We start from the raw sequence: 138,721 nt of genomic DNA, 5'->3' as shown, positions 1-138,721 counted from the left end.
TTGAGCCTCTCTCCTCAGCCTCTTCACTTCTCGTCTCTCTCTGCGCCTCTCTGGCCATGTCTTCCTCTTGCCAGCCCGGCTACATGTCTCCTGCTTTGTCCTGCCCCTCCCCTGGAACGGCTGATTCTCCTCACCGCTCTCCCCTGTCTGTTCAGAATGCTGCTGGTCTGAAACAGGCAGGGATCCAACACTCACAAGCTCTGAAAACAGCATTGAAAGAGAAAATTCCCTTCATCACTGTGAGTCTGTATGGCTGAACAACAAGTTAAAGGACGCTATTGAGCATTTTAGCATCGTTCAGTTTACTGTGTTGCTTGTAAGGCACACAATTTTGCTGTTTTGATTCACTCTCACTGCTCTCATCAACCCCGTTTCCAATCTACCATTCACCTGAAGAAACAGATAAAGCAGAGCTGAAAACTGGACTTACATGAAGTTGCCAGTTTTATTAGGTATTCCTTGTATAGCGTAGCTACTGAAATTATTGCACACTGTTCACTGAGTGTACATTAAGTGTGTTAAGTAGCCAAACACATGACTTCAAAATGAACTATAATGCTGCTCTGTGTCAGCTGGATGTAAAGAGGTAACTATTTGCTGACACCTTCACCATAACAGCCTGTTAAGGTAATAATAGGTCAATGTATACAACTAGTTTTGTTGACTCCAAACAAAAACATCTGTAAAATGTAGCTTAAGTTACTCTGAAAACATTGTTTTTGCTGACCTCTAGGGTTTTCACCTTGCTGCAGTGATCTACATGTGTACTGCAGGACCCTGTGACATCACCATTGGGAGTGGTTACACACAATTCTCCAAGACCGCCCTCCATCAACACAAATCAGGCAACCTGAACACATAGCGACCCTTGCAGGAAGCGCGGACTGAGAAATAATGCAGTAATTCGAAGACCACAAAAAATGTCTTGTAAACTCGCTGCAGATGAGCCAACATCACAGGAGATAAACGACATTATCTGGAGATCAAGATCATCTGCCGGTTCAGGCCCCAGCAGTATACCTTATCAAGTACACAAGAAGTGCCCAAAGCTCCTTCAGCAACTGTGGAAACTTAACAGCTTTCCAGGTTTTTCAGCATGTCTAAACACATTTTGATCATCAGCCAGCTGATGCACAGGGCCTAAAACATGAAACAGAACCTAACTGGTTAGACTTGAAAAATGCCTGTCGGTGAACTTATTCAAGCAAGTCAAGACAACTATTATGTGTGGAGCTCTTTCAAGATATGGTTTCCGGCTACAGAGGAGCTCTCAAGCAGCACTTCTCAACTGAACAGCTTATTATGCATTGGCAAGATCTTCTTCAAGTTCCATGGGAGGGTCATCAAGGGGTACAGGAAAGGAAAGCTTCAAAATAACCTCTAGTGCAAGACTGCACAGAGAAAGGGTGGTAAGCATGGCTGCTCCCAGTCGAGGTTGGTTGCACAGGATTCTCTGCAACTTCAGTGTGCCGATTCCCGACTCCTCTGGGTGTCAATGCAAAGGGGAAGAGGGATGTAATTCAGACAATGGGGCAGGAAGCAGGGGGAGCTTCTTGCTTGCTACGATTTGGCCGCCACTGTCGACCCATCAACTCGAGGGTTTCACAGTTGAGCGTTAAACCACCCTATGAAAGTTGTGTACCATCTGAAGACATCTGCTCCTGACTAAAGGATACACTTACCTCATTAATAAGTAACTAGAGATGTGTAGCACCAACTGGTAAATGCTACAATCCAAAAAATGTGAAAGGGGACCCTTGGAATGCTAGATGTGTTTTGCAATCAGCTCAGATTAAATCCCAAAACCCTCCTTAAAAAAAAATCAACATGGTGAAATAAGCAGTGATAAAACCCACTATTTTCTGCAAATGTTCACATCACCGTATGTACAATAACACTGCATATACTATAGGTTTGTCACCTTTCACTCTTTTCTGCATCCTGGTACGACACTGGAGGATGTCCTCCATGGTGTCATAGTGGCAGACATAGGGTAATGCTGGCGAAGTCCCACTGATCATCCTCCTCTTAGTGCACTCCTGATACCGACAGAGAGACAGAGACACAGATGTAGGATGGCAGGCTGAGAATAATAGAAAAGGTGATGGGTGGAGAACGGCGCTGATACAAAAACTATAGTGATTGAGGGAGAGAGGAAAGAGAGAGGAGAGGAAGAGTACGTATGTTCTGCAGAGGTATACGGAGGGGAAGAGAAATGCAGAGAGACACATGAGACAGCATAAAGACAAAGACAGACAAAGAAGGACAACAGATGAAGACATGCAAAGATCAAGCCAAGAAGGAAAGGATAGATTGTAAAAGAAGGAGAATGATCCCCCCCATTAGCCACTTACATAGCCATAATGTCCCCTCTCAGAGCAGTTGTAACAATGACCAGGGCATTTCCTAATTTTTAGGGCGTGGACTGTCCGTGGTCTGACTGGAACCTCAAACCGGACCTGGAAAAAACATTTTTAAATGTGGAAAACAGACATAAGTTGATTTCAAACTATAAACCCTCTGCATTCAAACTTTTCCTGTCACCAGCGATCAAAAGACATGATTAAGACGGTCCTCTGTCTCCACCTCGTTGTTTGGATCATTCCTATACTCCAATTTTGAGCAAAATCATTAAAATCTCAAATCTGTGGTGTTAACATAGTCAGCCAGAAAGACCTCTTTATCTTTAGAAGCATTACAGATCTTGCTGATTAAAGCAGAAGAGATAAGAGAAGTGCAGTAAAGTCAAAACCTCAACTCACCGTCAAGTGGTATTGTCTCCACGTATCAGGGCAGGCCTGAGGAAAACCCAGGAAGCAAAGGAGAAAATTACTCTTCTGAGCAACACAGAAAAAAAGCATTGTGTAATTGCACTGAAGATGAGGAACTGGTTGGCAAGATCAAACAACACTTCATAAAAGGGACCCACACACGCCTGAGGCTACAGAATATGTCAACACTCAACTGGCAAATGCTTTTAAAGTTTCCTTCAACGTGGCAAAACATACTCCAACACAAACACTCACAGGGGCCACACCTGGGGGCTAACAAACAAACTCACATCAGAGAGATGCCCTGCCATACCACAGCGCTGGCAGTGTTGGTTCCACAGCGGGGGTCTTTCACAGGGCCTGAGGCCATGTGAAGGCAGGCCACAGTTGGTGCAGGGGCGGCTCGGACAGTCCCTGTGGATGTGGCCCTGGATCCCACAGAAGACACAGGTGGGGCGTTTCTGCAGACACGGAGACAATTTCTTTTATTTTTTTTTCAAGGGGGGTTGCAGTGGGTGTTATGATCTCTTCAGTCAACCTGGAACTAGAGACAGAAATCTGCAAGAATATTATGTGTAAAAGAAAAAAGGGTGGAGGAGAGAGTTTCTTTACCTTGTGGTAGTAGCAGCTTTTGCCAAGGTGTCCCGTCCTGTTGCAGATGTTACAGATCAGAGAGCGACCAGGCACAAAATAGCGGAGAGGGAGAGACTGATCAGCACCGCACTAGATAATATGGGAGGCCAAAGACATGAAAGACATTATTTAAAAAGGCAGTCTTGTCAGTTTATAACGCGGAGAACATGCTGGTATATTAAATTTCAATTTTCTTTCCTTCTTTTGCCAGTTGTCTAAATCCAAACTCGGAGCTTATCTTTAATTAGTCTTTACAATAAATTTCTTCAGCACAGTAAAATTGCCTTCATTTCAATTTTGTCTTAAAAGTCACCTGCATATATTCTTCCAATGGTTTTTTTATGCATGCATATTTATTTGAACACATTTCCATTTGAATTTGACAATGTAACAACTCAACACATATTTAAGTCATCTCTGGTGTCGTATCCTGAAATTAAAAGTTACCTTGTCTTTCTCTGATACAGCCCAGCTGTCCTCAACTGATTTCACATTCTGATCTACAATAGAGAGAGCGACCAAGGAGAATATTAAGCTTTGTAGACATAAATGTATTCCACAATTCAAGTTAAAATCGTGTGGTTCTCGAGCACAATACCTCTTGAAATGCAACACAGTTAAAAAATGGATGAGGAGTTTTTCCCAAGCCGAACAAATTTAGCTCTTCCCAGGTATTCTGTTTCATAAAAGCTGTAGCTCTCTCAGGGCTTAGAGAACTGATGAAAAACATTTGACCTTCCCACAATAACTTTCACTGAGGTGAGAAAAACATAAAACCTCTCTGCTCCAGTGGAGTTGCTGCCTGGCAAGATAAGATGGAGCGGTTTGCAGGGCAGCTCCCCGGTGTGAATATGAGTATCGTCATTAATGTGAAGCAGAGCATTTCTGAAAAATGGAGGGCATGCTGAGCAAACTGTCTCTGTTTGAGTTTAACAATAAATTACGCTTCCATGGATTTACAGACATCTCTGTGTCTGTGTAGTGTTTTTGCATGAAAATACCTGTACAGAACTCTGTGAACACATCTTTATTTTTCTGTATTTTTCTGTTCATACCTCATGTTGCAACACTGATACAAAATAGTTGGTAGCTCCGCTGTGCCATGAAATATCACTGCTCACTGATTGTGCTCAGAAGGGCTTTTTGTTTTCTAAAGGGAAAAAAGATACAGCTGTCCAATGAATTAAACAAAAAATTTCAACAGAAAGTCCCGAAGGAGCAACATCAGCGTAGTCTGTTTCATTTGCAAGTATGTTTAACGTTACCTTTTATCTCTGAGATTAACTGGAAAAACTGTGTAGTCATTGTTTTACAGCAGCAACCTCAGAAAACTGGGGCCCAGTTCAAAGCTGTGCTCTGGCCATTTCAACTAAAATCCCAATTATTAAAATCCTTCCTTTAATCATTACTACCTGATTTTAAATGAAAACATCCATCTTTAACTCTCCCATTGTTCTATACTGTATTTAAACAGAAGCAGGTGGTGATATGCCTTGAACTTCTGGGCCCTGTTGTTTACTGCATTCCTCTTTGTATTGTCTAGCTATCGGCTGTATATCACGGTCAGTCACTTACTTGAGTGCACAATAGAGTGCGTGCTTGCCTAATCGCATACTAGCATGCAAATAAGTTTGCAAAGTGTCTCATTTAATCACATTTACACGGAAATCATATTCAAATAGAGCTCAAACTATAGCCATGGGTCAGACACACATACCCATCGAATTCAGAAGTGAAGCTGCGCAGTTGTAGCCTTGATACTGTAACCGGCTGAGCCCAGATACAGATTTCAGACATGCTGTGGAATTTGATTGTTCATGTTTGATTCTCTCTTATTCTTCAGCACATGCAGCTGGACACTCCTGGACGTATCCCTCACATTTCTGAATCCCATAAAGCAAATTAAACTACGATAAAAAAAAACAATTTCTTTGCACCAGTAGTAGGACTGTTGAGACAGGATTACAGTCAGCAGCACAGTGTTATCCCACAGTGAGATCAAGAATAGTCTAACCTTCATCTCCAGAGTCATCCTCAGAGCTGTTCCTGTAGCTCAGGTTGAGCTGGATGCTTGAATCTCCCACCTGCTCCTCTCTTCCCAGGATCATCCACTCCTCGATGGGCTGGACACTGTCCTCCTCCTCCTCCTCCTCCTCCTGCGCCTCCTGTATATCCAAACTGGAAGTCGGACTCTGGCTTCTGTCCCGCAGCAGACGTCTGGAGGTGTTGTTGAATGCCAGGAGGAGTGGGGGAGAGCTTTCCCCGCTGAGCCGTGAAGCTTGTTCATTACAGCTGCTGTGGCTTTTCTGCTGTTTGAACTTGATCTCGCCTTCACCTTCTGAACTACTCACGTCTTCAATAAAGAAGAGGTCGTCTTTGCCGCCTTCCTTATCATCAGCATCTTCATTTTCCTTAGTATAGTCCATAATACAACAGCTGAACAGCACCACCCAATGACGGCTCACCGAACTGCCAAGCAGTGGTAGCTAATGGCTTTTTACTTCTCCAACTGTTTATGAGTTAATCAATGGCACTGAGCAGAGAGTAAACCGCCTGGTTTCTATATTTATTTCTAACACGCGTAACTATGAGGTTTGTATGTAAACATTCACAACATGCTAACACGTGGGTTAACATCAGGCTAACAGCGGTATGCTAACACTAAGTAACATTAGCTCTGAAGTAGCTGAGACCGTTAGTATAGCAAAATTACTGAACACAAGTAAGAGAAAGAAAGTCTATAGAGGCACTTTCCGGGCGCTTAGCGGTTTTAGTTCACTTTACGTCTGTTGTGACCTCAAGTAATACTTAATACTAATTCTTCCCTCCACACAAATGAAAGGCTTGTTAATTCCGTTCTTGTTTACATGGTCGAAGCGCTTCAGCAGCGTTTCCGGGAGTTTAAATGTTGGACAACCAAAACTGATTCCAGCGTTTAATAACACAGTTTGGCTACGAGTTTAATTGGAAAGCGCTGGAGTGGACCTGGTAATGAACAGTTTTGAATCATCATCAGTTGTAACGTGGTAGTTATATAGTAAAGTAAAATGATTCTTCTACAACAGAAACCTCTAAATGGCTGTAAGTTTAGTTGTTTCTGTTCAGTTTGCTGTCAACAGCTGGCAGCAATACATGGGGCTGTTTCAAGAGCAACGACTTCCAGTCAGTCTGCGAAGGAAATGGTAACTTCAGATGAAACATAAACGCATAAACGCTTTTTACTTCATTTTATTTTGCTTGTTTTTATTGTTTTATCACACATGTTGTCATTATTTGTTTTTATGTCAAGCACTTGTGATATTCCAAAACTGGCCGAAATGCTACGGTCATAATGCCAAAGTACGCACAATTGTGTATAATTGAACAGTTAACTGAATGAAAAGTATAATCAATATATCATTTTTGTGACTTGTGGGTTTGTTTGTTTGTGTGTTTGTTTTTTGTGGTTTTTACTGATTTTTTTTTTTTTTTTACATTTATCCCCTTTGCTGCTGTTACACAGTTATAGTTATACAATTTTACCGCGGTGGGATGAATAGATTATCATCAGATCCTATCCTATTTTATCTTGTCTTATCTTATCTTTACTTTAAAGCAGAGATAATGGAGCGCGTGCACCTGTGCGTGTGCGTCCAATCAAAGGCTCGTGCCGCTGTCCACCGCTCCAGCGCTGAAAGCAGACTGCTGTCACTCCGCGCCGCAAACAAAAACATACAGAAGAAAACAGAGCAGTGCTTATTTTTTTCAGTTTTCCCTTTGATTGAGTTGGAAATGTCTTTGGTCCTCCAAAGACGCCACTCTTTGTGCCAAGCGACGTCTAGAAGTTAAGCAGGACTACAGACTGGTTTTAGAGTCAGACAATAGTTTGTGATGGACGTGCGCTTTGGACAGGTGCCGCTCACCGTTACGCACAGTAAGTAACGATGTTTCTTATTGTTTTGAGGTGCCAGCTGTACCCACAGTGAGTGCCCGTGCATTAAATTACGCCTGCATACAGCCAAGCCTCTTGATCGGTGTGTCTTTGATCCGCTCCGCTCCGGCGCTCAGGGCACGGCGGGGTGAACCAGCTCGGCGGTGTCTTCATTAACGGGCGCCCGTTACCGCACGTGGTGAGACAGCGCATCGTGGAGCTCGCTCACCGGGGCGTGCGTCCCTGCGAGATCTCCCGCCGGCTGCGCGTGAGTCACGGCTGTGTCAGCAAAATATTGGCCAGGTAAAGGGATTGCTTGGTCATTTATTTAGACCACTTAATAATCCCTAATGAATTCGTAGATAGTGTTGTCTGCAATGACACAGATTTTGGATAAGTATATAATAACTCCTATCTGTATTGAACTTTTCAAAACAAAGTTTGAAGTATTAACAGTGTTCACACCTGAAACCCAAAGAACATGTTAAAATGTTCATAGGTCATTTGGAAATGCATATAGACTTTCATGTGAGTGCCTAAATGCATTAGGCCTATGTTTAATTTCATGTAGCCTAATAGTTGACTATCCATGTGTAAATCATCTCCAATTGTATTGAATATATGCAATATGTGTGTGGTCATCTAGGGATGTATTATTCAACAATTAACATCTTACTTCCTCATATAAAGTAATATGAAGATCATGCCATCTTCTATAGTGCTGCTGTGCTTTCTCCCAACTTATATGTGAATCAGGTAAATTTGGGTAAAATGTTAACCCTCCTGACGGATATCAGTGTTGTGATTTCAGATACAATGAGACAGGAAGCATCAAGCCAGGAGTGATTGGAGGCTCTAAGCCCAAAGTGGCCACTCCCAGAGTTGTGCAAACGATCCTGAATCTGAAACACACCAACCCCACCATGTTCGCCTGGGAGATCCGAGACAGGCTGCTGCTGGAGCGTGTGTGTGACCACGACAGCGTGCCCAGCATCAGCTCCATCAACAGGTACAGACAACCTCATGTATGTGTGTGTTTGACAGTGCAGATCATGACAGTGAGCGTTGAGTGACTCCCCTCTGTCTTTACAGGATCATCAGAAACAAAGTACAGTCTGAGTCTTGTGAAGTTGGTGAGTCCCTTCTACTCTCTCTTGATCCGTCTATCTCTAATGTTTCCTGACACTGACCTATGACCTCCGGCAGTGTCATCAGCATCGTCTGTTGCCACAGGGACAGCCTATTCCTCTGAGTCCACCTATTCCATCAGTGGAATTCTGGGAATCAGGAAATGCAGCGGCAAACATAAGGAAGGTAATACAGTCTGTGTGTGTGATACGTGTGTGTGAGCACATATGTTTAAATAATAAGGATTAATTCATTTATCTAATTCAATTTTTCTTTTTTTGCATTAATTTAAATAATCACAATTTCTGTCTCAGTTGCAAACTATCAATACTTATTGTTTTGGCAGTTGGGATACAGGAAATCATGTATCAAGGGAATGACACAAGATCTTACTTTTTGACATTACTGCTACTGTCTCTGAAATTTGGACAAAGTCTTGGAGGAATAAAAATGTTTAGCAGTTTATTTTATTTTATTTTCCATGCTGCTTTTATATTCATACATTTTACATTGAGGAGCAAGAGTGTCATCACATTCAAAAACCGAGCAAATCTGACCTACGCACAGATATCTTTGACTATAATATAATTTATTCTGTCACTTTTCTTGTGTGGACGCACTGGTAATGTAAATTAGCAAATTAAACTAGTATGCTGTGCAGTTTTCCTGGAGCAGGCATCTAGAAGCCACTGGAAATACTGTAGGTGTGATGTTTGTCCCTTCATTTAAAAATTTATTTTTTAGTCAATCAATACAATCTTCATATTCGATTTCCTATACTTCAGAAAGGGTGAAGTGATTCTACATCCGCCTTTTTCTGTTCTATTCTTTCAGGGAATTCCTAAAGCATTTTCTCACATCAAGAAAGTTCAAATTGCACAAAAAAAAAATGGCCAACTGGCAACTTCTATCCCTGTGTTTTAAAAACAAAATGTGAGCCTCCACTCCAGATTAAACATGTTGTGTGGACGGATGCATTTGCAGAGCAGACGCACAGATTAGAGTGGATTCTCTGTGGTGCCTGATCACACAGCAGACTGATGGGTAAAGCCGGTGGTCTTGTGTTAATATTATTCTGACTGCAACAACCTCCGCAGCAGGAGATCCACCTCACCGCCCCAGGCTTCTGTCCTCTCAGTCAGCAGGCTCTCTGCTCCTTCCTGCCTCCCCCTCACCTCAGCCTCTCATTACAGGCCCGCTTACACCTCCACTCCTCCATCACTGCAACCATTAGAAAAAAGAGATAAATTTGCACACTTGAAGCCGGGAACACAAACATGCATGTACTTTTTCATTCTACTAATTAGAGCAAGTGACAGCTTCAGTAGAGGGATGGCGGTAAGAAGAGAAATAAAAGTGAACCTGCAGCAGGAGATGTTTTGTTTTCCAGGAGGAGGCGTCTCCTGCTGCCATGACCAGCCATGTTCCTGTAATGACACCTGGGGATGGTCTGATCCCTGCCTGACCTCTTTCTCCAGCCTCACCTTTTACCCCGGCCTGCCAGCTAATAATCATAATCCAGACCTTTTAGGTCAGTTGGCATCAAAATATGATTATGTCTAATATGAGTTCAGCTTTAATGTCTTCCTCAAAGGGTTTTCTCTCATCTGTCTTCTTGTTTAGGGCCTCTGTGTCATTACAGCTGAGCAGGGCCGCAAAAGACGTCATAAGAACGAACATCCACCCCTAAGCGCCAAAAAGAAGATGACTTCAAAACTGGAATGACTGAAATGTTGAAATAAAACTGAAACAATATATCACCTCTTGTTTTTTATTTACATAATTTGGAGTCAGATGTACATGCTGTTGTTTCAGAGGCTTAACAGAGCTTCATCAGTCCATATTATCCCCCATCCCTGTCACCCCTGTGGCCATTTTCCCCTCAGTCAGTGGCTGAGGGAGAGCATCATTAGGGGCCTTGTGATGGAGAACAGTGACTGTTTTCTCTGCTTAGTGTGCGTCTCCCTGGCCTCTCCTCCAGCATGAGGGATTAAAGGAGGAGATGGGAGATGCTAGAGGGACCAGCAGGGTTAAAGAACACTGCTGAGAAAGAAATCTGTGGCCAGCAGTGTGGCATCAGTCTATAGGAGGCATGTAGAGACAGGCACAGGCACACAGTGGCAAATGCTTTTACAGCGTACATCTGCATACAAGCACATGCGTAAGCACACATATTGTACATTTACAACAAATCAATTTGACCTCTGAAGCCCAAAATCACAATTTTTTCTCACAGCTTTACAGTCAAACTTCAAACTTTATTTATTTTATTTATTTATTTTCAACATACAACATCCTTCATCTTCAGATTCTCCATTTGAATAAGAAAAAACTTTGTCAGAAAAAACAACTTTGTACCCAACTGTGCAGCTGCCATCGCTCAGATCCCTCCCACCCCTCCTGTATGGAGGATTTGCCAGCCTGCCGTCCTGCAGAAAGCACTGGAGCATCCGGCCACGACTACAGACTCCGCAACAGCTTCTTCCCTCAGGCAGTCAGGCTCCTCACCACCCTGCTGCCTCCTCTCCGCCCCTGGTGCTGACCCGCCACTCACCCACCCACCCCCAGGACAAAGTACACACTTTTAAATCCATTGCTATGATTAGAAAAACTACCTGTGGTTAATAGTTTACATACTTTTCCTGCACTACTTTACACTTTACACTCTGTCTTAGTCTGTATTGCTTTTGCACCACATTCTACATCTCTTGCCTTATTATCTTATGCACAGATTTGTTCGGTTTATGTCTTTACATTTGTTTTATGTTGCATATTTATGTCTTGCAGTCTAATATCCCTGTTCACTACTGCACCATAGGCTCCTCAGAGGCGGCATTTCATCTCAAATATACACTTGTACATGCATGGGTTGACAATAAAGGCAAAAGGCAGAGTGTAAAAGGCTTTATGTTATGGTCAAAAACAAGTTTTTACTGTTTACTGACACACCCTAAAGAGCAATTGTTAATATCAGTTTCTCCTGCTGAACATTATCAAATCCAACAGAGACTTGCATCAACAGGGGGCAGTAGTTGCCAATACTTTGGTTACAGGCAACAGGAGCTGCAAGTCAGCACAGAGCCTTGAGTTTCAAGCTGCAACTCGTTAAGACAACCAATAAAGACAAGATATTAGACTTAGACTACAACAACAAAGCTGAAGTGGCTGCTCACCCTCCAGCAAACTCCCTGCACTGAGCTGCTCATAGTTTTGTGCAGTTAGTTCTCCAGTGGACATCACGGGACAAGCTGTTACCAGGGGAGCCCTTATTTTTGGTGTAGACAACAAATCCAACAGGGACCTGACCTGACCGAAGACATCAGGCTGCATTCTGTGACATAACACGAGCCAGTCCTATAGATGCCTTAAAGAGTGCATAAATCTGAGAATAACATAATGAAAATATGGCTGAATCCTCACTTGTGTTGGTTAAGTCAGTCATTTTCTCCTGCTCTCTCTCTTATCCAAAACCAAGTTTCATGCATGCAGTGCAGCCTCCTGACATAATAATGAAGATATTGTTAAATTTAAATGACTCTGTACAGTGAAAAACACTTAATGTTTTTAAATTAGCCAGTGTATCTTTCATTTTACGTGGCTACATAGGATATGTATTGTGAAACCAGATTAAGTATACCTTTGAGGTTGAGAATGAAAGGAATTAAAGGAAACAATGCACAGGGTGTGGACTGCAAGCCGTCACCATTACTGAGCAAATACTTCTGAGTCATTCCTCCACATGGGTATTTGCAGAACACTTTTGCAAATGAGGACACTTTAAAATCTAGAAGTTGCATGTAAAAACTTGCTGTCAGCTGTTTTGGAAAGTACTTAAAAGTGGCAGGTTAACAGGCTGATATGTTGGCTAAGAAATTTATTCCATGTTCTTTTATTGGTGTCCTATTTTCCCCCCTTGAAACGATATACATTTTTCAACAAACATCACAGGAGAAAGAAGACGGAGGCCTGCTGTGAATCCAGTACTGTATGTGCTTATGTTTAATACTTATTTGAAGATTTTATGTTTTACTCCTGTTTGAAGGTGAATAAATGTACATTGCACATTGGCTAATTTCACTCAAAACAAAAAAGGAATTAAGGAATAATAAATGATGTGAAGGTCTGAGATGGAACAGAAGCACCGGCTGGGAGGGACAGCTCTGCCTCTGCCAGCAGCCTGCTGTTAGTTTCACTTTGCTGTTGGCACACAGTGAATAAACTTGCTCACTCACTCAGTCACTGCTGGACGATCCACAGCAATATCAATGTGCAGCCGCTGTCCAGCCTCCTCTCTCAGCCACCCGAGGGGCTCGGGTGATGCTGATGATGATGATCTTTGTCTACATGATGAGCTCAAGGACTACTGGCGATTGGCTCACATCATTAGCATCTGCAGGGAGTATGAACAGGCAGCAGAGGGCAATTTCTTCTCACATGTTTCACAGGTAAGATGATATAAAAGGTTTCTGCTGCTGTTGTTCTGTTGGCAGCTGTACTTTGGTGGCCCTGTGCAGCTGTTTGGAGATCAAATAAAGCATGATGGCTTACAGTGTGCTGGTGGTGTTGCAACTAATAGACTACACTCCAGTGCTGATGTTAGTATCAGAACAGGCTTCTTGGTGTCACCAGAAGGTTATGAACACTAAGAACAACAGCTACTATCAATACATTATACTCCAATTTCACAAGGCTTTAATCATAATTGTTAAGAATTCTTCAAGTTCCCAACAAGCCAGGCTACAGCTCCACACAACTCAGTCTGCAACCATGCTCCATATATGGTGTGCCCAAACCCAAAATCCCAGATTTCACTACAGATAGTGAACAGGCGTTTGCTAACCTCAAGTTAGCCTTGAATAACCTGCTCGAGCCCCATTCTGAATTGACTGAAAAATACAAATACCATGTGCTACTCGAACACCTTAAGCTCCCAGAAGCACAGATGATCGCCAGTCCTGCAGACATGATCCGTTCCCGTACACAACAGCCATGCATGCGCTACAGCTTCAGTATGGTCAGCCACATCAGCTAGCACAGAGTGAAATAGCAGCTATCCTAACTACACCTGATGTGAAGTCTGGGGACGCACGCACCTTACAAAGCTTCGCCCTCAGAGTCCACCTCTTAGTGAGTATGTTGCTGTCCTTGGAAGGACCTCAGGGGATGGAACTCAACTGCTGCTCCCATGTCGACCGCCTAATCAGTAAACTGCCTAAATATCATAGGGATGGGTTCATCGAATATCTCCAGCTGCAGGGAAAGCTCAACACCAAAAGCCTCAACCCCAACAACCTACAAGACTTGAATGGTTGGCTTCAAGGTAAAGCTCAACAACAACGCCTGTCAAACAGGCTAGCTCAGCGCTATCAACTTGAGAAACCTGCCAGTAATGGGAGAGAGAAAATCCCATTCAAAGGGAAAGGTCAGAGCATAGCACTGTACCATGGTGCAGAGCCTATCCAACCGAGCACTACACGCAAGCTCACATCAGGAAGTGGCAAGAAGCCATTTAAAGTGCACTGCCTCTTCTGTGACAGCAATGAACATTTCATCAGCCGCTGCCCTAGCATTAAACTGCAATCAACAACAGAGTTGGACAGGTGGATAACAGATGGAAAACGCTGCTGGAAGTGTGCACGTGCTCACGCACCTGAGTCTTGCAACCTCAAGAAACCTTGCAGTGACTGTGGCGACATCCATCTCCAAGTGCTCCACAGCGTTGCTGACCTACTGACCTACAGTCAAGAACATCAGAGAGCCGAGTATACTTGACACCCAGCATAACCTCCAGCAAAGTGCTCCTCAAGGTGGTCCCCGTCCTGCTGCACAATGATTCTAATTCAGTAGAGACCTTCGCTGTGTTAGATGATGGAGCACAACGGACTATGATCTTACCAAACGCTGTCCAGCAGCTCCAGTTGAATGGTGAATCGGAGACCCTCGCCCTGCGCACTGTAAGGACAGATGTCACACACCTCCAAGGGTTAAAGGTTAACTTCAAGATCTCCCCCAGAGGCAACCCACAGAAACGGTTTGAAGTGCAGGGAGCATTTACAGCAGCAGGTTTAGATCTAGTGGAGCAAACCTACCCTGTACAGATGCTTCAAAAACGACATTCCCACTTGCGCGGAATACCACTGAAGTCATTCAACAAAGTATGGCCACTAGTGTTGCTTGGCTCCGATCATGTGCATCTCATTACAGCCACAGAGCCAACCCGCAGAGGATCCAACGGTGGCCCCATAGCTATCCACACTGCCCTAGGATGGGCCCTGCAAGGAGCAGTGAAGTGTGTGCCAGAGCAAACATCAATGACCCAGTGTCTTTTCACCTCATTCGCCAGCCCAGATGATCTTCTCTACTGGAATGTCGAGAGGTTATGGCAACTTGATGTCTTACCTTTCCGAAATGAGAAAATGGTCGTCCGCTCTCGTGAGGACCAGGATGCCATGAACCTTTTGGAAACAAAGACACGGCGAATAGAAGTTGAAGAAGTCCACCATTATGCAACCCCCCTCCTGAGGAAACAAGGTGCACCCAAGCCCAACAGTTCTACTCATTCAGTCATGGCTTATCTGAGAGCCACAGAGAAGCGACTCAAGAGAGAGCCAGCGAGAGCGGCAATCTACTCAGCTGAGATCACCAAACTCATCAACGCTGGGTACGTCAGGAAGCTTCAACCTAAGGAGGTGGAACAGTCTGCTGAAGCATGGTATCTTTCCCATCATCTTGTCAGTCACAACAACAAGCCACGCCTGGTCTTCAATTGTTCATTCCTGCACCAAAATGTCTCCCTGAACGAGCAACTCTTACCTGGGCCTACGCTTGGTCCATCGCTGGTAGGTGTTCTCATCCGGTTCAGGCAACACCAGATTGCAGTGAGCGGTGACATCCGTGCTATGTTTCACCAAATCCGCCTGCTACCTGAAGACAGATCACTCCTTCGGTTCATCTGGAGGGACCTACACTGTGAAAATCCACCAGATGTGTACGAATGGCAGGTACTACCATTCGGCACAACCAGCAGCCCGTGCTGTGCTATCTTCGCCTTACAGCAACATGCTCGTGACCACCAAGCCAGCCATCCTGAAGTACTACAGTCGGTGCAGCAGAGCTTCTATGTCGACAACTGCCTCGAAAGCTTTCCCACCATACCTGCAGCCAAGCAAAGAGTCGACCAGCTCCACACCTTATTGGCAGAAGGAGGATTCGACCTCAGACAGTTGGCCAGTAATCAACCAACAGTGGCAGCCCATCTTCCCACCGATGCTAGGTCTTCAGCTACAGAGCAGTGGCTGAGCCAGAGCCGTACAGACCCACTAGAACCCACTTTAGGACTAAGATGGAACTGTGCTGCTGACACCCTCAGTTACCAGTATCGGATTATTGAGCACTCTACGCTGACGATGAGGACGGCCTATCAGGTGCTAGCCAGTCAGTATGACCCTCTAGGGTTCATGGTGCCATTCACGACGCGCGCCAAAGTGTTGATCCAGCAGCTTTGGTCCAAACAAAGGGGCTGGGATGATCCTGACTTACCTCCTGCCCTCCAAGAAGCCTGGGAAACCTGGGAGAGCGAGCTGAAACATCTTAACAGTGTATCCATTCCCCGCTGTTATTCGCCACTCCCTGCCAAAGGTGCAGATGCAAAGTATGATCTCCATATCTTTTGTGACGCTTCGGAGCATGCATACAGAGCAGTAGCTTACCTTACAATTGATGCAGGCGACACCATCCACACCTCCTTCGTTATGGCTAGGTCCAGGGTTGCTCCCAAACGGCACCAGTCCATACCCCGCCTAGAACTCTGTGCAGCACTAGCCGGAGCTCAACTGTTCAAACTCATAGAGAATGAGATGACGCTTCCCATTCGACAAACTGTGCTGTGGTCTGACTCCACCACAGTATTGGAGTGGCTTCAGTCAGACTCTTGTCGATATAAGGCGTTCGTCGGAACCCGTGTGTCAGAGATCCAAGAACTCACTGACCGACGGGCTTGGCGATACATTGACAGTCCAAACAATCCAGCAGACAATATAACCAGGGGAAAATCATTGCTGGAGCTAGCAGGACCTGGTCGCTGGAGACAAGGACCCCCCCCCTCCTTAAACAGAGTGCAGAATACTGGCCGAGGAAACCAGAGCAAACTTCAACAGTGGGCTCATCCGAATTGAAAGCTATCACCTTCTGCTGCCTCACAACCGTGGAGCCCAACGATAATATCCCTGATGCTACTCAGTACAGCTCATGGAAAGAACTGGTGGAAGCAACGCGACAGGTTCATGGGGCGGCAGCAACAGATCTGGCACAGAACCAGCTCATTAGTCACCGAGATGCAGAGGTCTTGCTGTTGTGAGGATGTCAAACACATAGCTTCCCAGGAGAAGTCACCACCCTTAAAGCACAGAAACCTGTGTCAAGTCACAGTCATCTGCTCAGCCTTGCTCCAGAGTGGGACGCTGCAACAGGCCTCATCCGTGTGGGAGGGAGGCTGCGCAGATTGTGGAACCCATGCATTGGAGAGATCCACCCAATTGTGCTTGACCCAAGACACCCAGCAGTAAAAATTCTCATCAAAGATATGGATGAATGTCTTTTGCACCCAGGCACAGAAGGGGTCTGTGCTGAATTGCGGAGACAGTATTGGATCTTGCGGGGACGACAGGCCATCCGACACCACCAACTCAACTGCTCCACCTGTCAGCGCTGGAGAGCTCAGCCAAAGGTGCCACAGATGGCAGATCTGCCCCCACAACGCCTCAGACTTCTCTGTCCACCCTTCTACTCAACTGGCGTTGACTGTTTCGGGCCTTACCTGGTGAGGATAGGTAGGAGGACGGAGAAGCGCTGGGTTGCTGAGTTGAACTGTCAGCAGCGCCGCCTGCTGACAGTTCAACTGAACTGAGAAACGAACGAATCACTTGACAGTTCAACTGAACTGAGAAACGAACGAATCACTTGACAGTTCAACTGAACTGAGAAAGTGAACTGAGAAAGTGAACTGGCAGCAGGCGGCGCTGAGGAAGTGATTCGGTTCAGTACGTTCACTTAAAAGATTCGTTCTTTTGAACGAATCGTTCGCGAACGAGACAACACTAACTAGAAGGTAGTTTATGTAGTTCCTCTTCCTGCTGCAAGTTCAGCGTTTTGGAATGTTTATGGTGTTATGGCAGTCACTGACGATGTGAGTGAGTCCGTAGTGATGTAAAATGAATGTGTACATGTGACTTACCTTTATGATAACGTTGTGTTGCTCCTGTTACGCCGTTGTGTGTATTTGTACTTTTTAAAATGTCCGTTTTCACTCGTTAGCGTGATCGCGAGTTTATGACTGTTAGCTTTCATACTACTTTCAGTTTGCATGTGTATGCCACATGGTTAAAGTCTACACTAGCATTCATCAATATTAAGCGATTGATAGTGAGATGAATGTGTTCGTTTGTTGTGAAGTAATTGTTTAGACTAATGTATTTAATTTAACGCAGTACAGAGTGGTAATTCAGTCCTTTATTTTGTGATGTATTTCAGAAACTGCATTATACCAGCATGCATCTCTGTACAGTTGTACAGTAAACAGTGTAAACTCCACTGATGACTCGTGTGCTTTCTGACCGAAGCCCTGCAGTGGTCAATTAAGCTAAAACCAGAAATCAGAGGTCATAATCCTCAACAATAATAATAGTAGTAATAATGATATAATGAGACTTGTCGAAGTTCAAGTTTTGAATCAGTGGTGGTTCATGTATGTGTCAGACATTTCAAAACAAGCTCAAATCAACGGCTCATGATCTATTAGGCTACATCCCTGCAAACATATGCTCTAGATATATATTTCTATTAATAATCTTAATATTTATCTATTCACTTATTGTAAAGATCTTGTACACAAGCTATCTGCTAGTATTGTTTTCTTATTCACTTTATTACACCTGTCATTATTGATGTATAAGAAATATGCATAAGAGCAATCTAAATTAAAATGTTCTACATGTCTCTTGGTATAAATACACTGCAGGCTGAACAACAGAGAAGGTACAGGCATGGTGAGAAATGGCTGCTGATGACCTGTGTGCTATTATTCCTCCTGGCATTCACTTTCTTCAGTAAGTGACAAGACTGGATGTTTATCATGAATGTGTGCTGAATGAAAGAAGTTCACAGCCGAATTTTCTCAATGTGCAACAAGTTAAAGCTCCTGAATATCCTTAGACGTGCTTGTAGTGATTTTAACAAGACCATCAACACGGGAGATCGTAGAGTCAACCAAAATCTGCATGCATGTTTTAAATGTTGGAAAAAGACTTCTGCTGTCCCAGAAGCTCATGAACCACAAGCAGAGTGACTCTTCTTCTGGACATTTTGATTATTTGAATTATAAATGAGGAGCTTACTCAGAGGAGGTAGGATGAAGGTGATTCCGGTAGGCCCGGGCTGTTAATCCTTAAAATATCTCTTAGTGCGTCGACCATCCACTCATCACCATATATTATTTAGATATTTAAGTAAAAGTTATTTATATGATTTTAAAATAGATTTAAATAGTGCAGAAAAAACAAATATGATAAGAATGGCCTGTGGTCAAGGACCATGTGTTCAGCTTTCACTTTGAAAATTTGTCTAGACTCAAAAATGCAGACCAGCAGACAAAGTGAGGAAAAAGAAAACAACTTCAGGCGAACTCCTGGTGAGCCATTTGGAGAAAACTGGGAGTAGAAGCACAGCAGGATAACTTACATGGACGTGGCTGGCAGGCACTGGCAAGAGAAAGGCCAAAATCGAATGAGGCAAACAAAATCCAAACCAAGGGAGCAGATATTCAACACAAGCACAGTCCAGAGAAACAAAGCAAAGTCCCACCATCACAGATTACCAGAAAAACACTCACTGGATACAGGGGGAATCAGGACAAACTGGCCAGCGGTGAAAGAAAGCCAGGCTTACATACTGCTGGTCTGATGAGCCTGATGTGCAGCAGGTGCACAGGTGATTAGGCAGGAGACAGCAGAGGGACAGACAACCTGTGGGTGAGACCCCCCTCCAGAGAGACACAAGATAAGATTATCATATGTGTTTTCATGTAAAATTTTAATCTGTAAAGTAACCACTAACCTAGACTGTCAAATAAATGTAGTGGAGTAAAAGTATGAAGCAGCATAAAATTTAAAACATAAAGCACCAACACCTCAAAGTTGTACTTAATTAGGACTTGTTAACATCCCACTGATGTTCTCTCTCTATCACAGAGTTTTGTATTTGTGGCTCATAACATGGATTACAGTATAAATTTGTCTTACAGTGTATGGTAAGTAGCTGCCTCACAAAATCCTGATGAATGTTTCTTTTTGATTTTTATGTATTTATTTATTGTCTTTTTCTTGCTAAAGTGGGATCAGTTGGAAAGGAAGGCACCAATGTTCAAGACTATGTAAGTCCACATTAACACAAACTCTCTGTAAAGCAGTCACAGCTTCCTGATATCAGACCAAAAAGACTCTCTCTCCATGTCTTTGTATCTTAGCATGCTGGCGTCTTTACTCCATCCGGGGCTTTGTGGTTGTTGGGATGTCTGCTGTCCTGGGCTGTTTGGTTGTTCCTGCGCCTCCTCCAGATGTTCCTCTGGCTGATCAAATGCATGCTGTGGTTCATCTCTATTTCTTTGTCCCCGCTGTGTCACAGTTTGTCAGTCCTTCTGTCCTGGCTTCTTCTGCTGCTGCATTACACGTGTGATGCTGTGTGTTTTGCAACCACCAGTTCTGTGTATGTTTACGGCATGCTTCTCATTATTTTCACTTCAGTGCTCTTCTTCACCAGGTGACAGCAAAACATGCCAAGATTTCACATGTGAAATAGATCATTCATATAGATAAATATCTAGTAAACTATATTATGTACACAGTAAATGGCTGAGTAATATTGCATGTAAAATCTTGGGCACCATCGACAGGCTTTAAAGCAGACACACCCTCGCTCAGTTCAAGAAACTCAGGGGTTTTGCAGCTACACAGGTTTATATCTACAAATGTAGTAATTCATTGTGGTGATACATTTATTCATGATGGATGATGTGTGAATAAATGATATCATATATAAGAAAAACAACATTTCTTTGATATTATTATGAATTTCATCCACATTTTTGTAGCTACTGAACTCACAACCCCTAACAGGACCAGAGTGGGTTAAATTCATGTGTCTTTGTACTGGATGTGTCTTTATATATACACTGTCGCCCATAAAGTTGGAATAAAATGTTTTTTTATTTTTTGATTGTTCATTCATTCATTCATCTTCTATACCCGCGCATCCCATTTCGGGGTTGTGGGGGGGGGGCTGGAGCCTATCCCAGCTATCAATGGGCGAGAGGCGGGGTACACCCTGAACCGGTTGCCAGCCGGTCGCAGGGCAACATACACAGACATACAACTCACACACTCACACTCACACCTACGGACAATTTAGAGTCACCAATTAACCTAATGAGCATGTTTTTGGTCTGTGGGAGGAAGCCGGAGTGCCCGGAGAGAACCCACACATGCACATGCAAACTTCACACAGAAAGGCCCTGCCCGACCCAGGGTTCGAACCAGCGACTCATCAGGTGTGCATGCATGGTTAGAAACATGTTTGTAGGAACAACCTTTTCTTTCCCATGCTGTGAGGCACGCGCACCACCTGCTGCGCCACCGTGCCGCCCTTTTTTGATTGTGACTGTGAATTATTCTTGACAGATAAAGTGTATATCTTCATAACGTACATAATGATTACATTACATAATGTAATCGTTGCACCCGGTCAAAAGTGATGAGTGATGCATTTAAATAGGAATAAACAGGGGATTGTGTCTGAAAACATATTTATTTAACTTAAAATTTAACTTTATGGACAACAGTGTATATATAACTGAAGGCACTAAAAAGTTGAAACTGTGATCTAATTGATTGATGTAATTCTCTCACATGAGCTCTTTAAATGTATCGTCACCATGTTGATATTGAGCTCTGTATCAACACACGCCACGTGCTAGTGGAAATAGTTTATCTCACCTGCTCATCAAGTGTGTGTGTGTGTACACGTGTTTGTGTGGGTATGACGTACTCTCTGGGACACATTTGGGACTCAAAACCAGTTAAATAGGGAAAAAAAACCACGGAAAACATTCTTGGGTCAGACTGTCAGGTTAGGGTTAGGATTCGTCTATGTAATTTCCCCAAAATAAATCAATTAGGGGACTTACTCTGTGTGTGTGTGTGTGTGTGTGTGTGTGTGCGCAGACACATGCTGCATGCTTCATTGCCTCTGAGTGTGTGTTGTAAAGCCCAGGTTCAAAGAACAAAAGAGGACTTTTATTTGGGATATTTTATACTAACTACTTCCTTCTTTATAAATCACCATGGTGTTTCCTTGTTCTCACAGTCAACGCAGCACTACCACAGGAGGAAAAGGGGGGAGAAAGGCTTATCAGTGCAGGTTTATAGGCCAATAACCATATCAGATACACTTAAAAACACAACGAGAATTTCTCACTGCTTTGAGAAGAACGAACCTTCATCAGGACCCAGTCGAACTATTTATTCTGCATTAATGACTTCACTGCTGGACAAGCAGCAGTGAACTGAGCAGGAGCTGAACCTAACCGGACCACAGGACGCGCACAGATTTGACCTGAGTGCTGGACGATGTCCGTGCACCCCAGAGTCATCCACAAGAGGAGGGAGACCATCACAGCTCTGCCTCTCTACTACTCCGGACACCTGCTGAAGAAACACAGAAAAGAGAAGGTGAGGACAAAGATGGAACAGACACAGACTGTGACTGTGTATGGAAGATAAACAAAGAGGACTAAATGGGCCATAAATAGTGATGTTTGACATTTGAGGTTTTATGACTGCTTTAAATTCCCTTAAATTAGAAAATGTGAAAGCTGTGTCAGGAGCAGACGTTCAAAAGGACAATTGTGATTTTCAGGATTTTAAGAAGTACTACGCAGAGCTCCGGGGAGCCACGCTCTTTCTGTACGAGGATGACACACAGGACACGGTGAGCAAGCAGCTTCATTCGCTCTTCTGTCTTTACTGACAGCAGTTCAACAGTGAGATTAATGACAGTGATTTTAATTCTTATTTCACCGAGAATAGACGTACAGTTTTAAGCCTTACAAACAAAGGCAACTCTGTGGAATCACAATATAACTGACTCCTATTTTAGATCAATTCATACATGGTGCACTGAACAAGAATGTCTGATGATATGTGATCGTTGTCCTATTTTGGTTTGTTTACTTCATCAGTACACAGAGAAGCTGAACCTGGAGGAGCTGACGTCCATGGAGTTAGATTCTCCATATCAGAGGAAAACGCCAACGATCTTCACTCTCAGGCTGTCCACAGAGGTGGTGCAGCTGAAGGTCTGCTGCAGTGAAACCTGACAGATTTTTATTTTCCCTGTTTTTTTTTTCTTTGTTAGCATCACCAAAATGTTTGCTTGTTTGTGTGTGCCTCTGTACAGATGGACAATCCTGACACAGGGGAGGAGTGGAGGGGTTACATCCTGACTGTGATCAAAGTAAGCAAACACACACACACAGTGTATATGTAAGCTTAAAGACACACTCTGATGCGCTGATGTGGGAGTCTGTCTAATAGACTCTCAGTACAGTTCCTGCTAATGGGACTGAACATTGCTGAGTGCTTATAAAAAAGCAACAACAAACCCTGAATGTCTGAGTTCAAACCTGCTCCGATAACAGGTACTTAACTATACAAGAAATGCACCAAACAATAGGAAGTAAAGAATTTCCTGGTGAATAATCAGGCAATAATCTGGCAACGAGAGTAAGGTTACAAACAACAAAGCAGAGATATCTGCAAACTGAAAATAAAGATTCAGATCATCTGTAACGTGAGTTTCTGGAAGTGATGATAAATGTGATAATTCTGCAGAGGAAGACAAAGAAGAATCTACAGAATGTACCAGGATGTATTTCCCAACCTGCTCCACGGTCTGTAAAATCACTGGTTTTAGTAACAACAATGACGTCGGGCTCTGCTTCCCTGTAGAAAGAGATTCCCAGTAAGCTGCAGCTGCTGCCGGGCCAGATGATGCAGCTGCAGGAGGTTCGGGATCAGGAGAGGAGAAGAAGAAACCTCCTCACGCTGCGCCCACCCCTCCCACCCCGACCATCCGTCCTGTTAGCCTCCCCCCCCCCTCCACCGCCCAAAGACAAGCCTGATGGTGCCCCTGAGGTTCCTGAGTAAGTTGGACAGTTTGTCTCCAGAAACTTTGATTTTCAGGTTGTTCCTCCTCTCTCCAAACTGAAGCACTTCCTGCTATTTCTGTCTTTCTAACAACAAATACACTGATATTAAGTGGTGTGTGTGAGCGTGCGTGCGTGTGTGTGTGTGTGTGTGTGTGTGTGTGCGTGCCTCATTCCTTGCCCTCTGAAACAACTTATTTCCACCTTGATTACATTCACAGGCAATGAGGAAGTGTTTATTTTTCTCATTGGTTCCTGCAGGTGTTTCTTCAGTGTGACTCGGCAGGAGGCTGAGCGGATGCTGGAGGCAAATCCCGAGTATGGAGGCATGATCCTTCGCCCGTCCACCCTGGAGAACAACTACGCCCTGACAATCCGACAAATGATGCCCAGGTCTGAGCATCCAGCTCCGCCTCTTTTATAGATTTTCTTCCATCTTAGCGCTGTGTCATGTTTATTATGAGCTTGTGAGTCATCTGCCAGTTGCATGTGCAGGAGAAGATGTGTCCTCCAGGAAATGATAATGTAATTATCATGACAATCAGTAACCATGATAAAGCATCGATAGAGGGATGAACATTGTTTTTTGCTCATTCCCATTTGTTTACATTTCATATGTGCTGCTGTTCATCAAAGGTCTACTCAGCAGTGAGTAAATAATCCTCCTCTTCCTTCTGTTTAAGTGGACCTCTCACGAGGAACTACAGAGTGACCACCACAAACTCAGGGTTTGTCATTGAGCTGGAGACACCAGTAAGTCCCGCTGAAAGAAAGTTTAAATGTTTGTTTAATTGTAAGAATTAAGATCCTTCCAAGACTGAAATGGTGCTGCATTCATGTACTCACAAAATATCTACATGAGATCCAAATATATAGGTAGGACATCTAAACACATGCAATTAGAAATCATCTAAATTATCATGAAACATAGTCGTCCTCTGCTTTTCTTCCTGTGTCTTCTCCTCTGTAGGTGACGGTCTCCTCCTTGAAGGGTGTAGTTAAATACTTCCTTGAAAAGACAGAGTACCGTCTTCGTCCCTACATGTTGTCTCAGCCCTACGACACTCACATTGGTAAGAGCGACGCTGCTGTCACAAATACTCTCAGGCTCAGCGACGAGTGCACATCTCCTAACAGTGTTTATGTGTGCGTTCACAGAGCTGTCATTTGCTCCGAGCATCACCTTGCCTACACCTAAAACAATACCCAAGGCACAAGTGGCACCGATGCTGCAGTCAAAGACCAAAGAAGCACCTGCGCTCCCTCCAAAGGAGCCAGTAGGCGGTGAATACGTGGTTCCTTGCGATGGCAGTTCTGATGATCTAAATGAACTAAAGCTGGGTGAGAATGAGTGGGATGTTATTAGAGCTGCTTTAGGTTTGTATATCAAGGTGTCCATATAAAAGAGTTAAGTCTAAATTTGTATGTTTTTGTCCAAAGTAGCTCAGTTGGATGGAGAGCTGCAGGAAGTTTTAAAATTCCGGAGGGATGGCATCTGCGCTGCAACTACCAGGGAAGAGGAAGTCACCACCTATGAGAATCAAACCAGTGAAAAATGCCATTTTAACACAGTACTGTGGGCCATCGAGAGTGCAGTGGTGTGACACCTGGGCTGTTGTTGACTCAAAAAAACCTCACTGGTCCGCTAATGTTTAACTTTTTAACCTCGGCTGAAAGATTACACGCTCCCCCGCAAGCATTCTTGAAAAATATTTCCAAAATGCACTCGACAGAGTTAAACATGTCCGTCGGATGGTTAAATTAAAACGGAGAGGTTCTCAGTTTCTTAAAGGAAAGGTCTCAAGTTCAAATTACCTGGGGGCCGATGGTCAGGCTGTTGTCTCCTCAGTGGACCCTTTAATAAACAAGACACACACAAAAAAACAAATATCAACATCTGCAGCCATGCTAATGGAAGTACAGTGCTTTGAGCTAAATGCTAACACCAGCGTGCTAACATGCTAATGATAACATACTACTGTTTTACCATGTTCACCATCTTAGTTTAGCATGTTAGCATGCTAATATTCACTAAACACAAAGTTAAAACTACAGTTAACTGCAGTTAAACTGCGTCGTCATAAACCAAAGGATTGAACAACATAAAAATTTGACCTGAGGGTTGCACTAGATAAATAAAAATGGTTACAATTCATCCTCTGGGGAGCATGAATCAGCACACTCGATATCTTTGGCAGTCCATCCAAGAGTTACTGAAATACAATAGAAAACAGAAAATTCAACCTCATGATATCACTAAAGGAAAAGTCATGAAGATTTTATCTTCAGGAGACCTTGAATTACATTTCATCACGACTGAATCTGGCCCTCCAGCTGTTGGTTTGGCAACAACATTGTAACGGCAGAACATTAAAACAGAATATTATTTAGCTTTCTGATTTACAAATCTCTGCATTTAAGCTCAAGTTTAATCATTGACAAAGATGAGAGAGAAATGTTTCAAAGCTCTTTGATAGAGACAACTTCATGACCCACATCTGAGTCACATAATCAAGGTATGCATATTCACATTCAGTAGTTTAGCATGTATATTAGAGGCATATTGGTTCTTTATTGGTCATTATAAAGCATTTATTAATGCTTTATTCTGGGGGTTACATTAGTTTCTGATTCATTTTCTTTAAAAGCTCTAATCACTGCAGCTCCATTTTCAACTACGTGTGATATAGATGTTTTTTGTCACAGATGGGAAGGTTACGATTTCTGTTTTTACTTAGCGATTGTGGTTTGAACAAAAATGAACATTACGATAAAACTGCATGAGCCACTAACTATACAGATGAGATCACTGATAAATAATAATAACTTTAAAAACATTTAATAAAAACCATAACCACAGCCCAGGATGATCATTATTCTTTATTTTTTCACACATAGGAGTAAGCCAACATAAACGCCTCAAATGTTATAATCATATTTTTATAAGTTATTCCATTAAGATTGTATTTTCATATTTTTCATCATTATCATGGATCATGTTATAGGTTGAAAGTTTAAGGATCATTCATCACTCAATAAAAGACAGCAAGACTGTGAAAAATATTCAATAAAAAAAGAAAAACAAAGACTCTCTCCCTTTGTCTCCTTCACTGTAGTGTGTTTCATAGTACCTGTTCCCACCTCTTCTTATTCACCCCCCTCTCACCTGTTTCACCTCTCATGCTCTGCTCCTTCACACTCTGTTGTAGCAGCCTTCGTGTGAGAAAGACAAATAAAACATCTGTAATAACTTAATATCTCAAGATTTAAAAAAATAAAAGTAAAACAGAATAAATTAAGATGATTGTTCCCCAATGAAGACCACGGCTCCATTGCTGTTGTGACATTACTTCTCGGTGAGTGACAGCTGCAGGATCCTCTCCAGCTCCTCCTCTTCCTCCTTCTGCTGCCTACGACACACATAAGAAACAGAGCAGTCAGCAGAGTGACAGCTGTTTCATTTTAAAGAAACAACCACAGATAATGTTTAGTTTAAAATATTTTTAGTAGAAAAATCCCCTCAAAGTACACAACATTTAAAAAAACACTTTCTCACAAAAAAATGTCCTCTTTGCTTTCCTCCCGCCTCACCTGTCCATCTCCTCCTGCTCCCGGCACGACAGCTCCATGGCGATACGCAGCTGCTCATCGAAACTCGACGCCACACCGAAGTGTCCCGACAACCGCGGGTCTGTGACTGTGCTGTAGGAGAGCGGGGAGTTGGCGGTGGGGTCCAACGGAGAGACGGAGGAGGGCTGGCTGGGGTCGGCCGTGTCCTCTCCCTCTCTGCTGGCCAATGAGATGGACAGAGACTCCTGAATCGCCCTGAGGACAGAAGACATAAACTGAGCGGCATCTTTACGGCAAGGTTTCTCTGCTGGGCTTCATTACAGGATGTCTGGGAGTCGCTGCTCCCATGAGAAGGTAGAGAGAAAAAGCTAATCACTGAACTCTATTTGGAGATGTTTAATTAAATTACTTGACAAGCCACAGGTTTCTCTGAGTAAGAACGAATTCTTTTTCTCCTCAAAGCCACGCAAAGATAAACTAAGCTGCCTTGATGACAGCTTGAGGCTCTGCTCATCATTCTTCACCCTTGTCTTGTTTTCAGCTCACCTCTCCAGCTGAGAGTCTTCCTCATACAGCGGACTCTGGGGCACTGGGCGGCTGTTGGTCAGGGCCTCCCAGATGGTTACCTAAAAACCACACACAAGTGTTTCAACTGGCTTTAAATGAAAAAAAGTCTTTAAAAAAAAAAAGAAAAAGGACCAAAAATAGCATCTTCCATCAGTGATCAGCGCAGGTCGCACCTGGGTCACTGCAATGTCTCAATAATAGTAATAATAATAACAAACTTTATTTGTAGAGCACCTTTCACACAAGAAATGCAGCTCACAGACATGACATGCACCAACTGCTTCACATAAAGAAAGACAGAGAATGGACATAAAAACAGGGACAGAAGATGAATGTAAAATAAGACAGAGAATAAAACACACCTGGTGATGATAGTAAAAATAAAATAGAATAAGGATGCAAATAAAGTTAATGCATAAAATAAGATGGAAAATAAAACCACTGAATGATAGTGATAAAATAAAGTTAAAAATGGAGTAGATAAAATGCATAAAATCAGGTCAAATCTAATATTTTACAAGAAGTGCAGCAGTGCATAACTGTGAGGGAAAGTGCAAAAGTTTCAGGCCTGTATCAGGAAAGTCATCGCTTACAGGATGAATCGAAAAGTCACGTTTTTAGCTTTCTTTTAAACACATTTAGTGAACTAGCTTCCTTCATATCTGTTTCAGAGCTTTGGGGCGTAATGAACAAAGGCTGCATCTCAGATTTTCTTTCGTCTGTTGCTGGAAACCTTCAATAAACCAGCAGCAGATGATCGCAGTGTTCTCGAAGGCAAATAATAAATGAGGAAGTTAGCCATGTAGCTTGGTCCTAGCCCATTAAGGGCTTTGTATACGAGGAGGAGGACCTTAAAATCAATCCTGAATGTTACAGGAAGCCGGTGCAGAGCAGCTAAAACTGGACTAATGTGCTCTCTGCTCTCGGTTCTGGTTCATAGTGGAGCTGCAGAGTTTTAAATGAGCTGAAGTCTCTCAGTGGTTTTGTTTGGGAGGCCGGTGAATAGAGCGTTAAAGTAATCAAGTTGGCTTGAAATAACAGCATGAATCAGTTTTTCAGCATTTGAAAAAGAAAAAAAAAACCATTTAGAAATGGTTGTATTTTAGCTGTTTCTAAGGCGGAAAAATGAAGTTTTCATCACCTTGTTGATGTCAGACTTGAAGCCTAGATCTGACTGAAATTCCTCAGTTCTCCGAGTTTAGTAACTTAAGGGGTGTTACAGTGAAATAAAGGGAAGAATCTGACCTGGTCGCTCTCTGTGCCGGCGTCCAGCAGGCTCTGCTGGATGGCGAACTGCAGCAGGTTGTCATCCTCGTCCCTCATTGGCTCGCTGCGTCCTGGACCGAGGGTGGTGTAGTCTGCCGGGGGCTCGAACACCGAGGGGTCCACCTCGCAGTGGAAGGGAGGGACAGACTGACCTGGGAGAAGATGGGTTACATCATTACTGCACCTGCGAGTAAAAGGTAAAAGATCAAGCCTGTGTTCTGTTTTGGAAACAACTTCACCTGCATTTATTCTCTAACCAAAAACATATTAGAATTACAATACTTATCACACATATTATGACATATATATTACAACAGTCACCAGCTTCCTCGGAGCTCTCTGGTTTGTGAACCGTCACAGAGCTGACCGGCTCGTCGCAGCCACACAGGTTACTGAACGTCACTCTGGCGTTCAACACATGAAACAGGGGAATCTCTGGAAGAAAGACCGAGAGAGTTTTTGTAAGCTTTAAAGCTCCTTCCAATGACGAGTTTTTAACCTTATTAACATGTTCCATATGGCCTTTTTTCATATGCTACAGGACGAATCATGAGAGAAATAAGCAGTCAGTGCCATGGCTAAGCATTTTCCGTTGACTGTATCTGAGTAAATCTGCAGTGTGCTTGATAATGTTAGCCAACGTTAGCCTGCAAGGTCACATGATGATTCACGTCAAATGCTTAAAGGACATGTTATTTGGCTTGGGGATGTTGATGAAGACTTAAGGCAAACGTTACTTAAAACAGTTTGTCAGATAACTAAGGTGCTGAATTACATGATGGTGACATTGATGACTTCCAACTGTGTACCGCAGCAAGCAAAACAGGAAACAAGGAGAGGTCTGTTTATTTTATCTGTGCATACTAAATGAAGGCAAAGGCGCAGAGTTAAATCTGAACTATTTTAAAGCATGAAGGGATTTTTTTTTAATTCAAAATGTGTCATTTTAATGATGATTTTTAGGGGTTTAATTAATGTCAGGAGAGGAACTTCAAATGACTGATTATTCCTGTCGCACAGTGGGCAGTGGGAATGAAAACACGCTGTAAGACTCATGATACATGAACCACGCACATGAAGTACCCCAGAATAAAGCTTTTACTTCTCATAATTTCACTTCAAACGTGTCAGTATAACAAGCTGCAGACCAACAGGCCTGGAGCCGGTACAGAATCAACGTGTGGGTTTGGATTCAGGCTTAATAAGCTCAAGACATCCACCCAGCTGCTCACAGGAAATGACCCCCACTGTGTGACCTCTCATACACACCTATCTTGACAGGGAAGCCTGGCGGCAGGCGCAGGGTGATGAAGTCACGCAGCTTGGCAAAGTGGGCATTGGAGATGGCCATGAGGTCGATGATGGGTGTCACCTGCTCGGCCAGGGACAGAGGGTGACTCTCGCTCAACCACAGTGTCGCTTTAAACCTGGAGAGGAGCCAGAGAGACAGACAGAGAGGTGGAAACCCTCGTTTTGAGTGAACCAGTCTATAAAGAGAGCTGAATGTTAATGCCGTGTGATTCCACGGCGGCATCATACTTCTGGACTTTGCTGGTGAGCTCGACGGGACGTCCGATGTCGCGGCCGTTCAGGTTGAACTCTGGGTTGAAGTACTCCTCGGCTGTGATGGCTGTGGGGTTGTGAGGGCTGGCACACTGGGACACGTTACTCTGACGGAAATACAGAGAGAGAGCCATCAGCGGCGACGTTCATCAAAGAAAGGCTGCAGGTGGCGTGGGTGGATGTGACGCCGTGGAGACGCTTACCCCATTGTGAGCTGTGTGTTGTTCAGCGATCCCCAGGAAGGACTGCAGAGGAGTCTTTGAGCCTGAGCGGGAATAACACAGAGAGATCATCATTATCATCAATCTGCTCTGCAAATGTATTCTGTTTTTTGCTCTATTAGGGAGGCAAGAGATCCATCTGGAGCAAAAATAATATTATACTTTGAGGAGGACGTACCTTTGTCATGATGGACTGCATAGTGATCGATTTTGCTTCCTTTATATCTCACAAGTTAAATTTAAGGAGGCTCAGTCTGATTTCTCTGCAGTTGTTTTCTGGCTCAATAATGCTGTTTTTCGCCATGATATTGTTTCCCCATCACGATAAAGGCACAACAGGGACTTACTCTGTGTGTGTGTGTGTGTGTGTGTGTGTGTGTGTGTGTGTGTGTGTGTATTCACCTCTGCTCCTCGACTTATCCTGGTCTGATAGATGCTCTGTCCTTGACCGAGTCACTAGCTCCACATTGGTGGCACTGTAAACCTGAACACGATGACACACAAAGAAAAAAAACCACACTCTTCTTCTTCACATTTTGTTTAAGTAAAGCTGCTTTCAACCATGTATTTGGGTCACAAAAGCATTTCTTTGGTGTAGACAGTAGGTCACACTGTGCTGCAGTCTCCCCTGGCTTATCTCTGACAGAGCAAACAGCATACCGTGACTGTGTTTGGTCTGTCATTTCTCACACTATCTTCTCGTCCGCATCTCTCTTGAAAAAAGAATTTCCCATCTCAAAAGGAGATTCCTGGTTAAAGTAAATATCTGCGTTCAAAAACACCATAAAATTCTTTATGCTCTCTGCATTCAGACACTTCCTTCCCTGTGTAAATCAAACCTCTTATTAAAAGTTATTTAAAACTCAGGAGTAGATAATTAGTTCAAACTGGATCACGTGGTCTGAACCGTGTGTTTGAGCCAGCTTTGCTCAGAGGTCACTTACCTTGGCTTCGTACCCGCTGACCACCTCGCTCTTCTCGGAACGCCAGCCCCAGATTCCCGACTTGTTCCTAAACATAACAGAGATTAAGTAAGGCAGCTCCATAGAGAGAGATGAGGCAGATGTCTGCAGACGGTTCATCAAATGCAACCTCGATGATTTTGCTTGTTACCGTTCAAAGGCAATGTTGCGTGTGTTGAGGTGCGTGGAGACGATGGGTGACGTGAGTCTCTGGGCTGTGTTCTCCTGTGATGGCTGCATGGCCGCCAGGAGGGAGGGCGCGTCACGAGGAGACAAGACAAGTGGCTCTGTGTACACCACCTGCTTCTCGTGGTCCACCTCCATCACCACGGCCCCATCATCTAAGAAGAAGAGCACACAGGTGATAAAGAGGGGCAGACCTGAACCAAGGCCCAGCCATAAGAGGCACAGACTGTTGGCATCAGAGAATGACTCAAAGGATGGCATTTCTGGCTTTCGCAGTGTTTTCAGGAGGGGTTCAAGTTGTTGCTCCGTGATGCTGCTCTAGGAGCATACACACCTCCACCCTTGAAGATATAGCTGCGACGGCCTTTTAGCCAGGTCATGTGTTCAAAGCCCAGGAGGGTGGTGTCCACACGGAGGCACGAGCCGCTCTTCCACACTCGGTAGACGTCACTGGGACACACCTTCGACACCAAGGGCACTGAGAGGAGGATTGAGGGAGCATTTTAGATGCGAGACACAAACAGGCAAAGAGAACGAGGCAACCAAACAGGAAATGAGGGAAGAAGAGGGGAAAGATTATAGTGGCAGATGAAATGTTTCTCTGGAAAATTTCAAAATATAGATCGCTACAGAGTGCAGCAGCTAATGATTATTGTCATTAGAGGTCAATTCACTGATCATAAACTTTATAAAACATGGCAGATAATCACAAATTAGAAAATGATGCCATAAAATTGCTAAGACATCAAAAGTGATGAGTGCAAGAAAACAGCGACCAAACTGTACGTCTAATGATGCAATGTACGACTGAAATTATGTGTAACTTAATTGATTTATAAGTGGCACTTGAAGCAATTCAGCATATTTGATGAAGTCTGATGTACTGTGATTCTTGCACTTGTTCGGTTGTATCCGCATGGTTGAACGCCTTTATTGTAAGTCGCTTTGGATAAAAGCCTCTGCTAAATGAATGTAATGTAATGTCAACAGGAAATTATCAAAATCCAGCCGTACAATTCCCGTACCACTGAGGACTTGTATAAAGTGAAACTGTAGACCATTAAAAATCTCTTGTTCCAATTCAGTCGTTATTGTAAAGAATGCGTAATAAAAGGCATTAAGAATTGAGATTACATGTTCGGAGCTGTATTGCACATTGTGGTTGATGACGACACAAATATTCTATGCTGTAAAATGGAATTAACTGTTAACATGAGCATCTTCTGCAGTTTAGAGAAGGCAAACACAAGAAACCAAACACACTGCAGAGGGCATTTCATGCAGGCTACTGGTAATCTGTAGTGGGCTGCCTCTTGAAATGCACTGTTTCAATCTGAGCTGAGTGACAGCTGCTCCCGGGGGAGCTGTCCAACCAGCGTGGTGCTGAAACTGACCTCCGTGAAAACACACTCACCCCAACTGGTGAACTCCCACTTCATCTCCACATAGAAGTCCCGTGCCTGGAAGACCCCAAGGAAAGTCTTTGAGTACTCAGACTAAAGCAAAGAGCCAATTCCAGTGAGACGGCTGCGTGTTGTCTGACATTTGTGCATCCTCAAGCTTGAGACTTGTGAATATTCTGGGACCACAATGAAAAAAGATGCATTGACCAAGCAGCTGAAAACTTTGTCCTGCACTCAAAAAACTTTTAACACATATTCACCAAAGTTTTGAGGCGTGGCTGAGGATCGGGGGTGCTGTTAGCAGAGTTTAAAACCTCCTTGAAGTTTTTTAATCAAACGCCAGGCTGTGAAGCTGTTTTACCTGTCTTAGTTTGCTGAGCAGCTCCGGGATGCCCGCCAGCCTCTCTGTGGCACGCTTGAAGTCTCTGTACTGGAGCACCAGCTGCACCAGCTCTGGGTCCCCGGTGCTCACCGCCTCCTGCAAGACTGAAACACGCATCCACATTTAATGACAGCGGATGCTTCTTATTCCCGTGTGAAGCTGGGATGCACGGCAGAGCACTCACTGGTCCAGCCCTGTGTGTTGCAGTGTGTGGGGTCTGAGGAGTGCCTGAGCAGGACCCGGGTGGACTCCAGGTGGCCCAGACACACAGCCAGCTCCAGCGGGGTGCGCCCCCTCGGATCGAGGCGCTCCACATCCTGCTGCAGAACCAAACACACCAGCAGCATCAGCGCAATGCAGCGCGACCCAACAAACGCGTCTGTTTAAAAATATATAGATATATCACCCGCCAGCTGCAAAATAAACCTCCTGACTCACCTCTTTCTTCTGCAGCTCTCGATCGAGCTCCAGATACTGATTGTTCCAGACCAGAAAATGCAGAGGAAACGCTTCTTGAGCCATGGTTGTCGTCCGCTTGACAGTGAAATAGTAGTAAAGCTATGTTTGCTGTATGATTTCTGCAGCCAGCAGATTGCAGTGACACCACAGCAGACTCGACACAGCTGGCTAGCTAGCTAGCTCAGTTAACAGCAGAAAATGGGTAAACGCCGAAAGACAGAAGTGCTTCACTGGAAAAACCTGTCACTAAGCAAATCTATCCAAGTGGCTAATGTTAGGCGGCAGACACACTAGAATACCGTGCGTGTCTATTGAAATTAGTGGGCTGAGTTAGCCGCGCTAACTCAGCCCACTAATTTGATGTAGTTAACGTTAACTAACAGCTAGCTGAGCTAACGTTAGCTAACTGGCTAATAACAACATTGTTTCCTGCTCCTCTAGGCACCTGTTTTCCATCATTCACGATGCAAGACAACTAATTCAGCCGGCCAAAAATGCACCCCCCAAGTCCGTTCATTTTTTCATGATGGATATGTTCTTGAGAAAAAAAAAAGAAAAAGGAAATATGGGTGAAATCGCCGGCTGATAAAGTTGGCTAGCTACCCCGCTGCTGCTGCGAGCATCCCCTGTTTATATCGCAGGGTTGTCACGGTCCGTCAAAATAAAGCGAGACACGGCCTTTACTCCAGTTTCACATCCAGGTCAGTCAAGTCGGGGGCGATCCGATGACAGCTGCTGCCGATAGCGCTCAGTTGAGCCTTGCTGATGATCGGGAAACCAGACCACGTCTGACAAAGTCTTATCCGCTCCTGTGCGAGTACGCAGCTTTGGTACAATGAAGTCTATTAACAGCTGCAGCAGCGCTGCTTATTTATATATTTATTTGTGCGTCGCTGTATTTCCAGGTTATGGAGAGGAGCAGGGTGGAGCCGCGGAGGCGCTGATGTTTGATCTGATCTTAATAAACTATAGTATTAACAGGAAAATGGAGCAACACCGCTCGCGCACCTGCGTGAGCTGCGCGGTCAGTAAGAATAGGACAGCTACCCATTGTTTATCGTTTTTTTTATTTTTCTTGAAAAATAACACAAATAACATAAAGTGAAAAAGGCTTCTGAAAATAATTACAATGCTACAGGATTCCCGTTTTGATACTCGAAAAAAAAAAAGGAGAACACATTTACACAAAAGTATATATTTATATACTTATATTCATTTGAAGGGATATGGACAGGAGAGGTCTGGGAGGAGACCTTTGATACTGAAACACTACACTTGAAGGGAACAAAGAATTTGCAACACCCCACCCAAACGAAATCATACATCTCTACATTGAATTGGACAAGGTCGTGAAATTTGGTGAGAAGTGGATACTCACGTTTTTCATCCATGAAAAGAAAAAGGTGTATCAAAGAGAGGTGGGGGGGCAGTTTCATCTAGAATATTAACACTTTTGCTCTAAATGTTGTCTCTGTACAAAAACAAAAGCAAGAGGAGTTTGGAAATAATAGCACCTGAAGTCTAACGGTTGTTTGAAGATGCACCATTGAATGACACCCAATCCTTGGCTTATCTGTCACACCTAATGCAACCCACCCTCTGACGGGGTGAGGTCTTGTTGCCATGTCGATTGCCGTCTCACACTGTCTTTTTACCCTTATATACCAACCACTCGATGTCCAAGTAAGCTTATCAAGTATGCCACAGGACTACTGTTGCACCCAAGTGCCTTAATAAGCAGAACACACGACCATACGGTAAACACAGGCCCTTCCTGTCACCCACTTTCTAAGTCATGAAGTGAAAGACCCGTCACCTTAAGTTGTCTTAAAGAAAAATAAAAAAAAGCATAGATGTTGTGCATAAAGCATAAGTCATCAAACAACTTCACTTCTGCTGTCTTAGACCTGACAAAAAATACCTATTTGGAGCACCCAAAGGTAGCTGAAATCAAAGGAGTTCAAATTAGTCAGATGATAAATAAGACTTGATCAGCCAAGCAGAACAATGCAGTTCTACCCCGAGGATGAGGATGGGAGTCAAGACTGGAGTCTGTCCAAAGAAGAGCGCAGCACCTGGTTATCCACAGGCTGTGTAGGATACAGCTAATTACTTTGCCTTGCTCTCCCACTCCTGGCAATAAAAAATAAAGATTTTTTGCTGTTTCCATGCAAGATTATACCCTAAAAGAACAACAGAAAAAAAAGCTCCTGAGTCTCTTTTTAGGTACACTGGAAAAACAATTTGTATAATGCTGCAAAAAAACATTGCTCCAGCTGAGACAACCCCTTTCACCAAGACCAGTTAAGTGAGTAAGCACTCCCAGTTTAGACCCCACCCCTCCTTTTACGTGCTGCAGGTGCATGTGAACTTTCCTGCCTGCCTGTGTCCTTTGTGTCACACAGATTCACATCAGGATCAGCTCTCTTGCCTTTGGACCTCAAATCACCTCTGCAGTCAGAGGAGGAGGGGGTTTAGGATATCCTCTGGATCAGTTTTTCATCTGATAGGCAGTAGAGCGTGTTGACTGACAGCTCGGAGATGAAGGCTTCACACGCCTTGCGGGAAACGCCTTTACAGCCTCGCAAGTCGAGCAGTGAGATGCAAGAGAGGCGGCGGAGATACTTCAGACACGTGTCTGTCAGTTTACTGCAGCCTGGAAAAGAAGCAGGCACACAGACACATCAGTACTAGTGAAATAAAACTAATGTCATGTAATGGGTGCGTGTCTATGCTTCTAAAAATCTTGTTCTGTGTCTCCCATATTAGCCATTCCCATCAATCTCTCACCTCCGAGGTTGAGTTCCGTGAGTGTGTTTCGGGTGGACGAGCCCACTGCAGTCAGCAGGTTGATGGAGTTGTCGGTGAGGCTGTTGCAGTGGGAGAGGTCCAGTTTTGTTAAATGGGGCATGTGGCGGATCACGAGGCGCAGAGTGGAGTCGCTGATGTCCAGGCCTGCCAGTCGCAAACACTGCATGGTCCGCAACTGACTGCGATTGTCACAGCCTGGAATAGAGGGAAGAAAAGGAGAAAATACATTGATCATTTCTCTTTTTTTTAGTTCTTGCAAAAGCTGTTATTGAGGAAAAATGCAAAATGGAAGTAAAACGCAAAGAATATAAAGCAGGAAAAATAACAAGGCATTCATCTAGCAATGAATCTGTAGCCTCTGAGGCGACTCGTTCCTCACCTGGAGGAGTGACGAGATCCCTGATCTGAGGGTCTTTGACCCCGTCTGCATACCGCAGGTCCAGAGAACGGAGGAGAGGGCAGCCAGAGGAGCACAGTGCTGAAATAGATGACCAGGAACAACCTGCCACCATCAGATCCTTCAGGCCTGCAAAATCAACAGAAGGTTTGGTTGTTGAGTGTCAACGGACAGGTTCAAAATCAGGACACAAACAAGCACGATCTCTGTTCAGGATGATGAACCTCACATTCTTTTTAATTCTAGGAAGAGCAGCAACAGGAAAACCTTCAAAACTAAAATGTCTTTTTTAGAGCACATAGCTCATTTGGTGCAAATCCTGGGATTTATACAGTTCTGAAATATCCAATTAAGTAAAGGTTTTCTTCTCATTTTTATTTTGTAGATTCAGTTTGTAACATTGTTAAGAAACATTTGATATAATGTTTGTGTACCATAAAATAAGGTGAAAACAGAATGAAAAGAATGGATAACCTTTATATTTACATGATTATTTTGGTTCATAGTATCACATTTATTGACCATATTGGAAGTCAATAAAAACTGGATTAAACAAAGAGAGTGTGTGTTTGTATGTGCGTGTGGTTCCATACCAGGCAGGCGGCCAACCAGCCAGTTCAGCTGCTTTTTAGAGATGTTGGTCCAAGAGAGATCGAGCGTGACCGGCTGTCTCTTTATGATGCCTGTCAGGGCCTGAGGAGTAACGGTGCGTTTGATGCTCAGGTCAATCCGTGCCCAAAGCCGCTTGTCTAAGCACCTGCACATAAGCACACACTCATAAATTACCCCCTGTACATGAACAAGTCATTTTTTGTACCAAGCTGTAAACGTGTTTATTTCTGCTGTACAGTTGGGCATTTTAATACGGGGTTCTATGGACATTGACTCGCTTTTGAAGGCAGCTTCAAGGGAAGATCAGCTACAGCCAGTGATGTTTGCCATTTTAACATGTGAAAGTGAAAGACATGTCAAACTGAGAAGCCTACAACCATTATGTTCTCCATTATTCTTTGCTAAGAAAAACAAGGTACGGAGAGACTAAAGGTATGATAAGAAATCTGAACCCTCTCAAAATATATACATCAACTGAAAGGTCTTGTCTTACCATTTGTACCAGTTCTTGCAAACAGCCATGCAGACGCAGAGATCTGCTCGACTTAAGTAGCGGAAGACAGACACCCACACCTCCCTCTCACAGCCCGGTCCGCTCCCACCGTTCTCCCTGTCTGCCTCGCTCCCTCCCTCCTGCAGGGCGGACAGAGGGATGCGGAGATGAGGAAGCTCAGTCGATGAAGAACAGGAGGCACCATTGCTCAGTTTAGCCGGCCTGCTTGGCTTCGTTCTTTTAGAGGCCTCCGCCCTCTCTGGGTGGGAGGTACGAGTGTCTGTGTGTCCACTGCGAGTGTGTGGTGCTGTGTGCCTATTGGGGTGTTGATCAGGACAGGGGCCACGATTTCTAATGGGGGGTCTGACGAGGGCTCTGGTCTGGTTGTGTATCGTGGAAGTGGCAGTTTGAGGGGCAACTGCCTCCAGTTTAGGGACAATTGCTGATGGGTCCTGCTTGGCCCTGGTTGGCTTTTGGAGTGTCACTTTAAGATATGAGGCGTCTTTGCCCCCCGTTTGACTGTCCTGCTCCATGACCTCCTCGTCATCCTCCTCCGCACCATTTTGGTTGACCACCTCACTCCCTTCCTCTTCTCTTTCTTTGGCTGCTCGTCCTCCTCGCCTTGACTGTGGCTGGTTCTCTTTATCCAGTCCCCTCCCACTGATCTGCCCCCTCTCTTCTTCCTCGTCGCTGCTGCTGCTGTTGGTGCTGCTGCTGCTGCTGTCCTCGCTCTCCTCCTCCAACTCTTCATGGCTTCTTCCACTTCTGATTCCTCTTCCTGCTCCTCCACCCCGCAACCTCACCCCTCTTCCCCTTCCTCTGCGGGGCTCTCCCTTGGGCTCAAGTTCCAAACCAAAAGACTGCTGCTGCTGGAAGGACCCTGTCCCACCTGGAGAGCTGTGGTAAGGGGAGCCACTTGCCCAGGTGGAGCCCCGGCCTCTGCCCTGAGATAGTCTGCTGGTTGGAGAGCGCAGCCGGGACAGCAACCTGGAGCCCAGCAGCCTTGGAGAACGATCAAGAGACGACTGTTTCTGTTGAGAGGAAAGAGGACAAAAAGGGTTTGAATGAAACTACCTCCTGGAAGAAGACCACATATACACTATAGTATTATTCAAATACAATACAGAATCAGTGCAGAAATAAGAGAATTTCTTACTGTTAAGAGTTTGCTGCGCTCCAGTTTTATCTGCAATAAATAGAAAAGACGTTGGGACATGAGATAAATGTCAAATAGAGAGAAAATACACACAGTTTTTATCTACTATTTTAAGTCTGAGGAAGATCATATCTGAGGTATCTATCAAATCAGTTTCAGGGTGCAAGTTTCATCAAGGTAACACTTTTCAATCTTCAATGTCAAAAGAGAAAAAAGTAGGGCTCTGTTTAGATTTCTTACTCGAAGGCCAGCTGAAATTTCAGTGTATTGAAATCTTGTTGCTTTTTAAGGCTTCTAAAACTGAAACTTAAGAACTGGAGTATCACTAATGAAAACACCATGTTCATTTAATTACTTGTTAGGACATGCGTACATGCTGAATTGTTCAAATGCTTTAAATCAATGCATTTTCCCCATGGTGCAGAAAAAAGAACTGCTCCTACTTGCTTTTGATCATTAAAGCAACGGAAAATTCAAAGCACACATGTAAATCTGGTTAAGCTCTCCATCTCACCCTCTTCTTAAGTCTGAGTTCCAGTGCACTTGCTCGTTTGCGGTTTTGTTGATGCTGCAGTAGCAGTTTCTGAGAAGGTGGCGGTGCTGTGGGATGGGATGGGGGTCTGCTACGTCTGCCTCGTTTCACCCCGTCACCTACACCAATGCCTTCCCGGTACGCAAGTTTGGACGGCGGCAAGGAGGTCGAGCCCTCTGACTCCTCACTGTCCTCATCGCTGGAAGACTGGGGTGAGAGAGACAGGAATGGATGGCAGGTGGAGTTGAAGGAGAAAGGGTGTCATTACGAATTTGAGTATCAGCATCAACCATATCGTGATTGGTGGAAGTTAATGAGAAAGGAAACTTGGCTGGAAAAGGAAAAAGTGTTCAAGAATTTAATTAACAGAGAACACAGAGAGAGAAACAGAGAGCAAATGAAAGTGAGACGTGTGTGTTTGGTACCTCGGATGCTGAGTCTCTGCCTTGGTAGCATTTGGGACATTCCCAGCAGCTGGGCAAGTCCTTATTGATCTTCCCCTCACCAGGTTCCTGGAACACAGTTAGAGATTTGAAATAGTAACTACCATGTCTGACCACAGCTTTGTAGGCAGCAACACAAACCATGCAATCACTGGGTAATGTTTGCAGTTTATAGCCTTCACTATGTCTAAAACAGATTACCTTAATGCATTGACGATGGGCAATCTGCGAGCAGACGGAGCACTCCATAAGAGAGTAAGTGCTCGGATTTGATTCATCTGATTCCCCTTCTCCACATATGGCACATCGCGCTGTGTTTGGCAGGGCAGGCTGGAGGAACCAATTAATGTTAAAGAGTTCTTGAGTTGTAAAAGAATAGAAAACAACATTGCATTTGACGTGAGCAATTCGATTCAATTTGAGTTGCCGTCCACACGTTCTCTTAGAGTACAGCATGCACAGATGTATAGATGTATAGCATTATTTGCTTCCACACACACAAAGACGATGAGGAGCATTCCCACTTACCGCTAGACACTGTCTCATGATACAGCTCTTCTTCATGCGTCCAGGTCCTCCAAACTTCCTCATGTCCTGGCAGTAGTGGCAGGTGCCGCACTCCTTCCTGCAGCAAGCTGCACAGCGCTTACATCTCACCCTTCTGCGCCTCAGAGCAGAGATGGAGGAGCGTTTGGTGGACCTCTGACCGAGAGGCTTGTGGAGGGTGGGGCCCAAGCGAGGACGGTAAAGGACAGGGGGAGGAGGAGTCGGGGGCTGGTACCATGTTGGCTGGTATAAGAACATCGACAGGAAAGGGAAAGAAAAAGTAGGTTAGAACTGTGTCCTGCAAATACATAACAGCCAGGAGCCTTGTTTGATGAGCCAGACTGAATATGTATTTTATCTTACTTATCTTACTTACTTGTATTTCAACATCAATTACACAGTAAGAGAAGAAGGTTAAAAACAACTGAAGCACCAAATCTAAATATCTCTCCAACAGATAGCAGTCAGTCAATCATCACTACGCAGAAGTGTGTTGTTATGTACTCCGAGCTAGCTGGAAGTGAGTCAACATTTGTTCTCTTCTCACCCTTTCAGGCCACCTGACAATGGGCTTTCCAGTGTAGGACAGCTTGGGGTTGTCATTGGCATGCTCCTTCAGAATAGCCTGGACACGTGCAGAAGAGAAAATAGTAAATATATCTGGATCTGGATCGATCATGGCATAGCACCACGCAAGCTGTAGACGGATGCAAACAGTGTAATATGTGTTTGAATCCAGTGTAGCCAGAGTGAGTTCACTGTCAGACTAAGTGCACAAGGCGACACCCACCCTCATGTCGTTGAGCAGGGCTGTGGCGTCCCTGATGCCTGCAGGGACACACTTTTTGTGAGGTGGCAGCTCCTCCAGCTTCCCTAAGAGGTTACACAATCCCTCCAACTCAAAGGTAGTCAGCACGTGCTGAGGGGTGGTAACTTGAGCCACCTCTCCTTCTTTGACTTCTTCCTTGAACTTGATCGTCTCATTTTCGTTGTCACTGTCAACTCCATTGGAGGTGCCATTCCCGCTGTGATCGTTCATTTCAAGGTCAGCCTGGGTCAGTCCTGAAGAGAGAGAGAGGACACAATAGTTGAAGTTCAGGTCAGTAATGGATTCATTTAAAACCAAGAAAATTAGTACAGCCATGTTTTCTTGTGTTTATCCGTCCTCACCTATGCCTAGGGAGTATTTTTGGAACTCAGGAGTGAGGTGGGAGATGTTGGTCAGACAGTAGAGGTATCTCTCCAGGACATACCAGCACATCTCATAGTAGAACGGGTAGCGGAACTTTGGTGGCACCTAGAGGAAGAGGACAGAAACAGATTAGGAAAAATATTGTTGGATCATTTTTGCATCTTCGAGACCCTGTTCAGTCAAATACCACCATGAGACAATATAAAATACACTCTACTGCTTTAAGGTAAGTTTTTTTATACATAAACGCATTCTTGGACTCAGGTGTCCACCTGCTACATCAAAGAAGTGGGAGGCATGCATGGCAGTACGATTACTTAAACTTCATTATATGACTGCTCATGTTTAGTTGTACAGTCTTATGTATGGTTGCACCAATCCAATGCTCCAGATCAGTATCAACAATGATATGGACCTTATGTGGTGGACCAGCTATCAACCAAGACTCAACCAATCCACATTAAATATAGTTTCTTGTGAGTATCGTTCCAAAATTCAGTGTTTTCTCTATCAGATAATTAATTTATTCCGAGTAAATTGCAGCTGAATTTTCAGTGCTGTAGCAAAGTCCTGGACTCAAGTTACTCTTCATAAAAATGACTCTACTGAGTTCTACTCTGTGAGGTACACAGATTTGAAACTTAAGATAAATTCAGCACAGGTATTTGTTGCTCAGTTACCAAGAGTTTAGATATTGGAATTGGTAATGGGAGCGAAAAAAATATATATAAATAAATAAATAAATACAGTGCATCCCTTCTTTAATTCTTCAAATCAAAGTGACATTGTTGAGAAAGGATTCTCTCAGCACAGTTTTTCTTAGGTGAGTAATTCCACAGAATAAGACTCTGAATCATGCCTTGCATAATCACAAAATATGAAGCCATCATCAACATGTGTCAAGAGGACAGTTATATATAAACAGCAGTAATAACAGTGAATGTGAGGTGCTTCTTACCCGTGTGCGATCCTCAATGCTGTAGATGTTGAGCTGCATGGGGATGTTAAAGCTGTGGAGGAAATTCCCCCCAAACACCAGCGTGTCCTCTGGCGTGTACACGGCATGGATCCACCCTGCAACATACAAGACCAGGATGCTGGAGGCATGTTGTGGTAGAGACAGTGCATGCAACTGTGTCTGTCTGTATGTGTCACTGCCCGGTTCCAGTAACAAACCTGATGGGATTATGAAGGTGTTGCCTTGCTTGAGCTCTATCCTCTGGCAGTCATGACACTTGTCCCCCAAGAAGATGTCTCCCTGTTTTCCTGATAAAACCCAGTTCTCATACATCTCCAGGTTCTGTGGTGTGGGTGGAATCAACCAGAACACCTGCAGGGGTGATGGGTAAAAGACTGTGTATGTAGTCTGAGGTCAACAAATACAGAAAGAAATGTCCATAGCACTAATGTGCATTTACAAGTTGTTAACAGAGAGTTGAAAAGGATGATGGAGCGTTAGCCCTCAATTACATTTATTTTTATTCTGACTGCCTCTAATTGCAACTAACAAGTTTAAACTGGGTCACCACAGGCAGCCAAATCTTAAAATCTACGAGTCTTGTGTGGCAGGACATCCAAACTGACCTTTCCTCCCCGCAGGATGTGGTACCAGACTGAAGTGCCTCCAAAGTCAATGTGGAAATCTGTGAAGCAGCCCTGTACACTCATGAGACAGTACCTGAGAGAAGTGGAGCAAGGACAGAAAAGACAATGTGGATTTTAGATTGAACAGTGAGACTGTGAATGAAATTGAACTAATTGATTCCCACTGATGTATGAGATGTGATCAGATTGGTATCATAATGATGGCAGAGTGAAATTCATACATTTCTGATTTACTCACTTCTGTACTTTGGGATAATGCATATCTATGATAGCATTAGTGGAGTCTCTCTGCCTCTCTTTGAGATGTCGGGGCCACATGTTGTCCACCCAGTCAATAAGGTCCACCTGGATAATCAGAGGAAAAGTATATAAAACAGACAATCAAATGGTCTGCACTAACCCCAAGACTGTTAATGATAACTGACACCACTTTCTGTATGCAGGCAAATGTCATTACTGTGATCAAGCTCTATAACTCTATAAGCTCTATAGCCTCTGAAGCAGCAGTTGTTGTCAAACTGAGGTGTGAAATTGTGTAAATTCTCACCGAAGCCGGTCGTTTGACCAGGTTCTCCAGCCTGGTGTGGCTGAACTCAAGGCTGATGACATTGTAGAGTTTTTCTCTTTCTGATGGCGGCGTCTCATAGTAACGTCGCCACTGAGCCATTGACATCTCAATTCCCTTCTGGGTGTTCACATCCATCACGTCCACAATGCGTCGACTCCCTGTGAGCGTATTAGAAGGGGTTCAACAAGTGAGACCACTGTAATTACATCTAAATTCATTGTCCTTAAAAGTATCAAATACTCATGTGTCATACCCATTATTTTTGTTAAAATGCCAAGCAACCAAGGCCCAACCAATACTGAATTTCTGAGGCAGGTACTTGAGATTTGTTTTGTATTGCTATTGGAGTTTAATAAATCCAATAACAATACATTGGCTGATAGAAATTTTTCACCACTTAACATAAATGATACGGATCCTTCAGATGTCTTTTTGTTTTGTTTTTTAAACTTGTCAATGCTCTCTGGTGACACTTTTTCTAAATGATCTCAGACTTAGTTTAGGATGTCCCCCTGCTATTTCTTGTCACTTATTTGGCGGCATATTAACCAATACGATAAGTCGTCTGATTTATCGTCAAGCTCCACCAGCCGAAGCCATTTGGTGAGTTACATTTTGTGTAAAAATGGATAAAACGGTAACTTACCAACAAACAACTTGACATCACTAACACTGAAATCGGGGTCTGGCATCCTGTTAGAGAGAGGCAAAGCCTTGTAATTTATTTGTACTTTTTTTTCTAGACACACAGTCAAACATGTTTATTGGCACTTTCAATTAACTCATTTAAAACTAAGATAGAATATTATTATATATCATCATAATTTATAAGATAGTATGTGTTTAGAAAAGAGTAATCTGTGATTAAAACAATAAGAAAATGTTACTTACTGTATGCCAAGGCCATCCCCTGTCTCAAAGACAATGGGGTCCCTGAGCCCTTCTCTCTGGATGTATTCAAATGTGAAATCTAGAAAGGAGACACACAGACACAGTTTGTCCAATCAACACAATGCTGAATTTTGCAGCATTAAGCAAGACAGCACGTAGAACAAACAGCTGGAATTAATTTCCTTTACATGGCAGTAGTTATGTCCAGGTATGGTTTTATTGAAATTTTATTCCAAAACTTTCTTTCAATTACTCGTTGAAACCTCTCACCTTTACCCTCCATGTGTTTGATCAAATCAGAGTTAAACCTGACACATTGCAACTTTTCATCCAGATCGAACGTTCGTTTCCCTTCGATTTCATCATCTGAGATTCCATCGTCCTGGTAGCGGCGCCGTGTACCTGTGCGCTGGGGACAAAAGAAGGTTTCTGTTAACCTCTACATCAGACATGTACAATGTGATTTGTAGCAAGCAAGAGAAAGAAGGCAGGAGGAGAGGAACTGGAATAACTGGCAGCAAGAGATATGGGATGTCTTACTGCATGACATGACAGCCATGACAAAGCTGAGTTAAAGCAGCCTATCAGAGAGACAGCAATGCTGAAATCAACGTCTCACGTATCTGAACAGTTACATAATAAAAGGGAATTTAGGGATATGGTTGGTAAGAAAAACATGAAAGCCGTAAATATGCTCTAACCCACAACCTGGAAGACAACTAGCATCACATCAATATATTTTCACCAAACTCCTCATACTATGAAAACTCAGTGACTGAGTGACTGGTCCTGAGATGCAACCAAAAGAAAGCTCATTTGAATCTAACATAGATGAAAAAAAAAATGCAACCTTGCTTAAAGTATTTTTAAAATGTTCTTACTGGAGTCTAATTGCTAAGACACAAGGTGACACCCATGGGAGCTGTCCCTTAAATCTCAGTGATAAAAACGAACGAAAGCTGCCATTTGTGACAAAGCTAATGCTTTCACCCAAGACCAGGATAAAATCACAATAAATCAATCCTCGCTGATCAGTCAGCCAGCTACCAAATAAGTTCATGTGGGAACCAAACAATACAGGATTACAATAGCAGGGGTTAATCTTCCACACACTGCCCCCCTCCTTTTCTCCCCTCCTGCCATTCATCCTATGCAGAACTGCCTGGCTAGACAGATGGATCAAGCACAACACCCCCGCTCTCAGATCTCCCCACCCCCATCCATTTACCACAAATGTGGTATTATCTAAACTCTGATGCTCCTCACTTTCATAACCAAGGGCTGCACAGTTCATATTTACTTGCAACTTAAAACACTTCAATATTATGAGTGCAGCCCACACTGATGTTTTTACATAACGTAATAAAAATGATTATGGGAATAAATTAATTACAACTAAGCAACAATTTACTGCTCTTATTAAGTTTTGATGTGTTCAACAAACAGGCCTAGACGTGCTTTCCAAAGCCTATCAAGACTGGTAAGAAAATAAGGCCGAATAACATATACATTTAGATATCAATATTAATGATACCACTAGCATCAGTATTTATCTGCCAGAGTACACACTAGGAAGTATGAAAGCACTGGATTAATTACTTTACAGCTGGGAGATAAAATCGCAAGGAGGTGAAACAAGGTCACAAAGCACAAATGCTGACAGGTTAGACAGTGAACTTGACTCTTTCTTGAACCTAGACAAGTTCATTACCCTTATTATGGTGGTACACACAACACAGAGGACCACTGCCATCATATAATGTGCTAAAAGAAAGTGGGCCATTACAGTCAAGCACAATAATTCTAACACACATTGGTTGGTATGTATTAAAAGGGCTAACGTCACACATAACTTACGATAAAAACGCTTATCTGCTGCATTGTAAACATAAAACAAGTGTTCCGGGGAGCTAAGTTAACAGTTTGGCTAAGTTACTCACCAGGCGTTTGCTGTACCGTGTATTAGGATCCTCCATCATGTCTAGAAAAAAAGCAAAGTTTCGAGAGTTACACTGGTTAAACAGCGAATCGCTGTTAAGATGTTTCTGTGTTTTTACATTTTGCCGGACAGAAACACACACCTCTCTGAGCCTAGCTAGATAGCCCTGCTAACGTTAGCCAACAGTGTTGCTTTAGCCAGCAAGCTAAGGTTGGCAACACAAAACATTTACGTTGAACTTCCGTCACTGTGTGAAGACAAGTGCCGACTAGAGTAACTACCTTTTAACAGTAACATTCCGAAGCGATGTGTCCATTTACTGGCGTTATTTAGCTTGCGTTATCGGCTAACGTCCACTAGCTCAGTTGACAATCCCTTTCATAAGTCCTCGGCTAACACTGACGCTAGCTAGCTAGCTGACATTAGCTTCTATACGGCAGTTGTAAGCTTCTTTATCATTCCGTTACCTCTGCGATTTAACTCCTTTTAGCCGTAACGTTAGTGGTCAAAGTAATGTTTCCCAATTAGAGCGTCTCAGGCCTCTCAGTAAAGTTTCTCCCCATGTTATGTGATAACAGCTGTGTATATTGTTATGTTTATTATTGTGCGATAAAGTTAGGACGATTCGACGCTTCGAGCCGCCATTTTCAGCTGGTCAAAAAACACACACATACACGCAACCCCCCCCAAAAAAAGCTCATGACCCAACCCCCTATTTAATCCACTGCTCCGATAAATTAGCATAGAACTACTCTGATTGGACGCAGCATGTGCTATTTAAACAAGATTACAATATGTTAATTCACAAGTGTGCTTGGTTTGTTTTCCCCGGTTTGACGGTGGGAGGGTGGGATCTTTTTTTGCATTAATTCTAATTCTCAAAAAGAAGTATTCAGATCATTTAGGCGGTGTAAGTAGAAATCCACCCACAATATAACATACTACACTACAAAGTCCTGCACAATTTTACTGAAGTACAGATTATTAGCAAGAACATGTAAACCCAGCTCATAGTTGTTAATGAAACATTGCCATGGAAGCTGCATTTTAATACGGTAGCATAAAGTGGAAACACTTAAGTACATACAAATTGTGCTTAAATACAGTACTTGAGTGAATGTTCACTATATTGCATAGTATAGTACAGTACCATACTGTTTCTATTTTTAGAATTCCTATATTGTTATACCTATATTGCTACTGTAACTGCTGTTTTATCGACACATAGGTGATACATTAAAATTCACCACTGCTCAAATCATTAATTTTCACATTACGCTTGCTTAATTTCTTCTCCCAAAACTGCATAATAAAAATAAAATAAATAGAAACTGCACACTGATCTCTATTGATGAATTGGATCTATCTTTTTTCTTTTTTTTTTTTTTTTGTTTACTCGATATATGTATTTAGAAATACTTATATTTTCTAATAACCTGCATCCTACCATTCTGGTCTATTCTAGTGCTTTTGCTGTGAAACTACATTTCCCTCCTGCGGAGTAATTATCTTGTCACTGCGCCCCTATCCAGATTATCCTCCAAGCACGAAGAAGAAAAGCGAACGCATCCTTACGTAGACTCCGCCCACGTGGTGTCGATGGGCCGGGCTTGCGTTTTGTTCGGCAGAAACAGGGAGATGGGGGATGAAATGAGGTCACGGAAGCCTTTCATACACGGATGTTATGTCGTGCATCGCCATACATTTGCTGGAGCCTTTGCACATATAAAACAGGGACAAATAACACGGACGAAGTTGAACATGTCGGGCCGCAGAAAGCCAGTCAGGATGAGTCCCTCCGTGCAAACAGGCGATCAGCTGATCCATGTAATAAACCCCCCACACAAGAAGCCAAGCATACACCAACACTTGGTACAACGCACAGAAATCTTTTATTACATAACAGGCTTTACTGGGTTGACACACAGCCAGTGTGAGTGACAGGCGCTCTTACAGCAAAAAAACAAAACAAAAAAAAAAAAACATCAGTACAGGCATTTCAGCAGCACAGACATACAGACAGATCACACACATCAAAGTCACACACAGTTTATTCAAATTATGACCACAAACAAGTAAGAAAATACTACTTAATTGGACTTTTTTTTCTTTTTTTTACCAGAGAGCATAATAATGTGAATCTGCATAAAGGGACTTTTGGATCACAGACAACACAAAAATCACCTTCATGCATTTTTACCTTAAGCTGAAATGAATTCTTCGAAATCGATTCCTGATAATGAGAGTTCCTCTAAATATGATTGTCCCCTCTTTCAACCACCAGGAGGCGACAGACTTCGGTCGACCAGAGAGGGTCAAAATCATTCAAAGTCTCATGTCGAGTCATCTGGTTGTGAACAGGCAGACTGAGAAAAATCTACACATTTCTAACACGTTTCCAAACACTTCATACAGCAAGAAAATAATTAAAATTCTACTGATTAATAGAAGGGTAAGTGTACAGGATAGATACGGTTCAATTATGTATTTTTTTTTAAATACTTTCTTAGATTTTCAAAGAGATTCAAATAATGGTGAGGGTGAGAGGGGGGGAGCAGCTCAGGAAACTTTCTTTTCTTGAAACCATGTTTCCTAGAAACACTACACAAAGACAAAAAAAACCAACACATTCATTCAGTTTGTAGTTTGACCAAAGAGCATTCAGTGTCAAGGCTGATGCAGGTGTTTTACCTGTGTAAAACCTTTTATGAGAAGAAGCTGTAGAGATAGGAGAACCCAACGATTCCAATGATGGCACAGCACAATGTAATCATCATCTTTTTCTGTGGATTGAATCAAAAATAGACAGTAATCAGACAACAGCGCTCAATGGAATCCGGCTTTAATTCACCAGTCACAGCCGAACACGATGCAATTATTCACATTTATGAACACACTGGTTTGAGGAAATGACTGAGCAAAAGGAGAACAAAGGGTCTCAGAGGTTAGGGTGTGTGTATTTGTGTGTAAAGAGACAGGAAAGGTGAAAAATAAACACTCTTACCTCCTCTTTGGCACCAATCTTTAAAAGGCACACTTTGCAACACTGAGGTTAACATTCTGCATCAACAATCTGCTGACAACAGCTACTACATCCCATAAAAAAACATGCACACAGCTCTTACATAACATGCAGTCATTAAAAAAAAAAAAGTCAAAATTCTGTCACATATTTACAAAGCGCAGCAGACAGTCACGAGACCGCAAAGGAAACACGAGTCAACCAGCCTTTAAAAAACATAAAATCTTTAATTTTCCATTCGAATCATTGGCACCTTCATTTAAAACCGTGTACAGAGTTTTCTCCTCCTCCTGTTACTGCAGCCCGTGCTGATAGCTGAAGTGGTGTGAAGAAAAAGGCTTAAATAGAAACATTAGGACCGAACCTTTGAGGACAGAGCAGCCTGGCTGGCTGGGGGGACCCCCAGTGCTCAACCAGAATTAAAGGCACCATTCAGGCCTTCATAATGCTTCAGACATCTTCATAAATGATGTCTGCGCTGCAACACCCCTACACATGGTCAATGCTTGTTGGACCACCTTGGCTCTTCTCTTTAATGACTGGACACAGTGTCTCTGATACAGTCCTTGTCGGCACAGCTGGAATCACCTGCTTTAACTGACTTATTAAAGCCTATGGGTGACACCTGCACGCCTTCTAGCAAGAAGAAAACGCCTCATGAAATGATGACGACCAACCAGAACTAAACTCAGCTGCTGGTTTATCAGGCACATGTAGCTAAAACCTTTATCTGGATGGTTCACTGACATATACTTATATAAAACAACATCTCAGACTTCGTCAGGGATAAAGTTGAAGCTTATGCACAAAATTTCATCAGTGTTGTCTGAACTCGTGATTCAACTTTATGATCTTTTTGGACGTTGTACTCAGTGTTGCTGTTGAACTGTAAACTGTGACACTGGGTGTAATTTGTTTCTATTTATGAGGGCAGAATAAATATTAGGCTCACCTTTTAAGTGTAATGTAATGCAACTAAAAAGCACCCAAAACTGCAGCCTCCAAAATGTTCAGAGTTTAACCAACATGCTGTTTCTTTGATGAAAGCTGATCACTATGACCTTCATGAACGTAGGATTTACTGCAGGGCTGCTGTATCAGAGCACATTCGTTTCAGCTGTACCTAATAAACCAGCGACCGAGTTGTCCAGTTTATCTTAAGTAGAAATATTTTGAGACCTGAAATGTCCCGGGAAAGGCATCTTACGCCAGTAAGGAGCTGCCAATCAGGCAAGCTTTACTGTATGTCACAGTGTCCACTTACACCTTGTCTTGTGTGTGCAGCTTAATCAGCAACATGTCATTAAAAAGTAGAATAAATACAAAAACTGTTCTTTTGGGGGGCTAGTGTTACTACCAATCTCTTTGGCATCGAAACATTATGTTTTACAGCATTTTAACAAGGGAGACAATCATGTTTGTGGATGCAAAAAGGTCAAGAGTGCTAACATTGCAATAGATTAGCAAAGATATAAAAGCAAAGATCCCAGATGTTGCAGTGTTTGGCTAAATCTTCAAGCAAGGAATGCATGTTTATCCCCTATCCTGTATCACTGTCTTCTTCTTTTTTTTTGTTGCTTGTTTGCTTATCTTAGCTCCACCTGTCCATGAGACGTGTTTCCATAAGCACCATCCTTCACATTTAATCATCAGAACCACTGGGCTCCTTGTTTTGAAGAATCATAAGTGAGCACACCGATCCTCTTCAAGTTCAAGAACTGCGCCATATTCAGGGCAAGATACCAACAACACACATAATAATAATTTCTGTTCAATTACAGACATAAGACATTTTGAAATGTGAAAGTGCTAGAACCCCCTCAAAAACCAACATGATCCCAATACAGTGAACATACAGCAGCTAGCATGTCGATCATAAAATGTGTCAAGGCTCATAAAGAAAGAAATAATGAGGTGGGGGGAGGTAATGTGCGTCTGTGGGGCTTCAGACTCACTGGACATCAAATACATTTTAGATGACAAACACTTCCAAGCTCATTCTTTGGCACAGAGTGTTGAACAATGGGGTGATGTCACGGTTTTTCAATTCCCCTTTCCCTTCCGCAGAGATACGACAGGTACTGTACCTCATGTCAGCTTCAGTCTCGTTTCCTCATTTGCAGCAGAGCGTCCCTAAACTGTCCAAACCACCTGAGAGAGTCAAACAGACTCTCACAGACCAGGAGGGACGGTTCTGATTGGACAAAAAGTTCTTAGAATTATCAAAAGTCTCTTAGGTCTTCTTCTTCCCAGAAATGAAACGTTACATTCGACCTTAAGGTGTTTTTTTTGTTGTTGTTTTTAAATCGATGAGCTGTACATCTGCGGGTTAAACATTATTATATCCATATGGAGCAATGATCAGTTTTTCTTTGGTGGCCGGCTGACGGGTGATGATGATGAATAAACTGATGATGGCAAGAAGACAGCGGTCCTGCTATAGTGTCTGGGTGAGGATGATGATGAGGACGATGACAACAATCACAGCACAGACCACACCGATAATGATCATCTTCTACAGAGAGGGAGATACAGAGAGAACAGTGTTAATGTTTGGGAACGTGAGCGCTGAAATGAGCCCACAGACCAAACACCGGCTGAAACATGCATGCGACTCACTCACTACTCACACTGCTTTGGTGGTAACCAGAGGCAAGTGCTGCAGAATAGGAAGGAAAAAACCACACACCCATGAACGCCAAATACACACAAACACACCTCAAGTAAGGCCTCCAGGTAGAAAGAAACCACGCACATACACACAGAGCATGAGCAAAAAAAAGTGTGCAAATCCTCTTCCAAAGCAGGCTTCATACCCACACCCACTGCAGCATGACAAAGGCTGTTTGCCCCAGAGTTACTCACCATAAGCTCTTCTCTTATTCAAATAGCTCATCAGCTTTGCTTCAATCCCACTGACAACCCGATTATGAGAGCTAGTAAGGCCAGCAAGACCAGCACAACCACCACTATTATCACCATTTTCTGTTGGGAACAACCAAGTACATACAGCGCCGTCAGGACCATTCTCAGTGGGAAACAACATGAAGTTCATCCTTAATCTATGCACATGTAATGCAACGATTGCAGAATCTACTACTGCAGTTACACAGCATTTGTACTAGTTTTGTATTCAGGAATATGCACAGTATATGGCAACAATGGCCGGATCATATAGCATGAATCCTCTTAGCAGCTAGGTAACCACACAAACTCAGTGCATCAATCTTGCGAAAGTCTGATAGACCAGTTTTGTCGTGGCACAGCAGTGTTGACTTTATGTCAACTTGTGAAAACAAACGTTAATTTCACGCACATGTTGAACCAGCCTGAAGCCAACGAGCAACATCTTCAAACACAGACAAAACCAAAGGATAACACAGCAGTCATGAGCCGACTGTAAACAAAGTCAAAGTTCAGGTTAAAGCTGAAGAGAAGAGAGAGAAGAGGGAGAGGAAGCTGGAAGTGTGTGTGTGTGTGTGTGTGTGTGTGTGTGTGTGTGTACGTAGGGAGGGCGAGGTCTTGGTTCTGGGTCTTGGTGGTTTTGAAAGCACAGGGGTCCACAGGCCACAGGGTGGTGGAGGCTCAGGGGCACAGCAGGTAGGAGGACTGGGGGTCATCACAGGTCAGGATCAAGGTAAAGATCAGGGTCTTGATTGGTGGGGATGGACTTCATGTTGTCAGGCAGGTTTCCCAAAAGTATCTTTGTGTAAAAGAGGAATTCTTTCCTTTACAACTCCTTCATTTATCATAACAGTAACCATTTTGTCCTTCCTTGCGATGGTAAACAGTGGAAACACAGCCTTTATGTTACAAAGTAATCTACCAGGAATGTGTGATTGCATGTATTTGATTGGCCAACACGGCGTCTTACTGATTTAAGTTACATTGTGTTGCTGCAAAACTTAACCCACATGGATTGTATCCTAGTAAAAGGCCAGACAATGATCCAGACACTCGATCATTGTCCTGTGGCATCCAATTTAGTCCTCTGTGCTGCCTGTTAAGGCAAACACAAAAATCCACTGATCTCAGACTCATCGCTGTTGTTTTGTTAAATACTTTTTCCGTTGCTTTTGGGAAACCAGGCCGTTCTTCCTGACTGTCGTCACTCACGCGTCGAGCCTCTTGCTGAAACTTTGCCGCTTTCTTAGTGTCTGCTACGGCTCGCTCCACAAAGCCCACTGATTGGTCCATGTTGCTCTCAATCCTGTCAATCATTCCGCCCTAACATGGGGCACGGTGTCAGAGGTGACGAAAAGCAACAAAAGAAAGCGAATAAAAACAGAGAGACAAACAAAAAGTGAAGCACACAGACTACAACGGTTGTGTGTGTGTGTGTGAAGGGCGACAGAGTGTGATCCGTAGGCACACTGTGTGGTTTAAATGTGTCTAACAGTGACAATAATGTGTCGAGAAAATGAGCAGAAAAAAGAACAGGAGGAGGTCACGAGCGGACTGGTGCAGCAGCTGGCTAAATAACATTACCTTGCGTGCTTTGGTCTGGTACCTTACAGCTTTTTTGGTCTGTTCCTTGGCCACTGTCACGTGGTCCACTGACTTGGACACATTCTGCTCTATGTTGTCTACAATGTCACCCTGAAAAACAACACAACAATCAATGAGACGCAGAGCAACACTTGAAACGCAGAAGAAAATTATAATACATTTGTGCTGTTTATATCGTCAATTCCTTCACTGCTACTCATTCGGCACTTTTCAAATTAAAAGCTGCAAATATAAATGGTTGACAAAACACACGTCTCCTGGGAAAACACAAAGAGCAGGAGTGTGGCCCTTACCTCAAACAAGACTTTCCCTCAGAAAGCATGGCGCAAGCAGCAAGAAATATGTGGTTAGACTTATGTATGCATATGCAAAAATATGTGTTCGTGTTCATTCTAGTGTGAAGTCCGCTTCAATTCTACAATTAGGCTATATTTGAACATCTTACTAAATGCATTCATGCTGGTTCCATCAATGTTGGGTGATGAGATGGAGGTGGAGGTGGCGGGGGAGAGTAAAGAGAGGTGTAAGAAAGGCAACGAGCTGGAAAAAAGGAAACATAGACATACAACAGACTCAGATCACAGCAGAGACAGGAAGAGAAATAAACAGGAGAAAATGAGTTGAATACAGTCAGGAGTGAACACAACGCCATGGAGAAAAGTTAAGAATGAATGCAAAGAGTGAATAAAAGGATGAAATAGATGACCGGTGGATGAAATGATGTGCAGGTGGATGCACTGTACCTGGCTCTCCACCAGCATGGCGATGTCTACAAACATATCATGCAGCTCCTTGATGCTACTTTCCAGACGGACAATGTCTTTGTGTCTAGCTTCGATCTCACTCAGGGCTTGTTTGGAGATCCCAGAGTCCACAATCTGTGCAGAGGAAAGGTTTCTTGTTACCACTCAGGGTCAGTGCACATGCACAAATGTACATGAGCCAAATGTCTGTTGTCTTTATTTCCTCTGATCAGTGCAGCTGAGGCGGCCATGATCACGAGCTAAACTGTGAAGAACTGACAATGAGTTCATGTCACAGTGATGCTGAGAAATACATCAAATCCTCCCAGAAATGCATCCCTGCTGCTTGAAAAGGAAATTAGAGTTCATTGTACAAAACCTGGCAGCCAGCGTTAGCTCACTGAGCAAGAAACATTTTAGATGTAAATGTGCCGGCTGTGGCTCAGTAGCTGAAATACACTGCACACATGTGGTTATATGATCAGTCGAGACGCACTGGTGGTCTCTGTCATGATGCCTCATCCTGGTCTTTGATGTTACTGTGTTCTCATTGGCTAGTTCACAATGCAACAAGCAGATCTTCATCTGTCCTGTTCTGCATTTATGTCTTTTAAGAATTGCTCACTTGCTGTTAGACAGTATGTCCAGTGTGGTGTGAGGCACAACACAGCACACTGACCATGAGGCCAAATCACAAGCACAGCTAATCTTTCATCAGTTGCTATGAGGCATTTTTAGTTTTGCTGACAACTGACAACTTATCTTTGTCTCAGTTCAAGCACATGATGATCAGTGTTAAGGTTAGCGCTGCACCAAATGTTCTTTTCTTTACATTCAAAGCTTCTCTTGAGGATTTTAAAACTTTGTTGTCATATTTTTTGAGGTGCTGTCAGATTGCTGCTCAGCCGCCCTGTTAATACAGCTGTGTGCCTCCCTTTCTGTGTGGCAAGTGGGAGAGCAAGCTGTTATTTGGTCGCAGTGAAACTGTTGTTTTTGAAAGTCTAAACGGCGACAAATAAGGAATGAAGCAGAACATTTTGTTGGATAAAAACATATTGTGAGTTTTGGAACTTCTCTCTTCAATCCTACGCAGCCACCACTGAAATCTACTTCTACAAACGGCACATACTAATAATATTAGTGGAGCCGCAATTGTGCAGAAATCCTGGGTTTCAACAGATTGAACAGACATGCAGCGACAAGAGCATAAAAAAAGGTGTGCAGCATTCCAATACTGATTCAGAATTTGAATGTCAACATTTATCAATGAAGCTTCAAAGCTTCAAACTATTCGGTGCAGCTCTTGTCAAGCCAAACCAAATGCATGCAAACACACACACACACACACACAGACACTTACCCCTGCAGTGAAAACAGCAGCATTGCCACTCTCCAACATCTCTTCCAGTTCTTCATCTGTTGTTGCTTTTCCAGCTAGAAGAGAAAGGAAAGGAAAGGAAAGGAAAGGAAAGGAAAGGAAAAAGTCAATGACAAAGAAGTCCGTGGGACCATCTCATGACTTTGTGGCCGTGTATGTGGGTGTCACTCACTGATCTCTAGCTGTCTCTGAATACGTCCTTTACTCCTCTCCCGGAAGTCCACTTGGGCTTCATTATACTTTGTCATTACCTCCACAAATTTCCTGGAGAGCACTGCATGCTGGGAGACAACAGGTGAAAAATTAATGTAACCACATATGTTATTTTAGAGGATGTACTACAGTTTGACTCAAGTGAGGCATAAATAAACATCAGGTCTGAAATTTAATTTCATGTATGTGACACATACTGTACATGTTTACACCAAAGAAGAAGAAGATGAAGAAGAAGAGAGGAACACTAAAACAATAATATGGTAAGAACAAAGGAAGACAAAGACAAGAAGAATATATCAGAATATAAGAAGAAGAAGGAGAAGAAGAAGACTGGAGGTCACCTGATACTTCAGATGTACATCATTTACCTGTGATTTACGTATCCGCATGTCAGCCGACACCCTCTCCTGCTCTTCTGACTCCAGGTTCCTCTCAATGGCTGGGAAGCAATCCAAATGACAGATTTAAGACTGAGCAAAAATCTGCTTCACATCACCTCAAATCTTCAGTCACCTTCCACATTAAATCCATGAAACATCGCCATTATTCTCACTGACAAACTGTGCGTGTGCGTGTGTGTGTGTGCGCGGTAGTGGTCAGCAGACTCACTCTTGAGTTTGTTTCTTGCATTGTTGGCCATCTTTTTGATGTCATTGGTGATTGCCTCCAAGTCATCCTGTGTTTCTGGAAGAAGGAAGAGACACGTGGTAATGAACAGCGACCACACTTATTACAAGTACAAATAAACTGCGAGCTCATATCAAATCTAATGATGCTTCGAAACGACTTTCACTCGATTCTCTGATGGTTTCAAACCAGTGAAACTGCATTATGACTGGATACGACAACATGCAGAATACTGATTCACTTGTATGTGTTTTTTTGAACTCCTCTTCTCCCCTTGTAGAGGAGAAACATTAGTAAGGGGTAGGATTATGTAAGAAAAAAATCCTTCATGTGATGCTGAGTGAGTAGGTTGAGGTGAATACATGTGCAGAGGAGAGAAAAAAGAGCAGGTAGAGGAGGAAAAGCTGGTGGTGGTCAGGCGTCTTACTCTGATCTGATGTGGGAGCGGACAGGATGACCGAGTAAAGCTTTTTGACTTCAGCCACATTCTCATCAATCTTATCAATGCTGTTCCTGATGTCCTCGATCTGAAACAAACACACACCGTGAATCTCAAATGTATGAACACAAACACTCAACCATGTACGGCCTCGTGAATACAAGTGAAGAAGTAAAAGCAATGCGGTGCCCAGACAGTCACACCGACCTGACAGAAGAACTCGTCCATGAAGGCTGCGTTGTCCACTGCGATCTCCACCTCGTCGTCATCTTGGTCGCATGTCTAACGAGAGAAAAGTAAAGGCTGTATCAGGGCAGGACGAGTCGTTCCAGATGGCCAGAGGGAACGTGTGAAGGGTATTACATGTTTTTTCTACAGCGAGCATCAACACCTTGGGATTAGAGGTACATTCAGATGTTCATTGTGTTAACCAGGACAAAAACATCTCTCAGTGTCTGTGTGGCAATTTATGTCCACTATTTAGTATTCAGCTTGTATTTTATGTAACTCTTCTTTATGTCTTTTTTTATATCACCTTGTGTTCTTATATCTTGTCTTAATGTAAGTGCTCTACAAAATAACTTGCTAACAATCCAACATCTCTGACATATGCATCCGCATAAATATGCTGAATAAATACATCATATGCTGTTAACGACTGCACAGACATCCTGTTAAACAAACTAACCTGAGGCCAAAACACGGTTCCCAACCATGGCTGTGTAAAACTCATTCACAGCCCTGCCTGAGTACAGACAGCATGTGTGCCTGATGGTTTCAATGTCTTTTCATGCTCAGTGTTCAATCAAAGACAAAACTAAATAATATTCTTCTCAATACATTACTTTGAGGGTTAAAAACATGTTTCTCAACAACAACTCTTCGATCAGGACTTTTTACTGAAGTTTTGTTGTCACAGCAGGGTTGACTGGCAGAGCAGAGACTCCAGGAAGTTACTGGTCCCAGCTGAGAAATAATGCCGCACTTCACCACCCGTAAAACCACAGACTGTCTTTGGCTTTTGTATGTATCACACAAACAAGATCTAACATGTTAATTATTGAGGTTTAGAGGTGCTGGAGATTTTTTTTTACCTGTGGACAAACCCAGCTGTTTACCCCTGCTTCCACTCTATATGCTAAGCTGAGCTAAGCAGCTCCTGGCCATTGCTTCATATGTAGCGTACAGACATGAGAGTGGCAGCAATCTTTAGACACACTTAAATGAAGGTACACATATTCACCATTAAATAGCTTAAATGGCTTATTAGCATGCATTCTACTAGCATTTTTGCTCTTTGCTGGTTATTATAAAGCACTTATTAATGCTTTATTGTGGGGGTTAAGGTTATTAAGATCAGAACTTACTATCAATAAGCAATAATTGGAGGTTACTGAGGGAAAACTCTTGGCCCAGCAGCTGTATATGGTCATGCAGAATAAGAAATTAATAAGTGCTTTATGATAAATAATACAGGGCCAATATGCTATATGGTTCTTTTAAATCTGCAGCAACACTAAGCAGCTGTACCAGAACTTTGCCCTTATAAAGTACAGTCAAATTAGCAAATTATGATGCATTCAATGCCAACTAATAATTGGCCATTTTTGATACTCTATACAAAATGCATACACTTTGGTCAGCGCTCACATAAAGTACTGAAATCTGATACCTAATCCAAGTCTTAATACAGGCTAACACCAACGTTTCTGACTGATTTCTGAAGACTGTGTTCTAATTGCATGTCCAATAACAATGAGTGGTACTCTTGAAATGTACTTTTCCTTACGGTAATCCACTGAACAGCATTGACGACATGAACAACTGCTTACTAATGGAATTGCTTCCTGGTTAGCAGCTCAGCATGACGCATGATGTCAGAAACATTGGTCTGCCCCCTAATCAGCCGACACCCAATAAATTCACTCTGCTCACGTCATAAATGTGGCACAAGGGACAGTCAGTAAACACATAAAGACCTCAGCGCTGCTGCTGAATATTTACACGGTGAGGGACGAGGGCCGGGCTCCAGGAACTCAACCTGTTTTCAACTGACTGCACGAAACCACAGCTAAGGCACAGTGTAAACAGACATCATAGTGACACAATGCATTAAAAGGGGAATGCTCACTTTGTTCCCTCCCTTTTAATTACTTCTGCTTTTTACTGATAAATGTGTTTTCACGAAGCACCTGAAGTTTTCTGGCCGACGGAACTCTTAACACGTAGCAGTGTGCGTTTCTGCTTTGGATCAGGTGACTGAGAGTCTGACGTCTGGACACTTGACTTTTCTGGAGACAGCCGGCCTGGATCAAAGTCAGGCCAACGCGCCTGTCGGCTTCCCTGCTCTCGCATATCAGACGAATATGTAAACTACTAATCTCAATCAATATCACTATTCCATTTCATTTATGCTGCACTAGAAAAACAATAATTATCCTTTAACTTCTGAATGAAATTACACTGTTACTTTGGTTCTCATTGGGTTACATAATGTACAATAAACAATCCAAAAAAGTTGTGATGCTGTTTTAAACATAAATGAAACAGAATGTGATCATTAGCTCATCCTTTTTGATACTACACTCAAATGAAAACAGTACAAAGTCAATATATTTAATGTTGTGCCTCATCAACTTCATAAATATGTGTTTGTTCTGAATGTGATGCAGCGACACTGCACGGGCTTCGTAAAACCATTTGTTTGCAAATGACTGAATTCTGTTTATATTTACGGTTTAGACAGCATCCCAACTTTTTGGGAATTGGGTTGCACATTGCAAAATGATCTTTTGTATAACTTCATGTTTTCAGCCATCTGCTGTACATCGAACTCATTCTTGGAGCTAAAACAGACAGAGGAGTTGTAAAATTCATGGAGAACCAAACAGTAAAATATATAAACACGTAATAAATATTAAGTAAATTAATCTAGTAGTCATTTGAGAGATAATTCATCACTGTCCATCCAGATAATTGATTATTTGTTTAATAATCTTAACTTCATTTTGTATCTTTTATTGACTTCTATGTTTTCCAGGTTATTTTATGTTGCTGCTACTGTTGCTGCTGCCTGTAAACACCCTAACTTCCCCTACGGGGGATTAATAAAGTCTTATCTTATCTTATTGGTGTTGGGTCATTTTTCGAGCGAACATTTAATGTCTCAAACGTGGGCATTTTCTGGTTTCCTTTGCCATCTTTGACCGTAAACTGATTTTGTTTGGGGCTCTTGTTCTTGAGTTTTGGACAGTGGGACAAACAAAACAAGCCACATTACCTTCTGCTGTGGAAACCATAATTTCTTACTATTACCAGCAGATTGATCAGTAGTGAAGATAATCTGCAGGTGCAGCCCTACTGGGAGCGTTCACAGCACCAGCTCGTCACTCTTTGTGTTCAAATGCTGAGTTTTCGGCAGCCTTTAACCTGCTACCCCCTCATCTGAAATTTGAATTGCAAATGCAGCCTTGACGATTTGGTTCAGGCTGCTGTAACTAACAACAGTTGTGAACACAGAGTTCTCTGGACACACACACACACACACACTCACACACTCACACTCACACACACACGCTGACACACGGCTTGTTTTTAGATCTCTCAGCGAGTTACTCATTGAATACACAGCTGTAGCACTCTGGCCCACGCATTATGCTGCCTCACACAGCATTTCTGCACTGGTGAGATAAGAACAAGCGCTCACTTCCTTCCAGTGTCTCTCATTCAGCAAAAGAAGAGGGAAGGTACTGACATGCTTAATATTAACAAGCCAAACGGACAAAGGCCGCACACACATTCACTTCTATGTGTCAACAGTTTGATGCTGACAGGAAGAGTCAGAGGGAGTGACTTCATGAAAGGCATGAAAGAAACTTCCACAATATTCCTCATTAAACTCACTTGCTCATCTCATGAGTCACACAGAAACACCTATGACTGGAAGACGTGAGGACAGACTTGAGCTGAACGCACATCCACTTACTTTATCATTTTGGATCAACATGTTATTCATACATTCACAACCTTTTCTTGTGTCTGACCTCTACGAGGAGACTGAAAGTGTTTAATGCACAGTTCAACTCTTCAGGATTACAGTGTGACTTTACAGTGTCTACTGTAAAACAGATTCATGCTGACCAGTGTTTTAAAGCATTTTCTGCTTGTCTCATGCTAAGGGGAACAAATATGCATCCTTTCATTGTTTTGTTTTTTAAAATAAATAAATTGAGAACTTGATAAAAGGCGAAGCGGCAAATTTGATTTTCTCTTCTTTTGACCAAAATCTACAAAAATGCTGTTATCTCATGAAGACCGTATAATCATCAAAACCTTAAGAACACACTGGACATCAATATTATACAAATACAACATACACTGTGCATCTGTGCATTGATATGTTAGCTTGTCCCTTTTTATTCAAATCACTTAATTACACTTGTTTTGCATTAAAAGCACCATATGTCATGTTGCATAATTCCCCTCAATAAAGCAATGACTAGACAGAGGTTTTACGCTGCAGCAGACATCCTGACCCTCTGCCTCTCCAATGCAACAAACAGACCGGCTCTCTGAACACACAGTGTCATTGGAGACTGAATGATAAGACTGTGTCGTACTGGTGCTTCTGGAAAGTCACAGTAAAACAGTAAAACGCACGATGTGCATGACTCATTATCACATTCAAAATTAAGTAAACACACTCCAACAAGTTTGACTCCGATCATGGCCAAGTTCAATGTCCAACCTTCTCCCTCAATATCTTCCCTGTGACTCCGCCATCTTTAAGAGACAGGCAGCTGATTAACTGTTAGACTTTGTCTCTGACGATAATAAATGATGAAACAGTATTTTACTTGGAAGTTGAGAGAGAAGACAGTTGAGAAAGAGGTGAACGAAGGTGGAACTGAGGTGAAAAAGCAGTCATATAGAGTAAAAATGATGTGTTGTAACACTTGTAGAGCTGCGACAATAAGTTAATTTATCAATTGTAAGAGTTTCAGCCAACAAACACTTGTGGGATGTTGTTGCTTTTCTTATTCATCCGTCATGATAATAATAAATGTAATCTCTTTGGAGGGTTGGGCAGACAAAAGAGGCAATTTGACAACATCACCTTGAATTTTACTCTCTTTTTTTCAGCAAAATCATCAATTAACAAAAATCATCCTGAGTTGCAGACCTATGCACTTCCCACCAGATCATTTAGAAAATGAGCAAGTCGCGATCACAGCAGCAGGACAGGGACCTGGGATCAGATTTACAGCAGCATGGCGACGGAAGCCAAAATACTCCCATCAGGACTCGTGTTAATGCAACGCTGAAATCTGACAAGGGATTTAAAAACTCCACGTGCCACAGAAGAAGCCATGTTGGTCCTGCTACAATTCTCCCCATTCATCGTGCTGACATCCGAGCGAGGTGAAGAAGCAAAGTTAGAACAGGAGCCCACCAGGCCTGGTTTACAGGGTGGGGAACCACCATGCACACAGAGCTGAAGAGGATATGGCTTTGACTGAAAGCACATCTGAAAATACCACGAGGGGAAATGGAAGAGAATTACGGAAATCTGCTGTCAAGTTAACGTCACCCTCACTCTGGGTCATGGTAATGAAATATGGCAAACATGACTCCAATATCAACTTATGTTCTTGGTATTTTTAAACTCATCTGAGCATTTTTAAGCCTACTAAGCAGCATGCAGTATAAGCCATCACATGTGACCATGCATCAGGTTAAGATAAAAGTCAGCGTTTCTCATCGCTCCTCTTTCCCAGAGTCCACAGAGTATCATGTGATCACGCTGGTGTTGGCATGCGGCCACATTCAACACCCCTGCCCCCGACACACACACGAACCAATATACAGCTTAGATTACTGCCACCAAGTAAACATTAGAGAGGAAACTCAATGAGGGAAACAAAGGTGATGGACGAGCGTGGATACAGAAGAAAGATAAGGGGTGAAAAAGAGTAAAGATTAGGGCTGCAACTAATGATTATTGTCATTGTTGATTAAGCTGTTGATTTTTTCGATTAGTTGTTTGGTCTATAAAATGTCAAATGAAAAATGAAAATGGTGAAAAGCATTGATCGGTGTTTCCCAGAGCCCAAGATGACATCCTCATTGTCATTAATTGTGTTTAATGCCATAGAGGAATAAAGAAATTAGAAAATATTCACATTTAAGAAGCTGGAATCAGAGAATTTGGACTATTTTGTCTTTAAAAACCCTTTAATCGATGATCACAATAGTTGTTGATTCATCTAATGGCTGACAACTTATTGATAAATTGTTGCAGAAGACTGGAAAAAAAGTCGTGGGATGGTGGCAAACAGGACAGGACAGAACATTTCCCAGGTCTTAACATATATATACTGTCAACTTCCCAACATATGACTGACCCACTTCACTGGCTATCTGTACTTCCTCAGCCTGAAAAGAAGCCAGCTGTGCGAGATAAGACGCCTGGGGGGGGGGGGGGGGGGGGAGACACAGCAGCTCAACAACTTTAAACACAGCAAATATTTGGCCAGCAGTTTCAAGCAGCTATGGCAACACATCCAGACTTGGGTTACAACTGGATTAAGGCCTCACCCTCTATGGCAGCTCGTGTTTTCGCTGTCGTTAGTGCAATTTTGAGTAAGGAAAGGATTCATACAATGGATGTTTCTGTTGCTAATGATTGCTGTTGTGTAAGATTTGTAATCTGCAGATAAATACAGATTTACAGGGTTTTGGTTTAATCAATTTCAACTGTGGATACTATATCCATTTAACAACTCTACTTTGATCATAATTAACATAGTCTAAGTAACTTCACATGTTTCAGGCAATAATTGCAACTATAATCACTAAAATGTCTAGCAAACAGGCCAAAACCCTAAAAATCTCTAATAAACACAAACATAAGGCAGAGAAACATGGCAAATCCTTGGATTTGAGATGTTGAGACCAGAGATTTTGATATTTTTGCTTGAAAAATGAAGTAATTAGTCAATCAAAATCGCTAATGAATTTCCCGCTGATGAAATAATGGACTAATCTTTTCATCTGTAATGCCAAATGTTAATCAGTGAAATTGAAAGCAGAATAGTTCCACTTGACACTGCCTCATGCTCAGGAAATTGATCAATATTTGATCATAAACAAGGCTACAACATATTACAGGAATCAAGGACACCAACTTAAATCCACAACTTTTAAAATGGCATCTGGTAATATGGTTCAACTAGTACCAATTCCAGTGTGAACTGCACTGTATCACAGTCCATCTGTCACTTTACTGTAACACAAAACAACAGTAAAGCAAAGGAAACTGATGTGAATGACTGGATCACTTTTATCAATCATCCCAGGGTCAAATCACTTTCCAGCCACCATATGAGTTATATCATCACATGGTTCAACACTGCATGGTTCACACACACACACACACACACACACACACACACACACACTGTGTTTGTGTCAAGTTTTTCAGTTAAACGCTTCAGTGGAAATAGCTGAATTGTTGTTAATTTATCTTAACCTCCCCTTTCCTCCCATAAGAAACGTTTCTCAGAGAGCCATTAAAGGGTAACGTTACAGACAACACAGGAGAAAAAAAAAAAAAGACAATTGACGTTTCCTGAACACTACTTACCGCTTTAAGTTGCTCCAATCGGTCCTTCATCTTTTAAACGGTTAATTTCACACCTTCAAACCAAAGAGGTAAACACAATATTGCGTAAAATTGCTCAAAAACTAGTCCCAATCTCTGAATTCCTCAGCCAGCTGGCAAGCTAGCTGTCCGACAGAAACCCACCGCCAGTGAGAAGGAGAATTAAACTCCCCCAGAAGTCTTGACAGAGGTGTCTGACAAAACGACTTTTTTCTGAAAAGAGAAGTCTTTCCGTCGTTTTTCCATACAATATGGCTGCTGGGTTTAAAACCAGTGTTTTTTCTTTGCTAAATCTCCCCGCTCAGAGGATTAAAACAACAGTTGTGTAGAGCCGTATAATCTGTCTCTCCGCTGTCCACCAGTAATCATTCTAAAACGCACTTTTCTAGCTCACGCATGCGCAGCCCGCCCCGTGGCCGGGGAGATGAAGCCACGCCCTGAGCCACCTGCAGCAATGATGCATTCAGGTGTTTTAGAAATAAGAACTTCTTTTCTTTAACATCGACCTGCCCACGGAAAGGCCACGAGGCTTAATCTGGCACATTCACATGCTGCCAATGTACATGCAATGTACACGGTCCCTGACTTGAAAACGGGATCTAAAGGCAGTGCATTTGTTGAAGTTAAAATTAAACCAAATTAATTTAAAATATTGACAAGAATTTCAGTCAGAAGATCAATATGATAATAAAAGCAGGGTTTGTAGTCCATTTAGATTTGTGGATGTGAAATTTATAAGGATGATCAGCAACTGAATTATGAAGGAAATATTTACTTCCCTCTGGCATTTTACAAGGTGGCAAAATAAGAGCAAAAGATTACTTTAAGTAGAAATCTGACCACTCCATCGTAAGCCATAACAAGATGTGCTGCCTTGACAAACTCAGTGCATTAGGAGAAAAGCATGGACCCTGAGAAGAGTATACAAATTAGATGCTCTGACAGGACTATCAGTAAAGAGCCAATGATGTCAACAAAACATTCAAAATTCCAAATAAATCTGCCCAGAGCTGGTTGGTGTTTTAAAAGTGGGCCTCACACATTTTGTCAGTTCTGTTTACATTTGCTGATTTATCGTGTCTGTAGGCTAATAAATATAGGAACTATACTTTACTGCTTTGTTTCAGATTCCACCCCAATGCGTATTTATTGTCCAAAAGCTATGTATGCATTATGGTCATGTAGGAATCCCATATTTCCGCTTTTGTAATTTAACATGAATGTAGCACCATAGGGTTATCATGTTATCAGTGATGTTGTGACAGGCAATACGCCAGCATAAGCCTTCTTCTCCACTCTTTAACGCAGTGGAGTAACAGCAAAAGCGAGAAAACTACATTTTAATCCGTGATTTAAATAAACATTAAGCAGTCCATGGTGTTATCGCTTCAAACTCAGCCAATCAGAGGAAAGCAACTACTAGTTTTCATAAAGTTAAGCAAACTGGTTAATTCAAATAAGAGAAGTATTTAGTCATTTTTAACGTATGTTTAAACAACCTGAAGGTAAAGTACTCTCTGTACATCGTATATTTATTTGAGCCAGGTGTCCTGTTAAATTCCTGAATTACATTTAATGGCCCTGTAAGATTATTCGATTTTACACACTTCCAAAGTTGACACCACATCTACGTTAAAAACGATGTAAAGCAGAATTTGTGAAATATCAAGTATGGATGATGTCGTTGGATTAGGGATCCGTGCAGCCGCCGCCGGGGGAGAGCACACGTCACAAAGAACGTGTGGAGTGAAACTGTTACGTAATCCTGTTACGAACGTTGACCGTGCTCTGAATAAAAGAACATGACTGACACCTGCTGGCCATCAGTGTGTTTGACAGGTTGCAGAAATGGTCCCTTCCATGACTGCAAACAGCCGTATGAATCCTTTCCTGGTGACTTAAGGCTCCATCATTGAGCTCTATTACATGGCCGCAGTAACTGGTTAGGGGCCTCCAATGACACCCCCGCTGCCCGTCTGTTTGTATACTCTTCTCTGATCTCCATCCAAGTACAGTAGCACAGTTTATATCATACATATGGCAGCTTCACTGCATGTGCTTCACCGGTTCTCCTATACTGTGCTGATCGGTCCCAAAGGTTTTAGTATGTTACTATGTGGTAATGCAAAGATTGGTAACAATACTATTTAGAAATAAAACAGCTCTTAAAACTACATTTTAGCACACATTTCCCATCTAGAATACACTGCCACACCACCAGCCATTAATGAAGGACTTTCCTTTGACACTAAAAAATTTACCAAAACCAACTGACTCATGCTAAACATGGAACATTTGCAGCTCCATAACAGTAGCACACCTTTCCAAATTGTAAGTTCAGACTTACATTTGCATTTATTTCATCTGAATACAAGTGGGCCACAACACAACCAACTTCTGTAGATATTTTAAAAATGGGTCCTCCAAATTACAGAATCACATTGACCATGCAGGTAGATTATTGTAAAAAGACTTGACCCCTATACAGTGGAGATGGTTAGAGTGTAGCAGTATTAGGGTTGGACAGCAAGTTACATCCATGTCTACCAGACAAATCCCATCACTTTAATATCCAACTGTATTGGGCAAGTTGTAGGCAATTCTGCAATGAGTTCTGAAGGGCAACAAGCATTTTTCACAGAAACATTTTGACATGCCACAGTAGGAAAAGCACCACTGTAAACATTAGTCATGACAAAATCTATTTAGCAGTCTCACCCATGTTTCTTCCTACTATGAAAAGTCAAGGGTCTTCCATGAAAAAGGCATATTACCTACACTTTCAACTAGAAGTGTTCCTCTGACTTTGGGGACTCTGCTGTGCACAGAAATAAAAAAAACAAACATATTATATTGAGAATGTTTTTATTCAAAGTTTACTCCCCTTAGTGCTTCCAGTACACCGTACAACAGCATTATGTGAGCTGGGTAAGTGCAGTGGAGGGTGCTCAACGATGAAGAGTAGCATGTTGCCATGCCAACAACAACACTAGGGTGGGTGTGTCTTAAACAGTGAAATTAGAACCACAACTTTTCCACCAGTTTTTTTTAGTTTTAAAACAACAAAAAAATTCAAAAATAAAAAATCTGAAAAGGGATTTTACAGTAAGGGGGCAAAACTCCAACTTCCTGTCCACGGTTGAGGGTTGGTGGGGTAGGGTGGGGTGGGGGCTTCAGGGAACAAACAGGTTAGAGATCATCTTCTTCATCTGGGAGTGCCGTTTGTGATGCAACCTGTGGGAGTGGGAGTGTAGGTAAGTTTTATTTTTTCATACTAGGCTCAGGTAAAGCAGCTGCTGGGTTGGACAGCACTGCATATAGTCAACTATACAGACATTGCACCAGTGTGGTCATACTCACATGAAGCTCTTCCTCGTACTTTGCCGCAAGGGACGGGTCCATTTGGACCTCTGGGGGAGCGAGGGCAGGCATTGCCACAAACTCCAGGTTGGGATCGCCAATCAACTTCCTTGCTAACCACAGGAAAGGCTTCTCGAAGTTGTAGTTACTCTTGGCAGAAATGTCATAGTACTGGAGACAGAGCAGTACACAGCATTTAGAAATGACTAAGACAAAAAACATGCCTTCTATAATTCACAAAATAGACTGATGTGCGCACAAGGATGAAAACAGGGATTATTTTGTGAACAGTTGTTACCTGCAGGTTCTTCTTGCGGTGAAACACAATGCTCTTGGCTTTGACTTTTCGATCTTTGATGTCAACCTTGTTGCCGCAAAGGACGATGGGAATGTTCTCACAGACACGGACCAGATCACGATGCCAGTTGGGTACGTTCTTATAGGTGACTCGAGAGGTGACGTCAAACATGATGATAGCACACTGAGCTGTGGAGGTAGCATGTAAGTTTTATCACACTGCTCAATCCAGGAGGGTTTAAATTTAAAATAATTGTGATTGGACAGACTGTGTAAGGTTTAATAATCAAAACAGCACATTAAGGATTATGAAGAGCACCTTGAATGTAGTAGCCATCTCTCAGGCCTCCAAACTTCTCCTGACCAGCTGTGTCCCACACATTGTACCTGATGGCTCCTCTGTTGGTGTGGAACACCAGCGGGTGCACCTCTACTCCCAGGGTGGCTAGAATTACAAAGTACAGAATGCATGAGAGCATGGTGGGAAATATGATTAAAATTATTCTTTTAGAAGGAAACGGTGAAGGTAGGCGGGAGATAAATGGAGAGGACTCATACTAAAATAAATCAGTCAGGACAGAAGCAATGACAGGAGGCTTAATTACTTTATAAACACATATATAATCAAATCACAATGTGCAAAAATGTCACATTGTCATGTTGATAGTTGTTTAACAGACAACTTGACATGGGGCCCTAAGATGTTTTATCTTTTGTATTGTGACCAATATACATTCTTAGCAGTAAATCATTACCATTGAAATATCAGCTTGTCAGTGCTCTCTGGTAGACAAGATAATTGTAACACTGCCCGAATTACCCCAAAAGTTGTTTTTGAATTACTGTATTACAATTTCTTGTTGCTCATAGGCTGACATGAGTACCACTACTGATGTATAAGAACACAGGGGGTTTAATAGAGGCCCACAGCTCACGGGACAGCCCAGCTAGCAGTTTAACCTGGTTCTGCTAATTGATGCATAATAACTTAATGCAAAAGACATCAGATCAGCATCCTAGTTCATATTTGAAGTCCATGTGACGTTTTAACTCATTATCTGTACTATACTGGTGTGTAATTCACTTCATGACTCACCAACATATTTCTTCTCGAACTCTCCTGTAATGTGCCTCTTGACAAAAGTCGTTTTTCCGGTGCCTCCATCTCCTACCAAGACAAGCTGTAAGACAGAGAGCCGTTAGTTCATACTGGCTGGGACTGGTTCATCAAACTGGACGTGAGCACAGCTAACGTTAGCCTAACTACCGCCAGTACCATTCTCTTAAGTTACACATACAAGACAGATAAATGGTACATAAGTGACATATAGAAAACACTAACCTTGAACACCGCCACCGGTACACACTGTGCCATTGAGTCCGCCGTGGTTGCGAGTTATCTAAGTTGAACAAAACAAGACGTGTGGTTAGCACGTTCTCCGTCATCCCCCTGTCTGCTAAGTTGGGAAGTCATCAGAAACGTTAAGCTAGCGCTCTTAGCAATTGCCTGATTTGTAACGGTTTGTTACGCACAAATCAAAGAAGATTGAATGAGGATGTTAGAATCAGTTATTCTGACCCGTTTTATTGCTGATATGTGAACGTCTGAATAAGCTCGAATCACATATTACAACGAAATACGTGTATGGTTGCAGACTGAATTTGAACGAAAACACGACGAGCTCGCCCATGAACCCATATTTCAACGTAAGGGGTTGCTAGCTAGCTCGCTAGCTAGCTAAAAAGCTACCAGCGTTGGAGTGCGCCATACGCCGCGCGACCGCACTTTTTCTTGTTCGACTGGAACAATCGGTCTGCGAGACCATCTAACGTGTTCCATGTTACAGCTGATGGTCAACTTCAACAAACACGAAACTTAACACATTAAGCTGACTTTACGCATTCGCGATTGGTTTTGTACACAGAACACTTGAAGAGAATTTAAACCCGGTCTCCAGAACAAAGCAGTAAAATGAGGTAGCGCTGTGCTTGCTAACCTGTTAGCCAGCACGGCATGGAAGCCATTCTTTTCACCGAGCTAACGGCTAAGTTAGCTTAGAGTTAGCGCAAGAAAATCAATGGCCTAATCTAGTTGCTCAACCCTCACATGGTTAGACCTGGACCACTACATGAACCCAGTGTATACCTTCAAGTTTCCTGTTGTTTTAACTGACTTTCGAGGTAAACACAAACTTGAAATACATGATGGACCATGATGCGAGAAGAATATAGACTTACCGGTGTCACCACTAAGAGAGAAAAGAGGTAAATGGCTGCGTTCGCGGGAGATTCAGTGCGGACTATGAGTCAGTTTCCGCCCTTATCACGTGACCACCACAGCGGTAAAAACGAGGGGCCACTCACCGCAGTGTGTAATTCTGGGCGGTACTCAGTGTCAACGCATTTGGATTTTCATGCAAGCACCCATGAATCAGCATCTCTGTTGATCAGACGACACTTCTATCTAGAAAATGCACATACATCATCATTTAAACTAATGACGCATTGTTTTGTACCATACGGTTTTATACACATCTCGTGTGATACACTAAAAGCAAATGCAATGCTAATTCTTGTCATGTTAAAAAAAGTTGACTTAGTGAGAGGGCCGCATCTGATGTTTATTGTTGATTAATCTGCACATTATTTTCTTGATAAATCAATTAATTGTTTGGTTTAGATATCAGAAAATAGGCCCAGAGCACAGTATCCAAAACTTTGCTTTATCTGACTAACAGACCATAGATATTTGATTTATTATAAGACAGAGAAAAACATTAAAGTTGATAAAATTGCTGTTTTTGCTGGACCAACAGTAAAACAGAAAAAAGCAAATCCTCACATTTTTACAATTAGATCCAGAGATTGGCATTTTTACTTGGTAAATGACCAAAACAATTAATTGAACAGCAAAATTATTGTCAGTTACTATTCTGGACTAATCCATTAATTGGCCATAGTTTCAGAACCTGCTTTAATGCACCGGGCGAACGAACTGGCGTAGTTTTAGAACGTGATTTATTTTAGTATCTGAAATAGCTTCAGCAACATTACATAAATATACTCTTTCAGACTGTGACATCAGATAAAACATGTTTTTAAAGTGCAATAGAATATAGTCTCTTACAGATTGTGCATAGGATACATGGGCTACAGATTATACAGTCAACGTCCTACAAGTGCAACATCATCCATCAACACAAGACATGTGATTTGTGCGTTTTTATATCTTTTCTCAGTTCTGAAAACAAAATCTGAGGCTACAAGGCTTCAAAGCACATATGTAACTCACTGGACTATCTGTAAAACTACAAATACTTTCTTTACATAGGAGGATATATCATGTTCAAAGGTCACATCTTTGAGGGCAGCGTGCAGGTACAACAGTGAGTCTATCTGTACAGATAGTCTGCCTGTATGTTGGCTGCTATCTCAGCCTCCCATCGGTCTCCATTGTTGAGCAGCTTCTCTTTGTTGTACAGCAGCTCCTCATGGGTCTCCGTGGAGAACTCAAAGTTTGGTCCCTGAGGGAGAGATTGAAGAAGAAATAGACATTAAACGTCTGTGGGTCTAAACCCACATAGAAGATATAAAGTTTCATGTTTGACATTTAGGTTTTCATGACAGGTTGAGTGCATAATGCCCCATTTGAAAACATTAAAGAAATAATATTCCCCTTTGTGGAAGGTAGGAATTGTACTGGTAAGCAATCTGCATGATCAAACCATTGTATTTTGACCTTTTTTTTTTTTTTAATCTGCACACATGCCATGCCTTTTGTTCTTCTGCCAAACTTTACTTGAAGAAATAATCCAAAATAAAGGTACAACAATTTAACATTGCATCTTATCATCACAAGGTCTTCTCCAAGTTAAGGCTTCAATATGCTTCAAACAAACTAGTTTGTGTTGTATGACTACATCTGATGGTCTGTTTGCAAGTTTCTGCTGTTGGAAAGGAGGTTTCTGACGCTGTTGAAGGATCCTACAAGCAGTGGTGAAGAGCAGGGTTTACACAAGCAAAAGACATGTGCCTACCTTATAGTTGGCATTGTGTATACCAACTTCTAAATCCCCTCTGATGCACTCCATGCAGCACTGTGCTGCAAGTCAATTTTTCCTAGAATGGTATGACCCACCCTACTTTGCTTCTGGTTGGTTGGGCTTAGGCATGAGGAAGTAAGGTTTAGGCATGAGTGATGATTGGTTAGGGTTAGGGTGAACGTATCAGGGTAAGCCAGTCAGATGCACAGCAGGGCGGGTCATGCTTTCCCCATCGTATGAAAAAAGAATTGCCTGTGGCGCCTGTACATGCACAGTGCCATTATTCAATATGTTATTTCTTGCTTTGGCACAGCTGTAATGAGATGGCTCCATAATAGCTTGAGAAAGGTTGGCTATAACTCACCCTGTTTGCAGCTCCTACAAGCTTAAATTGACTGTGAGGTAATAACTTGTTGAACAGAGTACGACTGAATTTTCATTCTGGGGGCAACAATTTCCTGAAATGCTCTGAGCTTAAAAGTACACTCAGTGATCTTCACCTCCTTGAAGTTGGTTTATTAACATGATTTGAGAATTGGCAAATTCAATTCGTCATGCATAAGGCCTTTTAGGACCAGTAAAATCTGCAAACTTCCCCTTGACAAATAATGGTAATTTGATAATGGTGGCACACTCTGGTTTGCAAATCAGCTGTTCCAAGAGACAGTTTGCAAAAGAAACTACTGGCCTGTAGACCACTTGCAAGGCGAGAGAATAACTGTCTGATTTTCATGTGTGGATGGACAAGGGAATAAGGTCATAGTTCACTCCAAATCCATAGTTATGTATTTGTCTCACCCTTTAGTCTGAGGGCCATAATGATTCTTACTCCCTGAGGTCAAGCAGCAGACGTTAAGTGACAATGCACAAATACGAGTGGCTCATTTTTAGATGAACTAAATATGCAAGAGTGGTCTTAGATGTCTGTTCATAATACAATGCAGTTATCATTTGCTGGACGGATTTACTCTGTCAGCAGCCACCTTGGTACAGCTATACTGAATCTCCTGTTGAGTGTGCAGGATAAGCTTATTCTTACCTCAACAATGGCGTCCACGGGACAGGCTTCCTGGCAGAAGCCGCAGTAGATACACTTGGTCATATCAATGTCATAGCGTGTCGTTCTCCTGCTGCCATCAGCGCGAGTCTCGGCTTCAATGGTAATTGCCTGGGTCCAACAAAGGGACAAGAAGGAAGAAGACAAAACTTGAGTCAGACAGACAGGAAACTTCATGGTAAGCAAGGTCGCTGTACAACATACATACACTTCACAGCAAGATTGCTTCATCTTTATAGCAGGAACCTAGTGTGTGTTTGTGTTCACCTGAGCAGGGCAGATGGCCTCACACAGCTTACAGGCAATGCAGCGCTCCTCTCCATTAGGGTAGCGGCGGAGGGCGTGCTCTCCACGGAAGCGGGGTGACAGAGGGCCCTTCTCGAATGGGTAGTTGATGGTGGCAGGTTCACGGAACAGGTAACTCATGGTCATCGCCAGACCTGAAGGAAGGAAGAAAGAATCAAATAAAGTTCTGAGTCACTTAAAGGACAGTAATGGAGTTTTCCTATACTTTTCATATTGTCAGGAGAGGATTCATATAATACGTTCTGACTTCTCGACCCAGTCTGTGACAGACTCAAGCTCATTCATCAGAAGTGAAAACAGGTCATAAATATATAGTTTAATGTTTCCTCAAAGAGAATGATTTCCTAAAACAGCTGAGCATTGGAGCTATTGGATATCACTCAAATTCAAGCAAATTGTGAATTTTATTCAAAACAGAAAACAGAACTATCAGAGTATCACAAGGCCTTTTTTTAATCCAATGAATGTCTGTCTGTATAGAAATCGTAGTATGTGTGACCTCTGAAGAGCTCGGTCCAAAGAAGGGTTGTGGCAGCCCGGTCAGTGATGGACCTCATGTCCGTCGGCAGCTCCTGAGCATTCACATACTCTGCAAGGAGAATAGGAGGAGAAAGGTCATTTCAAATGCGTGGCCCCTCCACTGGCAATGCCATATAAGAACAGGTCTTGGGTTGTAGCAGCACTTACTATAGCCCTCTCTCTGCACACTGAGACTGAATGGGCGCATAACACCAGGACCGTATCCGAATGTGCCTGGAGATGTACATATAAATTTAATGTGAGAATTCCTCATTGTGTGTATAGATGCTATTTTAATGACATCTGCTTTAGTGGTACCTGACTTGGAGTAGCAGTGGAGAAGACGCAGACTCAGTGCAGCAGACATCTGTGCAAAGAGAGTGGAAAGCACACTAAAATCATTGATAATCATTAGAGGAACCAAAATGTACACAGTAACTTAGACGGAGGAAGCGTCATATGTTGCAACGGAGGAAAAAGGCTCCTCAATGACGACAAAAGAGGACTGATTGAGGGACGGAGGATGCCAACTGGTCACAAGCGTCTTTCCTGTATTAATCTCGCGCCCCAAATCCCTGCTATTACGTCAGCTGTCCGCCGCATTCACTGCATGCCGGCAGAATGGGAAGAACGGAAATGTATTTGCTTATTATGATTAAACGAGCATACAAAACTCATATTCAGTTGCTGACGAGAAGGTAACAATATATGTATATTAACTACATACTATACGATAGCGTAAATCGAAAATATAACCTTGCTTTGCCAAACTCGCTGTCTGTATGATGTAACGTGAACGCCTCATTACAAATTAAATAAGCGTTACGATAGCAAAATTTGGCTACGGTTACATGACCATAGTTTCTTTAAAAACGTCTGTTTGCTTCAGTGTATTCGGACGACTACATGCTCGTAATGCCAAATTGTCCTGACTTGATAAATGGCTACGTCGTTTACTAATTCTACTGTCACAACACCGATCGTTACAGGCTAATTTATCAGAATACGAGCAACAGCTCATGAACTCAACATGGTCCCTATTCCGGAAACCTAAAATAATTGTGCACAATAATTTACCCGGCTATATAATAACCGTCTAATAGACTTACCTCTGTCACAAGTTTTGGATCAGCAACAACACGCTGTCTGTCCCTGAACTACGCAAATGTATTTACGTTGCATTCAGGTACTCCTCGTTAATTGCCCTTTTCCGTCTATATTGCCTTCAGGCAAGTACAAAATTAGTATTTCCTACAGCAAGCAAAAGCAGCATACGCGTTGTCTGGATAAGAGGAAGCAATTTTCGTCAGACAAGCACACTATACATTTCTCACTCACTCTGATGTCATGTTTGTTGAATCATATTTGAGCAAATGAGTATCACTTCCATAACAGCTAAAAAAGAATAGATTCCATAAATAATCAATATCACTGCTACAGATATAGCCGAAGGGAAGTTGATTAGCGGTACATGGTGCATTTGCAATACTGAGGGGGAGAGAGCGTGCGCGAAAATGAGCGAGAGAGGAAGTTTGTCTTCCTCTATCATCACTGAGGGATCTCACACTTCACCCATTCAACAGCCAAGTGATCAAACATGACGGAAATGTACCAGGTAATTGCCTTTAAAAGCTTATTTAAGGAGATTTAATAACTGTCCTGTTATTGTGGAAATGTTTATGGTTTGAGGGAGGAAGAAAGTTGATTTAAACTGCTTCAACTCATGCAAAAAAAGAAAGTCAGTAGATGTCATAACCTTGGCTTGAATTGAATATGGCTTGTAAAGCATGTACTTGTAAAATCTTATGAAGTGTGGCACGACATTCTTATTAAGGCATGCACTTTGCATATTAGTACCAACTATAAAAATGTGAAGATATTCCAGTCAGAGCAGTGTTTTCGAATGGGGTTAAAGTGCTGAACATAGATATATCTAAATGTAGGAGGCATTGTAAAGTCACAAGTCTCTGATGCATCGGCTTTACATAATCACAAAGACAGAGGACACAGTCACATGCTGAATATTGAGGAGCCTCGTCTTCTCAGTCAGGAAGATGTTGAGTCCATCGAGTCCAACCCAGAAGAACCTCGGCGAAGAGGACAGCTCTGCATCTGATGACGGGTCAGAGGTTGGTCTGGAACCGGAGACAGACCGGTTTGGCTTCATTGTGACTAATGGATCCACAGCTGGGTGAGCTGTTCCACATTTATACTCGTACTGTTACTGTAGTGTCATTTCAAAGACATTTTTATTCACATGGGTCAAATGGTAGAAAGACAAATGAAGTCTGAGATGGTCATTGAGATTATTAAGCTGAGTGTCAAGGTAGATAAGAAAGCCCAATGTTTCTATGTGTCTTATCCAGACAAATACCTAAAAAGTAAAAATCAAATAGGGTACAAGAAACACACCTCGAAGTCTTGACATCTCAGTCCATTACACAGATTTATTTTCATTATCAAAAACAAAGTATTTTTTATTTGTTAATGATTGTGATTAAAATGAAATATCGCTGATCTGTAAGGTTTTCATACACTGTTATCAAATATCATACTTGTTTTTCAGTCGATGATAAACCTATACATGCATGTACCGACTGTTTCATTTGAGGTGAAAATATTTTAAAGGGCAAAAGGCTGAAAAAATATACAATATTCCGTGTAACCACAGGCCTCAAATTTCCCCAATCTCTAAGTTGGGTAACCTCTGCTCTGTGTCGTCTTGTCACTTCTGCATGTGTTTAAGACACTTAACGCTGAAGATTGAAATATTTTCCAGTCCTTTCTGTCAGTATCAGGAGAGATGATTGAAAGCAAATTGTTCCCCTGAATGCTGAGTTTGTTTGTGAGGGGCAGTGTAAAGGTTCTTGAAGTCATTTCCTTGCAAAGCAACTCCATGTATTTCTAAAGAGAACATGAATCTGATGACCAGTATTTTAATTCATGCTTTTATGAGACAGAACGGCATCTGCATCCAAGATGCAGAGCCAACTGGACAAATAACACAGTACTGCATTTAACAATGTGCAGTCAAAAGACAATTAGTCATCAGGTCTTGATGGGAAAGCTGCAGCTTCCAAACAACTTATTGGATAATAAAAATGCACAGTCTAAATGTAAAGCACGGGCCAAACAAGAGCAAAAGAGTGAAAGAAAGCCTTGTTTACACAGAAAGTAAAGTTTGAACTTCACAGTTGCAATGGGAGAGCTTAGACGAGGAGGCAGCCACATGAAAGGTCCATAAACGAGTGCATAAATCCTACAGTTAACAATGCTGGCAGAAATATTTCGAAGTGGTCACGGTGAGTTCAAGTCATGTGGAAAAGAATTCATTTTGAAGCAGGACAGGGACGCCGTGTTCATGTGGATTTTCTAGTTCTATAGAAATGTGTAAAATCCATGCCAGAACGAGTGCACACAGGAATTGAGACAGTGCACATGAAAAATATGGAGCATGTCGACTTTCAGATACCAGCTAACTTCTCTGCAACCAACTCACCGCTTCTTTACATTATATCTAATCAACGGTGAAACAATAAAACAGGACCTGATGAACCTGCAAATTCACGATAAGACAAAGTGAACAAACTGCTACCTGTCGTCTTCACACTTTCCCCATTGATAACATCCTGACCTGTCACCATGGAGACTTAAAACTGCGACCGTGTGGTTTTCCTGTTTCCTGTCTTGATTTTCAGAGTGCTGTCTTTCTAGAATGGCAACGCACAAAAGTGCATGCAGAGACTCTGCACACTGACTTAAAGGGCCTCCAGTTTATCATTCTGGCCTTGCGTTCGGTTGTTTCAGAAGACTTACCTGCTGCTTTGTGTGCTGTTTAGTGTCAGCAGTGTGGGCCCGCCCCCTGAGCTGGTCAGGCAAAGGGAGGCCAAATGGATAAACATCATTGTCCAATGGGATCGCATCCTGTTGAAGAAGACCAGTAAGGTGCGTCCCATCTTATAAATATGGCGTAAACACATTCCCAAACTGAATGACAGGCCTTTTCCATGAAAGACTTTCTGACATGTCTGAGTAGCAAAGGCGCAGTAAATAAAACCAATGATGACTTCATTCAATTTAGGCACCTCAGCTCAGGGCCCTGGTGTTGATGCTTGGATAGAACAGTCATAATAGTATCACATGTGCTTATCTCACCATGACAAGTCAAAATGGCTGTTAGCGTCCACACTGACTCTTCATCGTCTGAGCTGATCCTGTGTCTCTGTGACCAACGTCCCTGCAGGTCAAAGTGCAATGTCAGAAAGGCATCCCGGCCTCCCTCAGAGCGAAGTGCTGGCCTCTGCTGTGCGGAGCTGCTGACAGGATGAAACAGAACTTAAATCTCTACCAGGCAAGAAAACGAAACGCTCCGAGTGTCGTCGATGCTTTCAATTTAGCAACAACCACAGATAGCAGGGGTCAACGGTATATTGTCTCCATTTCCTGAATCACACTGTGAAACTGTGCAATGCAGTGTGATCAGCGCTGCAACAATTAGTCCGTTCATTGATTAGAAAATGTATTGATGAAAGTAAATCAATTAAAATAGTTTGTTGCAGCAATAACTGCAGGAAATATATGAACTATTTTACCGCTCGATACAGGAGATAATGGAATCCATTTGACTCTATAATGACTGACTAATTGACTAATGTTAAAGACAAATAGTGAGTGAAACTTTCTCTTGTCTCTGTGTTAGTCTCTGGACTCGCAGCCTGCTCTGCAGAGCTGGGTGGACGTGATCGAGAGAGACCTGGACCGACAGTTTCCCTTCCATGAAATGTTCCTCTCCAAGGATGGACATGGGTAGGAAACATTTCGACTTCTGTTTGTTTCTGATGACAAGCTGATGGCTCCCAAGCAAATCTAGTTTATTTAGTATTTAGTGTGTGTCAGCTCTGCTAATACTGCATCTTTTCATTGCTGCCTTCTTTGTTTTTCTGTTGCAAATGTGACTTCTATCTAACCATAACGAGGAGGTTTAAACTTGTGGTTTGTGTAACTGATTATTGTAGGGCATGTCGTGTGTGTGTGTGTGTGTGTGTGTGTGTGTGTGAGTAGGCAGCGTGGTTTATTCCGGGTGTTGAAAGCCTACACTCAGTACCAACCAAAAGAGGGTTACTGCCAGGCGCAGGGGCCTGTGGCTGCAGTGCTGCTGATGAACATGCCAGCTGAGGTAGAGATCAATAGCACAGTTCACCCTGCTGTCCAATAAACAAGCTGCAAACGCATCTCAAAAAGATTTCATTCATAACGCTGCTTCAGAGACAAAGTTCTGTATACTTCTAATAGTCCAAAATCTGATGTTGACTTGTCCCATCTAAACTGATGTGACCTTGGCAGGAGGCCTTCTGGTGTCTGGTGCAGATCAGTGAGCAGTACCTGCCTGGATACTACAGCCCCCTGCTGGTGAGGACATGCATAATGCACCTGACGCTGGGCTTATTTTCTGCTATAAATTATCTCCAATGCAGGAAAACAACAGAAACTTTGTGGATCTCAGTAATCCTTTATTTTACAGTATATATTTTTTACTCATTATAAGGAAAATTGAGACAATATATTATTTGCAACACAACCTAACAATCTTGTCAGGTCAGCAGAACATTCAAAAATGCCAAATCTTCTTTCAGGAGCAGCGGATTTTCTGGAAAACTTCCCATTATTAGGAATTTACAGGCCCATAAAACACATTATTACTTGGATCTGTGATTTCCTGAACAGTCTAAGCACGTGTACTCCTGCAGGAGGGAGTCCTGTTTGATGCAGCCATGCTGACCTGGGTCTTGAAGAGGACGTGTCCAGCTATACACAAACACCTGCAGCACCACGGGGTGGAGCCCCTCATGTTCGCCACTGACTGGCTGATGTGTCTGTTCACACGTCACCTGCCCTTCAACACACTGCTGCGAGTGTGGGACCTCTTTTTCTGCTATGGTACGTCCTCTATGTGGACAGCTGTGGGTTGGACACATTATTTCCCAAAAGGGAGGCGACAGAATCGCTAATTTCTCTGCTTTATTTGTTATGTATGATCCACTCTTACCTCTCCTCTCTTCTGTGCAGGGGTGAGGGTGCTGCTCCAGGTGGCGGTGGTGCTGGTGCGGCGGGTGCTGGGCCGGGCTGAGCAGAGGAAGCAGTGTCAGGGACAGATGGAGACTCTGGAGAAGCTGAGGGGCGTCAGGGAGCAGGTCCAACATGAAGACGACGCCTTCATCGCCGAGGTGAGAATGAAACAGATGGCAGATGTTGTTGAGAGCAGCCACTGTGAAAGTCTGGCTTCCTTGCTATGAGTTACTTCAAGACAGATTTCTTTACTAGTGTGGATGAGGTCAAACATTAAATATACAACGATAAGCAAATTATCACAGTCTGTTTTATTTATGTTTTACAGTGTCCCAACTTTTTTGTTAATCAGGGTTGTAATGAATTCTGTTAATGATCCAAAGATGACTGTAAAACAAGCATGAGCAGTATTTTCCCTTCTTTTTCAGGTGTGCTCTGTGCCTCTGTCAGCCAGAGATCTGGAGAAGAAGACGGAGAAGGAGTTAGAAAAGTGGAGGAAAGACAGACCCTCATCCACCTTTGACCCCAGAGGTCGCTGTCAGGGATACCAGATGGCGTGGGCGAGGGCTCGGCAGAGGGAGGAAGAACAGGACAGGAAGGAGAGAGAGAAAGGGAACCTGTCCGTCCCTCTTGCTCGCTCGGCCTCCACTCTCTCGCTGTCTCCCTCCATCCTTCACAAGAGGTGGGGGAAAGGGGGAAAGGGTAACACAGGTGAATGGGCAGGTGGTGGCAGAGTTGTAAGGCATCTCTCGATGGGAACAAAGGACGACTGGACGAGCTGGACGGAGTTAAATTTTAAGACGGTGCAGGGCGTTCAGGAGGAGGACTTCGTTTCAGAGGAACATAAAAAACAGAGTGAGCCGAAACAAACAGGACAAACTGAACAGAAGGAACCTGAAAAGATGGACAACATCCAAAACATACTGACAGAGCAGGAAGATGAAGCAGTTAGAGTAAAAGAAGAGACTAAACAAGTGGAAACAAGAATCACTGAAAAGAAGGAAAGACAACTCGAAGAGCCAAACAGCAAAATGCTCATGGGACAGACAGAAGAAACAAATGTGGAGACAGAACCAACCACAGGCTCCACCGAAGATCAGCCTGTAGAGAATCCTCTTCAACAGAGAGAGGAGCAGGACTCTTCCAGCCAATCACAAGACCTGGAACAGCAGAGTCACAAAAGCAACGACCAGGACACTGAGGTCCAAGACACAAAGAAAGAGACAGAGAGTGGAGACACAGATGCTGTGGAGGAAAATCAGACTGAGACTCTGGAAGATACTGATGCAGACACAAACACTGAGGCGGAGACAGAGGTCAACGTAGACCCAAGCGAGGAACATGTGATTCAGCCTGATGTGAAACCAGAGGAGTGCACGGAAATTGAAAATGTGCAACAGACGCAGGTGGGCACCGTCACAGACGTTTCAGAAACAGGAACTGAGACAAGTCCAGGCTCAGAGACTGACAGCGAGGGCGAAGCCCCAACTGTCAACGATCCTACAGTGGAGACTGAGACGCAACAACAGGAAGTGATCGCAGACGACAGCTCAAAGAGGGATGCATTTGAAGGAAAATATCACAGCACTGAGTCATTAGCAGAAACAGACTTTAAAGAAAAGTCCCAAACAGAGACACAAACTGACGAACAGGCAGAGACTCAGGAAAAGGTGGAGGAGAACGCAGCCACAGGGGAAGAACTGGAGGCTGACATAGTCCAAAAAGACGCAGAGCAACACGAGACAGAAGCAGAGACATTAATACTGTGTTCACCTGAATGCATACAATCAAAAGAAGACGCTGACTTAGTAGCTGGAGCAGAAGCTGAAGCAGAAATACCAGTTTCCAATGACACTGAGTCAAGTGTAGCATTCTGTCAGTGTTCAGAGGAAGAGTGTGACACAGTCGCAACTGAACCCACACAGGAAAGAGAAGAAAGATCTCTGACTGATGACAAACAAACACAAGCAGAGGAAACACCAGCAGAAACTCAGAAGAACGAGGAGACTACTGACTCCACAGCACCTCCACAGAAGGAGGTGACTCCAGAGGGGGGAGAAGAGAATCCCACCACCGAGCCTGATGGGAAGACGAGCTCAGCGGACACGAGCACCACTGAGGAACCTGCTCCTGAACAACCGAAGAGCCAGGCCACTATGAGTGCTGAGGAGGAGGCAGGAAGCACAGAAAATGTTGAAGAAAACACAGCAGGGGAGGATGACGTCTTCATTTCTGCTGAACCAGCACACTCAAATACTGACAGCAACCTGCAAGTCCAAGACGAAGAGCCCCACCCAGTAAAAGACCAGACTGAGATGAATAACAGCAGCCTAACACAAGCCTCCGCCCATCGCAGCAGCCGGTCTTCTGGGGATTTCCGCATCCGCAAGTCATCCAGCTCCCATGGGTCCAGGTTAGGGCGCAGGCTCTCTGAAGATCTCTTCACCATGCCACAGAAAATTAGCCAATCACAGTCTGTCTCTAATCAGCCAGAAGTTAAACACACTGAATCCCAGTCCAATCCAGGAGCTGGAAACCCAAGCCTAAGTCCTCCTGATGTGACTTCTGGAGGCACCTCATCACCGTCTGCAGAAGCAGCTGAGGGGACAGGGGTACAGAAGGAGCCGCCCGGCCCCCCGAAACGTTTTGGTCTCTTCCGCAGACTGAGAGGAGAGCAGCCCAAAAAGGCCAAAGCAAAGGGAAAGCCCAAAATGCAAGTCCCCAAAATCCTGATTCAGGACTTCAGTGAAGGAACAGAGAAACCGGCCGAGGAAGAGATGGAGGAGAAACTGAGCTCCAAGGAAAGGAGGAGGAGGCGGCGGGAGCGAGAGAGACAGGAGAAAGAGGAGGAGAGGTTGAGAAAGAAGAGGGAGAAGGAGCTGGAGAAGGAGAAGGAGAAGGAGAAGGAGAGGGAGCGAGAGAGGAGGAAACCGCAGACGAGGGGGAAAAGTTTCCAGGTCCAAAGAGAGAAAGGGAGCAGTTATGAGCCTGCGGAAAGTGGATCACAGACTCTTAGACATTCTACTTCTTATGCTGAATCTTACTTTTGACAAAACAAATGCTCTCCGATCTGGAAGGATGAGGAGGCGTTTTACTGAGTGCTTCAGACTGAATGCAGATCCCTCATTGTCCTGCTGAGGAACGAGTTTGAGCTCCAAACTGGTTGATGTGCGGAGATCCTAAATCTTTGTCATACTTGAACCTTTTGACATGTAAATAAATATTAAAATAGAGTTAACATACTTTCGAAAAATACGTCTCTTTTATTTAGAGGAGCTTTTTCTGTTGCACCTTGATCACAAACCCAAACAGACTCAAAATGAACAGGAAGTGCTTCATGTCCACTTTCACATAATGCCATATTTTCTAGACAAAATTCACATTATACTCCAATAAAACGCTGGAATACACTAGCGGTGACCATCCTGTGCTGTACTTTACAGTCTTTGCATAGTTTTGACCATGGAGGTGGCACGTGTGTGAAAGTAATACTGCACACATTTTCAGGACAGTCCATATCTCTCCTCTCCACCCGTCAGTCCACTGTCACTCTCCTTCACTGTTCGTCATCCTCGCTGTCACTGGCCAGAACTTCCTGAGTTGTCACTGGTTGAGTGGACATCTGAGACGATGGAGGAAGCACTGATCCAAAGAACAGGGAACAGAACTGTGGGAGGAAAACACAGGAGATAATATGATTTATTTTAAATGTAAAACATAAGTAATTTCTCCACGTGAAATCCAGCTGTTACCTAAAGTCCACTCCTGATGTGATTTGCCAAAACAAGGCAAAACTTTGAGATCTGACACAAAAACCCTCGACTTGCAAAGAATCTAAACTCATGTCTGTCACAGGGTTTTGTCTAATTAGAGCAGTGAGGAGGCACGTCATTCGCTCCAGTCAAAAATCTCTCATATCCAAACACACAGCTTCTTCTCCTGCTATATTTATCTCCCGCTGTACAAAGCCATACCTTTTTATTAGGAGGTCCAGCTGAATCATCCCTTTCATCTTCCTCCTCCTCACTGCATGGCCTTGACCTGTGTTTGGCTGAAGCCGGCTGTTTTGAACATGTGGCATTAGCTGTTGGGGGTGTGGGTGGACCTGTAGCTGAGGGACCTGGTGTAATACTGGTATCCATGGTGATGAGGTAGGAGTCTATGTCGTCATTCATGAAGTCATCAGGAGGGGGCGGGGGTGAGTGTGCTCTGGGGAGAGAGATGGAAGGGAAAAATAACATGAATGACAAAGAGAACGCTGGCTGACAAGAAACCTTCCAGCCCCACATCATTCAGTTTGTTTGAATGTTACCGTCTTTTGTTGTTTTTACGTTGGTGGAGGTCATCAGACAGAGTGGCCAGCACAAAGTCCCCCTCCAGGACACTGTCTGTGACTGAAAGCACTATAGGGCTGACACACACATGTGCAATGTAAATGTCAGTACGTTGTGGTAACACAAGCGATGAACTGTCATCTGTATGACGATGCTTACCTGCCTGGTTCGTCAAAAAAAATAGAAATAGGGAGACCAGTAGCCTCTGCAAACGCTAGCAAACCCTGGAGGAGAGATGACAGACACTTACTTAGCAAACCTCCATCATGAGCAACTCAATGCAAGACATCTTTATTTAAAAAAAGAAGCATGTTTTCAACTGTCTGTAAATTGACATCAGTGTCTTTTCCCTCAAAACACATCTCTCCCCCACTCTCTCTCAATTTCTCCCTCACTAATCCTCCTATTGTTTTGCTCTGTCAACCCTCCCTTTGTCCTCTGTCTCACCCGTAACTCCTTCAGACAAAAGGTGACGCTGTTCTGAGTTCGGACGGCAAAATGCTCGAACTCGTCTGAGGCTAGATAGAGCTCTGTCAGCATGGCCTTGGACTGGTCTGAGGGGGAAACAGACAGCGAGAGAAACAGTAAGAAAAGTAAGATTCATTACTTTATATTCTATTGATGTTTATTCAAAAAAACAAAAAACAAAAAAACAAAACTACATCTATTGGCTCAAGAGACCTGAGACTACACAATGCAGCTCTGCCTTTCTGCCACACGAGGGCACCACTGGGATCATGTCTGTCCTCTTTCCCTTTCCTGCCTGTCAATAACAGTGACAAAGATCCTAATATCATTAAATACACTGAGCTATGATTATTTTTTTCTATTTGTTTTTTCTTTTGTTATTGAAAGTTACTGCCGAGCCATTTGAAACGTCTGTATATTTGTCAAAAAAGTGACTCAGATTCTAAATACTGTCTCACCGAAATATTCATATCATTGATTCTAAATTACTTTGATAGGCAACGTAACACAAGTAAGATGAAGCAGTGAGTTACGACTTTGTAAAAACACAGTTCACAAGTGTTCCAAATGTTTGTAGCTGCTGAGTGAAAAAAGAAATAAAATAGACGTCACCTTCTTCCTCCACATGGTTCTTGACCCACATCCGCTCATCACTCACTGACACAGTCACTTCTTCCAGAGAAGGAGGGAAGTGAGCAACTGTGTCCACCAGCACCCTGAGAGCAAGCGAGAACGAAAAGTGAGCTGTGAGTGAGGAAGGACTAAAAAATAAATAAATAAATAAAATACTACTACTGCTACTTGAGGGGTTGGACTAGTTTTACAGTTCGTGAATGCGGCGAGTCGACATCAGCCTTGATGCAGGTTCCTCTATGACAACAGCTACTTAGTTTCCCTTTATTTGCAAATTGCATTTATTCATTTAATCAGCGAACTGCAGTCTAAAAACACCTGCATCAGTCTTAAAAAGCACCAATTAAAGGGCAATATGAAAACCAGATACAAACATAGAAAGATTAGATTTACTCTATTATATTTATAACAAAGAATGTTTAAACATTTTACAGACCTGGGCTGGCATCTGAATATATTGCCATAGCTGTCTTTATCAAACACTGCCTGTAAGCTTTCACTGTTCTGAAACGATAGGTTATGTGTCTTCAGGAGGCCTGCAGAGAAAATACCAAACACTTTGAGTACACAACCACAGAGACTATAACGCAATGAGTGCATCATGTGCAACATGAATGATGAACAAAGCATGTGTGGTGTAAATGAGACGTAATCCTTTTGAAATCATGCATGTAAAGCATTGTGAACCGAGAAGGAAGTGAAGCACTGATACCGTGTTTGCAGTGCAGGGTGAAAGTGAGGCGGCTCTTCTGCTCTTCCAGCTTGATGTGACACTTTTCCACTGTTTTCTCCAGAGACGCTAGAGACCGAAATACGGCCTGCACACTCTGACTCATACACAGAGGAACACAAGATGGATTACAAATAAATTTACACAAAGAGACAAGGCCGACTATGTGAACTACACTGAAGCAGCCATGAAAACAACATCTTAGTCACATTTAAGGACATATTAAACATGAGTGCACCTTACTTTAATCTCTACAACTATCAGTTTCCACTTGCTCAATATTTTTTACGTGTGACAATTCAACTACTTGGTGACACATAATCTACCCCTTGAAATTACTGTCATGCACAACAGCTAAAACGAGGAAGCGCATGGGTTTTGCAAAATTTGCACAAAGATAGCATCAAAGCTATACCACGGTAGCAACATGACCGGAAAGACAGCGTTTGAAGTTGAGGTCAGAGAAGAAACTCTGACGTTCATTCATTAGTCAGACTCTGCTCTGTGTCATGTAAATATCCACACGTCTCGTATGAAAGAATGATTGCAGTGATATCAAACAACAGGTGGTGACGATGATGGAGTATTTGAGCTCATCTGATAAGGCTTTGGAGATGTCCGCCATGCAAAAGAGGTTCAGGACCTCTGACAGAAGATTAAAATCTATGTAAATGTATGAATATGACACCTAAACTGTGCACAGCATCAGAAGAACCATAGCTCATCTTTTTCTCTCAGCACACCTTTATTGCCATCTTGCAGCGGAAGGCGTACCCACTGGGGAGAGTGTACCTGCACAAGAAATGGGAGAGGAAGTTGTGTTGAGTCTCCCGTAAAATGACACACAAAATGTGATGTTCAGTGACTCACTCTCTCTCCTACACACACACAAACACACACACACACACACGCACACACGCACACAGTCTGCACCTGCTGAAGAAGAGTGGTGCGAACAGGAAGCAAGCATATGCCGACCGAGAGGAGTTAACAGACCGCAGGGCAAGCTACAAGAGAGAAAAAAACCAAATCAATATTATTCATTGACGGAAAGTGTGCACCAACAGGAAACAAGACTATATGCATTGCAGGAGGAAGTGTTGGTGTATCTGACAGTATCAGAGAAAACTACCCCATCGTCCTGCGGCTCAACGTACAGCTCATCACCGATCCTGGACAGAGAATGGATGGCTTTGGCCAGCACTGGACGGTACATACACACACACATACACACAACAGAATTACGATACCGCTGTTATCATATGCTGATGTTCTAGTTAAAGACAGGGCTGACAAAAGCAGGAAGTGTTTGCTACCTTTCACGTTTCCTCCCGTAACGACGCAGTCCATTTCTTTAAATTAAGATAACTACAATTAGATACCACTTTTCCGTTAAGTTAGCCCACTTGGCTAAACGTTAGCCGAAACTAGCGGCTAAAAACCACCAAGCGAACCAATGGGTTTTAATAGTTTGCACATTCAACCGAAATACTTTGAGTGCTGAAAACATATTCCATTTAGTTATAACTTAATTTTTAGGGTTTATTTCCTAGAGCAGTTCGACTTCGCAGTGTCTCGTACTAGTCTTTGCGTTGTTTACGCCGCCATAACCCGCTTCCGCAGAATTGACCAATCAGCGGGGCAAGAAGTCAAAGGGGCGTGGGACTAAACAAGACAAAACGCATGCGCACACACGCGGCTTCTAAATTGACAGTTTAACGGCAGCGTGTTTTTCAGTAAAATGCTGTTCGGTATTTACAATAGGCTTCGTTATAAATACATGAAGGAGGAATATTTGAAAAATGTTTGACGAGATGATCATGGAGGATAAGGAAATTGAGTCATTGTAAACGATAATATGAGATTACTACTACGTGAATTAATGTTTTGTTTATGTTTATTAGGCCAGTGTAATGGTTATATTGCAAAATAATTATAATTGCAGAAAGAGACAACATCAGTAATTCATGTCAACGTTGCAAAGCAACTAAGTGCTCAAGTACTGTCGTGTAATTCTGAGATAATTGTACTTGATTTGTGTATATGTACTGTATATACTGATATATATTTCCATTTTATGCCACTTTACAGGCACATATTGTACTCTACTCTCTAACATTGATCTGACAGCTGTAAATACAAGTTACTTTGCAGATTAAGATTTGAAACACTAAAAATATGACCATAATAATGTGAACATAATAACATAATAATGAATATAAGCAGCTTTGAATGCATATTATTATTGTTGTTGTTGTTGTTGTTGTTGTTAGTAGTAGTGGTAGTAGTAGTAGTAGTAGTAGTTCTGTCATCACTTAACTAAAAATAAAGATTTTTGTCAAAAAGCTTGTGGGAAATAAAAAAGGTGGGAGGGCAATATAATATATATCTGGTTTAGATATTTTTAGTTCACAAAAAAGACAAAAGAGTTCACAGAGTTCCTATAAAATGGGTTATTCCAAAGGCCATTGCTGACATTTTCATATTTCTTTCATTCTGAAGGCATATAAATAGCAGCTGCACACTAAAAATGCCCTGTAATTACCATTCAAGGGTCACGGTGGTGAGAAAGAGGGTGTGTGTGCACATGTGTGAGCGAGGGAGCCTGGGAGAGAAATAGGAAGGAAGGGAGGGCAACCAGAAAGATGGGCAGAGAGAGTGAGGGAGAGTCACAATTATCTCACCTCACTGGTCTTTCTCGCTGGTCTGCTTCAGTGTGTCAGATCTGAGGAACGCTGCCGTGCACCGTCTCTCCTCCCTTCACCGGTGACTGTTTCTAAAGAGGTGTGACTAAAACAACCTTTGTTTCCTGAAACCATGGACATTTGGTGAAAGAACTAGACCTTGAAAAGACACGAGGAGACAAGAGTCAGAGTGCTGGTGAAACTTGTGAGGATTATGGAGGAGTGGAGGCAGTATGACGAGCAGAGAAAAAGAAGATTTTGTATCCTATCTGAGGATGTAAAAACCTTAAGAGATTGTCCTGTCTTCAGACTTGTCACGAGAAACTATTAAGAAGATAACAGAAAAAGATTGGAATGCAAAAAAAGAGGAACAGCACATGCTAACAGCAAACAACGGACAAAGGGGTGATGTGAATCACACACAGTGAATATCTTCTGTCTTGGTCTCCAGTTTCTTTTTAAAGCCACTCATTACGCAAGCCTGTGCGGTATCCATCCTGGTTTAATGGACTACATCAGAGTGTTTACACGCACTCATTGTTGTCAAGCTTTTCTGTGTCTTCTGGATTTGATCCACAGCAGTTCTGCTCCTAGATGTCTCAGTCAGGGAATCCAACAGACACTCAGGCCTTGCTGCAGTCCATGCTGCAGAAACTGAAGCTCCAGCCAGGAAGAGAGGGCCAGGCATCTCTGCACGCACCTGTACCTGCCACAGCTGCTTCCACATGGGGGCAAGGTGGACAGAGAGGAGCCCCCAACCTCCAGAAAGTGAACAACAGTCCTGTAAATGGCTTTGAGGTTTATACTAATGGTATACCCTTGAAAGAGTTTGGGATCTCTGCAGCGGACAGTAACCGTGGCCTCAAAGGTGGGGTAATAAAACAACCAGGTTTCGGCTCTGACGTGGACAGGGGTCTCATTTCCTTCCCCAACCACAGAGACAATACTGATGGTGGCACGGGTGAGAAGAGGGTGCTGGGACAGGCCACAAAGCCTGGGATCACCCCAACAGGAACAGGGCAGCTGTTTCCTGCTCAATCACTTACGGATGCTGATATCACTTCCTTTGAGAGGACTGATAGGGAGAGCGTGGGTTTTCACAGTTCTGCAGCGACAAGGCACACCCTTAATGATAAAAATGCTGCAACAAGCATGGGACAGAATCAGGACTATGACCGGGGTTTTACACCCAAAGTCTATATGTGGTCCTCGAAGCCCTCAGATGCAAATCTTAACACGGGAAGTCAAGAGGATAAAGCCGTCCATGTGGGAAATGGAGGATTTGGAGCTTTGGCACAAAGCAAAGACATGCAGATTGCCCTGACTGACCAAAAGTCAACAAACAGCAGCTCGAGAAGAAAACAGCGATCGTCTGAGAATAAAACAAGAAGATGGACTCAGAAGATCAAGGAGAGATGGAGGGACAGGCCGGGGAGTTTTGGCAAAAAGGGAAAAGAAGAAGAACAGAAGAGTGAGCAAGGGATTGAAGTAAGTAGTTCAATGTGACAAGACTTATTTTCTGTTGTCAACATTAAAAAACAAACATCTTCAGATGAAACTGCAACTTGTTTTCTTCACAGATTTCACCTCAAAACCAGCTTTTTACAGCAGAAACTCTCATCAACACATCGGATAAGGAGGAAAGAAGGAGCATCTATTCACTGGACAGCACTGATCCCAGTCAAACCCCTCTGAAAGGCACAGAAGACGGCACTAATGAAGGATATATGAGGTATTAAACCAAGAAATTATCCTAAAAATACAAAAATACACTCACACCAGCACTGAAGTGAGCATGACACAGGCTAGAAGCTCTCAGTCATTTTCTGTTTTTTTTATTCGTCGCTCAGCCCTGAAGCAACACGGGTACATTATGTGAGGTATTTCTGAGACATTTCCAACTGCAGTTGTGGAATTAGTTTGCATGGATATTTGTTCTCTCCGATGTGCCTGTCTGGTCTGATGTGCCAAACACACCCCTGTCACTGACAGCATCTGTCATCAGCCATCATTCAGTCACTTTCACATTGCAAAATGAACATCGTCAACAAGACCACTGGTGGCAGAAGTATTCAGTTGTTTAGATAATGGGGAGCTCGATGGTGCAGAGGAGTAAGATCAGGGTTTGGTGACACAGACAGTACTTGTTAATGGGATAAATGAATAGTTTGTTTTGTTGTTTCAGTTGTGTACAGTAAGAAAAATATAGACAATCACCAGATTTATCCTCATTTGAATGAGGGTGCCGGGTGTTGCACAGACTGTGAAGACCTCTGAGACAGCTCTCTGCTTAGCTGATGGCATGCCGGTACTGCTTTGAACTGACAGAATCTCTTCTCTTGTGCCAGGTCTACTGGTGACTTTGACTTTAGCCTGGGCTCATTTAGCTTACTGGAGGAGATCGTCACGGGTCAAGAGTGGGCCATGTTCCTAAACCCCAACCAATCAGCCACCTCAGCCAATCAGAGGCCATCAGAAGAACTCAAAATCCCACCGAAGCCTCACGATAGCAGTCAGTCACCTGTGATTTCGAACCACCAAGGTGGTGTGAACAACCAGTGGAGCTTCAGAGGCACGGAGGCGTCACCAGTTTCAGATTTAAGCATGGCACAAATATCACCTGATGCTTTCCGACCTGTCAGCATGGACGTTTCAGAAGGAGAACAACAGCAGCATGTTCACAGAGAGGCTGACCGGTCGGAACCAATGGAGCATGGACACATCCAATCAGATGGACCAGGACAGCAGCAACTGAGACCTCTGTCCTCTGCAAAGGTTACACACTCACTCCTCTGGATTTTAAGTTATCTGATGTTCATCCTCTCCACATTGACATCAATGAATGACTTTTCTAAACCATCAACACAAACATGAAAACACGTGTAGGCACTTCACCCTGTTTGTATTTGCAGCCTGCAGATATTCTGAACAACTCACTGCTGAAGAGTAGAGCCCACCTGAACCGAAAGAGACAGCATCAGCCCGCTGAGAGGAGAGACAAGAGGCTTCCAACAGAGACAATGAGTGACGCAAAAGAGGCAGACAGAGGTCAGAGCAACTTAATACACTGCATAATCCCATATTTTGGGTATTTGAGTTGATGGCAGTCAGATGTTTGTTGCAGCTGACAAACAGGGCTGACTTTACGGCCTTTAAAAAAACTCAATTCTCGTGTGTTGTCTTACAGAGGGGTCCATACCTTCACTGAGTCCAACAAGCAGCCATGTGATGGAGGAGACAGGAGAATCACACGATAGCGTCATACCTTTATACACCCTGAAGTCTCCTCCTCCACCTCTCAGTCCGTCTTCCTTTATTCCTTTTGCACATGCACCCAAGAGTGTCCTCAAACACTCCATATCCCAGGATTCAGAGTCCTCAGTAGAAATAATGACAAAAAGGGTAAGTTTAAATTTTTTTTTATAACACTGCCTCCTTGTGGTATAAAATGTAAAAAATCCATCTACATAGTATGAATGTGTCCTTTCTGCATACTAATTGGAAGCAGGACTGAGAAATTGGGGATGTTCTCTAAAGAAATGCTTAATTTAATCCTGTGTTAATATTAATTCATTATTCTTTCTTCTTATATGTCGAATTTACTGTTGTGATGTGATGAATGTTCAATAGAACACTTCAGAATGCTGAAAGTAAATCTGACATTTTCCTTCTTTGCTCTTTTCGGTTCATCTATCCTTCTTTATTCCTTTCATCGTACTCCGGATCAGAGGCGAGTCGAGGACAACCGGCGGGTTCACTTCTCAGAGGAGGTGGTCACCATAGTGCCTCCAGAGCTGGATCTGGATGCTACAGACTCAGAGGAGGATACAGGAGCAGAGGAGGACTCTGTGGTAGAGCAGGAGGGTGAGGTGGAGCAGGCAGTGATGGAGGAGGTAGCACCAGCACGCCGGCCTGCTCTCCCTGCCTGGATACTGGCTCTGAAGAGGAGGAACACGGGGAGGAAGCACAGATAGTGAAACTGCAAGAAACGCTTTGCTTCTCAGCACTTCAGCAGCAGTTGCTGAAGGGAAAACAGATCAAACTGCCACATCAGACTTCTCCAGCTGCACCAGATGTTCAGTGGCAACAAGTCTGATTTCTGTACCTCACAAGGACGATGACTTTTATGACTGCCAGTTTTAATTCATCCGTTTTTGTCCATGCTCTCTGTCTGTCTATTGAGACTGGACTACATACTGCCAGTGTGGCATCAGCTGCTTTTAAGCCGATTGGAGTAAATATTCTTCCACCAGCTTTTATCAGACAGATTGTGTTGATGTCCTCCTCCTCCTCCTGTCTCACACTGTACAGCAGCAAACTACTCTCTGGTCTCTTGTGAGTGTCACTCCGTCTCTTGGTAATGGCTCAATGTCCGGCCATCCTGGAAATTAAACCCCAGAGGAGGAAAAGAGATAGTTAGAGCTGAAGCAGCGGCGGCTGCAGACCAGCAGTGGTTTCTGAGAGTCCGCAGCTGTCTGTTCAACTCTTGAAACCATATTTTGAATCCATTCTCGGTGGCCTCCAAATGCTGTTCTAGTAGTCAAAAAACTTCGAGAAACTATGAGTTCTTTCTGTCCACAGACAAGCTACAGAGTGACTCGAGGCATCCTTGGGAGAGACAGAGTACCTCATGGCACTGTGTATCATATTCTGTCATTTCCTTTCCATGCATTATATCGATTTGTGTAATTAAATTAGTACATCAAACTTGGTGGCTAACTGCTGTCAGTTCCTCTGTGGCCTCCCTTCACAGCTATCTTCTCTCATAAATCACTGTCAGAGCCATTAAGAGGCTCTTTAGCTCATCTATTACATCTATTAGTACCTTAGTCAGTTTTTCACGAAACGGGGGGGGGCAGAGAGAGTAAGGGTTAGGAGGCACTAAAATGCACAGTATGTGGGTGAGAAAGAGAGCAAAAGAGAGAGAGAATTAGCTAAACGCCTGAGATGAAAGTGTGGGAGTGGACCGGAGAAATACAGATAATTTTAGACTCGTTTTGGATTGTCCAGACCAAAAAAAAAAAGACTTGCATTAGTCCATTAGTCTGTCCAGTAACATTGCCTACTGTGCGTCATCGCCCAGAAGGAGTCTAATAATGGTCCATTTGTAAACCTCAAACCACACACACATTTACCTCACTGCTGTCCCCTCCCACAACACACACACACCATTATCAACCATGTCACCATTAAGGGACTCTTCAGGGCTTTTATTTGTGCAGGACAAAGACAAAGGGCAGTTGGCAAGTGCATGAACACAGGAAGAAAGAGAAAGACTCCAAAATGTTACGCAAATAAGTTTATTCTCAGCACTGTTTTTTTTTGTTTTTTTTGTGGGGGGTGGGGGGGGTGGGGGGGTGTTGAACATTCCAAATTCTGGCTCGTTTGAGCGAAGCTAAGTGAAAACGAGAGGGGGATTTATTCAGCTTTAATATTTTGGCTGACAAACAGGAGGTTGCAGTTTATTGGAGTTAAGACGCCGTAAAATGTCTTGTAAAATGAAACTGCTTACAATAAAATAACATTTTTACTACAGGATGCTTCCCTCTGAGTTTAATGACTGTAGTTTGAACTTAACTGTATGTAAATGGTGAAGAGTTGAACCTTTTTTAGGGGAACTAACCAGGAGGCTCCAGTCTGCCAGTAATTGTTCGGAGCTACAAGGCCTCAGTTCTTTTCCTCTGGCAGCAACGTTGTCCTCCTTTACACAGTTTCATAGACCTGGAAAACTAAAACTGACTGCAGGACCCTGACAACCAGAAAAGACATAATTAATCTCTTGCGAGGCAATAAGGGAGAGAGAGAGGGAGAGAAAGAGGAATGCCCAGTTCTTCAGATTGTCAGATCAGTCAGATTGGTTGGTCACACGTATCGAGGGAAATGGATCCAGAGTCGTACGAGCTCTTGATACCTGGTTTGAGTGACAGCTGGCTGTCTGGGCTCTGAGCAAGGGATGCTGCGATCTGAGCCTCTGACACCTGGATGAACAAAAAAAAAAAAAAAATGGGATGAAGGTCTTACAGAAACGCTCACAGCTCTGCTCAAAGCCACATGCACGCATACAGGTGTATTTAAAAAGCAAGAAACAAACAGAAAAAACCCACTTTACCTCTTCAAACTTCTTGGCTTTGTACTGATCTGCCCCTTTCAAGAAATTCAGTAAGATAACATCACAGAGAACCGTACCCTGAAGAAACAGATGAAAAAAAAAGGTGTTATGAAAGCTGACAGGAAGAAGACAAATACACTTTCTATCTTAAGCCGGATCAGAAACTCCTACCAGTCCAACGGAGGTAAAGGCAGCGACCAAGTTGATCAGTGTTGGGATTGTGTCAAACTTTCCTGCCTGGAAGAAACAGGCAGAAAGAGACGGAGTCAGCTGAGGTAACAGCTCCAGACAGAAGTGCTCTCTCTACAATATTAAATAATACTTATATTTCACTTTTTAAAAGAGTGTTCTGCAGAGCTTGTTTGTTGAAAAATGTACAAACGGCTAGCAAACGGTTAGCTTAGCTCAGCCTGAAGACTGGAAGGGGAGAAACAGCTAGCCTGTCTTCTAAATTAACAAAATCCATCAGCACCCCCTAAAGCTCAATATTTAACGTTACATTTAAAATAAATAAATAAATAAAATAAAATACATGAATTAATTACAAGATGGTTTTACCAGGGGTTACATGTAGGCCAGGCTCGCTGTTTCAACCTGTTTCAGTGCTTGTGCTAAGCTAAGCTAACTGGCTACTGGCTCAAGTTACATATTACGGATCTGAGAATCGAATCGATGTTCTCATCTAAATCTCTGCAAGAAACCAAAAAGGCGGATTTGCCAAAATATCAAACTATTCCTTTAAAGTGATTAATTCTTTCAGCAAACGACAGTAACACTGTCCACACCATCCAGTGTGAAACAATTCATGGCACTACATAACCTTAAAGGACATATTTAAACATGTTTTCAGTGTTGCAATCTCCAAAAAATGAAGTTTAAAAATGCACACAAATGGTCACATGCACACATCAATTCTCAGTTCGCTACAATTTCACTCAACTCACGTTGCCAGTGACCATAACATCAAAGCGGATTGCATACGCTTTGTGAAGTGTCCGGAAATCAGTTCCATTCTCTGTCTTGTAATATTTTGCAAACCTGGATCCAAAGATAAGAAAAAGAGTGACCAATGTTTGAGAAGGCACGAAAAGACTGAGTCGACATCGAGGGGAAAAATCAGCCTCACTACCTGAAGTTGTATCCTTTGGAGACGGCGTTCTTGGCAAATGGGGCATCAAGTCGAGTGAAAGAGTACTTGGGTACGCAATTCTCAATGTTCATGTCCAGGTTACACTTCCACTGAATGTTTATTCCTATTTCTCCACCCTGAAAAAAAAGGACACCTGTGACTATGTGGTTAGCATATAAGAGGTAAATTTAGCCTGCTTTTTGTGTGCTCAGCTTTTGGCTTGTAATAACCAGAACTAGCTCAAGTCAGAAAGTGGCACAGGGAAAATAAGAAGAAGCAGATCGAGGCTCAGTGATGCACCAGCTAGTCAGTCACAATCTATTTTCTCTCGACTGTTCTGTTTACTCATCTTTTTGTGGACCAGCGTAAACCATTTTGTTCGATAAAGTTATTGAAGAGGGAAAACAAAGCTCCCTTCAAGCTAACAGGCTAGCTAAAGGTCAGTTACCTTACCTCTGAAAAGCATTCACCTTTTGTGGAACATCTTATACTGAAACGTGGATGTGTAATAAATAAATGGTGCAAACCAGCTAATAAGCTACAATAGTTTCCCGTGTTTGGCCCTCCGGCTTGTCGGTCAGAGTTCCGAACCTTATTCAACTTATTCAAATTGGGTTTATCCCTCATGACAGTACAGCCCCTCCTCCTCTTCCCATGCAAGTCAACAAAACGGCCACTTTGTGCGTAGCTTCCTGTGCAGCTACGGCATTTTAGCCTTGAGGATGAAGGAAAGTTTGAGGAGAAGCAGGAAGAAGGAGGAGACAGAGGACAGACCTTGTCTGCCAGGCCAGCCACGTTCTGCCCAGTGTAGTTCAGAACGTCCCCCACACGAAAGATGGGGCAGAAGGGGCTCTTCTCCGGATGGTAGGTACATCTCTTGATGTCGTCAGATGTCATTGTGGAGGGAAAGTTCCCTCTGAGAGAGAGCAATTTCATGTTGGAAAAAAAAGGTTAGCTAACTTGCCATGAATGAAATTAGAAAATGTGTGTGTGTGTGTGTGTATGTCTGTGTGTGACCTACCTGGTGACATTGAAGAGTGGAAAACGAATGCTGTTTTTGATGAAGATGGTGAAGTTGTTCACATCCAGCATTGGTGAGCTGAGGAGGATGTTGACAGAGGAGGAGGAGTGAGGACGACAACTGAGGCTTCAAATAAGGGAAATGTCATCTGGTGCACATGCGTATCTGTGTGTGTGTGTGTGTGTGTGTGTGTGTGTGTGTGTGTGTGTGTGTGTGTTAATCTTACATCTTGACACTGTCATTCTCAGCTGGACACCATCCTTCAATCTCACACTGACCCTTGGAGTCATTCGAGGGTTTAAGACAGGTGCCTGTTATTACTCCTGGTGTAGAAGACAGTAAATAGTGAATAACTGCAAGAAGAATTTATCTAAAAATTTTCTGCATTTTCTAACTACCCTGCAGTGGAAAAATCTGACTTCAATGAGATAAAAGATCGAAAAGATAAATTGACACAACTAATGCAAACATAAGTGAATGTGGTCACTGCGCTGGACAGCGGATAGTGCCGGCTGTCAACCGCTCCACTGAAGGATTGTAGTAATGTCAAAGTTGGAGATGTTGGAGGGAGGCGGCCGAACTTTCCAGTTTGCTGATCTTATTGTGTGTTAAACTGATTGAGCGTTCGGCCTCTGCAGTCTTTTTGTGTTTGGAGGAGAAGGATAATGAGCTCCATGTTCAGGTGAGACTGTGACAACATCTACAGTCATGATGTGACAAGAAGAAGTCAGACTCACCGTTTGAAAGGATGGCACCAAAATGCTTGTGGCATTCTTTATCTGTGGTACAGCTGAACATCTTAACAGACTGAAACACACACACACACACACACACACACACACACACACACACATATCATATAAACGTGTGTAACAGATAAGACATTAACCGCAAAAGTAGAAATGAGGGCAAAGATTAGTAAAAAGCTTTAAAAAAGGTTTTGATTTAAAAGATGTTCCTCAACTCCCCAACTGATGACATCTTATTCATTCATCCATTTCTATCATTTTTGTATTGTGAATAACATACAACACAGGCTACAATTAGCATTTCAGTATCTCACCCTTTGTTGTAAAACGATAGATAAATTAACCTTGTCCATTTTATGAAGTGCTGAAAATCCACTTAAACCGATCGGTAACCAGATACTTCAATGTGTCCTCACCTCTGGGCATTTTCCTTGGAACTGATTTTCGGTGATGATGACTTTAGTCATGATGCAGAACACACCTGCACCCTGAAACACAGCAGAACAGTGTGTTTATGTGATGCTATACAGAGGCCAACATGTGCCTCATGTAGGGCATCATATCATAAAAATGCTAAATGCTAATGCTGGATTAACACTGACATTATCGACTCACACTGACTCTCCGACGCTTCACATACACCACAAACCACCAAAGCTTGAATTCCACCTTAAGGAGGTTATGTGTGTAGTCTGTTTACTTCAGATAAAGCATTTCACGATGCAAAAAGACAGATATTTGAAAGCAGCGGTCGCAGAGGTCAGAGGTCATGCTTATATCTGAGTTAATCAGGTGTTATCAGGGCCACTCACCTGTTGGGGGAAGACGTAGTCGGCCACATCCATCACGTGGCCGTTATGGTAGCCAAAGCCTTTTACTTTGGTCATCACAGAGGACTCGATGCCGGTGTCGGTCACCTGATAAGCTTTCTCGTGGATGAAGACCCAGCTGCAGGACAAAGGACACAACGCGAAAGACTGAACAGCAGGTCAAGAGTTCAGGAGCAAATGAGGAGTCTCGTTTCTGCATATAATGAACTGTGAGGCTGAAACTGCTCACTCATTTCAACTCTTTTTTTTTTTTTTATATCAAATTCAGCCTTAAAGTTAGTTTTCATGAAAAAGAAGAAAAATTATGTCAGCTCCAATTTCTAAAATTGGACCCAACACCTGGAATTTTGCTCAGCAGCACTTGATGACAAAGACATTTTTAATCATCTGGATGATACCATAACAACAAAATTTCATTTTTCGCTTTTCCTGGCAGATCACTCCCAGTGTTTCTTGCCTAAATTTGCTACTTTTATTGAAGTAAAGGATGTGCTATTTTAAAATTCGGTAAAGGGGATGTTGAGCATGTCAGGAGCAGATTCATATTCGAAATAAACAACAAACATGAAAGTCAAACATAAATCACTGACCCGACAAAGTACGCGATGATGAGCAGCTGTACGACCCGGTTGATGATACCCACAGACCAGCTCTTCACCACCACAGACTTGGTGGTCTCATAGGTGAAGAAGTCAGTGACGCAGCCCCACACCAAGGAGCCCATGGCTGCTCGTCAGTGCCAGTCAGAGAGCGCGGCGGGTCGGGTCCTCCTGAGTCTGAGAGGAAAAGTGCCGTCTCAACAGGTGCCTTCAGAGAAGCGGGGCGGTAAACCGGGTCAAGAAGCTCAGTCCTGATGGCGAGGAGAGAAATGCGGTCGTGATTTTCACCCCAGTTTGTCACTCCTCAGCGTGGCTTGTGTTCATCTGCTTCATTAGATACTTGACGGTCAGACCTCACTGTCTCTCTCCTCTGCCTCACTGTCTTTGTTTCATTGGTTTATAACACAGACTGGACCTCCCCTTCCTTTCCTCAAACGAGGGAGAGGAAAATGCGAAAGTATCCCTCCCTCTTTCTATTGCCTTCTTCACCACAAATCCCAATCTCCCACGCCTCTTCTCTCTCCATCTCTGGCTGATTCCAGCTGTGTACCTCTGAAAACAGACACAATTATTCAGGGACTCTAATCGATATGCCATATATCCAGTTCCATTTCGGTCCAGACACATTTCTGACATCCTCTCAGTGGGTTTTTGACACTTCATAGATGCTTAGTTTAGGCTATGGTTATTTACTGGTTTGTTTCACAGTGAGGCTCTTTAATAGGCCTTGCTATGAGTTGGTCACAAGGTTAGTTTTCATCAGCTCCTTCTTAAACACTTAAACAAGACACAAGTGCATTAGTTTACTGCTACACCAGCTTTGTATCAATGGATGCTCCCACTGAGTACAAATCTGTCACGATTCAAGGGATCCTTATCAAAAATGTTTGTACATGTTAAATTGATTATATATAATAATTGTTCATCTTATCGGCCTTGTTCAGATCAATTTTCTCTGACCGGAAATGAGTTGGGTTGCTACTCAGTCACTGCATATCAATTTAGTCAAGATCCAGGATGAGAAAATGTGTCCGTCCACTGTCGACTGATCGTGTTTTCACATTTATTCTGGCTCATGAAAAAGCGCCACATTTTATAAATACATGTAAATAAATAAATGTTTAGTCAAAAGAGTACTTAATAAATGTATCTGAGGATTATTGGCCATTTTTAACACAACAGAGGACGATCAGGACAAAGGTCATCTGAGATCCATTCACAGCTTCTTGAGAGAAGCTGTTCAAACTTTGTTATAACTTAAGACGTAACGACAAATCCAAACCCTCAATACGTCTTAATTGAACGCCATTTTGTCCATTTCTGTGCATCATCGGTTTTGAAAGAAAGAAATCTGATTCCATACTTACAGGCGCCTATAAGAGGCTTGAGTTTAAATGCACTGTGATAAATTACAAACAGTGGCATTATTGACAACTGTGCAATAATTGCGACATTTGATACGACCACTTCTCAATACACTCACGAGCACCGACAACATCAGCCCCTCGCATCAGGGAGATAATGTAATAAAGCAATGACAGTGTGTGTGTATGTGTGTGTAGATGTATGTGCCTGGAGACCATGTCATTTCTTAAGTGGGTCCATTATGTTTGTGGTCAATTAATGGTAACCTAACACAAGACACGCATGAACACACATGCATGCTTCAGACGTACGAAGACGCACACAAGCTTTCAGGCTGCATGTGACTCTAACGTTTATCACGAAGACATACGCAAGCATTCCTGTAATGGCCAACGATACCGTGAAACGTATACATCTACAAACCAATATGAGAAACAGTTTGTCAGATCGGAGATGCAGACGGACGCGCGCAGGGAGCGGAGGACTGCCTGATGGACTTTCTTTGTGAAAGGGGAAACCATCATGAAAGTGATCTTCATTTAGCAGGAAAGGCTCCATGTAAACACGGTGATGCTCAATCCATCTTTGACCGCTGCATTTAGGACATGCCAACACACACACATCACAACACAACACCAAGATCACATGAACACAGCCTCACGCATAAACACACAACATGAAGAAGAGCCTATGCAGTCTCCCTCAGTCAGCTCTGGTGCAGTTACACTCGTATTTGCCAAACATATATAAAGTTTTGGCTTCAAGAAAGGCAGTGACAGTCGGTACAAACAGAAATACTGCCATGCGACTCCATACCGACATTCATGCTTCCCACTAGATGAATCTGACTTTGGGGATTTTTCCTGTAGGGCCACCATCAGGTCAGAGGTTTCACCCATCCTATGACATGTCTAAACATTTACTGGAGGAACTGGCCCAGATGATTGTACATTCAGATAATTTTGCTTTATTAAAGTAACATTTGCCCCATATTATTGCTTTTTTTCTTGTTTTTCAGAGCTGAGTTTTTGCAGTGCAGACCTCTTATTGGATATGATTGTCATTTGTTTTTCAGGGTAATCATTTTGATGATCCCCGACTTCTCATCAAGCATTGTAGTCAGGGTACATCTGAATTTGTCAAATACTTAGTTTTTTCAACCAAACACCTGCAAAACTATCAGCCTCAGCTGTACTTTGTGCTTAGTCTTACTTAGCAAATGTTAGCATGCTAACACGCTAAACTATGACGCGAACATGGGAGAATGCTATATCAGCATATTAGCATTGTCATTGTGAGCATATTAGCATGCTGACTAGGATTTAGCTCAAAGCAAAATAAGACTTAGAAAAGAAAGTGCAGCAAAACTAGGGAAAGTGAGGACACAAGGAGATCTTCAAGCAAAAATCAATTCAAATGTAGTAACATGTAACGGACTATAAAGAGGATCAATCACTCTCAGGACATCTGGTCAGTCTTACTGCAGCAGCAGGAGTACCTTATCATCAAAACCAACACTGCCCAACTGGAAGTGAACCACACATCCGGTAGTGTTTGGCTCTTAAAAACCACACTGTTCAACCCTAATATAGCAGCCCTTTTACAAACCGCTGTGTACTTAGGCCTCGGCCTCCCGTTTGAAACCACTGTCTCTCAAACATTCACCAGTGTCGCCATCTGACTCCCCCCGATAACACACACTCCCAAACCACCTTGGCTGGTTAAATGGGTTCGATGTGGAACAGCAGTGTGGACAGGAATCCTATGGGAATTCCTACAGTAAGACTACAGTAAGAGCTTTTGGTCTTCTTCTGCGAAGGTGGAATCTCCCTGAGCCGCAGCATCATTCCTACAGTGGAGAGTATGATTTCATGCCGTGGAAATAACAGTGGAAACGTACAGATGAGCCCTTATATAGAGAAAGTTTGGAAGAATTTGGAGAATGGTCACTCTGCCACTGACACAGAGGTTCAATTCAACTCACTCTTTGGGCGTGAGCTCACTGTTGGATCATTAAAAGATTGGCTGAAATCAGATTCTCTATTCAAATGTATCTGAAACGCAAATGCATGGAATTGGTGAAAACAGGGCTTTTAGCAGACCATGACGAAAAAGAGGGGATGTTTTAGAGTATTAAATGTAAATTCCATTGTTTTGATCAGAAATCATATTCAACCACACGTTATAAATAAAAAACATGGCCACCTTAAGCCAAAAACACCACAGGATCCAATGTCCCGCAGGTTTAAATGTCAAAATATGCTACAAGTTGCTGTAGACTCTAATATTGCACAGAGTTTGAAGAAGAGTTTACATTACCCCACAGATACCAATTCAATGTAAAACTCTACATTCTGCTGTAACAGGCCTTTTCACAGCCGACACGTGGACTCCTCGTAGTAGGAAAAGCACAGGTGTTTCTACAAACCCTGACACTGGCCAACACAGTGCTGAGAAAAGGTCAAATCAGGCAAAATTAGTGAAAACACCTGCAGTGTTCAGGGTGTACCCTGATGTTTGCAGTGCCTTAAAGTGAAACTCCATTAGTAGCTACCTGAAAACTAATTTAAAGCTGCTTCTTTCAACATGATACAAGAGGTTAAATAAAAAAAACACTGTAAACAAAAGATTTATTAAAAATGATTCATTTATTTATTTAAGCCTGAAAACATGAAATGTCCAAAAAAAAAAAAAAAAAGAAAAATCACTGAACTGTGGTTTTCAAATGCTTTACACAGGAGGAATAACATCTGTTCACATCACCTAATAACTCCTACAACCCTCATTGCTATAAAACTACAACAACCATCCCTGGATGAGATGGAAAAAAAACCCAAAAACAGCGTGTCAGTGAGCTGTCAGTAGGAAAACCTGCTCAAATATCAAATATTACAGGAGCTTTCAGAGATGGTCACAAGATGCATTTGTACTCCTCAAACAAAACATATAGAAGAAAAATGCGCCTCAAGTCTTTTGTCTTTGTCTGTCCATCTGTGTGATCTCAGCAGACAGAGTACCAATGCTTGGTCCTGTGTGTACGATGGGTGAAAGTGTGTGCGTTCAGTCAGACTCTTCCTCTGAGCTGGCAGGTGTGGACACAGCCTCTTCCTCCTCTTCTTCTGATTCCTGCTACAAAAATATGAAGAAAGGGGGTAAGTACAGTGTCTGAGAGTAATACAGTATGAAAGAAAAACCTGGCTTATATTCCCTCTTTCCCGCTCTCTCCCATATGTTACCTCTCCCTCCCTCTCACACTCTTACCTGTGACATCTCTGTACTTTGAGTGCAGCTTTGTCTCCTCCCTGCAGCTGTCCCTCCATCAGCTTCACCCTAACTTAGTCATTTCAAAAGTCCTCTCTTGCCTCCTACCATTAAGTCAATTTGTTCCAGGTTCACTCAAACATAAAACACTTGGAAAATAAAAATGCCAGGTTCTCACTGAGCAGCCGTTTGGCTAGCTATCTTTGAAAGCTAACTTTTACTTTTTAGCTAGAGTAAATCTTACTGCTGCTGTCCCTAACTAGAGCTTAATACTGCCACATTTATTTACAACTGTAAACAAACACCTGCATCATACTGTCAGTGTTTGCGGTTTACTGTGTTAGTTATTCTGTCTGGGAACTACAATCTTAAAAGCTACCTGCTAGCAGGGGTTGGCCATATACCAGAGTCATGCTGTGCCACAATACGGATTTGCAGTCATCGTGACAAAAGTCTTAAAATAATGTACTTCAGTGTAGCAGCAACAGCATGTAGGTAGAGGGCTACGCGTGTACTCATAGAACAGGAGTTACAACCAGTAAGTATTTCTGTCACTCTAGCGTCAACTCTGGTAACACAAAGATGAGGAACGCAACGTTATGAGCAACGCATGCCAATTCAGTGGTTGCAAGAACCATCACAAAAGTCTTCATCTACTCCCACTATCCGAGGGAGAGGAGAGGCACTGGATTAACTTAATGGAAATGTCTCCACAACAACAACAACAATGACAACAGGGAAAGTAAGGATGGATCGATACTGCCTTCAAACTTAGAACCTGTAGGTTCTGCCATTTTAATGCTGCTTCACAGTTTATTTTGCTGGTTAGCCCGTTGAATGTGGTGTTAACGTGTTCCACCGCTATGGAGCAATGTAGGTGTATTTAATCATGATGGACAGTAGAGAGAAACTGTGAACATTAAGCCTCATTTGAAGCCAATTAAATAACCAGAGTAGCAGATTGGCCGTGGATGTCTCACATAGCCAGACCTAACGTCATCTCCACACTTCATACTGCAACACGCTCAGCTGGTTTTGCTGTTCCAGGAGAGTCTCTTATGTAATGGTATGTGTGTCTGTTGCTGCCGTATATACATGTGCTTGATAGATATGCCCTGTGGGGTCAGTCTCAGAATGAATCACATGACAGTCACAAATTAACCCACATTATGGGGCATTTCATTCCCATTTGGAGCCAATACACACTTCCTTTCGTTAAAATCAGGTCTTCTTTCTTAAGATATGCTCCTTTAGATTTGTTAATACGGTCCATTTTATTTCTGCAATAGAGTGATATAATGCTGTCACTGTAAAAAAAAAAAAAAAATCACTCTAAACAATCTCTACATCGACCTGTAATGTAAACTGAGAAGTGATGAATAACATTGCTGCACTTAATGTGTGGATCGTCACAAAATGTATATAGATATCTGGAAAACAGATTCATTGCAGCGAGTAATGTCGCACAGATGAACGCATGAGGATGAACGTGTTAACTGCTGCAGTCTGTACTGGCTTTACCTTCTTCCTCTTGGACTTGCTCTTGTGGTCAGAGTCTGACGAACTCTCCTCGCTGGTCTCGATGAACTCTCTACTCTTGAAGCTGTCGTTGCCTCCTCCCCGCTCTTTGTCCTTATCTCCCCCAGCAGACTTCCTCTTCTTCTCTTCCTTCTTACCTCCAGACTTTTTACTCTCTCTAATGGGTCAAAGGTGGGAAGAAAAAAGTCATACGTTCATATCTAAGCACATATTTAAGACCAGTTGTATCAAAAAATAGAAAAGACTGAACCTTACTTCTTGGAAACGGAGGCTGATCCCCCTCCGCTCTCTTTGTACTCCTTCTTTGCTTTATCATACTGCCTCTTGGCCTCTCCTGCCTTTGTTTCCCACTCCTGAAGGAAACAAGAATCAACAGGACATCATGCACACATCATTACTTTGTTCATTGTAAAATGCAACCTGACACACAAATATTCACAAAACTACTCTTTTAAGAACAGATGAGTGAAACTAAAGCAAACTTTCTCTCCTGCTCCTCCTTCTCCTTCCTCACCTCCTTCTCTTCTTTGCCCAGCTGTCTCCACATCTCTCCGGCCTTCTTGGATATCTCTGTGATGGAGATGCCCGGGTTCTCCGACTTGATTCGCTCACGGCTGGAGTTGAGCCACAACATGTAGGCGCTCATTGGCCTCTTGGGGCCGCCGGTATCTTTCTGCTTCTTCTACTCCGATTGAAGAAAAAGAAAGAAACTGACAGGTAAATGTGTGAAATTACACAGGTTTATATTCTGCAAGCCGATATGTCTCTCACGTTTTCCTACTGTCCCGAATGCTCTCTCACCTCTTTGCGTGGTTTCCTTTCTTTTTTCTCCTTCACCACTTTGGCTTTCTTCGCCTTCTTCTTCTTTGCGCCCTCATCATCGCTATCATCCCCGTCGTCACTGCTGTCGCTCGCAGAGGCATTGCTGTCGTACCTGATTGACGGAGGTGCAGAAACAGAAATGGGTAAAGTTACGTCAGCTGGGTGAAAGAAGCCACTGGTCTTCAAGCAAGTCTCCACGTCTCCAACAAACAGAGATCTTAAGGAAAGGTCACTCACTCTTCTGCAATGTCATCGTCTTCTTCCCCAGGGTTAAATGACTCATCTAAAACGGTTAAACAGGACAGAAATGCTCCCAGTCAGACGTGCTGGTCTTCTGAACATGTATCGCCTACTTCTACCACACAGAGACTCACCGCTTTCGGCATCTGATTCATCGCTGTCGTTGCCCTCCTCTCTGATCTTGCCTTCAGCCTTCATCCTCTCCAGGTAGGCATCGTGCTGGTCCTCGTCTGAGTCACTGTACTCGTCAATATTACCCTTCATGCCCTGAAAGTACACTGCACAGTCAAAAAAAAAAGCCCCCCAAAAAAACCAACACTACCCACAACACAGCACAGCCAAAGGAGAGTCTTCCTTGACCTACTGACAGTGAGGCAGAGAGCATCTAAATTTCAGGCTGCAGTTAAGAATTACTTTCAGAACTGATTAATCATTTCGCCAATAAAATGTAAGTAAACACTGAAAATAGAGCCCAAGCTGTTTCACCTCCATCTTTGTCCAGTTCAGTGCACCATTATACAAAGAAAGTGTATACAGTTAAATACTACAGATCTTGTCGAGGCTGGCTGTATAAAATCAATCATTTCATGTCCTCCCACGTGGTCCTTCCCATCTCAACGCTAACTGCGTCTGCCAGGGGACGGACAGACAAGTCAGGGAAGAGCTTATTAAAACCACGACAGGAAATGGAGAGCAGACCCATTCATTTCCACTGACCCACTCTCCTGACCCTGTCACCATGGCTACAGATGGCCTCATTGTTGTGTTTGAACTGTGTTGTCAGACAGACCAGGAACATGTCAACAGACAGCGTTAATGCAATCAGGACTGCCTGTGTCACAGCAGAAATACATGGGGCACAGATGCGGTGCAACACGTCTGTTGCAGCAGAGCGCGTCCAACGTAATCAACTGAAGCTGCTGCACTTTGATGCAGCCGGTCTATTTTATTCCCCACATTAAAAAAATATGTTAAAAAAGCAATGCAGCAGGTCAACCCTTTTTTTTCTAGGTTACACATAAAAATAAATCAGCCAAATCAAAGCGTGTCCATGATCCTTGTAATTAAAATGATCTAATCAATTCAGTACCAGTTAATACAAGACGTTACGAGGCAATATGGATGCACGCGCTGCTGAAATCACATTCTGCACATAAATTTAGAGTCGACATGTAGACAAGTCTGATTTTTGTCATATTTCAAGTGAAAATGCTTTAACTTACCCATTTTCAAAAGTGCTCTACTTTAAATCTCCCCAGAAAACACGGCTGGCACACAACCACACTACAAATATGGAGTCTGTGTAGCAGGTAGAAAAAGCCCCGCCTACGTGACACATTGCGTCCGATCCCCATGTATTTTGGCTATTAGGCAGTGGTCATGATAACAGCTGTGTCGACTGTTAAAGCACACCAAAAGCCCCCGGACCACACATTAGTCAGCATGATGCAAACAAATGTACACGCTCAGTTATCAGTCACACAGTCCTTCACCCCCCAGGTCCCATGATTAGTAATAAATCATTCAGGATTTATCAGGTTCAACACCAATCGTATTGGTAACGTCCAACCAAAATCAGTATTATTGGACCCATTCCTCGGCAACACACGCAGCAGCACACCATGCAAGCAGAAATCACTCCACACTGAAAAATTCAAGCGTCTAATCCACACGTGACGCCCGTGACCATACCCACCTTCTTCTACAGGGGTACAAGGACAGACACACAGGAGAAGGGCAACAAGCATCAATATCTGAGATGGAAGTCTGACAGAACGTATGTAATATCTTTGCTTGCAAAGTGGGAGATGCTGAAATGGCGAGAGAAGAAAGTTACCTCTTTGAACCCTCTGTTCTTGATGTTGAGCTTCTTGGCGTTGACGAAGTCAAACAGTTTGCCGTACTCTTCTCTAAGGAAAGGAGAAAGACGGGGTGGACAGAGTGAGGGCAGGACGATGTGATCGAAAAATACAGAACTTTAAGTCTTCTTTAAATACATCAGTACATCACATTTCCATTCTTGTGCTCGCTCACTTTTTAAATGTTTATATAAAGTAACTTTAAGATTCTGGACCGGACTCAAGTCTGATCAGCTGGCAAAACCTGAGGTTACATGTCGGTGGCTGTTGTAGTGATTCTATGGTTTTAACTGACATTGTGAAAACTGAGATGAAAGGAAATTTAGGCTGGCAAGAGATGAATAAAGTCAGTTATTCAATGAATTTGAATTCATGCTCTGATAATGTGGTGAAGTCTGATAAACTTAACTGAGTGAAAATATACCAATATACACTTTTTTTCCATTCAGTTTCTATCAATAGCAACTATAGAACCGGACTGACCGGAGTATCAGTATCAGATGACCCTGATGAGATGTGAAACTGAATCATTTTTGCATAGCATTGCATTTTTATTTGTCTTTCTGACCTCCTCATCATCTGTGACAACAGTAAATATTTGCTTTTTGACGCACATTCACTGAACAGTTTCACTCTTTAGGAATTCATTTCCTCTAAGCAGCAAAAAACACCACACAGGCCTCCAGAAACCGCAGCAGGTTAAACTGGGAAAATGAAAGACAGGCTGACTTCCAACTGACTCCCTGTAAACAGACTTGGAGACATTTAGTCTCGCAACATGAAGGCTACAAACAATACATAATCTGTGGGAGCACTCATCAAGGTGACACTGGGCAAGTGTCTGTGTCCTCACCTCTCGATGCTGCTGAAGGTGTACTGATTTCCCTGCTTGGTCTCGATCTCAAAGTCGAAGGACCGGGTTGTGGTGGTGCCTCTCGCAAAGTTGACGCAGGAGATCTCCTCGAAGCGCAGGTGCACGGGGGGCTTGTGGACGTAAATGAATCCCCTCTCCAGGGGGTAGAGGAGGCCTGAGGATGCTTTGTAGGAGCAGGTGATGCACTGAGCTCCTGAGTGACTGAAGAGTGAAGCATGTTGAGCATTACATACTTGAATATAGAAGAAAAAGTGTTTTTAGTGTATGTGTTTGGTGCTTACCCCTGGAAGTTTCCGGGCACAGTGATCTTGCGGTTGACCAGGGCCTTCATCACCCTGCTGACCATCTCATACAGAGAACCTGACATGTTTTTGCTGAGTTTGCCCTCAAAACGGCGCTCCACATCCTCCCTGTCAGACACACAGAGGAAAGGACCTGTTTACTGTTTTGAAATTCAACACTTTGACAGCTGCTGTTTGCAGGAAACAATGCAAAGAACAGAAGAAGTTGTTGAAACCACTGAACACATGAAAATCAGTCCTTCAAGTATTTGCCTCCCCCTAGTGGTAACACACTTCACAACATCACAAACTGTGTATCGAACAAACAATAGAGCTCGTGTTAGCAGTGAGGGTGTCTGCACGCAGCACATAAAATCATGGCGTCCTTCACTGTCACATACTCACTCGCTCATGTTGAGAGTGAGGTTGATGTCCTCTTCCTTGGAGAAGAGCAGAATGAGGAAGTGATAACGTGTCTGACCCTGCTTGATGGGAGGATCCAGACTGATCTATCGAGACAACATAAAAGACAGAGTGTGAGAAGAGAAATAACAGGGGGGAAATGCTTATTTGAAGTACAAAAAAAGTCAGATAGAAAAGGTCCTCTTACCACAAAGAACATCTGCCTCTGATCCTTGTGTGGCAGCAGGAACAGACGGAGGACGGTGGTGTAGGGAATCTTGTAGTCGAAGGTCTTACCATGGAGGTGAAGGAAAGTCGGGTAGATACGGATGTCGTATCTGAGAGAGGAAAAAGAAATGTGAGAGCAGTCTTGCTAAATTCTTAAAAAAGATGAGGTACGGGAGTTGTCATGCTTGGACATCCAGCTATCAATGCAAACGGTGCTTTAACTGCTGAAACTGCTACAGATTATGTGTCACATAAACTGATGACATAACACATTTGTTTTGTGTTTACGCGCTGATCGTCTACCTTCCTCTGGGTGTAAGACACTGCAGCTCTTTGAAGATACACACAGCGTCTCCTGTGGCCTGGATCACATCAGCCTTAGACAACACACTCTGGGCAAATGCCTGTATGAAAACACACACTTTTAGCACTATTATCAACAGAGATGACAAAACAAGCGAAAACAAATACAGAAAGAAGTAGAAAAAGGAAGCAGCCCATCCCTCCTCACCTCCACAGGGTCTTGTCGTTCATCAGACTGGCTGGGCGGGACGTAGAATCGGACCTCCATGAGGGAGACCTCGGTGTCGTCATTCTGGTGAAACTCCAGAGTGACTTCGTTCTTCCCTGTGGCGCACTGGGACACGTTGGACAGTGGAATCTCGAATGCCGTGTTGTCGTTCACATCAAATGATAACAGCGGCCCTGCGGTGGGAGAGGGAGCAAGAAACAGGAAAAACTACCATCAGAGCTTTTATTTGTCATATAAGGAAGTAAACTGATTATCTTTGGACTGCTGGTGGCCTTTGAAACAATAATCTGACATTGTGGTTGCTGTGTGTGTATATATGTATGTATGTATTACCAGAGAACTTGGCTGTTCCCCAGTTCCATCCCTTCACACACATGTCCTTCTCTGTCAGCTCCACCTTGTAGTTAGCCTTGAAAAACTCTGAGATCTTCTCAAAGTCCTGATGGACACAGGATAAGAGGGGGGGACAGAGAGACACACATTAAAAATGCGGCCAGGAGAGGAAGTGATGAAAAGAAGAGGGGAGGATATAAAAAATGAAAAGGTCAGCAGCTTCAGGTCAGCAAGGTAGTAAGACACTGACAGTGCGTGGGTTAAAGCTTAAAAAACACCCCCAAAAAAGGGTGAGGGGACGGAGGGCTAATTAATCAGAATGCAATTATAACCAAGTCCGCCGCTGAGGCCTCTTGGGAACACTGGAGGTGAACGTAATCCATCCGCCCCTCTCTGTCCTCCTCCACTCCACACCGCCGCTGACAATCAGCATGTTTATTTATCCTGCAGGCCTGCTTACAACTGGAAAGGACACACACTCACACACAGCGACAAACACATGGTCAATCTCACACACACACACACACACACACACACACACACACACACACACACACACACACACAGGCGCTGTCCGAGTAGTACACACACATGTGGAAATCATTGTGGTGTGAGTGTGTGCAGAGTAGAGAATGAGACTCTGTGGGAAACAGAGTTTACGCACCTGGATATCTGCCTATCCATAAGGTTATTACAGCCAATTAGAGCCCAGAGAGTCAGTGTGTGTGCGTGTATGTGTGTGTGTTCGTGTGTGAATGTAAACTAAGGTTCATCACCATGTTTGTTAGCCTGGATTAAGGCGTTGTTTAGATAGTAGAGTATGTGTGAGCAGATGGGTAAATGCACAAAAATCAAGAGTTTGTGCAGAAGTGGCCTGTTTGTGTTGATGTGTGAATGTGTGTGTGTTCATTCCCTGTTTCCTCATCAGGCCTGCTGTTGAGTGTTTCTCTACTCCTCATTACAGTTTTGGCAGATTTGTTGTTGCTCAGCTCATTTAATCATAATAAACACAGACCCCCCACTACCCCCCACAGGCACACACAGTCTTACCCAACAGAACCACCCCGTCTGTCTTTTATTACTACATTTTTCAACCACGCTCTCCCAACAACCTTCAACCTCTCATTTGTTAAAATCACGGATGTACAAGGAGAAACTGAATGTTTTCCTGCTTCCACATTTTTGGGCCCATGAAATGGTATGAAATTATTTCATGATAAGGCTCTTCAAAACCAAAGAAACACTTGTTTTCTCAGCTTCAACACTCACATGAATACAATACTAAAATTTACTAATACGCCCAGAAATATTGTTGATATGACACCCAAGTCTTGGTGTTGATACAAAAGCTTTTTTCTATAATAAATATAAACACGTTTTTCCACAGGAGAAACAGAAACAATACCAAGCCTTCGACATGACCGCTCAGTCTCAGAGCGAGGAGCCACAGTTTTCTAAAGCCTGCAAAGTCGGCCTGCACCAAAAAAGTTTGGAGGTTCAATATCAGCTTAACTATCAAGATGCAACATCAACAGGCAGCTGCATACACTCAATGCCACACTCTGGATGTAAACGCCGTCTCGGACCAGTTACACACTACACATGTAAGCGACATGAACGGGAGTGACATAAACTCCTCTACGGCCACTGCTCCTCCAGCAGACAGTTACAGGGCAGCTACATAACAGCTGGCAGAGATTCCATGTCTTCCTCGAGGACGTCAGAAGGACAGATGCATCAAAGCTTCTGTACAGCTCGCCAGCGGCAAAATCGCCGGCCAACTCCCGATTACTGACACTGGCTGTGGGATAATAAACAATGACATCACGCCCTGCGCTCCGAAACGAGAGGATCCATCTCCAAAAAAATACGCTGATTAACCCCAGGAGACGCCGCCGCTCACAGCCACAGACTCCAGGTTATACCCGCTCCTCCATCCCAGTTTTTCACTTGCGTGCTGACATTCCCAGTACACCCAGAGAAGCGGTGAAAGAAAAAAAAAATAGAGTGATAAAAACAAACATGACCACAATTTTTTTTTCTTGTCTGTCTGCTGAGCCAAATTGTTTCTGTGGATTGATATATAAACACTGACTCACATGAGCCGATGATTACACTGTTTATGGAACACACATGCTAGCGCTGGTTTCCCTCATTAATCCCATTAGGAGCTCTGGAGAGGAGAGCCGACTCGTTCGCATACTTTTGACAGCAACACACACACGCACACACGCTCAACTGGTGGCCTTTTTCACAGGATGGTAGCGTTTTTCCATGGAAACGTCTGACAAGGTATGGAAGTTGTTTATCAGCGGTCCCCTTGCTTGTGTTACATCTCTTGTCATAAACACAGCGCTGAGCAAACCAGCAGTGTGTGTCAGTCTGTAATATTCCACTGTTGCCTTGTTCTCTGTGTAAGGTAACAATTATTTCCCAGAAGAAGAAAAATGCAACCAGAGAGAAAGATTCGACTGAGGTACCACAGCAGGAAAAATAAGGACAGCGCTGCAGAAAGAAATAAGTACAAACTAAGCTACAAATTAAACGAACAACCAGCATAAAGTGTCTTTGATAAAGGTGTTGGGGGGAGCGCTGTCTCACACACTGGTATAAAATCTCTCACAGGCGTTCACCTGGGATGAGATGTGGTGACTGTGTGGTCCTGGACGAGACAACTAATTAGGGGCTCTAGTTTTTGATGTTTCATCGAAGGCGGAGGCTCGGAACAACTTTGTATTGATTTGCAGTGACTCTTCCCTCTAAGGAGACAAATTGTCCCCCACAGCATAACAGAGCCACCGGACCCCCTCGCTGTATGGGCTGAGCATTGTACCGTTCTCTTGGTGTACGTCACACATGCACTCGCCCACTTGTTGAGAATATGAAGGATGACTCATCTGACGTGTCCACATCTCTGTAGTCCAGTGCCAATGGTTTCTGCACCGCTGAACTTTGAGATGTGCATTCGTTTTTGTAATAAGGGCTTTATACACTGCAGTCCTACCATAATATCCCTCCCTTTGTAATTACTGACAGACTGTTCTTGCTGACAGTCTCATCACGTCCTGTGTTGACACTCTCAGACACCTGAGGAAAAGCTGCTCCTCTGTTTTTCCTTAAATATGACACTAAGGCACGATCATCACGGCCATGTGGCGCACATGACCACAATTTCTGACCCTATTTACTGATGTCTTTCCCATAGATCTAATCCAGATGCTATAATTGCTGTTCCCATTGAAACACCAGCCAGTTGAGCAGTCTTTGTGACTGAAGCGACCATCTGTGCCCCAACAATGAATCCTCTTTCAAAGTCATTTGGATCTTTTCCTCTTGCCGCCTTTATACAAATCAACTGTGTCTGCTCAGCATTTCTATACATGCTACAGAGCTAATTGATTGATTATGCCATTGAGTGCACCTGTGTGGAAGCATCTGCATTCATTCGTTTCTCCAGTCATCTATCCTGTTTTTTTCTTTTATCTATCACCCATCTATATATCTACATGGAGCCTGCAGGTGTACATGCACATAAAGAACAACACACTCACCGTGTCCCTGAAGCCGTCATATTTGTAGACATGACCTGCACTCGTGCCCAGCTTAATGCCGTGACCTAAACACACGCGTCTCCACTGGGCCAGGTTGAGCTCCCCAGCCGGGATGCTGTCCACCTTCCCCGTCTTGCTGCTCTTATAAACCACATTTTGCTTGCTGAAACGCAACCGTCCATCATTCTGCAGCAACAAAGAGAAGAGACACAAATACAGACAGACACAGCACTTGTGTTAATATGCTAGTTTAAAGCTTCAAGAAACAGTCTGTTTAGCGTAAAGGTGAAAAGAGACGACTAATCAGTAAGTCAACTGTCAATAGCTTAGTTTATCAATAGTTTAAGGTGTAAATTAAATTCACTGGTTCCAGTTTCTTAGTTGCTGAACATAACTAACAATAATGATTCTGCGTGAAAACAATGACTGAACATTTTCCTCATCACAACTTAAAATAGACAGCAGATTTTGCCTCAAAGATGCTAAACATGAGCACGTTAACTTCTAGATTCAGTCTGGAGGTGTCTATAAAACTACAAATCAATGAACTGAGCCCCCTTGTTCTTGGTTATAACTTTAATACTGGGCCGTACTGACATGTACTATTGAACTCTTAATCATCTTGTATGAATCTCAGTAAATGCAAAGCAGGTTAGTCGGCTCAGTTTCATGCCTATCATACTGTGGACATTGTGCTTTTGCATTTCACTAATTTCATAGCTACATACGGGGACATCCTTTAACACCAGAAATGGACAAATACTTGGAATAAAACTGTTGCTGGGTTGTTTACAGTGGCTTTTTAAAGTGGATATCAGACTGTGTTTTGATATTATCCTGAACTGCTCTCCAGTCTGGTTCCTCTCTCCTCCACATCAGTTTGGAGAGCAGAGGTGGTTGATGAGGATACTGACCCAGGAGCCTTTGACCTCCTGGTAAATCTCGTTGAACTCCAGTGTATCTCCCATCTCAGCTACAGGCGGTGACTGATGCGCTGCAGACAGAACAAAATGCATTAGATACAAGCACATGTCCAGAGGCTTTGGATCAAGCATGGCGTTCATCGCTTGTTATTAAACTGTGGTTTCAGACCATGGATCACTGGAAATGGTTTGACGTTGATGAGGACATGGTGGTCAGACGCGCAGTGACGAAGTCAAACACAGAGTCATACCGAGGGGAGAGAGAAACCTGCCGTTCCGTGATGATATAAACACTAAAAACAGTGTTTTTTCTCTCAACCTTTGGTTTTCTTTGTCATAGTCACATTTAAGACTGACGCTCGCCGCCGCTCTGTCACGGTTTAAAGCGCCGTACAGAGCTAGCTAACAGGTCATGTTGTTGACCGTTAGCTTAGTAAAAGCCATTACCCTACAGCTAAGTTTCACAAACGCTTCAACTGTTATCTTCTTCTTCTTACATGAACTGGTTCGTAAAGTTCAACTCCCACTATTTTAAACAGTTACGATAACTTAAAACCTTGCTGCGCCACTAACAATAGCTAGGCTAACTTCAACTGCACCGGGTGCGCTTCTTTTATGAAACGATGTTGCACGCTGTCCACCAGAGCCGCCTTTTTAACATAGTGAAACACACCCGCCACAAAACCGCACAGATACGCCGTATTTTAAATCGAGCGCTCCAACATAGGTAGGCCGGTGTGAAGAAATTAAGTGATGTTCATAGTGAATTTTGCAAACACAATAGCTCAAAATAAAGCATGCTGGTAATCTATACTCCATTGGTACTTACAAATGTCCCCAAATGAGTTTCTAAACAAGCGATAAAATACTATTTGAAAACTTCACGTCTTACTGTCAATGCGTTGTGCAGCTTCGCCTTTTTCCCGCGTGTAGCATCGGGAGCTAGTCCTACGTCACAGGAAAGAATCAGGGGTGCTTTCATTTACTTCCGGTTTGGCGATGATTTTTTTTCCCTCTTAATCATTAAAGTCTGTGATGGAAAATGTACACACTCTGAAGAGTTTCAGACGCAAATATCTGTGTTGCATTTGAACTATCTTGTTGCTCATAGCAACTCCTGCTTGAAAACAGAGAGTTGTAGACCTCGCGCGGTGCAGCAGACTGCAGTGGCCGCACATCACCACTGGGTGGCACACAACACATCTAATGAAACAGGCCTGCTATGTTCATTCTATTCTATTCTATTCTATTCTATTCTATTCCACTGTAACATAGAACACAACCGAGCACATAGTGTAACAGTGCAGGCATATCTGTAGTACTTAAGTAACACTTAGAGGTGGATATCACTTCAATTAGCGACTAAACCGCAGTCCAAACAGTTGGATTTTGAGACGGCATGACACACAGCAGACAGAAGACCCTGGATCGAATAAAACAGGACAGGACAATGTACCGTTTGGCCCCCACGAACATCTCTGTTTCTCCCACTCTGTGTGCAGTGTGTACAGTTTTTCTACTTGGCCCAAGATTTGCTGGGTAGTATTTAGATAACGTAAATTAATTTAAGAAAATGCAGCCCCCAGTAAAAGCACAAAACTAAAATAAACAAATGGACCTTCCTCAGAACGGGGCCTCAGCATATTAAATCAGGACCCATTTAAGACCCTTATCATGTCAGGTGATATTATGCTTTAGCGGTGTATACTCCCGAACTCATTTTCAGACATCACCAGTTTACACACACAGTGACACTGGTTCAGGGGCCACAGGGGAGTTTTACTCAGGGCGCGACACAAACGGGTCTCTGAGTGATTATGGGACAGTTTAACAAGATATCCCAGAGGGAGCGAGAAGAATTTGTTAAAATATTTAACTTTTTTTCCAGGATTGTACCAACACTGTCTCGTCTACCTGAATCCCTCCCTTCGCGCACGCGCTCCCAACCTGCACGCGCTCGGTGAGGGCTGATGTTGGGACGCTGAGTGACAGCTGGAGGCGAGAGGAGAACACCCTGTTGTCAATAAGATCTAAAACCCGAGGATTGGAGGGAGAGGACAGACGCTTGTCTTCGTCCTCCCAAACAGAAAATCAGATATGGCGCCTCCGTGTCCGTGATCTATTAACAGCGTGTGTCCCAACTTTATCGCAGTTTATTGGAGGCCTCTAAATTTATAGACGCTAAATAAATTCCCGTCGACGACAGGGCCTATTCACGTTAAAAGCCTACCTCGCTTTCAGAATCGTCTAGTTTACTTTTATTTTCTTGTATATGGTGCTTGAAAGTTTTAACTTGGATGTGTATAAATTATCCTATGATAGGATTACTTCGGGCCTTCTTTTGCGTTAAAAAGACGAGGGGAAAGTATTGCTCTTAATGGAATTATCTCATTCTAAGGCAGGCCCAGGAATTATAAAGTTTAATAAGAAATAAAAAAAATACACTAAGAAGAAAAGCAAACTAATGCAGTTGTTTTTGTTTCTTCTTTTTTTCTTTTTTTTTCAGAGTTAGACACGCAGAGATAAAGTAGAGAGAACATATAATTCCTGGTTTCCTGGATGATTGGAGGGTCGCGGGGTTGCCGGGTCCTCCTGGCCTGCATGAACTGATCCAGCCGGACTCGCACCTTATTAAAGGGAAGGAGATTAAAGATCAAACGGCTGCAGTCAAATCCTGCTCCAGAGGATGACGAGGGGAGAGAGACAGAAATGAGTTGTGACAAGTCCCGTGGTTCAGCGGCTCTGTCAAGTCGAGCTGTGATGCGTCAACCCGGTGAATCACCAGCACCGAGAAGGAGGATAACGAAAGGAGAGACAGGGATGGGAAGGAGGGCAGAAAAGGGAGAAAAGGGCAGAAAAAGAGGAGGAGGAGGAGGTACAAAAAGGCTCCGCCGTCATTCAGTCTGTCACACAGACCACACACGCCAAGTCAGCGGACCGTCAATATCTGAGCTCCATCCAAACCTGATATCTTTAAAATAATCAATACATCCATTTAAACGGTTAGATCGACATCATTTTTCCTTCATCACCTCCAGAGCTGCCCGAGGGAGGAGGGCAGATTTAATTGAGGCGACACATGATGAAAAGTTTGCGTTTTTTTTAAGACAGCGAAGTAATCTACAAGAGGAGGGAAAGACATCTTCATCGGTTTGTCTGAAATTTGCCGGTGGATGAACTTCTGAGAGCGCACTGAACGGAATAAAAGGATCTGGAGAAAATGAAAAGGTGTTGGGGAGGTAAGAACATTAATCCTTATAATGGAAGTTTTTAAAAGCTCTTTTCTGTCATTAACCACCGAACAGCCTCCTGCCTTGCTTTGATAATTACGTTATTATTATCTAGTTGTAATTTTCCTGCAGTTCGTCGATCTTTTTTCTCGCAAATCCAATTCATATTTTAAGTTGTGAAAATGTGCAAAGTTGCGTGTGTTTTGTATTTTTTGCCCATTTTATAAATATTATCCTTCGGTATGGTTTAATAATGCATACATTTTGAAGTGTGTTATTACAAGCTTATCCCGTTAAAACTGTTTTTGTAGCATAGGACAGAATTTATTTATTTATTTTTTTTTTAACTTTTATTTATGAATGTTTGTTCATGCTTTTTTTTTTAAACATCACAAATTATTTTAAACGTGGTTGTAAATCATTGCTTCACATTAGGAAATTTATGATGAAGACGCAGACGCTCGAGGCAAACCTCAAAGGTCATCAAAGAAATAACGGAGAGAGAAAACAATGACACATCAAACAGACGCTTCAGCACAGAGGCAAACTTCTGTTTGTTTTGGAGATTTTTATTTTTTTAGTGGATTTTTTTCAGATTTCTCAAGAAACGTGAACGTTGTGTGGGAACAATGTGAAATTAACAGACCACAAAAAGAGAGAGGGAGGAAAAACGAGTGAAAGAAAGTGTGTGTTTGTGTGTCTGTGTGTATGAAAGGGGAAGGGGGGTGGCTCTTAGTCACAGTAACAAATGACAGGGGTTTAAGGGGTCAGAGGCAGCTAAAGCCCCTGTCTAGTTAGCTGTCACCGATATGAGAAAGTACATGATTCACGTTAGTCAGGGTGTGAGAAGACACACACACGCACACACACACACACACACACACACACACACACACACACACACACACACAGTTTCCCCCCTGGGACGACTGGTGCGGCTGCTGCTCCGTGTCTATGGAAGGAGGGAAAAGGAGGTGAAAGTAAGAGGGAAAGACGGTACATAGAGGTGGCTGTGTGGGTCCTCTCTCCCTCTCTCTTTCTCCTCCTGCCATCCTCCTTCGCTCTCTCCTCGTCCTCCTCCTCCTCCTCCTCCTGTCTAGGTGGTCACATTGCGTGAACAGGCCGGCCATCAGCAAATTTGGTGTAACTTTAGAAGAACAATAAATAAAGAGCTGAGATCAGAACAAACTGCTGCTCCCTCTGACACTCAGACTAATAAACACAAAGCTCAGCTGCTGAGGAACATGCTGCCTTTGACACACACACACACACACACACGCACACACACACCCCTCCACAGGTAGACATACACAGTGGCACATGTTCACACATATAGATGCATGTTTTTACTCCCTTTTAAATATACATACCCATCTCTCTCACTCTTTCTAACACACACATGCACAAACACACACACACACACACACAGATGCAGACACACACACTCAGACAAGGCCTGTTATTGCTGGGAGGGTTGAATTAGTGTCGGTGTGTTTCAGATAAAAGCGTTAGTGTGTGTTGGACCCGTGAGCTCAAACACACCGACTGGCCAACAGGAGAAAACAAAAGGAAGAGTGAAGAGAGAGAGAGAGAGAGAGAGAGAGAGAGAGAGAGAGAGAGAGAGAGAGAGAGAGATGTGGGGGATGTGGAAACGAGAGGAAAAAGTGAACCTTTCACATCTTTTGATTCGCTCAGAGCCATCCTCCATTCTTCACGGTATATATGGATGTCAGGAGGAGGAGGGTGTGTGTGTGTGTGTGTGTGTGTGTGTGCGTGTGTGTGTGTGTGTGTGTGTGTTGGGGGTGAGAGGGAGTTAAGAGAGGTAGAGACAGATAAAAGTAAATAGAGAGGGAGGGAGGGAGAAGGGGAGAGGAACTGGCGGTAGAGGGGTTAATGCAGTGCAGATTCCCGATTGACAGAAGTTAGCAGCACCCAGAGGGAAAGAGAGAGGAGAGAGAAGGGGGGAATGATATAAAATGAGTCGGTCACGCTTTGAACAGTTACACATGCTGTTTACATTTTTCCCAAATTAACATGGCCCCTCGCTTCAGAAAACTCTCCCTCACCGGCTCCCTCTCTCTCTCTCTCTCTCTCCTCCTCCACCAACTCCTTTTCCTCTGTCTCCTTCCTTTCAAATCCTCTCTTCCTCCTTCTCCTCCTCCCCTCTGTCTCTATCCTTGAAGACCCCAAAATATCTTTCCTCACTCTCAGACCCACATTCAGAGCCAGTGCAGTAGTAATAGAGCAATGTGAAAATGCTCTCAGATACTACTGTTAAAATACAATAAAATATGTCGTATCATCAGTTCAATGCCCTCAGAAGAATTTTAATGATGTGGCGGCTCAAGCTGGAGCCAGTTTTAAGCTTTTCTGTACTTTTTTCTATTCAAATGGCTCCGTAACAGCACATAGTTTATTTTAAATGCTTATTTTAGACCTATAAAATCTAAATCTGCGAGCTAACTAACTGTAGCTGCCAAATAAAGGCAGTGGAGGAGAAGCACAAAGTGGAATATGTTGAAATAGTCAAATAGACTGATCGGTAATAACTCCATTTGCTCATGCACAGTAACAAATAGCAAAAGACAGCTCACAGCTGAGAACATATGAAAGACATCACAATGATTATAACACTAAAACACAAACTAAAACATATTCCAAGAAGACACTGGTGTGGCTCGGGGATCCGTCCAGCCTCTAAAATACGGGATGATGTCTTAGCAGAATCAGTTAATTCCTAAATAAAAAGCTGACCATAAAAAATGAGCAGTAAAATAGGCAATAAACAGAAAATAAAGCATTTAACTAAAAATAATTTACAAGGGCAAACACACGAGATAGAAAACAAGAGCTGTGAGGCTGCAACTAGCCAATGTCTTTATTAGAAACAAATCTGCTGATGACTTTGTCAATCGATCAATCAGCTCTGTGGTCTAGAGCGTCAGAAAGTGGTGAAAAATCACAGCTTTCCTGAAGACCAGCATCTTCTAATCAACATGCTGTCAAGTAAGAGAGGGACGCAGCAGCAAATCCTCACATTAGAGAAGCTGGAGCTGGAGAATATTTTCCATTTTTGCTTGAATTTTCAGAATATTTTTACAGTTAACTTGTTTCAGCTGGTGAAAAGTGCAACCTCAGAGCAGCCAGAGTCGTATTTAAGCACATTACTCAGCTCACTTTCTGCTTTGACTTTGAAATTCAGCAGCAGACTCGTGTCTTATTCTCTTTTTAGGCATTTTTTTAAAGAGAAAACAATGAGGTCGAGATGAGGAGTAGCCGGGTGAGGGTAGTGAGGGGAGGAGGACGGGGGTGTTAAGAGGTAAATTAAAAACTGAAGGTCTGAAAAAGATGAAGGAGGGAATGAAAGACGTTGATGGAGGGAACGAGTGGAGCCAATTAGTGAAAGGAAGAGAGGGGAGCGGTAATTAGGGAGAGAAAGGAAGGAGACTTTTAAATAGAAGTTTGATGTTTCAGGAAGATTTAGGGGGGTGGGGGGGGGGTGGGGGGGCGGATGAAGCGACAAAGAAATTGAAACCAAACATGGCGATAAAGCGTGGAACGACTGGAATCCACAGATTTAAAAAAAATGACATGGATGGATTGGCTTATAAGGTGAAGAGGCAGACAGACACCGGGGTAAGAAGGGGAACTAAACACAGGACGCTGAGTTTACGAGTAGCGAGAAATAGTTGCAGAGAATTTCTGGGCATAAACATCATTTTTATTGGATTTTTTTTAAAATGCGAGTTTGCTTTCGCCTTTGTTTTTGGGTCACTGATGTCGTTTGGCAACCCCAACGTGTGTCCAGTGCCAAGAGGATCAATTTGAAATTCAGTATGAACAAACTCCAGAGGAGGGGATCTCATGGGAGAAGTGATGGGAAAAGTGTGTGCGTTTGTGCGTGTGTGTGTGTGTGTGTGTGTGTGTGTGTGTATGCTTGGGCACACAATGGTTTGTTTATGTGTATTTATTCAGTGTAATGTCTGTGCGTACATGAGTCTACGCTCCAGTGCACAATCTGGATTCATGTGTGTGCACGTTCGTGTGCGTGCGTGCACGTTTGTGTGTGTCGAGTTAGTGGAGGAATGCATATTTGATTGAGTACAGATTGCACATAAATCTGGCCTTTAACTGTACACAGACACACAACACCGACCCTGACCCCGGACTGTCAAACCCCCAACCTCCGCTCATCCTCGCTCACCTCGCCGGCAGCCCAACGCGTGCCTCTGTCCACGTCCACCGTGGCTCTGTCCCTCACAACATCAGTGTGTTGATGTGTGCATGTGTTTTTTTTGCCCGGGGCATGCTGCACAGGTGTGTTTATGTTTGGGTAAGTGTTATGACAGAAGGCAAAGTGGCCACCAGGTACAGTGCAGCAGAATAATTAAAAAACTATGCGAGATACAAACAGCTCCTCTGAGTTTGGCTCCGATGGTTCTTCTCTGTCAACAAAGCCACAATGAGCCTCCAGCTCTGTCTCTGACATGTTAGCGAGATGACAACAAATATGCAAGACGAGTCAGAGGATGCAAGCTCATTCTGAGAGAGAAATGTGACAGAAAAAACAGGTCGTAGATACTGAACTTAAGAGTAACTCGGTGTAATAACAAATCGAAATGATCACATTCAGTGCCTCCAGTATTTTTGTGGTATTGAAAGCTGAACAGATTCGATTTAAATATTGGCAACACACGCTATCTGTGATCAAATATCCTAAACTCTGGGTTCACTCCTAGCTTCTACTGGTGCTTTCAAGCATGTCTCACTGTCTTCTTCATTGAACAGACACTGCTCAGGTGTCATCAGACGCCATAAGTGCAGAACTTCAGGTGGTTCATTGAAGAAGACCATTAAAAACTTTGAGTGTATGCAGCATTCACACAAAGTCGGCAGAATGGGAAGGACAGAAAAAACTTCCTGTTACTTGTGAATGTATTCCAGTGTGGTTCTTCCCACTGATATCCCTGTCGTTACATTTAATTAGGCTAAATTAACTAAATTAATTTGTTAGCAAATTAGTGTATTAGTGTTAGTGTTGGATTTTATTTAGATGTCACTGATGGAGGCTTTGTGGTCATTTTTCCAACTGTTTGATGACACTTTTGTCGTTCTTATCAGCTGTCAGAAATTCCTGACATCTCTGACTTACAATTAAAACTATTGTAGGAGGTTGACAGGAACCTTTTCCTCTGACTGTAGAGGCTGACTGTTGTGTCTGCAGACCCATAGATCCTTTTCAGTCACTCACCATGACATATACCCATCTCCCATCCAGGAACCAGAGCATGAAACATGGCTGGAGACATCTGTCACTTCTGTACTTGACGCTGTCTAATATTGTCCTCCGGTGTGGCGGAGGAGTTCCGCACAGTGGCTCGATAACGCTGAAGTGTGATGAGCGAGCGAGCGGGCGTAGCCTGCAGCGTGTTGTTTTGGATCTGCAAAACACAACACGGATGTTGCAAGCTTTTTTTTTCCAAAAATCTGACGGCATGGTTTGATTAACGTTAAATCCTGTCAAAGTTTTACGATGTGAGCTCACCAAAAATATGCCATGACAATATACTGCAGTCATCCTAATCAAAGTCGCACTGGAAATGATAAACATCTAATTTGGCCTGGATTCATAACATCTTCTACATACTGTTTAAGACCTCTTTCAAGTGGTTAGAGCAATGGAGGGCAACCTCTTTTGGCACAGGAGATAGTTTTTCCTGGACCAGACTGGAGAGATTAACTTGCACATGGTTTTCCCACAATACCAAATTCTGTTTAAGTGCTTGTTGAAAACCTCAAATGGTGGTGCATGTTGGGAAAGATGAAATACTAGCACAACACTGGGTCACTGGTTTACCAAAACACTGTCTGGAGTGTAAAATGTCAAGCGTGCTACAAGCCTCGTTTTGCCCTCGAACACAACCTTGCGGCCCAAAATTCAACTCTGACCCCTGACCCTGCGCTGATATTTAATTTTGACCTATTTGGAGCGCAGAAGCTCTGGCGCCTGATCCTCATGTTCAGCCCTGTATTGCAGATGGCAGCCAGACTCCAGAGTACCAGATCTGACTTTACATCAGAGAGCAGACCATAGATAAAAATACGATCTTTTGTGACTAATAGATCTCCCCTGTGTGTGCATGTGCACAACCCTAATAGGTATGTGTGCCAAAACGTGCAGACTCAGACACATATAAGAGCACTGAGGCAGGTCATGGTCGGCCGTTGTAGGGAACCCCTGTGTTGCTGTAATGCAATCCTCCCACGGAGAATGTTCTGGTTTCAACCCTGCCCTGCGGAGTGTGCTTCCACTGCCAGGTACACAGCCCCAAGCCTGCAGGGCTCCCCTTGAAGTCAGGCTATATGCCGACTATAACGCAGTTACTCAACATAATATTATATAACAACAACATAGCTCAGGGTTTGAGTTATCTCAGTTTACTCGTACAAAAGAGCGGCTGTTTTAAGCCGCGGCGCAGGATGCTTTTAGGCATGTCAGTGCTCAATCAAAACAACAAGAGAGTTTCACGTCTGGCAATCATCTCCGAGCATGTGGCTGCAGACAAAAGGAAACGGTTTGGAACAGTTTGGGTTGATTTTTGCCAAGCAGAGTTTTCTTTCTCCTTTTTTTGTTTTATTATTATTTTTTTTTTACCTGTTTATTCCTTCTGAATGCGACCCTTTTTGCACACTGTGTGTCCTTTCCCTTCAGGGCTGTTTACTCTGAGAGTTAACAATGTCGTGTTGATTTCGGGGTGTTTTGATGCTAATGGAGGATGCTTAGTGGGAGGAGCCCGTGGGTTGATGAGCTCCAAATGTTCCGGCGTCGCTGAAAGATCCTTATTGCTTCTGACAGGTGATGAGGCTTTTGCGGTTGTGGGGATGGGAGAGGGCTTGGCTGACGGGGGCTGTCCTAGTTGACTGATTTCAAGGTGTGTGTGGGAGCATGTGGGAGTTGGCTGGGCCCAACCACAATGTTTGAGAAAAAAGTCTGAGAGGAGGCTTTGATGTAGCCGACAGCTCAGGGTCAACAGGTAGTGGAAGAGGTACCAGCTCTGAAGATATGTTTTTAAATCAAACAGCTGCTCTGGTTTGGTCCGTGTCACTCCGATGACAAGCATTTCTAATCCTGTTTTAATTTAAACTGCCAGTTTCCCAATCTGTCACTCAATCTGTCATTAAAACTCACGTCATTTGATGAAGACTTTTTTTTTATGTCAGCAAGCTTGAGCTTGTTAGCCTGGTTTGGAAGCAGAATAGATGCACTTTGAAAATATATGTCATCACAGTTGCTGGTTGTTACCACGTCATCATTCCAATTTGTAGCATAATCAGAGAGATTAACCTTCCTTGTCAATGTATGTTGATGATTTGCTTTCTTCCTGATTACTTCACATGCTTTGGTGAAGGCACAGAAGACAAAACACCAAAAATTACAACTAATATCTCTGAAATTCACCACCAGATATTTCTTATTTACTGTGATTATAACACATTGTTGTTTTATGTGGCACAGCAGACATGTAACATCATTAGGTTTCTACCCAACCCTGTTTGGGAGTGTATGCCGATACGTCACATGTAAGCGGTTGAGTCAGAGGAAAAAGGTGTTGACAGTTTTAATTCAGAACTTGTTTTCTTAGAACCACTGAAAACGTGTTGGAGGTAAACCTTCTGCAAGTGTTGAATCCCTTCACTTAAAATCCTGTTTTCATCCTGTGGGGGCCTGCGTGATGGACAGATGAAAGAAAAAAGGGGCAATAGAGGGAGAGGAGGAGAGTTAATCGGGGTTAGTTGGCTGCTGTTATTTTGACCCGAGGCAGAAAAGAGATAAGAGCGTCAAGGGGAGAAGAAGAAGAAAAGTGGGAAGGGGAAAGGTGTGATTAGAAAGAAAGCAAAGTCTAAGTGCAGCGTGACTAGTCTGAGAGGAGAAAGGATTTAAACTGGTGAAGCAACGGGAGGCCCGAGGTGAGTCAGAGAAAGACGGAGCGAGTGAAAGCTGACGAGGTCACACACATTGTGCAACACATATTTCACACCTGTTGAACAGCAGCATGTTTTGCCCATAATTACAAGCATGAATCACTGCCTACCGTCAGGCTGTCAGGAGGATGAGAGAGAGAGCACGGAGAGGATGGAAAAGCATGACGGAGAGCAGAGACGACGAAAGAAATGTGTGTCGCGCTCGAGCGAAAGGGCCGAGGAGGTGTTGAGAGTGACTTAAAAAGTGAAGGGAGCGAGCGTGAAAGTGAGAGCGTCCAGAGACAGGAAGCATGGGACGAAGAGACGTGGACGTACATGAAGTCCCTTAATGCTGAAAAGTACCTTTCAGCTCCAATTTTCTCTGTTTGAAACCAGAAACAGGGGCACTAAAAGGTTTCAGTGTTACAACCCCCCCTCTCTCTGTCACACACACTCACACTAGCACACACACACACTCTGAATCATTGTATACACTCAGAGCAATGTGAATTTAATCCACATATATAATTACGGCTTCAAACATTCTCACAAACACTCACACAGTAACATGAAACACCCACACAAACACTGGGAAACCTAAACAAGAGGTCCACAGCAAACACACAACTGATACAAACACATTAATGTTTGTGATTGTAAAGAAAGCCACATGTCTTTGTTTTTGGGATATCAGTCAGGAATGAATGTGTGTGTGTGCGTGTGTGTGTGGCTGTTGCATTGAACATAGGAGCCATTTGTCTGACTGTCTGAAGCTATTAAGAGAGGTTTTATTTGAAGCCAGAGTAAACCTCCGACAGTCAGAAACCTCTAAAATTAGGCTGGAAACGGAAAAAGCTTTATTGGCAGTGTCAGATGACTCTGACCTGGCAGTATGTAAACAGATGAGGCCATCGCCATAGAGACAAGGAAATAAACCAGAATATTGTAAAAATGCCTTGAAGCAGTGTGATGGTGCAGCGACTGGAAACTGTTGCTGGAGGTGATTTTTTTTTTTTTTTTTTTTATCTGTTGAGCTCTCGAATCATCAGATTCATTAAAAAAACAGGCATCCAAGTTAAATAATCACAAACTGTCAGAGAAAATAACGGCTGAGATAAATTTCACCTCACTGTTATGATTACAGATACCTCTGCAGTGTGTGCTGATTATCACTCGCACACCCATGATGTGAGCGTCATTAAATAAACGTCTTACACGGTCTGTTCACGGTTCTAATCAGCCCTTTTATTTTGTAATTTCTCCACAGTCCATCAACACCAGCTCGTCTTGCTATTGGCTGCTGCCATGGCAGCAGCGCTGGATTCTTCCCACAACCTGGCCAGTGAGAGGAGTTCGATAGAAAGCACGTACGAGCTGACCAAATACCTGGAGTACCAGCTGAAGGAAATCAAAGACATATATGTGAGTCAAGATGTGATCTCTTGTTCATTTGATCAGAAAGTCAACAAGGAGCAAAAAAAGTGCCTTCTTCTATGCAAATTTGAATGTATGTATATGTCGTAAAAATAAACATGAACACACCCTTTACTGTTTTTCTCCTCATATTGTCATTTTCTGCACAGCAGGCTGTGGTGTTCAGTGAAAAGCTCTGAAAACCCATTTTAGACGACCTGCTCAACAACAAACAGCAGACAGACACAGTTAGCAGCTAGCTGGTGAACACGGTGGAACATTTAGTCACTAAAGAGACATATTTTACCCTCAGGAGTTGGTGGAGACCAAAAACAGAGCTAAAAGATGAAGTGGCTAACAGTTTTAGACAAACTGGCTGAACTGTTAGCTCATTTACAACCTGTCTGATCATCTGTTTTGTTTCTTGGTCTGACTAACTTCATTGTAGCAGTGAATCTGTGTAAAGTGTGATGATAAATAATGTCCCAATAATGGTGAAATAAACCAGAAACCATTAAACCTTCTCATCCTTGTTCTCATTTTTGTATATCTCCTCCAGCTGACCTACTTAGGCCCTCCATTCAACGAGAAAGACTTCTCCCCTCCACGACCAAACAGCACGGCTCTGACCCTGCCCAGTGCTGCCACACGCCTGGAGCTGTGGCACGGCCTGGAGAACCAAGCTCGGCTTGCCCAGAACCAGAAGGCCTACTCTGTCCTGCTGGCAGCCGTCAGGGAGTTGGCCCGCTCCACCCTTTGCCCCTCCCTCAAGACCTCTCTGCTGCACTTTTGCACAGGCCTGGATGGGCTGCTGGGCTCCATATCTGCACTGATGACCACCCTTGGTTACGCACTTCCTCCTCCATCTGCAGACATGGGAAGCAACGCTGGGCAGCTGCAGTACCCTCAGAGGGGGATAGGGGGCGATAGACCAGCTCCACTGATGAGCCAGAGCCTTTACAGGTCCAGAGTTGGGACAAGGACTGAGTCCAGTCAGCGTAACAACCAAAGAAGAAGTGGGACAAGGGTGGTCAGAGGAGAGAGGGAGGACGGCGTCACCGTAGACCTGGTAGGAAAAAGGAGAGGGAAAGAAGGGAGGAGAGCGGAGGCGACCGCAGCTGGAGGAAGGAGTGGCGGATCGAGGGAGAAGGGAAGAGGAGAAAGAGGGAGGAGAGGGAGGAGGGAATCCGAGCCAGAGAGCGGCAAATGGAGCACAGACGAGAGAGTCGGGGAGGTGGAAGAGGAGGAGATGGAGCGAGAGGGAGGGGCGGAGAGATGGGGGAGGAGGAGAAGGTTGTTGGCTATTAACGAGGATGGAGAGGAGCAGGAGAGGCAGCATGAAGCCAGGGTTGAAGTGTCGTACCCAGGCACAAAAGGCTCCAGCTCCCTTCGACATCCGACGCTCCAAACCAACAACAACAACAACAATCAGTACAGCTACAACCTGAACTCACATCACCCAGACACGCTCAGAAGAGAAGACGGGTTTATGGTGGAGGAGGAGAAGCAAACAGACATGGAAGCTACCTCCACTTTCCATCATCAACGCCGGCCTCCTCGCTCCCTCCTCTCCCCCACCCTCCAACCTCCTCTGTCCACCCTGTCCCTCCTCTATCAGTTTGGAGCAGGTGAGGAGCACACCCTCCTCTCCCAGCCCGTCCCGCTGTCTTTACAAAGGGGGACCTCCCTTCTTTCGCCTCCTCTGACTCCGCTCCTGTCCTCCACCTCCTCCTCCTCCTCGTCTTCTTCGCTGCTGTCGGTGCGGCCGACGATGAACGACTTTGCCAGGAAGGTGGAGGGATTTTGGATATTGCGAGAGCTGCAGAGCTGGCTGTGGCGATCGGCGAAGGACTTCAACCGCCTCAAGAAGAGACTCAGAGGCTGAGACAGTGCACACACACACACACACACACACACACACACACACACACACACACACACACACACACAAGTGCAGTAAAATCTATTATTTGCACAAAATCTGAGCGGAAACAAACTGAGAGCTTTAACAGACAAAAGCACATAAACGCATTCATGCTTAACACATTCATTCATGCCGTACTGGAATAAGTGACCGAAGGACAATTTGGCAGGTCACCAGAAGTGCTAATGGAATATCACACACACAAAGCCAACACATTACCAGCACTGTCGCCTGCCTCATGCACATAGCAGCTCATTCAGCAAGACACGCTGAGACTGGGCTGAGTTACCGGACTTCACGGCTCATAGATCCACAGAAATGCCACTGTAGGTGGCTAGACACACACACATGCCACACACACACATACACGCACGAGGGCAGGCTGAGTGACAGGCAGAAAGACAGACAGTACAGCCATTGAGAGAGAAAGCTGATTCAATGACCTCAGATGCGTGAATCAGCAAACATTCATTTTCTCAAAAGGAAGATGGGGAAATTTCTGAATGGGTAAGATACAAAAGGAGAGGAGGAAATGGCCAGAGGGATGAAGAGGAGGAGAGGAAGTGGCAGAAAAGGAGAGGAAGATGGGAGGAGGCATGAGTCAGGGGATGAGTACTGGAAATAATGGGCAGAAGGGTATTGCTGAGTAATCAGAAGTCGACTGGTCAGTTACAGTAACTCTACAACAGCGCTACACATAGTGACCAGACAGAGAGGTAGTCAAACACACTCAGTCACTCTCACACACACATGCACATGCACACATACACACACGCACACACACGCACACGCATGCACACACGCACACACACGCACACACACGCACACACACACTTACTGTGGTATTCAGTGCTTCAACATATCATTCACTTCTATACTGCTTTTGATTCAGTGCTCATTCATTTGTATGATTTCACTCCATAGCAGGAAATATTTAGCACAATCTTATTTAGACTAGAACCATTCTCCCCAAAAGAACAACAGCTGTGTGTTCTGTGTATAAAGAAATGGTTCAACATTTTGGAAATACGCTTATGATAACATCAACACCACTGACACATTTTGTACACTATGTACACTGTTAGCTTAGCTTAGCATGAAGACTGGAAACAGGGGGAAACAGCTAGCCTGGCTCTGTCCAAAGGTGACTAACACCAGCTACCAGTGCCTCTAAAACTGGTCGCAGGCCTTAACATAGGCTGTATAGCTGCAATGTGGCTGATGTGCATCTCCTCAAAAATGTACCAGAACAGGGCTACAGCGGCTACGCCATCTGGAGGGAGTAAGAACTGTGATTGGTCTGTTTGGGCTTCTTGTGTTTTGAGGTTTCTGATACTGGTAGAGAAGATTTAGCCTGAGGAGGACAGTAAATAAAAGTAAATACAGAAACTGCACAGACTAGTCTCATATTCACTGATGAGACACCAGTTCTCATATAATAAAGTGCATTAAACAATGCAAATAAAGTTACTGTGGGGAATTAAATTCAGGTAAAATATTGCCTGATCGCATTTAGAGCATCGGAGAGAAATCCTGCGGCAAACTACAACCCTGCATTTTACGTATTGTCACAGCACTGGTAGTGCTTGTTAGGTCCAGGAGTTTAATGATCACGAAGCTTTCTGGCTGGTCCAGCGACTAACAGCCCGCAACACACAAGAGAGACACGCTGGCCCTGAACCACGATGAGCTCAACTAGTGTTCCGCTCGGTCCCCGCAGTGTTGCTCACTCGACTGGGTGTTCTGGCCGGCGCGATCCTCTTCTCGCCAACTGTGCACTGAGCTCAGCGCTGGTTTCACTTCATTTAGGTTAATAAATAGCCGCAGAGAGAAACGAAACCAAATTACTTCAGGGATGAGGGTTAGCGTTCATTGTCCAAGACAAGGCACACCATTCTCAAGTGTCCATGTCTCTACTCTTGCTTTTTAGACCGGCTCATATTGGATAACACCTGCCCTCAAGTTTGGCAACAAATCAAATATCACAAATGACAACCTGTGACCATGACAGGATCTACGACAGGACTTCCTTTAACCCCTTGTTTTGTCCGGTTTCAGTCTTTATGCTAAGCTAACTTAACCCTCTTCTAGCTTTGGCTATGAGAGTGGTATCGGTCTTCTCATCTGACTCCCAGAAAGACAGCAAATAAGTGTGTATTCCAACATGTTGAACTCTTCCTTTCAGTTACTTAACACATTTTTTTCCGCACCTTTTAAAACATGAAACCAGAGACTCTCCGTTTGCAACTTACAGATGGCTTAATTTCTTCTTCAAAACAAACCTATTGTTATGTCTTTGCAATGTGCCTTGAACGACGTGGCTAAAGGTTATGGATCATATCGCTATAATATTTATTGAACAAGATGTTTATTTATTTTTCTCCAGTGTGAAAATACTGTACCGTAACTCAAGAGAGAATAAATACTTGCTTTTGTACAGAGCATGGTGTTATTGGTCATTTGGGAGCCCATTGAGACAAAAAAGAAATACATATGAGATTTTTGTTTGCAATGGTTTTAGTTTTATAGGGATGGTTTCGGGTGATTGGCACAAGGGGAGAGGAGTTTGGGGTCGGGGCGTTTTCTGGAAAACAAAGGCCCGCTCACATTCATGACAAAAACTGGAGCGAGCGAGGCGGGGTATGAGAGACTTTTTATTTGTCTGTCCTGGTGAAAATTTACGATCTCTCTTTTTTCCCTTTCATCTCTCTCTTCCCACCTCCCACAGCATCATCCCTCCTCCCACTTTGCTTTCTTTTCTCATCACACTATCTCACGAAGCTCCTCTTCCCCCCCCAAACATCCCTCTGACCTGTGACAGTGAGGGATTTACATGAGCACAAACAGGCACAGGTAAACACGCCCCTCATAATCCCACCGACTGCCTGGCTCTCTTGTTGTGTCTGTGTTTCAGTGCCGCCGCTCTCCTCTGCCTCTTATCGTTTTTTCGCTCGTCTCTTGTCGTCTATCCACTCTTTTATCGCTTCCTCACCTGTTATCTTATGTCTTTCTTTCTTGTTTGGCTTTATTGCTCTCGACGGTGCTTTTTTCCCATGTGCTCTGCGCCTCTCTGGCTCCCTCTCCTCGCCCCAGGCCAGATATTAAAGGATCAATGAGAATCTCCCTTCCATCACCTCCGAGGTACACACCTGCACACACCCGCCCCTGACACACACACACACACACACACAGAGTTGCAAACACACAAATGTGGACCATGTGGTGAAAAACAAGTGCACACACGAACCCCAAAAAGCAGCATTAGTCGAGCAGGAAGTGACTTGCATGGGAGGTCGACTGCGTCAGTGCTGACACATCATCACACACATGACTTTCACTCAGTGGGGGAAAGGGTTAACGCTGACAGAGACATTACACACATGTACACACATATACACACACAAGTCGCTGTGTGTTTTTTACATTCAGTAAGCAATGACTGAGAGGCCGCCAGTAGTCAACAAAGGCAGCTTTGTATGGTCTCTGTGTGTGTGTGTGTGTGTGTGTGTGTGTTTATCTCTGTGTGCGTGTGTATTGTTTGCCGTGTGTGGGCTTGTAAGCGCAGCACGTGTGTGAATCATTATCTCTATGTGTCAGAATTTTGTTGGAATGAGGCTTGTCATGCATAGCTATCTAACAGCCATCACTCACCGTTGCCTGTCTCTTACTCTTTCTGTCTGTCTCTCTCTGTCAGCGAAGCAGAGACAAATTGCTGTAACTAATACGTAACAGGATAGCTGAGCTCTGTCTGTATGACTCAGCTGGCGACTCCTTCGATAAGAACAGATACTGTGAGTGACAAGGCATCGACATTATTGGCTTCTGCTGCTCAGCCAGGCCTGTCTGTCTGAGTAGCGGCCCGAGATCTGAGGCTTACGACCTACAGAGGAGTTGATGTGCCGCCCGTCTTGTTAAAGAGCTTTTATTTGCTCTTGGAGATCGCCTCTTCTCTTCTTTTCTTCTGGCTCCTTCACTCCAGACTGAGATTTTGTCGAATTCCTCTGCGTCCACTAATCGAGGTCAAGTGTTGTGGTGCCTTGATTTATCACTTGCACATACATCATGTTGGATGATGTCCACTGGCATCGTCTCACAATTGATTCAAAAAACTGAACTTTTTGGACGCTGCACTGATTTAGCATTGCACCCTCGTTGCTCAGTAAACCCCCCACCACCAAAATCAGTGAAGTAGAACCAGGAATTTTTATACCATGTGTTCCTCTGCTCAGTCAAAACCTGGCACCTACACGTGCATTACCCACAATGCAGCACAGCAGCAGTTTGGTTTGAGATTCTAGACATCACTTGAGGCAATTTATGAGGCTTCACGCAGCTGCATCAGGGGCACAAAAGGCTTTGTACAAATGTTTTTACATTTGGAGTAATACTCCCAAGACCTGTAAACAAGCTTTGATGTGTGCAGTTGATGGAGTTTCCCCTTAAGGACTATTTATTCTGTCTAAAACGTGTACAGTAAGAGTACTAATCACTCACTGCCTAGACTTTGGAAGTTAAAATAGTTGCAAGGCTCGATTTGTCAAAAGATGATGAACTAGACTAAAATGTGAAAGGAAAGAGCTTCTGTGTATAAAAATGTCTCCAAAAAGTCACAGCATTTCTGTGAGAAACACCTAATAAGCTGATAAGCTCATTCTTTTGCATACACAGCGAACATTTAGCTGAAGCTAAAGCTCGCTAAAGATGCCAGATGGTTGAAAATATATTCATATTCATCAATTGTGGATGAATTCTGCAGGCATTTATTTATACAGGAGATTCACTTGTTTTATGACAAGTGACAGTGACATAACACTGACAATAAATCCTTCCAAACTTTCTCACTGTGCATTAATACCTGTTTGTCGATTGTTTCATCTAAAATATGTTACTAAAATCAGTTTTCTAACAATTTTGCTGGTACATTCTGCACGCTTGGATGCAAAGATAAGTAAAACACCTGTTAACACATGTAGTGGCCATGCAACAAAGCAAATTATTTATGTCACGTAGTTAGACTGCTACATGAATCAGAATACATCATAAAGTGAAGAAAATTACCTGGTATGAATGCAGTAAATGCACCAGAATAGAAATTCTCCTCCAAAACACAAAAAGCTCTATTGTCTATTAAAGGTCATGTTTCTTTGATCCAGATAGCATTCGACATGATTTTTGTCCCACATGATGATTTTGGTGTGTGTGATCTCATGGTTGGAGCTGACCAATAAGACCAATCTCTCAAAAACCTGCGTATGCCTTTAAGACACAGATGCGCTCGTCGAGACATTCTCAGGCCTCCTCTTTCTCCCTGTCTTTGTCTCGTCCATTCGCTATTTATCCTTTTATTGTCACACTCTGTCTCCCAATTTCTTTTCCGCATGTCTCTCTGCCTTTCGTCACCGTGTGCATCCTCTCTAACGGCACGAGAAGCCATTTTGTGTCATTTTTTGCTTCATTTTCTCCCCACGTGTCCCCTTTTCTCTGCTACAATCAAACCCTTTCACGCTCTCCTCAAATTCCCTCGGCCACCCCCGCGTTCTCTCCCTCTTTTTCCATCTGTCTATCTCCTTCTCTCTTCTTCTCTCCGTCTCCTCTTCCCTCTCCCTCCCTCTCTGTTCTGCTCACCTGCAGCACATAAAAATTCCTCTTTTCTTTCTCCAGAGGATTGCTCAGTCGCTTAGGGATTTACTGCATTCCTCTATGTTTTCTCTCCCTCTTTCTCTCCATATCTGTCCCCCCTCGCTTCTCTCCGTTTTGGCAGCACTACACAGTGTTTGATTCAGCCTATCTTCTCCTTTGTCTTTTTAACACATTTATATCCCTCTTTAAGCCCCTCTGTGTTTTCTTTGTCCATCCCTCCCTGTCGTTATAATAACACAAACTAATACTATACCTGTCGTTTCCATGACCCCACCCTATTTTTTTTTTTTTCTTTACTCAGCAGCACCCACCATACCTGCCCCACCTGGCCTATCCCTCCTGCTGGGTTTCTGCCATGAGCTGGAACATCCCGCCTCCACTAGCTGGAGGGTGCAGGGTTGGGCTGCAGCTTCTCACTGCTGTTTTTGGGTTGGTGGAGGTGGAGGGGCCCTCCAGGGCCCGGGGCCTGGGATGAGGTTGATTTATGAGTTAATCAATTGGTCGTCCGTGTGAGTGAGCAAAACCGCAGAGGTGTGTGAGCTCTTTCATGTCACTGTCTGTGCTTGTTGACTTAGTCCCTTAGGAAAACACCGGGAGCTGTCATTCCCCATGTTGCTCTGCTCCTCGACATGTTTTCAAAAGCAATTAGGGAGAAAATGGGACTGGGTGTTCATTCATCTGCTGGTTGAATGGTTTGTATGGGAGGATGTTCGTGTGTGGTTGCATGGGTGTTAAGGTCTTTCAGAAGTCTTACCTGACCATGTGCTAAAGGCAGGTTTTGGCCTTTGAAACAAAGTCCCAGAAACAAGCCTTGATTTACAATAATAACTTATGGTTAATGTGGCAGTAAGCAATTTCTAACATTATGGCTTGATTCCACCTGAGGAGCTGATCGCAGCCATTCTAGACAGTGCGTGTGATTTCAGCAGAAGAACTACAACACATTTCAGAGGTGTTGGAGAAGCAGCTCTGCTCCACTTAAAATACCTGCCTAGTCTATGTTTGATGGAAGCAGCGTCGAGCTGCACAGAGCAGATTGAGGAGCATCCGGTCAATTTCCCAAAAAAACACCCTTCAGATCCACCCACCCTCCAGTCTTCCAATCATAAAAACAGCCAAAAAAGGAAACCATTAAGCTATGTAGCCTGCTTAACCATGGTAGGAGCACAAAAATCAAGGGAAAATCAAGGGAAAGTAAGACGTTCAGCTTCTAAACTGCTTCAGACCGGGTATGAAGCCACGTGAAGGACAGAACAAAACCATGACGTCATAGAGCCGTTCCCGGTGAGATCAAGCGGTTACTTACACATCGAGCAGAGCAACCATAGTTATCTCTCTCAGCCCAATAGTTT

General features: G+C 43.3%; 13 protein-coding genes and 1 long non-coding RNA gene across 26 annotated transcripts in view; 5 read left to right on the top strand and 9 right to left on the bottom strand.

Moving 5' to 3' along the window:
• LOC143325850 (uncharacterized) overlaps positions 1 to 6,282 on the bottom strand; it is a 7,030-nt gene extending 748 nt beyond the window's left edge. The window contains exons 1-8 of one of the 2 annotated variants that reach the window (XM_076739202.1): positions 5,419 to 6,282; positions 3,852 to 3,904; positions 3,384 to 3,494; positions 3,062 to 3,232; positions 2,763 to 2,798; positions 2,355 to 2,459; positions 1,922 to 2,039; positions 1 to 200 (exon numbers count right to left, since the gene is read on the bottom strand). The exon at positions 1 to 200 is cut by the window's left edge and continues 748 nt beyond it. In XM_076739202.1, coding sequence (XP_076595317.1) covers positions 1 to 200; positions 1,922 to 2,039; positions 2,355 to 2,459; positions 2,763 to 2,798; positions 3,062 to 3,232; positions 3,384 to 3,494; positions 3,852 to 3,904; positions 5,419 to 5,830 — 1,206 coding nt within the window. In that variant the 5' untranslated portion in view covers positions 5,831 to 6,282. The remainder of the gene's footprint in view (positions 201 to 1,921; positions 2,040 to 2,354; positions 2,460 to 2,762; positions 2,799 to 3,061; positions 3,233 to 3,383; positions 3,495 to 3,851; positions 3,905 to 5,418) is intronic. The other variant, XM_076739203.1, reaches the window with a different exon arrangement.
• Positions 6,283 to 17,576: 11,294 nt separating this feature from the next.
• LOC143325337 (uncharacterized) lies at positions 17,577 to 20,101 on the top strand. Its single transcript, XR_013077525.1, has 4 exons — positions 17,577 to 17,626; positions 18,458 to 18,545; positions 19,827 to 19,867; positions 19,961 to 20,101. It is a non-coding gene; the product is annotated as an uncharacterized LOC143325337 (long non-coding RNA).
• Positions 20,102 to 21,816: 1,715 nt separating this feature from the next.
• LOC143325474 (signal-transducing adaptor protein 1-like) lies at positions 21,817 to 26,781 on the top strand. Of its 2 annotated transcripts, none has more exons than XM_076738524.1 (10): positions 21,817 to 22,220; positions 22,408 to 22,479; positions 22,730 to 22,846; positions 22,948 to 23,004; positions 23,499 to 23,692; positions 23,957 to 24,088; positions 24,379 to 24,448; positions 24,666 to 24,768; positions 24,854 to 25,036; positions 25,139 to 26,781. In XM_076738524.1, the coding sequence occupies exons 1-10, from the start codon at positions 22,119 to 22,121 to the stop codon at positions 25,297 to 25,299; spliced, it is 1,191 nt and encodes a 396-aa protein (XP_076594639.1). In that variant the 5' UTR covers positions 21,817 to 22,118; the 3' UTR covers positions 25,300 to 26,781. The 2 variants fall into 2 exon arrangements, with proteins under 2 accessions (XP_076594639.1, XP_076594638.1); XM_076738523.1 differs by having other exon boundaries at positions 25,136 to 26,781.
• On the bottom strand, positions 26,561 to 35,304 carry ankrd13d (ankyrin repeat domain 13 family, member D). Its single transcript, XM_076738522.1, has 16 exons — positions 34,254 to 35,304; positions 34,000 to 34,135; positions 33,795 to 33,919; positions 33,445 to 33,490; positions 32,365 to 32,508; positions 31,996 to 32,185; positions 31,827 to 31,893; positions 31,285 to 31,366; positions 30,865 to 30,926; positions 30,638 to 30,768; positions 30,368 to 30,525; positions 29,420 to 29,533; positions 29,078 to 29,250; positions 27,812 to 27,891; positions 27,287 to 27,520; positions 26,561 to 27,105 (listed from the first exon to the last, which is right to left on the bottom strand). Exons 1-16 carry the CDS (start codon positions 34,335 to 34,337, stop codon positions 27,042 to 27,044), a joined length of 1,890 nt encoding a protein of 629 aa, XP_076594637.1. The 5' UTR covers positions 34,338 to 35,304; the 3' UTR covers positions 26,561 to 27,041.
• Positions 35,305 to 35,322: 18 nt separating this feature from the next.
• Positions 35,323 to 48,125, bottom strand: kdm2ab (lysine (K)-specific demethylase 2Ab). Of its 2 annotated transcripts, XM_076738521.1 has the most exons (23): positions 47,927 to 48,125; positions 47,461 to 47,501; positions 45,791 to 45,929; positions 45,521 to 45,599; positions 45,276 to 45,322; positions 44,609 to 44,787; positions 44,300 to 44,406; positions 44,041 to 44,134; positions 43,633 to 43,786; positions 43,415 to 43,530; positions 42,435 to 42,561; positions 42,055 to 42,326; positions 41,812 to 41,889; positions 41,247 to 41,507; positions 40,920 to 41,048; positions 40,701 to 40,787; positions 40,258 to 40,482; positions 39,744 to 39,773; positions 38,588 to 39,618; positions 38,076 to 38,239; positions 37,465 to 37,611; positions 37,065 to 37,280; positions 35,323 to 36,930 (listed from the first exon to the last, which is right to left on the bottom strand). In XM_076738521.1, exons 2-23 carry the CDS (start codon positions 47,497 to 47,499, stop codon positions 36,749 to 36,751), a joined length of 3,903 nt encoding a protein of 1,300 aa, XP_076594636.1. In that variant the 5' UTR covers positions 47,500 to 47,501; positions 47,927 to 48,125; the 3' UTR covers positions 35,323 to 36,748. The 2 variants fall into 2 exon arrangements, with proteins under 2 accessions (XP_076594636.1, XP_076594635.1); XM_076738520.1 differs by having other exon boundaries at positions 43,415 to 43,786.
• Positions 48,126 to 49,327: 1,202 nt separating this feature from the next.
• On the bottom strand, positions 49,328 to 66,443 carry stx3b (syntaxin 3b). 9 transcript variants are annotated; one of them, XM_076738600.1, is made up of 11 exons: positions 66,039 to 66,433; positions 58,601 to 58,675; positions 58,382 to 58,481; positions 57,937 to 58,011; positions 57,696 to 57,766; positions 57,284 to 57,392; positions 57,094 to 57,167; positions 55,734 to 55,868; positions 54,970 to 55,080; positions 50,151 to 52,996; positions 49,328 to 50,060 (listed from the first exon to the last, which is right to left on the bottom strand). In XM_076738600.1, the coding sequence occupies exons 1-10, from the start codon at positions 66,066 to 66,068 to the stop codon at positions 52,919 to 52,921; spliced, it is 858 nt and encodes a 285-aa protein (XP_076594715.1). In that variant the 5' UTR covers positions 66,069 to 66,433; the 3' UTR covers positions 49,328 to 50,060; positions 50,151 to 52,918. The 9 variants fall into 9 exon arrangements, with proteins under 9 accessions (XP_076594715.1, XP_076594718.1, XP_076594714.1 ...); XM_076738603.1 differs by having other exon boundaries at positions 50,151 to 50,242; XM_076738599.1 differs by lacking the exon at positions 54,970 to 55,080 and adding an exon at positions 54,598 to 54,708.
• A 2,461-nt stretch (positions 66,444 to 68,904) lies between these two features.
• ran (RAN, member RAS oncogene family) lies at positions 68,905 to 72,031 on the bottom strand. Its single transcript, XM_076738596.1, has 7 exons — positions 71,952 to 72,031; positions 71,056 to 71,113; positions 70,810 to 70,894; positions 70,033 to 70,158; positions 69,715 to 69,902; positions 69,417 to 69,587; positions 68,905 to 69,290 (listed from the first exon to the last, which is right to left on the bottom strand). The coding sequence occupies exons 2-7, from the start codon at positions 71,086 to 71,088 to the stop codon at positions 69,246 to 69,248; spliced, it is 648 nt and encodes a 215-aa protein (XP_076594711.1). The 5' UTR covers positions 71,089 to 71,113; positions 71,952 to 72,031; the 3' UTR covers positions 68,905 to 69,245.
• Positions 72,032 to 72,715: 684 nt separating this feature from the next.
• On the bottom strand, positions 72,716 to 76,835 carry ndufs8b (NADH:ubiquinone oxidoreductase core subunit S8b). Its single transcript, XM_076738317.1, has 7 exons — positions 76,748 to 76,835; positions 75,957 to 76,005; positions 75,807 to 75,872; positions 75,619 to 75,708; positions 75,081 to 75,253; positions 74,796 to 74,924; positions 72,716 to 73,237 (listed from the first exon to the last, which is right to left on the bottom strand). The coding sequence occupies exons 2-7, from the start codon at positions 76,003 to 76,005 to the stop codon at positions 73,106 to 73,108; spliced, it is 639 nt and encodes a 212-aa protein (XP_076594432.1). The 5' UTR covers positions 76,748 to 76,835; the 3' UTR covers positions 72,716 to 73,105.
• A 298-nt stretch (positions 76,836 to 77,133) lies between these two features.
• On the top strand, positions 77,134 to 85,050 carry tbc1d10c (TBC1 domain family, member 10C). The gene is made up of 10 exons (XM_076739088.1): positions 77,134 to 77,253; positions 77,685 to 77,829; positions 79,478 to 79,583; positions 79,882 to 79,989; positions 80,338 to 80,444; positions 80,700 to 80,814; positions 80,982 to 81,047; positions 81,386 to 81,575; positions 81,705 to 81,862; positions 82,133 to 85,050. Exons 2-10 carry the CDS (start codon positions 77,693 to 77,695, stop codon positions 84,752 to 84,754), a joined length of 3,609 nt encoding a protein of 1,202 aa, XP_076595203.1. The 5' UTR covers positions 77,134 to 77,253; positions 77,685 to 77,692; the 3' UTR covers positions 84,755 to 85,050.
• rad9a (RAD9 checkpoint clamp component A) lies at positions 84,948 to 89,504 on the bottom strand. Its single transcript, XM_076739091.1, has 12 exons — positions 89,186 to 89,504; positions 89,002 to 89,072; positions 88,803 to 88,876; positions 88,613 to 88,661; positions 87,852 to 87,966; positions 87,576 to 87,675; positions 87,119 to 87,222; positions 86,486 to 86,592; positions 86,198 to 86,262; positions 86,017 to 86,115; positions 85,679 to 85,913; positions 84,948 to 85,371 (listed from the first exon to the last, which is right to left on the bottom strand). The coding sequence occupies exons 1-12, from the start codon at positions 89,217 to 89,219 to the stop codon at positions 85,261 to 85,263; spliced, it is 1,164 nt and encodes a 387-aa protein (XP_076595206.1). The 5' UTR covers positions 89,220 to 89,504; the 3' UTR covers positions 84,948 to 85,260.
• LOC143325774 (uncharacterized) lies at positions 88,984 to 96,022 on the top strand. The gene is made up of 7 exons (XM_076739089.1): positions 88,984 to 89,079; positions 90,585 to 92,041; positions 92,134 to 92,285; positions 92,902 to 93,328; positions 93,466 to 93,601; positions 93,741 to 93,955; positions 94,282 to 96,022. The coding sequence occupies exons 2-7, from the start codon at positions 91,148 to 91,150 to the stop codon at positions 94,525 to 94,527; spliced, it is 2,070 nt and encodes a 689-aa protein (XP_076595204.1). The 5' UTR covers positions 88,984 to 89,079; positions 90,585 to 91,147; the 3' UTR covers positions 94,528 to 96,022.
• p2rx3a (purinergic receptor P2X, ligand-gated ion channel, 3a) lies at positions 95,900 to 101,115 on the bottom strand. Its single transcript, XM_076739090.1, has 12 exons — positions 100,982 to 101,115; positions 100,374 to 100,509; positions 99,978 to 100,049; positions 99,550 to 99,619; positions 99,039 to 99,135; positions 98,813 to 98,890; positions 98,566 to 98,707; positions 97,792 to 97,928; positions 97,607 to 97,700; positions 96,834 to 96,899; positions 96,663 to 96,740; positions 95,900 to 96,531 (listed from the first exon to the last, which is right to left on the bottom strand). Exons 1-12 carry the CDS (start codon positions 101,113 to 101,115, stop codon positions 96,403 to 96,405), a joined length of 1,233 nt encoding a protein of 410 aa, XP_076595205.1. The 3' UTR covers positions 95,900 to 96,402.
• A 3,853-nt stretch (positions 101,116 to 104,968) lies between these two features.
• On the bottom strand, positions 104,969 to 118,168 carry ssrp1a (structure specific recognition protein 1a). Its single transcript, XM_076739180.1, has 18 exons — positions 118,093 to 118,168; positions 117,192 to 117,271; positions 116,278 to 116,463; positions 112,727 to 112,832; positions 112,373 to 112,566; positions 112,165 to 112,265; positions 111,842 to 111,971; positions 111,637 to 111,740; positions 111,232 to 111,360; positions 110,930 to 111,151; positions 110,055 to 110,127; positions 108,352 to 108,484; positions 108,215 to 108,260; positions 107,957 to 108,089; positions 107,670 to 107,837; positions 107,411 to 107,508; positions 107,138 to 107,312; positions 104,969 to 105,484 (listed from the first exon to the last, which is right to left on the bottom strand). The coding sequence occupies exons 2-18, from the start codon at positions 117,243 to 117,245 to the stop codon at positions 105,416 to 105,418; spliced, it is 2,121 nt and encodes a 706-aa protein (XP_076595295.1). The 5' UTR covers positions 117,246 to 117,271; positions 118,093 to 118,168; the 3' UTR covers positions 104,969 to 105,415.
• Positions 118,169 to 120,196: 2,028 nt separating this feature from the next.
• clcf1 (cardiotrophin-like cytokine factor 1) lies at positions 120,197 to 134,209 on the top strand. 2 transcript variants are annotated; one of them, XM_076738480.1, is made up of 4 exons: positions 120,197 to 120,439; positions 129,660 to 129,814; positions 130,365 to 131,463; positions 131,557 to 134,209. In XM_076738480.1, the coding sequence occupies exons 1-4, from the start codon at positions 120,421 to 120,423 to the stop codon at positions 131,688 to 131,690; spliced, it is 1,407 nt and encodes a 468-aa protein (XP_076594595.1). In that variant the 5' UTR covers positions 120,197 to 120,420; the 3' UTR covers positions 131,691 to 134,209. The 2 variants fall into 2 exon arrangements, with proteins under 2 accessions (XP_076594595.1, XP_076594594.1); XM_076738479.1 differs by having other exon boundaries at positions 130,365 to 134,209.
• The last annotated feature ends 4,512 nt before the right edge of the window (positions 134,210 to 138,721 follow it).

This window comes from Chaetodon auriga, chromosome 9 (assembly GCF_051107435.1).
Source record: "Chaetodon auriga isolate fChaAug3 chromosome 9, fChaAug3.hap1, whole genome shotgun sequence".
NCBI classification, from domain to species: Eukaryota; Metazoa; Chordata; class Actinopteri; order Chaetodontiformes; family Chaetodontidae; genus Chaetodon; species Chaetodon auriga.
Note: the sequence above shows the minus strand (reverse complement) of the source record. Positions and strands in the feature narration are given on the sequence as shown.

Excerpts from the sequence above, each read along its gene's own strand:
- tbc1d10c (XM_076739088.1), top strand. The coding sequence starts at position 77,693 with ATGTTGAGTCCATCGAGTCCAACCCAGAAGAACCTCGGCGAAGAGGAC. Across the intron at positions 79,584-79,881 it reads TGTTGAAGAAGACCAGTAAG|GTCAAAGTGCAATGTCAGAA; the intron begins GTGCGTCCCATC and ends ACGTCCCTGCAG. Across the intron at positions 81,048-81,385 it reads GATACTACAGCCCCCTGCTG|GAGGGAGTCCTGTTTGATGC; the intron begins GTGAGGACATGC and ends GTACTCCTGCAG.
- stx3b (XM_076738597.1), bottom strand. The coding sequence starts at position 66,068 with ATGAAGGACCGATTGGAGCAACTTAAAGCG. Across the intron at positions 58,676-66,038 it reads GATTGGAGCAACTTAAAGCG|ACATGCGACCAAGATGACGA; the intron begins GTAAGTAGTGTT and ends TTCTCTCGTTAG. Across the intron at positions 58,482-58,600 it reads TGGACGAGTTCTTCTGTCAG|ATCGAGGACATCAGGAACAG; the intron begins GTCGGTGTGACT and ends TGTTTGTTTCAG.
- kdm2ab (XM_076738520.1), bottom strand. The coding sequence starts at position 47,499 with ATGATGGAGGATCCTAATACACGGTACAGCAAACGCCTG. Across the intron at positions 44,788-45,275 it reads TGATGTCAAGTTGTTTGTTG|GGAGTCGACGCATTGTGGAC; the intron begins GTAAGTTACCGT and ends ATACGCTCACAG. Across the intron at positions 40,788-40,919 it reads CCCATCGTCAATGCATTAAG|GAACCTGGTGAGGGGAAGAT; the intron begins GTAATCTGTTTT and ends ACTGTGTTCCAG.
- LOC143325474 (XM_076738523.1), top strand. The coding sequence starts at position 22,119 with ATGTCCGTGCACCCCAGAGTCATCCACAAGAGGAGGGAGACCATCACA. Across the intron at positions 23,693-23,956 it reads GGTGCCCCTGAGGTTCCTGA|GTGTTTCTTCAGTGTGACTC; the intron begins GTAAGTTGGACA and ends TGGTTCCTGCAG. Across the intron at positions 24,449-24,665 it reads TCATTGAGCTGGAGACACCA|GTGACGGTCTCCTCCTTGAA; the intron begins GTAAGTCCCGCT and ends TCTCCTCTGTAG.
- p2rx3a (XM_076739090.1), bottom strand. The coding sequence starts at position 101,115 with ATGGGCTCCTTGGTGTGGGGCTGCGTCACTGACTTCTTCACCTATGAG. Across the intron at positions 100,050-100,373 it reads ACTACGTCTTCCCCCAACAG|GGTGCAGGTGTGTTCTGCAT; the intron begins GTGAGTGGCCCT and ends GCTGTGTTTCAG. Across the intron at positions 99,620-99,977 it reads TCCAAGGAAAATGCCCAGAG|TCTGTTAAGATGTTCAGCTG; the intron begins GTGAGGACACAT and ends TGTGTGTTTCAG.
- ran (XM_076738596.1), bottom strand. The coding sequence starts at position 71,088 with ATGGCACAGTGTGTACCGGTGGCGGTGTTCAAG. Across the intron at positions 69,588-69,714 it reads ACCGCAAGAAGAACCTGCAG|TACTATGACATTTCTGCCAA; the intron begins GTAACAACTGTT and ends CTCTGTCTCCAG. Across the intron at positions 69,291-69,416 it reads AGTACGAGGAAGAGCTTCAT|GTTGCATCACAAACGGCACT; the intron begins GTGAGTATGACC and ends CCACTCCCACAG.
- ssrp1a (XM_076739180.1), bottom strand. The coding sequence starts at position 117,245 with ATGGGAGATACACTGGAGTTCAACGAGATTTACCAGGAGGTCAAAGGC. Across the intron at positions 111,741-111,841 it reads AGAGGCAGATGTTCTTTGTG|ATCAGTCTGGATCCTCCCAT; the intron begins GTAAGAGGACCT and ends TTGTCTCGATAG. Across the intron at positions 107,838-107,956 it reads AAAGGAAACCACGCAAAGAG|AAGAAGCAGAAAGATACCGG; the intron begins GTGAGAGAGCAT and ends CAATCGGAGTAG.
- LOC143325774 (XM_076739089.1), top strand. The coding sequence starts at position 91,148 with ATGTCTCAGTCAGGGAATCCAACAGACACTCAGGCCTTGCTGCAGTCC. Across the intron at positions 92,042-92,133 it reads AGAGTGAGCAAGGGATTGAA|ATTTCACCTCAAAACCAGCT; the intron begins GTAAGTAGTTCA and ends TTTTCTTCACAG. Across the intron at positions 93,329-93,465 it reads GACCTCTGTCCTCTGCAAAG|CCTGCAGATATTCTGAACAA; the intron begins GTTACACACTCA and ends TTGTATTTGCAG.
- ndufs8b (XM_076738317.1), bottom strand. The coding sequence starts at position 76,005 with ATGTCTGCTGCACTGAGTCTGCGTCTTCTCCACTGCTACTCCAAGTCA. Across the intron at positions 75,873-75,956 it reads CCACTGCTACTCCAAGTCAG|GCACATTCGGATACGGTCCT; the intron begins GTACCACTAAAG and ends GTACATCTCCAG. Across the intron at positions 75,709-75,806 it reads TGTGCAGAGAGAGGGCTATA|AGTATGTGAATGCTCAGGAG; the intron begins GTAAGTGCTGCT and ends TTCTCCTTGCAG.
- ankrd13d (XM_076738522.1), bottom strand. The coding sequence starts at position 34,337 with ATGGCTCAAGAAGCGTTTCCTCTGCATTTTCTGGTCTGGAACAATCAG. Across the intron at positions 31,367-31,826 it reads TCAGCGGGTACGAAGCCAAG|GTTTACAGTGCCACCAATGT; the intron begins GTAAGTGACCTC and ends CATCGTGTTCAG. Across the intron at positions 30,769-30,864 it reads AACACACAGCTCACAATGGG|AGTAACGTGTCCCAGTGTGC; the intron begins GTAAGCGTCTCC and ends TATTTCCGTCAG.
- clcf1 (XM_076738479.1), top strand. Across the intron at positions 129,815-130,364 it reads AGGAAATCAAAGACATATAT|CTGACCTACTTAGGCCCTCC; the intron begins GTGAGTCAAGAT and ends TATCTCCTCCAG.
- rad9a (XM_076739091.1), bottom strand. The coding sequence starts at position 89,219 with ATGGACTGCGTCGTTACGGGAGGAAACGTGAAAG. Across the intron at positions 87,676-87,851 it reads CACCCTGCACTGCAAACACG|GCCTCCTGAAGACACATAAC; the intron begins GTATCAGTGCTT and ends TTTTCTCTGCAG. Across the intron at positions 85,914-86,016 it reads CGTAAAAACAACAAAAGACG|AGCACACTCACCCCCGCCCC; the intron begins GTAACATTCAAA and ends CTCTCTCCCCAG.